General features: G+C 34.8%; 1 long non-coding RNA gene across 1 annotated transcript; it reads right to left on the reverse strand.

The window, feature by feature from the left end:
- Positions 1 to 3,996: 3,996 nt before the first annotated feature.
- On the reverse strand, positions 3,997 to 116,041 carry LOC101177085. The gene is made up of 4 exons (XR_001114202.2): positions 115,854 to 116,041; positions 111,174 to 111,221; positions 6,491 to 6,604; positions 3,997 to 4,222 (listed from the first exon to the last, which is right to left on the reverse strand). It is a non-coding gene; the product is annotated as an uncharacterized LOC101177085 (long non-coding RNA).
- Between the last annotated feature and the right edge of the window lie 28,138 nt (positions 116,042 to 144,179).

Here is a 144,179-nt window from a genome sequence, read left to right on the forward strand (position 1 = left end):
GGAGAATCACAAATTGAAACATAATGGAAGAGAATATAATAATGTATTTCTTAAAGAAAGTTCTAATTGTCTACCATAACCACAATAGGGTAGCTATTATGGATTTTTTTTTTTTTTTTTTTTGGATCGGGTATGCTTTTCCCTGAAGGAAAAGAATATACTTTTGGCAGTGCTACAGTCTCCGTGTTAAAGATAACCCTTGGTAGTGTCTAAGGCCCAGTATTTATCAGTGCAGGAACTATACATATTAAAAGTTTAATATACAATTTCTACATAATTTGCACATTGACCAATAATATATAAAATAAAATAGACGTTATCTGTATACCTCCAAAAGTAATTTGATATTAAAATTTAATTTTGTTTTATGCATTTTACACTTTATTTTTTGTTTTAAAGTTGGTTCATAAATGCTAAGATCACTTTGCAATGATTGTTATATAATGAGATTTCTTTCTCAACTGATATGCCTTTAAGCTTTCTTTTCTATAGATTCACATACAGCAAAGGAATCCACTATGCTCCAGGTCCTAGAAATGTCCTGAACTGCTTCTGAGGAAAATGGTCTTGCCTGAAGTCATGATGATTGGAACAACTTCTCTAGTCAGCTCTTTACATACTTTCTCTACCAAATCACCCTGTCTGCACCCATAGTTGTTTGGACCAAGAATAGAGGCTGATTAACAAAAATAGGAAATTTGATGGTTCATGACTTCAAAACCAGTAGGAGATAAGGTTTAATTGCTTGAGAATGTAATGTTCTGGCTGATATACTAACAGAAAATTGTCAATATATTAAGCTGCTATTGGATTTCCAGAACCGTTGCTGTGTCCTGATGACACTATTTACTGTTAGACTTCTTCCATCTGAACAGGCCTAAACTCCAGGGCCTATGGCCAGGGAAGTGCTATGACTATTTGGATCACTGTAATTCCAGGAAATAAGAAAGAAAAGGTGATGCCTATTTTCCCAGTCCATAGTTTCTTTTATACAACTAAGCAGATATGTAAGGCAAAATGGAATTATAATGACGTGAATTATAAACATATTGGCTTGTCCAAATCCAGCCATCGAAGCAAGCCATTTGTAGATATCTCCAGAGTTGTCAAATATATATATTTGAATTTAGATATTCATGTAAAACTCAAACCCATGCCTTTATTTCTACCTTTTAACTACATCTAGCTTTTTTTTAGTGCCTCCCTGTGTGCCTTCTCAGTACTATCTTTGTGTGGCCCACATTGCTCATTATTTCCATATCAAAATTAGGCCTACACATATATATGGCATCACAATATAGGAGGTGAAGGAGTGTCCTGGGTCACCTTGTTTGACATGGCTTATATGGTACTTCCTTAATGCTAACTCTAAAGATAGTTGACTTTATTTTCAAATATATGCAAATCATTCTTTTTGTAAAGAAGTAAATTTTCACTTTCAATTATATGTATGAGAGCAACTGAAATTAAAATGAACTATTTTTTTCTCTTGTTGTCTTTGTGCTATTGATTCTGTTTCAGTTTTACACCTGTTTTTCTTCAAAAAGTCGTCTACTTATTTCTCTTATTCTATTTGGATGTTGTATTAGCCCGTATTCGTGCTGCTGATAAAGAAATACCTGAGACTGGGAAGAAAAAGAGGCTTAATTGGACTTACATTTCCAGATGGCTGGGGAACCCTTGGAATCATGGTGGAAGGTGAAAGGCACTTCTTACATGGTGGCAGCAAGAGAAAAGTGAGAAAGAAGCAAAAGCAGAAACCTCTGATAAACCCATCAGATCTTGTGAGACTTACTCACTATCACGAGAATAGCTTGAGAAAGACAGGCCCCCATGATTCAATTACCCATCCCTAGGTTTCTCCCACAACCCATGGGAATTCTGGGAGATACAATTCAAGTTGAGATTTGGGTGGGGACACAGCCAAACCATATTAGATGTTAACATACTAATATATGTTATTATTAATTTTCTGCTCCATCAGTGGGATTAAAAAATTCATACAATGTAAGTAAAAACAATGTCTAAGTTATACGAGGCAAATATGAGACCACTTACTTAGCTCTTCTTTCCAACAAGATATCCCATCATAAGCTCCTGCAATATGGAAATTCTGATGATCTTTAAAATGGAGTATTAAAACTCCATTACTTAAGTTACCTAAGGAAAGCTTTTGTTTCTTGCACCCCAAAGTTCTTAACCAATGCAATTTTTAATTCCAGAAAGATACACTATCCTTTCCTGCTAGAACTTTACTATTCTTTTATGAAACCTGTGGAATTGCTGGGAAAGATTCTAGTAGTAAAATTCTTCTTATATCATTAATAATACCTACATTTTATACATATAAGATTAATGTTTGCCTTTCAAATTTCTAGTACTTAGCTGATACTAGAAATAATTCATGTTCTTTTTAATATTTTCAAAATAATCATCAAAACATTTCATAATACCTATCTCTTCTCAAAATATTGATTCTATAAATATACCTGGATAATGCTTTGGTGTATTAACTTATGTTTAATTCTCCTGCTTGTAACATTTTTTTTCCCTTCACTCCACTAAGATAGTTGGTTAGGTTTGTGCTTTAGTGCCTCAAAAGAGGTATGTGGTGAATCTCAATGCAGTAGTAATCTATAAAATGTCCTGTAACTTGTCTTCTAATAATTTTAGTGTATTACACAGATAGACATCTTAGGTGAAACAGGAAGGAGAAAGGGTTCCCACAGGCTCAAAAGACATTCTCTTAGCTGTCAAGAGGAGAGAGTTATATATGCTCTGGAGTGATAGAAGCTGAGGTCCTATTTTCTGACAATGTTCTGGTGAAGGCAGTAAGATCCCAGAAAGATACACTCCAAAAGACATCTCAGGCTGTAGTAACAGAAGCATCAATGATTTTGTCTCATATATTGTCATCATATCCTAAAGGACACTGTATGAAGTCAGCAAGTCTCCCAGACCTGATGAACAGGCACAGATAAGTGAATGGAAGATTTTCATGGCCAAGTTGGTAAACTGTTGACTGATGAACAGAGACTGTGACACACGACCCAATTGTTTTGATGCTGTGTAAGATCCAAGAACCTTGAACATATTGTCAAGTGGAGGATTGGATAGAAGTTCAAACAATAATTAAGGTTAATTATATTCTTAGGGACATAGACTACACAGCAGAAGACAACTTTAAAAAATCAAGAAAATGAATTTTCCACATATCTTAGTTTGTGAACTGAGATTTTGGTCTGCAAACTTCCATACATTAGTCACGTTCATACCATAAAACATGACTCTATTTGATATTATACTATTTTAAATTTTCAATTGTTTAATAATATTTTAGTAGGATAGTAGGAGGCGTTTAAAATAGTATTCTTTATCTTTTATCCAGGTTCACAGGGAGATCACCACTTTAAAGATGACAAATTTATATCTTATTAAAAATAAGAGTATTGTTTTGTTACACAGTATGAGTTGCTGTAAAACCTAGGATTTAGACCTAAATCCATTAATTAATTCTATAAAAATGAGATCTTAAGAACTTTACACTTAAAGGGCCTAAGAATTTCAAGGAGAATCTTAGATTCTTTTCTTGATTTCAAAGTGTCAACAGTTGATGGTCTCCTGTGTTCCTTTCCTCTCATGAGACCAAATGCTTCAGAGGAGTGACCTTCTAATGTGGTAAATTGAGATCTAACTACTAATTACTAACTGTTACTGCAATTCTTGACCTGATCTCTAGAGCTGGAAAGTAAATCCCTGTCTCTGGAGTGTAACTAGATCTAATAGGCAGCCTCTGAGTTAATGCAGAGAGAGCATCTTAGCAATTGAATGACTTTCAAAGTGTTACCTTAATGAACACCATTGGATGTAATGTTTTGAAGCTCAAACTAGGCGAATGTACTTTCCTTTTCTCTGACAGTAGTTAAGTATAAAATTTCTCTATTCCTTTATTTAGAGTGAAGAAGCACATTAGTGAAAAAAAGTATAAGAAAGTTCTCCATTGGTACATTTTTAATAGCTTCAAGCTGTTAACAGTTACACTGGCCCTAGGTATGGGGTGGCACATGTTATGGTTAACTGATTAGTACAGAGCCTCTTGACATACAGACATTTTTCTGTTACTGGTATCAGCCATGAAAATGTATTTCTAAGCAATTAAGCCTTAACTCCTGCTGGTTTGGAAGCCATGAACCTTCAAATTCCCATTCAAATTATTCAACACCTACCATGGGTAGGAAAAAAATACAACTTCATTAGTAAAAGCCACAAAGAAATCTATTGATAAGTTTTTAAAATTTCTTTAACATGAGAAAAATGCAAAAACGTTCAGATTGTAAATTAGCCACACAACTTTAAAATGACCTCATTTTCTTTTTTCATAACTCTAAAGATTTACTTTATGAGGTCTTAGGTTTAACAACATACTTCAAAAAGAATGTGGATAGCAAAATAAATATGTGAAAGGTTACATGTAGGGGAGCAGGGAGAAAGGGCAAAGAAAGCAGGATCGTAACTGTGTGGTTTTCGCTTGTTTCCAATTCTTATCTGAACTAGATATCGACTTGGCAATTCTAAAATTAGAACAACTGGATACTGGACAAGTAGAGATAGTAACTGCCAAGAGATCCCCATTATGTTTATGAACAATTTCTTCTTCCCTCTCTCACTCTCACAAAAGTTTCATAAACCCTGAGGAGACATTTTTATAGAAGGCCTATTTTCTTATCTCTAAATGGAATAGAGCAGGAGAGTAGTATAAGACAGGAATGAAGAGTCATTCTCATCAGTAATAGTTTTGCATAATATTGGGGGATGTTTTGTATCTTTTATTCTAGAGGGTTGGATTATCATTTTCAGTACCTTATGAATCAACTTGTTCCAATATCTCATAAGCAGAGCTGCCTCTACAAAGGTAGCATTATACTTTCAAAACATTTATGATAATGAGAGCTAGACTTCACACATGTCAGTTAGTGGAAACTGGAGTATTTAACTTTACCAAACTATTTGAAGTGGAAGGCTCTGTTATGGCTCTGTTACTGATTTCCCTTGTAGTTTGTTCATACTATACTTCTTAAGAGTAGTTCACTATTTTCGTTCCAAATGTAAACTCAAAAAATTTCCATTGTTATGGAAATTTCCATTGTTAAAATTTCCATTAATTTCCATTAATTTCCATTGCTAAAAGAAGTTAAATCTATCATTATAATGCAAAGCTTTACATAGATAGGTGACCTCCCCCGCCACCGCCTTTTTTTTTTTTTTTTTTTGCCTCTGCAGCATATCACTAGGCAATCTAGGGTCATTCTGTTATTCTCTCATCTGGTTTTAACTTTGGATTTTTAATTGCTAGTTGTTTGTTCTAACAAGAATTAGATGTTATGTTTTGAGCTTTTCAGATGGAGTTTATTATGTATATGCTACCAAATTATCTTAGAACTTTGTGGGATTTAATGGGTCAGTCTTTCTAGGTTGAGAAAGGAGAATGAGCCAAGTAGAAGATCTATGATGAAATGAACTACAACAATGGAATTATATCTGAAGAAGTAAATTTCTATTTCAAGTGTGTATTTTCAGCTCACTATCAGGAATTATTACATCAGCATGAAGACAAACCTCACTAGTGAGTTAATTGATTGTTATTAGGGTTCATCAGAGCAGATTTAGAAAGTGGCCAAGGTTTGTCATCTATTGCCCCTTTTCTTGTTGTTGCTTTTATTCCTGCTCTTTTAAATGTTTTATAAAAATATTTATTGAAACCTACCAATGATACTTTGTAGAATTTAATATACAAAAGAAAGGAGTATTCTTCTTCAGGACCTTAAAGTCTCCTCAGGGGGATTAAGAAGGTTTACTGAATTTTAAGTAACAGCCCACCAAATGGAAACTGTAAGTGCCAAATGAGTGGTAAGAACAGTGAAGACTTAAAAGAAGAAGAACTAACTTACAGATCAGTTGTTGGAGTGACGGTTCACTGGGAAATGGGATTTGAGCTGTGTTTTGGATGGTGGATATAATTGCCCCCTGAGAATGATTAAGTCTAAGGATGTAGGGGGCGGTGGTAAGGAGCACATAAATTATTTGAGATACGTTTTTTATTCTAGTAATAAATGAGTAGTTCACTGAAGCCTGATTATGGCAGGAACTGAACATCAGTTTACAGCATTTGACTTTTCTAATAAACAATGGACAGCATTTAATTATTTTGAGCCTGGTCAAATATTTTGCCTCACAAGATTAATCTTCCGGAGGACACATATGAAGGCAAGACTATGGTAGTAGGAAACTCTATGAAAGTATTCTAGATACAAAGTAATAAGGCTCTGAACTAGAACAATGGCAGGGAGAATGGAAAAGATGAGATATTTGGAAGATGACTTATCTGAGAAGAGTCTACAATACTTAGTAATTGATTTTATAGAAGAGTTAGAAAAACTAGCCAACATGATTTTACATTTATGATTTTTTGCAACTGAGGGAAAACTAATACCTTTAGAGAGGTGGTTCACACTTGTAATCCCAGCACTTTGGGAGGCTGAGGCAGGTGTATCGCTTGAGCTCAGAAGCTCAAGACCAGCCTGGGCTACATGGCAAAACCCCATCTCTACAAAAAATACAAAAATTAGCCTAACACGGTGGTGTATGCCTGTAGTTCCAGCTACTGTGGAGAATGAGGTGGGAAAATGACTTGAGCTGAGGAGGTGGAGGTTGCAGTGAGCTGAGAAGGTGCCACTGCACTTCAGCCTGGGCAACAGAGTCAGACCTTGTCAAAAAAAAAAAAAAAAAAAAGAAAAGAAATAAAAGAAAAAACATTCATTCATTCATTATTAAATGTGCATCGGCTCCAGAACACCAACCCAGCACACTGTAGAAAGATATGCAAAATATCAAGGTCATGCTCCTGTAGGTCATAGGCGTATGTCAAACCTATTGACAAACATTTCCATTTCATTATGGGAGGAACATTAGCCCTGTTCACTTGTGTCACCAGATGATAGCAAACATTGCTCCATTTCCTTCTCAAATTATGACAAATTCATTTGTACTCTCTGTCTCTCCATAGGTATTTCAAATTAGTTTGGAACCATTATTTTTAGTTGCCTGGAAGTATACATGCAGGAAAAGAAAGCTTTATGTTGGTGAGAGTTTTTTTTTTTAACCTGTTTTACTACGTGTCTTTTAGAAAGCAATATGCCACCATCATTATTACAACAACAAAAACAGAAGAGTACAAATAGGAACACTTTTATTCTATGAAGGTCATCATGAAGTTGCATTTGAAATCTCAGAGAGAAGTGATGTATGAGAAACTTCTTACAACTTCTTTCTATAGGTCATATCTCCTTTGGAAAGTGATCACAATATTACAAAGTGTCATGTAGAAATATCTTTGAAAAAATTGAATACAACAAAAAATGTTGCACAAGCTATTTTTTATACCTTACTCAGTTTTTTTTTTTTTTTTTTTTTTTTTTTGAGACGGAGTCTTGCTCTGTTGCCCAGGCTGGAGTGCAGTGGCGCAATCTCGGCTCACTGCAAGCTCCGCCTCCTGGGTTCACGCCATTCTCCTGCCTCAGCCTCTCCGAGTAGCTGGGACTACAGGCGCCCGCCACCGTGCCCGGCTAATTTTTTTGTATTTTTAGTAGAGACAGGGTTTCACCGTGGTCTCGATCTCCTGACCTCATGATCCGCCCGCCTCGGCCTCCCAAAGTGCTGGGATTACAAGTGTGAGTCACCACGCCTGGCCACTCAGTTTTTATACATCCCTTGGAAGCACCTTATAGCCTCTATCATTCTTGAACCTCTTTGGAAAATTTTAAGCAAAAAATTGTGGTAAGTAGTGGAGGAGGTATGACCAAGACATACCTGACTCAAGTACCTAAAACTATCTCAGGTTACAGTTTGTGAAAATAAGTAATAGTCTAGTTTTTAAAGTAGCTTTAGTCATAAAACAAAATTATGTGATTGGTAAAGCAGCAATTTCTCTTTCAATTTTAAAAATCTAAGACAAACATATATGTTATTTCAGTTGATGTCTTTTCAAAGTTCTACTGTAACCTAGGTTTTATATTTGTCTAGGGAGAGAATAGTTTACTATGTACTAAGTAGTTCTCCAGAAAAATAAAATAAATAAAAACTCTCTGTTACACTATATGACATGAAATGAATATATACCCAATCATTCACTCATGGTTCTGGGAAGAAATAGAAAAAAATGAAGAAAACAGGACAAGAATTTCCAATATTCATTCCTATAATCATTCTATCTAAACATTTCATTAACAGAGCCAACTTTGGTACTCAGAATTTGAGACATAAAATACTTTGTTATAAAATTATTTCTTGCTCTTTACATTTACATATGGTACTGAGAAATTTCTGAGCTTCCTGGAATTTCTCTGAAGAATTTTAGATATTACAGTGAAATTTCAAGTTGCTAAAATGTTTGATGATAAAGCAAGCTTGAATTAAAAAGGTAACAGCCTAAACCATTTGAAAATTTCCATTTGGTTCCTAATGCTTTATTTTCAAGGGTCATGTACACTCTTTTTCCATGAATGTTTAAATTTCCTTTCTTTTCTAAAATGGCCCGAATAACCAAATTTCCCTAATAGGCTTTAGTGAGAAATAGCTAATAAAATCAGACAGTACGCTGCTATGCGACTGCTGAAGAGAAACATTTTTCTTATTAAAACATCTATATTGAATTCTCTTTAATGTTCAAGAATTCTTGCCTCATTCTGTCAAACTTCTCCACGCTATTCTCATTACTTCTCAGAGCAACACTATGAGATTTTAAAATGGCAACCATTACAATTTTATTTCAGTAGTGGGAGAAACTGAGGCAAAGAGAGTATAAGGGTATCACACAGTATGCCGGTGGCAGGCCTGGGAACAAAACAAGTATCTTTAATTTTCCTCCCAAAAGCATACTCTAAAAAACTGAAGAAATTTCTTTGTCTTCAAAAAAATGGGAGTAGAGGGGAGACAAAAAAAAAATCCTACAGTAGTAGAATATCACTATTGCTGGATGTTATTAGGCCTAATTAATGTTTCTGAAAAATGTCTATGAGGTTTATTCTTTGCTAATAGTACATTTATTATTTCACAACTTTGTAGAAAGTTCAAGTGCTTAGATGTAGAAAAACTACAGAGCGATAGATGATGAGAGAAAAGCACATATAGAATGAATATATTATCTCGAGCTACTTAATCTTTATGCTTCAATCTATAAATTATCACTTTATATAATAATTGCATTATTTTCCCCAATCCCTCTCAAATACACACACACACACACACACACACACACACCCCTAATGACTTTGCTTAAAACATACAGTAGTTGTCAATAATGAAGAGTTTTAAAATAAAAATGACATCATTAATTTTGCTTATTGCTTATGGACAAGCAGGAGGATGCCTTTGCAAACTGATTAACATATAGTAATGAATAAGCTTAATATAATTTCTATTTAAGTGAAAAATAAAATGAAGTGTACAGTTTTGGGTTAATGCTATATGCGACAATATTTCCAAAGATTGATCTTTAGTAAAGATATGTTAATAAAGCATTACTGGCTGCCCACTTAATAGAAGTTGCCTTGCCCTGCTGGGCATTAATAACATATGGATGATAAAAGAGTTCCTTTCTTCAGAGAGTAATTGCCTATATTTCTCATATTTTCCAGAGCTGAAAGCCAAAAATCCTCATAATTGATAAGCATATGGACTGCAGTAGCATATTGCAGAAACTCTCCGGCAATAAACCAACCCAATTCTGTTCAATTTCATTCTACTTCTTTATTTATGCAAAACTCAACGTAGTTTTTTCAAAACATCCTGGTTTCATTTCCTCCTCCCTGAGAAGCAGTTACACTTTAATCAGCATCACTGAAACATTTGTACCCCCTCACTCTTGTTATTTCGTTATGAGACTCTATTTTTGGCATATCAAATAAATATATTACTTATGAGGTTACTATTTTAATTTTATCAAACATTTTATTGTTATCTATGAAAACTGAAATATAGAATACATTATTTTTAGTTGAATTTTTAATATTCTTCATCCAAATGGTAGCTGCATTTTGTGAGCATGATATCATCAGATATGAATTCTTGTTGAGATTTCGCATTCACTTTTAATTATTTTTGTTTACTTGTTTAACAGTTAGAACTAATAAGTAACAATTATTTTGTTTACTTGTTTAACAGTTAGAACTAATTTGCACTTACATAATTCAGGTTATGAGAAAATTCAACATATAAATTAGAATTTAATTTGTATTTACATGAGGTTTTCTTTCTTACTTAATAGCAAAAACTTGTTTCCATAACCTTGTCTGTGATATTGTAGAGATTGTTCAAGCATCAGACAGGGGGTTATCCTCAATTATCTTCAGAGTCACTTTCAACTCTGATATTCTCTGATATCATGATGCTGTATATAGAATAATAGTAGAGACACCTTTTATATATCCTCCTAGATAGTTTTATGAAACTAATATTACTCAAACTAGAACTCCTTGGAATACTCGGAATTTCATCAAGTATTCTTCCCAAAAAATTATGTTGAGATTTAACAACAGCAAAAAAACCCATAATATATCACATGCACAATCTTTGTTAAACAGAGAGAATGATATAGGCACTGAACAATTCTGGGAAACCTCAGGCCGTGGACGTTTACACTCGTTTCTTTGATCAGTCACCCTTAATACATTAAACATCATTGCCCCAAACAAAATATCTAGCTTTCACTGATATCCAGGGTTTATTTACTTGTTTGCTGCAGGCAAACAAGCTTTCACCAAAGGAACTAACTTAGCTTCTTTGACTAGTGATTTCCATCTTTTTTCTTAAGGTTTTATTTCCATTGTTTTGAAATGGTGTGTAAATAGCTGATCCAAATCTTTATTCCCCTGAACCCTTTTCATGCCACAGTGATTTTTTTTGTTGTGGTTAAGAAAACACACAGCATGAGAACTACCCTCTTAGCAAATTTTTAAGTGTATAATATTGTCAACTGTAAGCATCATATTGTACTGTAGATCTCTAGAACTGTTTTTATTTTGCATGACTGAAACTTTACGCCCATTAAACTGCATTTCTTCAGTTTCACTTCCCCACTATTGGTTTCCCTTTTATGTCCTCTTCTTTACTTTTTTCTTCTACTGTCATTTCCCGTTAGGTCTTTCAGTACTTTTTGTATCTTCAGTCTTTCAATGCTTATACACCACTGCTGATTTGTTTAACATAATTAAGAAAACACAGTGTTATCATGTATTGTAAGATCCTTAGATATTAATGTACAGGTGGTCACAGCATCTTCTCATGTAGTAGGTACTTCCTTTACCTTCCAAATCCAATCCTTGCTATTGCCACCGTTATTCTATGAAGGATTTGTCAAGCCCCGTTTCTCCTGAATATTATTAAGTTCAAGGTTAATGTGTGAGAACAAAAACCAGAAGAGATGAAAGTCTATGATTTGCAACTGAAAAGAACAATTAGGAAGCATAGATCTAGAAACAGTAGAGAAATGGGTCAGGAGTACCAAAAGGTAAAGTGGACTTAGTAAACAGTAGGGTTTTTGAGATTTTTAGAGAGAGTCTTAAGACGGGAGTTAAAAATATTTTGTAATCAGCTCATATTCGAATTTTTTCAAGAGAGAAGAAAATAAAACTTCAAATTGCTTTCATTTAGTTTTGGTTGATAGACTATTATCTAACGGATTTGAATAGGTATCTAAATTTGGGGAACAATTATTTGGGATTTAACAAATAAGATAATTACTGTATATCATATATGTTTAAATGAAGCAAAAACTTACTTTCACAATGACCACCAAACTGCTAGTAAGCAGAGTGCAAGTTGATTTTTAAAAACAGCCATAATCTCACGCCTGTAATACCAGCACTTTGGTTGGCCAAGGCAGGCAGATCACGAGGTCAGGAGTTCAAGGCCAGCCTGATCAACATGGTGAAACCCCATTTCTACTAAAAAAACAAAAATTAGCTGGGCATGGTGGCAGGCGCCTGTATTCACAGCCACTCAGGAGGCTGAGGCAGAATAGCTTGAACCCAGGAGACAGAGGCTGCAGTGAGTCAAGATGCCGCCACCGCACTCCAGCCTGGCGACAGAGCAAGTCTCCATCTCAAAAACAAAAACAAAAACAAACAAAACAGCCATAATGTTTCTTGGAATATGACAGCATTATCAGAGGAAATTTCAGAAATTTCTTTGAATTTTACTTTTGGAGGACAAAGAGATAATAAAAAAATGGATGCTCCAAAAAGGACAAAACTTATGAAACTCACCATATTAAGAAAACCAAATACAACCTCTCACAAAATTATAAAATCAACATTAGTTTTTAATCCATCCTCAGTAGACCCTCACCTTCATAGAAGGTAGATCCTACTGGATGCGTTGCACGACTTTTCCTTAGTTCAGCTAAAGCAGGCAGGGTTCTTGTCCATCCCACAGCCACGAAAATGTAGGCTCACAGACGTTGCAGAGGGTGAGTAAAGCAGGATTTTATTGGGTGAAAAAGAAAAAAAGGGGTAAGCACGGAATCTCTGCAAGGCTAGAGTCTGAAGCTTGAGTGCTTCCCACCCTCAGCTTGAATCGAAGTTCCACACAGGAAGAGGAGGGGCCAGGCTCCTCCCTGGTGCAAAGGTGGAACCTTCCCTAGGCTCTACCTCAGTGGACAGGCTGGACGGAGTTTCTCCAGGGACCCCCGCCCATCTAGCTGTCTCATTCGCCCATCTGGCTGTCTCATTCGTCCCTCTGAAGAAGTACATCTAACTGCCGTTAGCATAAGGATAAGATCAAAGACCAATATTAACTGCTTCCTGCTGCCAGGGGGTGTTGTTTTGGGGAAACAGCCATCAGAGCTCTTTCAGAGGCCGATCTAAGGGTTCCCAGCAGAAGGGGCCATCGTCAGAGGCTCCCGTTGCATGACTGTTTGGAGTTTGATGACCTGAAGGTAAGAACAGAGAGGGGGTTATTAGGAAACATGTATCAAGATGAAACAAGGGCAGGGGCAAGGACAGCTCAAAAATTCTGAAGCCTTTACTAGTTTGCACTGGCAGAGGGAGGCCAAAAGCCCAACCGGTTAACAAAACTTTACCTTTTTGCCGGCATGTCAGGCTTCTGGGTTCCTTTCCCCGAACCCTTTCCTAAGCCAACCAGTTTAAGATTTGGGAAATTAACTCTTTCCAGTTTGGAAGATGCATCTGAGGGGAGTGTCCCATAGTACTGAGTCAGTTACCTATTAGTGAAGAGAGAACAGAGGAGGAGAAAGGAATAAAAAGAAGGCATTTTTTTCAAAGGAGTTCCATGGGTTGAGAATGCATTCAAAAGAGGTACAGACTCAAGATGAGAAAGAGGGGAGCAGGCATCCCTGGTTCCCTTCTCTTCCTAGCAGATACCTGGGGTAAGGGAGGGGGAGAGAGAAGAGCATCCTCTTTCCCTCTTCTGTCGTTGCATCCCCGAGTTCTGGCGACCTTGACAGGTGTTGCCATAGGTGTCAAAGCGACTTGCACCCATGAAGCAGGGAGACCTAGAGAATAGGAATAATCTGTTCTCACCTATGTTTCTTTCCCACCTACTGCCAGTAGCCTTAGAGTTCCCTAGACCTCATTTATGCCTCGGTATTAATGTGGTCTTGATCCATGAAACAAGATGCTTGGGGTTGGCTTAATCCGCAGTGCTGTGCTGTGCCTTTTAACCTCTATCATCACCTGTGCTGTGCCTTTTAACCTCTGTTGTCATTTGCCTCTGGATCCCTCAGATCCAGTTTTCCTCCCTAAGGCTTTGACCTGAAGCATGGAATTGAGTTTGGGACAAAAATGTGTCTTGAGGGGTTACATGGACTCATTATAAGCTGAATGCTAAAGTGAAACTGTGAAAATGAGTCCTCCTCCGACAAGGAAGAGGAAAGAATGTCTTGTGACACATCCAGATAACTGGTAGCTAGGGTTACGTTTGCTAGAATTTCGGTGTATGGTGCTTGGCTTTGGTTAGTTCCCTTGGTTTTACATTCCCAAAAAGGAAACCTCCGGGTGATGGGCACTGTATTTATTCCGTATTTATTTTATCACCTGGCAGGATTTGCAGGATAATTGCTCAGAACTAGAGTATCTATCCAGATTTCTACGATACCCATCCCTTTTGTTCTTTCTGAGCTACAGCCAGGGATTGCTGGTTGGTTCACAGAATCAAGCAAGATTAGTCTAAAATGTAGATGAAAACTTAAAAACAACTAGTGAGTTTAGAATTTAATGACAAAGATATACATTTTGAACATAACTTCTCTCTCTCCAGTCCTCATGTCTGTTAAAAAATAAATCATTGTAGGACTGAGTTGTTTGCAAAATAGACTTTAGTTTTATACTTGGCCTGATTATTTGCATAAAGTGCAGCAAGAATAATGATTTCTAAGTAGGCCTTTTGGATTGGCTTTGATGGAATTCTGTTCCACAAGGAGTCTCAGATAAGACCTTTTAAAGCTGAGCCCAGCCATGGGTTAGTATCCTCAAACACCTGTGAGTTGGGTGATCCTCTCCTCTTAAGGTCCCAAGATAAACGTGGAGGTCCTAGACCTGTTAGAAAGTGACATTCTTTACTGAATACAGGTCAGGAACCCTCTATAGGGACTATGTAGGCGAGGGTATGAGGCCAGTTTGCCCACTGGGCTTTTATTGACTTTGCAAGGAGAGATTCACTCCTTAAAGGGAAGCATACCCTTCCAGTCAAAGCCTTGGTAAAATTACCAGATTCTCCAACTGTGTCCTGTAGCAAAAGAAAAATGAATTCTTCTTGCACCGATGCAAACAACTATATTGCCATAAGTTAAGAATACTCACGGACAGTTTCCAAATTTTAGAGGAACCAGGTAGAGAAAAACAAACATGTTCCAAATTTTGATCCCAAGAGTAAACCTTACTTAATTATTAAAGGCCATAAATAGTTTAAATAGTTTAAGTAAATAGTCTAAATTTCCTTGACTCTGAAAAACAAAAAAAAAGGATCAGCAATATTTCAAGCAAAGGTTAAAAAGTTTGCTTCAGTTTTCTGAGTTCAGTCTATTTGGTTAACTCTTGTTTTGCTTGATATTCGTGGACATTTTAGCGCTTCATGGGTCCTGTACATTTTCCTTTAACGTCACAATCTCCAATGTTACCAGAAGCCTGTATTTGAGAGCACCTGTTTGAGTCCTACAGCTTATTATAAACCATTTTTTTTGAAAAGGATTAAAATAAGACAATTTTCTGTGAATAGCAAAATATCCAGGGTAGTTACAGTTAGAAACACAATTGAGAAGTTTGGTTATCTCTGTGGTTTACAATAACTTAAACATAACAACCTTAATTATGATTGATAACATATACTCAGAGATTAGAATTTGAGAAATCCCATAAATTTTTGCAACATATATTAGCATTATTCACCAAGATATAACCTAAAGAAGATTGAGCATCATATTGGCAATCCCATGTACCTAAATATGTGAAATAATCCTGTTTACCTCTCCTTTCTGGACATTTCAGGGGTCCTCTGAAGTATTTGAAAAGCCAGGTGCCAGGGAAGACAATTTCGAAACTGAAGTTTGATTTGGGGAAGGCTGTCAAATATGTTCGATAAACACTTGATATTATGAAATAGAATTCCAGATTACCATAAGTTTTTATTTTGCCAAAATGATGACTTGGAAATTTTAAGGAAGCAAAAAGCTTTTATAACTCTTTACAAATTTTGTGAAAGAGCAGATTAGCGCCTTAAGAAAACTTTGTTATGCTTTTATTTCAATGTTCAATTTACAGAAAAATCATATAATACTCCTTTTGGAATTTAGTTAGTATGTTCACCTAGATGACCTCTTCTGCAAGAAGAATTCTTCCACTGCTTCTTTGAACTTTCAGCTTTTTCCTAATTTAACTCAAAACAATCCTTTAACTCCAGACAAAAGTTTACATTTCCATGCCTTCTTATAAACTTTTACTAAAAAACAGACTTTACTGTTCTTACACACCTTTCATGTAAATCTATTTCTAGTAGTTTCAATTAACTCGTAGCAATTTTTAACTTTAAGGAAAACTTGGTAAGTTGTTTTAGTTGTGTGGTAAGTGCAGCCAAGGTTTGCCTTCTTAATTGAGGGTGTGGTTAGTTCCATATGGCCCCAGGCCCTACCAATTGTGAAGCTGGCAAATCAGATAGTTCTCAAAACCCCAAAAGCAGTTTGCACCCTCAAAACACTTAGCAAACCTCGTATCTGACCTGCATTTTACTAATAATCTTTAAGGCTGTTTTTGTTCCTTAAAGATTAAAGTCACATGAACTGGAAGCTTCCACAGCTTTTAACTTCCCTTTAAAAAATATTAGATCCAAGTGTTTGTCTTTCTTTAGGCCAAATTAATTAGAGCTCTTTTGACAGATATTACACGCAGTATAAACACAGACAGGCAGAGGAAAACCCGGTCGCTGGATGGGAACCTTTAAGAGACAGGGCTAGGAAAAAGTGGAGATATGGAGCCTGAGAGGGCTCATCCCCTAAGGCAGGGTTGCCCAACAAAGCCTTGCCAAGGGTTACCACCCGCGCCCTCAGGATGTAAAACAAGATGGAGGCTTGATTTCACAACCAAAACTTTGCAGAGAATACAAACAGTGATAGTTGTCGGGGAGTGCTAGCCTAGTAAAACATCTTATGAAGGAAAAAAACTTTAAAAGTTAGCTCCCGACAAGGTGGAGAAGGGGTAAGCAAAAAGAACAGTTTAAAAATGCCTGGGGAAGAACCTCTAATTCTTAGGCAAGTGGTTCCTCCACCAGGAGAAAATCTTAGTTATTGTCCATTGGAGCTGAACCCCTTGGCGGGAGAAAGGGAAGGTTGCAGCAGTGCCTGGCTGGAAACCAGCCATGTGGCAGTGCAGGATTCTTGAGCCATGCATCCCAGCCCCGGCAGGGAGGGAGGAGCGACTGGGAACTGCTGCTCACAGGAATAGTTCCGAAAAACGAAGGAAAAGGCCATGAAAAGGCTGGGGAGCAACAGGAGTTGGGGGCATGGTTTCCCCCACCCTCAGAAGTCCGAGGATGAAAAGGCTTAGAAGCGACAGTGAGAGGTTTTGAGTCTCCATTTCACTCACCGCTTCTCGAGCCCCCATATTGTGCACCAAAAATGTTGCAGGAATTTTCCTTAGTTCAGCTGAAGGCGGAGTTCTTGTCCGTCCCATAGCCACGAAAATTTAGGCTTGCAGACGATTAGAGAGGGTGAGTAAAGCAGGGTTTTATTGGATGAAAAAGAAGAAAAGGGGAAAACAGGGAGTCTCTGCAAATCAAAATGACTGTATCTTTTCCCACAGTTCTTGAATTAACTTCATCGATACATGTGGCCGGCCTAGTAAGCTACCTATCCTTTGATTATTAATAGCTTCTTCCTTGCTAACAAGATTCCATTATTGTTCTACATAGCATTATGTCCATGCCTGGGTAAAATGGTCTAAACAAAAATGACAATCACATTACCAACTTGTCAGCTTTGCTGTCTATTTTACCAAGTATCTCTAAAGAGGGGTAATGGCGTATTTTTCTGTGAAGCTCGCACCTTGAATCCCAGGTCCCACACGGGAAGAGGAGGGGCCAGGTTCCTCCCTGCTGCAAAAGTCATGAACTTCCCCGGGCTACACCTCAGTGGGCAGGCTGGTTGGAGTTTCTCCAGGGACCCCCTCCCACCTGGCTGTCTCAGATGTACAGAGTTCAAAGTTGGATGCTTTTTCTCACATTTCTTCAGAGAGCAGATACATTGAGGGCTTACCTGTTGTTGTAGGATGACTAACTGATTTCAACTAGAAGGCGGTAATAATGTAGTCACAAGATTAAGAAAGAAAGACGTTTTGGGAAGAGAAAATGAAAGGTCACTAGTAGGCCGGTGATATTCACCAATATTTTATTCTTCTCTTTCTCATGCACACACACACACACACACACACACACACACATTTGGCAGAATTCTTTAAATTGTCTGATTATTTAATCTATATTGAAATGGGAAAGGTTCCCTTGTCCCCCCTTGCAGGGCATGTGGTGGGGGTGTTGCTCGCTTCTTCAGTGCCCCATTGCTCAAACCTCTAGGGGAAGAGAACAGACAAGCGGGCTGTGGGGCTCCAACCCCACGGCAGTGTCTAGGTTGAATATTTATAGTGAAACCCAGTTGGCGTGTGTTGCAGGGTGCTCTTTTAGTTTAGCCATCCATAGGTGGCTTATGTTAGCTCAATTAGACCCTGCCTTATAGCAAGGACAGAGGGCTTTATGTGTCATGAGGTTCTTGCCTTGGTATACCAGAAGAATCAGATCACACGTGGGTTTGGAGAATGAGTGCAAGGTTTTATTGAGTGGCAGTAGCTCTCAGGAGATGGGGAGCCAGAAGGGAGATGGTTTCCCCTGGAGTCAGGCCGCTAGGCAGCCCTGGCTCTCCTCCAACTGCCTGGCCAAACTCCGCCTCATTCCGCCAGTCAAGGCCTGCCTGCTGGGATGCCGGCATCTGTCGTGTGGTCTTCCACAGGTGTGCCCTTTTCGACGTCCTCTCAATGTCCAGCCGCTTGTGTGTCTGCCTGCTAGGGTCTCAGGGTTTTTATAGACACAGGATGGGAGCATGGCAGGCCAGGGTGGCCTTGAGAAACGCAACATTTGGGCGTGAAGGCAGGAGTGCCTCTCCTCACCTAGATTCGTGGGCACAGGCGGGGGGTGGAGCATCACACCATTGCCTTCCCAGCACTTCCCTTCTCCCCTTACCCCCTTCCGTATCGATATTACTCAACTCCACATCTGGTCTGTATCTTTCCCCACAGTTCTTGAATTAACATCATTGATATATGTGGCAGGCCTTGTAAACTACCTATCCTTTGAATATTAATAGCTTCTTCTTTGCTAACAAGATTGCATTATTGTTCTACATAGCATATGTCCATGCCTGAGTGGTCTAAACCAAAATGACAATTGCATTACCCATTTGTCAACTTTGCTGTCTATTTTACCAAGTATCTCTAAAGAGGGGTAATGGCATATTTTTCCATGAAACTTTTACTTTACTAATAAAAGGGGACGGTTGCTGCTGGCACTGCACTTCCTAATATAATTCAATATTAAATCTAGATATGACGATGTGCTGTCTGACAATAGAGCACTCATTTCACAACCACAAGGTGACAAGCATGAGAAAACCAATGAATTAATGACAGTCTAGCAGAAAAATAGAAAGGGCCTGGTTCCTTGATTGTATCTGTGATCAGTCAAAGTAATGCTAAGAACTACCTACTTCTACAATTTTTACTATGTGAGAAACGTAAACTCCAATTTATTTCATCTACCCTTTTGGGAGTTTGTGTAACATGCAGTTGAAAACACTATTAACTTACACATTATAGCTTGTAGAATAACTGTCAAAGTCTCAGATCAAAGATTAGATGAACATGAAACTATAATCTGGAATATGTTGTAATGGCTTTTTAAAAATTATTTACATGGTGAAACAGATATTTTTATTCTGAAATAACAGATAAGTATATTAATACTTTAAGGAGTTAGTTAATTTTGCAACACTAGTATATAGCCAAAAAAAGAGACAAATCTAATTCTTTCTGTGCCATTTTAACTCTACCATTTTTTCTATATCCAATTAGAGATACTGACTGAATACTTTATCGATTGTTTTGTTTGCAAAGAAATGGTGTTGGGTATAAAATTCTACAAACCCTTAAAGCTAAACAAGGAGAAATATTAAACTGTGACTTCCTTGAAAGCAGTCACTGGATTATGTGCTTAGTTACTTGAAACAACACAAATTTATTATTTTACATTCCTGGAGGTCAAAAGTCCAAAAGAAGATTTACTGAGTGGAAACCAAAGTGTCAGTAGAGATATTTTCTTCTGTAGGCTCTGATGGGAGAATCCATTTATTTGCCTTTTGCAGTTTCCTGAGGCCGTTTGCATTCCTTGGTTCATGATCACTGTCCTGATCACTCCAATCTCTTGCTTTCATCATCGTGTCTCCTTCTACTAACTCTGCTTCTCCTGCTTTCCTTTCATAAGAACACTGGTGATTACATTTTTGAGCCCAAGCAAATAATCCAGGGTAATCTTCCCATCTCAAAATCCTGAATTTCATAACATCTGAAAAGGCTCTTCCACCAAATAAGGTAACATTGTCATAGGTTCCAGGGATTACGATTTGAACATCTTTGGAGGATCTTTATTCAGCCTAGCACAAATAGTACATTGACATAATAGCCTCTTCTGTTTATTAACATATGGCTTTAATTCAACTCTTGCTCTTCACTATGCTATATGATCTCACTAACGTAGTGAGAGGCTGAGATACTGAAATGAAGGTCCTGCTGACTTGAAGCTCATGCATGAACTGTAATGGATTTCTTCTACACAGAATATAGTCTGAGATTATCCAGTGTGACGCCATCCAGTCTGAGTTCTCTGCCTTTCAATTGAAATATTTAGATCATTTACATTATTGTAGTAATTAATTTTAGGTGAGTTAAATCTTTCTATTTATTCTACTCTTTCTTTTTTATATCTTCCTGCTTTTTGAGCTTTATTACTGTGATATTTTATATATACACATATATGTTATTATATAGATACACAGATATATATATTTTCATCCACAGTTCCTGGCTTATAACTCCTGTAGCCCTTGTTACTTCCTACGTGACTAAAACAATGAGTATATCTTTTGTTAAAGTATTTGTCCTTGTGTCATTGGTACCTGAAGCAGATCTGGAACAGCTTCGGAATGATAAAGATGAAAGACACTATTTTGTTATAATGTCAGGATGCTTTAGACCTCAGTGGCAAATCTCCTGCCCTCCTTTCACCTGCTCCTTTTTCTCCCCAAGGCAGACCATAGAAACTAAAAATGTTCTCTGATTTTCTCCTGCCTTTCTGTCTTGGAGCTGTCCATGAAGAAATTCTCTGACCTACCTTGTCTGATTGTAGGTCATGAGATTTCAGATACAATTTCAGAAGGAGTTCTTCCCCATATCCAGGAGGAAGGAATACTGCACAGAGAGACTGAGAAGAGTCAGACAGGCCTTGTTCAGTTCCTTCACTCAATCTATCAGTATTAGATCATACTCATTTGATCCAATCACATTTCTACATGGTTGTCCATGATTCAATTATGCTTATCCAGTGAAGTCTCCATAAAATGTTCAACAGGACTGGTTGAGAGAGTTTACAAAAAGCTAAACACGTGGAGGTTTTTCAAGAGTGGCAGCCCTGGAGAGCACATGGAAGTTTTGTGCCCCTTCCCCCGTACCTAGTCCTACATATCTCCTCATCTATGTCTTTTGATATATCATAATGTTTTGTTATCCTAATGCCTCAAAATAGAGTCACTCGTGTAAAGTAGCATTGAGCCCACAGTGGAGTTCTTTCCCTCCTCAAAGCAATAAAAATATAGGTAATAGATTGAGGTGATAAGATACACCTGCTCTTGCCCATATGAACCGAGACCTGAAACAAACCAACAGAAAGTGAAAGGTGGTTGAGAAATTGAAAATGCACGTATCTATGGAAGATCACAAAAGCAGCAAGGACCCTTTTTCTTATTTGACACACCTTCAGAGGCTCTGCTGGTGAGAACTCTAAGGCCTTCTCCTGACTTGGCAGCTGCTGCAGGAGGCGCTTCCTGAAAGAAGTAGTAACCCCCCACCTCAAGATTATGTCTCCAAGGTGTGGACCCATCTTGTCAAAGATGTTTGAATGGACTTTAAAAAATTATATTGTCTCCTTCTGAAATAGCAGGTTTAATTTCTGTCCAGTATAATAAAGATAATATTTTCTTCCTGGGCAAAATTGGGACAGAATTTCTTGCAACCCATTATGAAAGATTGAGACTTCTTTACCTTTGGGTTGCTGGCTTTTAATACAGACACACTGGGTGTGCAGCTTCCATCTAGTCCCATCAGTATCCCCTCTGAGGGACTGGAGAGCAGAGGAAATAGGCGTGAACATGAAAGTCACGCAACTTGCTTTATCGTTGTGAACAAATCCTTTGTCTCTTACTGAGGAGTCTCATATTTTCTGCCAGCTTACAGGAAACTGTGGCAAACTAACCTGTTAATTTGAAAATAGGATAAAATGGCAGACACTCCCGGTGTGGTTTTCTTATGTTGCCATGTATATACCCAATTCATTATTTCCAATGGTTGCATAATAGCTCATGGTGTACCTCCCCTACAGTTCACTCCTGAAGTCTCAGTAGTGAACACCCAGGTCTTTTTCAATTCCTTGACAAATAACACTGTATGAACAACTTCATATATGTCTCTGTATGAATCTGTGAGAGAATAATTGCTTGTTCGATGGGGGGGTGTAACATATCCAAGAGTAGAAGTGCTATAAATATACATACACTTAATTTGTGTACTGGTGCCAGATTGCTTTCCAGAAGGGCTGTATCAATCCATACACCCACCTGCAATTCATGTACATATCACCTTCAACCTTTGGTATTATTTTGTTTTCAATTTTTTGCCAATATAACAACTGTAAAGCTATATATCATTTTAGCTCAATTTGCATTTCTTATTACTAATGAGAATTATGCTAATAAATTTGAGCATCTCTTCATCTGTTTCTTAGGTTTTCAAGTTAACTCTGTAAATTGCCTACACACATCTTTTTCTCGTGTTCTTATAAATTTTTCTCTCTTCTGCTTTTAACTTTTAGAAATATCTTTTTGGTATTAATATTGTATGTTTTAATTAATATTGTATGTTTTAAAATTTTCAAAGATCTTAGAATCACTAAATTGTCTGCTGTTCATATCCTTAATTTTAGATGTATGACATTAATTAAGATATAATTCATCAATAATTTTGCTTTCTGGACCTAGCAACCAAAACAAAACAAAACAACCCTGGACCAGATGGATTCACAGCCAAATTCTACAATATATAAAGAAGAACTAGTACCAATCCTACTGAAATTATTCCAAAAAATTGAGGAGGAGTTACTCCTCCTTACTCATTCTACAAATCTAGCATCATTCTGATACGAAAATTTGTCAAAGACACATGAAAAAAGAAAACTTCAGGCCAATATCCTTGATGAACATAGATGCAAAAATTGTCAACAAAATATTAACAAACTGAAGCTAGCAAACACTAAAAAGTTAATTCACCACAATCAAGTAGGCTTTATTCTTAAGATACAAGGTTGGTTCACCATACACAAATCAATAAATGTGACTCGCCACATAAACACAATTAAAAACAAAAACCGTCCAGTCATGTCAATAGATGCAGAAAGGACTTTCAATAAAATTCAACTTCCCTGCATGTTAAAAGCTCTCAATAAATTAGGCATCAAAGGAACATACCTTGAAATAATGAGACATCTATGACAAACTCATAGCCAACATCATACTGATGTGGGAAAGCTGGAAGCATTCCTCTTGAGAACTGGAACAAGACGATGCCCACTTTCACCACTCCTATTCAACATGGTACTGAAAGTCTTAGCCAGAGCAATCTGGCAATAGAAAGAAATAAAAGGCACCCAAAGAAGAAAAGAGAAAATCAAATTATCTCTCTTCACAGATGATAGGATAGTATACATAAAAAACCCTAATGACTCCACCAAAAGACACCTAGAACTGATAAATGACTTCAGTAAAATTTCAGGATTCAAAAATTAACATATAAAAATTAATAGCATTTCTATACACCACTACTGTTTAAACTGAGAGCCAAATCAAGAACACAATCCAATTTATAATAGCCACAAAAAGAATAAAATGTCTACAACTACAGCTAACCAAGGAGGTGAAAGATCTCTACAACAAACACTACAAAACACTGCTGAGAAATCAGAGACAACATAAACAAATGGCAAAACCTTCCATGCTCGTGGATAGGAGGGATCATTATTAAAATGGCCATACTTCCCAAAGCAACTTACAGATTCAATGCTATTTCTATCAAACTACCAATGTTATTTTTCACAGATTTAGAAAAAGCTACTCTAAAATTTATAGAAAACCAAAAAAGAGTCCAAATAAAGAAATCCTAAGCAAAAAAAACAAAGCTGGAGGCATCACACTACCCAATTTTAAACTATACTGTAAGACTGCAATAACCAAAACAGCATAGTAGTGGTACAAATGTAGACACAGAGACCAATTAAACAGGATAGAAGATCCAGAGAAAAAAGCTGCACACTTACAACCATCTGATCAAAGTCAACAATAACAAGCAATGGAGAAAGGACTCGTTACTCAATAAATGGTGCTAAGATAAGTGCAGAAGATTGAAACCTGGCTCCTACTTTTCACTGTATACAAAAATTAACTCAAGATAGAATAAAGACTTAAATGAAGACTTACAACTATAAAAATCCTAGAAGAAAATGTAGAAAATACCATTCTGGACATCAGCCTTGACAAAAAAAAAAAAAAAGTATGACTAAGTCCCCAAAAGCAATTGCGACTGAAACAAAAATTGACAAGTGGGATCTGATTAAACTAAAGCACTTCTGCACAGCAAAAGAAACTATCAACAGAGTAACAGACAAACTATAGAATGAGTGAAGATATTTTCAAACTATGCATCTAATAAAATTTAATATTCATAATCTATAAGAAAATTAAACAAGTTAATAAAAATGCAAAAAAACCCATTAAAAGTGTGCAAAGGACATGAACAGTCACTTCTCAAAGAATAGAAACTTATGGTCAACAAAAATATAAAATAATGCTCAACATCAGTAGTAATTACAGAAATGCAAATCAAAACCACAATAAAATACTATCTCACACCAGTCAGAATGGTTATTATTAAAAAGTCAAAAAAATATACTGGCAACGTTGAGGAGAAAAAGGAATGCTTATACAGTGTTAGTAAGTATGTAAATTAGTTCAGCCACTGTGGAAAGCAGTTAGAAAATTTCTCAAGGAACTGGAAAAAGAACTCATTTGACCCAAGAATTTCACTCCTAAGTATAAGCCCAAAAGAAAATAAATCATTCCACCAAAAAGATACATGCACTCAAAAAGATACATGCATTCCACCAAAAAGATAGATGCTTCATTGCAGCACTGTTCACAATAGCAAAAATAAGGAATCAACCTAGATGCCCATCAATGGTGGACTTGTTTAAAAAAAATGTGGTAAATATATACTGTGGAATACTAAGTAGCCATAAAAAAAGAACAAAATCATGTCTGTTGCAGCAACATGGATGCAGCTGGAGGCCATTATCGTAAGCAAATTACCACAAGAACAGAAAATTAAATACAGCATCTTTCCACTTATAAGTGGGAGCTAAATTTTGAGTACACAATGATACAAAGAAGAGAATATACAATGGGGTCTACTAGATGGGGGAGGGTGGTAGGAGGGAGAGGGTTGAAAAACTATTGGGTATATGCTCACTACCTGGGTGACAGAATCGTTTGTACATGAAACCCCAGTGACATACAATTTACCATTGTATCAAACCTGCACATGAACCTAAAATAAAAGTTGAAAGCGAAATAATAATAATAATGTTGCCTTCCAGTTTTGCTTTTGATGTTTGAAACATTTCATACATATCTTTTAGTCCTAAAGATTTTTAAATATAATTCTATATGCATCCCTTAGACTGTAGCTTCTTCTGCAGATTGTAGTGTTTTCTCCATAATGTGCGTTCAAATTTCAGTAACTGAAAATTAGACTGGGCATGGTGGCTCATGTCTTTAATCCCAGTATTTGGGAGGCCAATGTGGGAGGATGGCTTGAGACCAGGAGTTCAAGAACACACTGGGCAACATAACAAGACCCCATCTCTATTTCATTTTAAATTTAAAAACAAAAGAGAAAATTAAATTGTTCAGGTTTACTCATGTGTAGGTAGAGTTTTGGTGGCAGGTCATTCTTCAGTGAGTGCACATTTGTTCTTAATATCTTAATATTATGATCTCAATATTTTAACAAATAATGTATGCAAATACCTAGCTTCAACTTATTCCTACATTTATTTGTTTAGAAACCATCCTCGGTTTATTTGACTTGATAAATATATTAGACACAAATTTGTCTCTTTCTTATCAAGTAAGGCAAAATCATTTTTGACTGAATATTTCTATGGACATATCATAATTGATGACTCAATGAAAGTATTACAAAAGATCCTAAAACTTTTTGGAAATCTTCTCATGAAGCCTTGGCTTCAGACTGTAGGTAAAATTCCTAAGGTCTCCCTTCAACCATGAGCAAGTAGACTGTGCCAAGTCTGGGACAATGCAGATAATATCAATATTGGTTTACAAATCTTTGTTACAGGATAACTACCTGCAATGGTTTGGTTTGCGTTTGTCTCTTGGTGTTTTAAAATTTTTGTCTAAATGTAATCAAAAGTATCAAATTATAAACTGTTATAATAGGGAGGCAACCCATTTCTTTAAGACCCTAACCTGATCACATTTTCATACGCTGCTAGAAAACACATTAAAGATCTTTCTTCTCTGAATATGTCCCCTCATTTAATAACTCTGCCTAGAATGTACTTGGCCTATATTATCCTTTGGATGTAACTTAAATGTCACTTTTCACCTAGACAGAATTTTTTCGGGGGGCTGGAGGGCAGGGAGAGTACTGCAGTATCACTTATTAGATTGTACAACCCTATATCTTGAAATGATTATTAGTCCCTAATAACAAGAACCATTCCTTAAAAGGAAAAATAAAACACATTCAGTTGGCTTGAAACAGACAAGGAGCAGTATTCTACAACTGCTTGGGTTGGATCTCTGTTCTCCTTTGGTTTGGTCAAGTCCTATATTAGCAGCCATTCCCTCCTGCAAGAAGAACTAGGGAACCAGAGGGAAATGTGATTCCCTTAAGCCATTTCCATTTTCTTGAATTGTAGTAGTATCACTGATAGTAAAGACTGGCTATTTAATAGAAATGAACTAACAATGGAGAGAAGGAATTTAACTAGCAACATATGTTGGGGCCAGCTTACTTAGGGGAACTTCTCAGGCAAGTATATTTGTTTTCAGCTTTGTTCACTCTAAAGCTACATTGTTTGGCATCAGAATGGATGTGTATATAAATCAAATAATCTATTGATCTATTGATATTGCTTAGGGGAGTTTTTAGGATTTTTACTTCTTAGGTGTAATCTTACAGCAGTTCTGTCAAAAGCAGTGAGGTCTGAAGGTTGGACTGTGCTGCAAAGGATACTGCTGGGTGGTTGCTTATTTGTAATATTGCAGAATATTATAGCACTTACTGGAATTTTAGAGATAGGCAAGGTTAAGTATTAAGGTCTAGCATTGTTTTCTATAAATCAGGATGTTTTACAAAGAGCTAAGCCCCTCCTCCTACCCACTTCTGATGAAACCTCCATATTCCACATTGAAAGCAATGTTCCTATTTATCTATTGGTGTGTTTTTTTAGGCAGTTGAATTGAAACCTGAAGAGAAACAGAATATGCTGGTTGTGGCTAAAGGGAAGAATGGAGGGGATAGGGTAGGTATAATAATTTACATATCTTGATCAGAGTTTAGAGTATGTTTAGAAGAGTGGTAGAAGATAAATTTAGAATATTATCTCATGGAAGTATCCTAGACAAGTAAAAATGAAGTAGGACCTGAAGAATAACTGTAAGATTCTGAGCAGTCAAGTGTTTTACAAAGAGGTGGATTTGAGAAACTTAATTTGGCAGTTTACTGTCGCATGAGTTTATCTAGAATAAAACAGGAAGCAAGAGGACCCTTTGGCAGTCAGTCCTTGCCCAGCTGGAAGGGCACAGTAGTGATGGTAGTGAAAATGGAAATTAAGGGATGACAGATGCTCTGGAATCTGGAAATTCTTAGATGAAGGCAAAAGGAGAGAATAATTTCTAACGACTTCTAGTTTTTAAGACTGAGTTGCTGAGAATACAGTGGCTCTATAAAAAAAGTATCAAAGTCAAAACTATTTTCATAAGTAAATGGTTAATTCTGGTTTTAGTGTCCACAGCCTTTATTCCGGTGGTAAAATATCTGAATGTAAGTGTTTCAATAGCCTCTAAAGATAAAGACAATAGGAAAATAGAATGTTTGGGCTAGTTTACAAACAAAATAAACATTAGTTAAGAACTAATTATTAATATAGGAACAAGGGTAAATTTGTTAAGGAAAAAAGTAGAAGGAAAGCAAAGAAACTCTTTGGGAAATGCCTTTGTTTAGGGAGCAAAACATCTCTTTGTTCCATGATATATTTTGTTTATGTCCCCACCCAAATTGCATCTTCAATTCCCACATATTGTGGGAGTAACCTGGTGGGAGATAATTGAATCACGGAGGTAAGTCTCTCCCTTGCTGTTACTGTGATAGTGAATAAGTCTCATGAGACCTGATGGTTTTAAAAAGAGGAGTTGGTCTGCACAAGCTCTCTCTTTGCCTACTGATATCCATGTAAGATGTGACTTGCTCCTCCTTGCCCTCTGCCATGATTGTGAGGCTTCCCCAGCCACATGGAACTGTAAATCCAATTAAACCTCTTTCTTTGTAAATTGCCCAGTCTCCGATATGTCTTTATCAGCAGCATGAAAGCAGACTAATATATCCCATTCTTTGATAGAGATAGTCTTATAAAATCCTTTGTCACTGAACATGAGAGAAAAGTTACATTTACCAACGACAAGACGTTCTACTGGTCAAATCCAGTGAGTTTTCAGTGGAGGACACGATCAATCTTTAGCCATGGAAACTAAATTTAATATTAATATTGCTTTAGGTGAGGGATATTCTGCATTTTTTAATGAGAAAGAGAAATCAAATGATTGGCTTATTTTGAAACAAATCTGAACCATCATAAAAATTGGTATAATCAGAGCTATAAATTAATCTATTTTTATTTGTGGAAACTTGATAAGCTCTACTAGATGAAAAGGTAGTTGTGCGGTAGTGGGCTACCTACCAGTAAAAGCAGAATATGTTCTTCAGCAATCTTGTATCTTTTTATCTAGAACTAGGCATATGAAATTGAGTTTCAACAAGAACAAGGCCATTTGGCACTAAGGTGAATAGTCAAGGCCAATTGCAGAGGTTGCTTCTGCTAATTTAATCAATGCACATTCCCTGATTAAACACTTGTTATATTCCAAAGACTCTTATAGACAATTAGCAGTAATTCTCAAACTTTTGTTGGTGGAAAGACACCTGCTTCGCTTCTTGAAAATTCAGGATTATGGTATAAACACTATTTTGCTGATCCAAAATTATGATTGATAGGTCAGAGTGGTACCCACAATTGTATATTTTTTTAACCCCCAGCTGATTCCAATAGAGGTTATCTACAGAAAGCACTGACTCAAGATGAGGGCAAAGAAGGCTAAGACTCTGCTTTGGGTAACTAGAACGGAGAGCACACATAGTCTAGGTGCTGTAGAAAGTGATTCTGTAGAAATACGTGTGTAGAAGTATGTGAATAGTATGAGTAGAAATACATACAATCTATATTAGGAGGAACAAAAGAAGGGCATTACCAATTATATTCAGTGCTATCTCAGAAGTGATTCCTTTGCTTGTTTTTATATGCATATCCATGCTGATGGTCAACATGAAAAATATTCTAAACAATGTAACCAGCATGACCAAAAACATGAAAATATACATTAGTGTAATATAGTCATTAAAAATGTATTTTGGGTTTTTAATTTGAATTGGGGTAAAAGATAAAAAATGTCATAAGAAGTTTAGATTCGTCCTGTTTGCATTGGAAGCAATTGAGGAATTGGAACATTACAATGTACTAATGTCATCCGGGCTGTATTTCCATAAGTTCACTGGCAAAAGAATGGAAGAGGATTCACTGGAAGGTAAAGAGGTGGCTTAGTTAAGTGCTCAGTAATCTAGACAAGAGCAGTTTAAACATATCTGAATGCCATGACTCAGTTTTTGCCGAGACCCAACATAAGATTATGAGAATGTCTGTGTCTGCAAGAAGATAAAATAACAAATAATTTACCTTAGGACCTTCTATTTAAAAAATGCTTTTCAAACTTATTTAAAAATTTGTTTTCAAGCTTATTTCCCAATCAAGTTTTATACAGAATCATAAAAGTTACAACAGACAACAATGGAGCCACTCTGTTCCAAGTGGGTGTGGTGAGAGATAGAGGAAATCCTCTCTCCTCATGGACTTCTTTTCATTTTGTATCCTGGCATGGCTCTTTAGAAAACTCTAGGGTTTTGAAAGAGTGTGAAAATCATTAAATTAGAACATTCTGTAGGTATTTTAAGATTTTATTTAGATTATTATGTGGATCATCAATTAAGGTGATCACAGTAGCATTGTTTTAAGAATGGAACCTTAAAGGTGTATGTAAGAGAAATCTGTTTCTACAGATTTTCCTTACGTATGTATATATAGATGTAACACATGAGGTTGACAGCAGAAGTAGGGTATTAACAGTTTTTATGAAATGTAGACATTACCCCTTTTAGACCAACTTATTTTACATTTAAAATTATACTGAATTGTGCATGAAATATTCTGTGTATTTCCATGTGTATTTCCATGTCTTTATTTTATTTGATAAATATGAATTCCATTAGCTCCAATCTCAGAAACAAATCACAGCTCTTTTAAGCCTCCGTCTTTTTTGTCTTTCTATGTACACTTTACAATAATAGCCTAATCATTCTCAACTCCTTTGGTATTTATTGCAAAGACATTAATTCTGATGGGCTCATTTAGTATTAATGTGAATGTCATAAGTACTTCAGTAGGAATGGGATTTCTACTGGAATTCAGCATTAATTAGCCAGGTCATTACTTCAAAGTGTTACCCTTTCTTTTTAAAACAGCTCCACTTCAGCATACTCCTTCCTGCAAAGTATATCCAGGCACTTTCTATTAGAAGGGGTACTTACAAGTACTTGAATCTATTGCGAGAAAGTTGTGGAAGTGAACAGGATACAATAGACAAGGTGTGGCAATTACTAGACACTGATTAATAGAAAGCTGATGTTTTAATTGAGCTTCTGTGGGTCCTACAATAACTTGAATTGAATAAGGGACTTGATTGCACTTTAAATCTCTCTGGAGCATAAAGAAGCAATAGCATTAAATAAAAGGTTCAAATAAGCCTTCAATTTTTTGTGGAAAATTAAAAAATAAAAACATACACACATCTAAGACCATAGCAATTGGTGCATTAATCAGGGACTTTCTTGGACTAGAAACACTTGTATATTTATAACTAAAGGTATTTTTAATGCTAAATATGTTTTTGAATTTGATGGTGCTCATCTGAAGAAATACCAATGGCTTATGTTGTGATTTTAATCCATTATTCTTATGCCTTTCAGTATATGAGCATAGTTATTTTTATGTGCATCCATAGTGCCAAGGTCAACTTGTTTTTCATTAAATACTAAGAAAGTTTAAGTGTCTTAACTATAGTACTGGGATATCTACCATATCACATATCTTTATAAAAAGATTGACTTGATAAAATGGAAATTATTTTAGATTAATTTAAATGGAAGAGTGAATTCATTCTTTCCCCCACTGACTTCTCAGTAACTCATTCTGTAAGCATTTCGGAATTGCAGAAAATCTCTTTTTATTCTAAGTTTTGTTCAAAGCTAAGACAACTATTTCACTTCCCCTTAAACATTACATTTTATTATTTTAATTTTATGTTAGAGTCAGGGGGGTACATATGCAGATTTGTTACATGGATATATGGCATAATGGTGAGGTTTGGACTTCTACTGTAGCGATAACCCAAATAGTGAACAGTGTATCCAATATGTAATTTTTTAACCCTCACTCCTGCCCACCCTCCCCACTTTCAGAGTCCTCAGTGTCTATTATTTTTATCTTTATGTCCATGTGTACCCATTGTTTAGCACCACTTATAAGTGGGAACAGGCAATGTTTGATTTCTGTTTTTGAGTGATTTCACATAGGTTGATGGCCTCCATTTGTATGTATGTTGCTGGAAAGGGCATAATTTAATTTTTAATGGCCATGTAGTATTCCACAATGTATATATACCACATTTTTTTTATCCAGTCCACTGCTGATGGACACTTAAGTTGATTCCATGACTTTGCTACTGCGAATAGTGCTGCAATAAACATATGACTGCAGGTATTTTCTTTATACAATGATTTATTTTCCTTTGGGTAGATATGCAGTAGTGAGATTGTTGGACTGAATGTTAGTTCTATCTTTTACTTATTTGGGAAATCTCAATGCTATTTTTCATACAGTTTATATTAACATACATTCCCATCAACAGTGTATAAACATTTTCTTTTCTTTGCATCCTTGCTAAGATCTGTTATTTTGTGACTGATGGGTGTAAAATGGTGTTGCATTTATTTGATGATTAGTGATATTGGGCATTTTTTCATGTTTTCATCCACTTGTATAACTTCTTTTGAGAATTATCTGTTATATGTCCTTTTCCCACTTTTTAACAGGATGTATGTTTTTTTCTTGTTAGTTATTTGAGTTCATTGTAGATTCTAAATATTAGTCCTTTGTCAGCAACATAATTTGAAAATATTTTCTCCCATTTTGTAGGTTATTTACTTTATTGATTATTCCTTTTGTTCTTCAAAAACTTTAGTTTAATTAAGTCCCATTTGTCTATAATTGGTTTTGTTGCATTTGCTTTTTGTGTCTTAGCTATAAATTATTTGCCTAGGCCAATAACCAGAAGAGGTTTTCCTAGGTTTTCTTCTAACATTTTTATGATTTCAGGTATTACATTTGGGACTCTAATCCATCTTGAGTTAATTTTTGTATATAATGAAAAATAGAAATCCAGTTTTAGTCTTCTATGTATGGCTAGCCAATTTTCCAAGCATCATTTGTATGAAGTGTCCTTTCCCCATTGTTTATTTTTACTGACTTTATGAAAGATCAGTTGATTTTAGGTATATGGCTTTATTTATTGGTTCTTCATTCTGTTCCATTGATCTATGTATATATATTTGTACCAGTACCTTGCTATAATTTGTAGTGTAATTTGAAGTCAGGTAAGATGATGTCTCCAGTTTTGCTCTTTTTGCTTAGGTTTTCTTTCTCTATTCAGGCTCTTTTTATTATTATTATTATTCCTTAGGACCTTTAGATCGATATAAACTAATTTTGTGAAGAATGATGCCGGCACACTGATAGAAATTCTGTTGAATTTGTAGATTGCTTTGGTTAGTGTGGTCATTATAATGACATTGATTCTTCCAATCCATGATCATGTTCTTTTTCCATTTGTTTGTGTCATCTGTGATTTCTTTCATCAATGTTTTGTAGTTCTCCTTGTGGAGATCCTTCACCTCCTTGGTTAAATGTATTCCTAGAGATTTTATTTTTGTGTGGCTATTGTAAATGGAATTGAGTTCTTCATTTGGTTCTCAACTTGAACATTATTGTTGTATAAAAATGCTACTGCTTTTCATATGTTAAGTTTGTATCTTGCAACTTTACTGAAGCCATTTATCAAGTCTAGGAGCCTTTGAGAGGAGTCTTTAGAATTTTCTAGGTATAAGATTATGTCATCAGACAACAGAGATAATTTGATTCCCTGTTTTCCGAATTGGATGTCTTTTATTTCTATCTTGCCTGTTGCTCTGGCTGGGACTTACAGTACTGTTGAATAGGAGTGCTCAGAGTTGACATCCTTGTCTTGTTCTTAGAGGGAATGCTTTCAACTTTTCCCTATTCAGTATGATGCTGGCTATGGGTTTGTCATATATAGCTTTTATTATTTTGAGATCACTTCCTTCAGTGCTTCATTTGTTGAGGGTTTTACCATGAAGAGATGTGGAATTTTATCAAATGCTTTTTCTGCATTTATCATTTATGGTTTTTATTTTTAATTCTGTTGATGTGGTGAATCACATTTACTAATTTCCAAATGTATAAACATCTTTGCATCCCTGAAATAAAATGCACTTGATCATGATTAATTATATTTGTGATATTCTGTTGTATTTTGTTAGCAAGATTTTGTTAAGAATTTTTGCATCTATGTTCGTCAGGAATATTGGACTACAGCTTTATTTTTTGTTGTTGTTGTTGTGTCCTTGCCTGATTTTGGTATCAGGGTAATACTAGTTTCATATAATGAGTTAGGGAGGAATCCCTCCTATATGGATTGTAAGGAAGAGCAGTGAGATACAAAAGAAAGTTGAAAGCCAACACAAAGAAACCACAAAATCAATTCAGGAGATGAAAGATGAGATAGATATATTTAATGAAAACAAAGATATCTTCTGTAAATAAAAAATTAACTGAAGGAATTTAAAAACACAGCTGAAAGCTTCAACAATAGACTAGACTAAGGAAAAGAAAGAATTTGGGAACTTAAAGATTGGTTTTTTGAATTAACATGGTCATGTAACAACAACGACAAAAATCCTAAAAAATAAATGAAGCTTTCAGGAAATATGGGATTATATAAAGCCAGCAAAACTTTAACATATAGGCATTCCTAAGGGAAAAAAAGGAAAAGTAAGAAGTTTGGAAAATATATTTGAAGGAATAACTGAGAAAAATTTCCCCAATATTACTGTTGATATAGACATACAGATACAAAAATTTGGAGATCACCTGGAAGATACTATACAAGATGAAGATCACCAAGGCATATAGTCATGAGACTATCCAAGGTCAATGTGAAAGAGCAAATCTTAAAGGCAGCTAGAGAGAAACATCAACTCAACTATAAAGAAAACTCCATCAGACTATCAGCAGAAACTTTACAAACCAAAGAAGAATCAGGGCCTATTTTTACCCTTCTTAAAGGAAAAACATTGCAGTCAGGAATTTTATATCCTACCAAACACAGATTCAAACATGAAGGAGAAATAAAGTATTTTCCAGACTAGCAAACACCAAAGGAATTTATCACCACTAGACTCGTCCTACAGAAAATGTTCAAAATAATTCTAAGCATGGAAATGAAGGAGGACAACACACTCTATCATAAATGCATGCATAAGTAGATAGCTCACAAATCCCATAAAGCAATTCAATTATTGAGACTCCAGGGCAACTATCTAACAAATCTGTGACAGGAACAAAGCCTCAAATAGCAAAATTGACTTTGACTTTGAATGCCTAAATATTCCACTTAAAAGATATAGATTGTCAAATTGGATTAAAAACAAGACAACCATCTGCTGCCTACAAGAGACCCACCTATGTTTAATGATACCTACAGACTCAAAGTAAAGGATTGCAAAAACATCATGTGAATGGAAAGCAAAAATGAGCATAAGTAGCCATTCTTTTATCAGATAAAAGAAATTTTAAACCATCAACAGTTAAAAAAAAAAGAGAGAGACAAAGAGGGGCATTATATAATGATAAAGGGTTCAATAAAACAATAAGTTTTAACTGTTCTAAATGTATGTGCATCCAACACTGGAACGCCCAGATTCATAAAACAAATACTGCTAGACCTACAAAACGAAATTGATGGCAATGCAATAAGAGTGGGAGACTTCAAAACTCCAACAGTAACACTAGACAGGTCATTAAAGTAGGAGGTTAAAAAAGAAACTCTAGACTTAAACTGGACTTTAGACCTAATGGACCTAATAGATATTTATAGAACATTCTACCCAGAAACTGGAGAATATACATTTTTCTCATCTCTACATGGAACATTTTCTAAAATTGATCATATGCTTGGCCAGAAAGCAAATCTCAATAGATTTTTTTTTAAAAAAACTGAAATCATATTGAATGTCTTCTCAGACCACAGTGGAATAAAATTAGAAATCAGTACCAAGAGAAACTCTGAGAAGAACACAAGCTCATGGAAACTAAACAAATTGCTATTTAATGACTTTTTATGGTAAAAAAGTAACCATTTTTACTTTTTGGCAAGCAAGAAAATTAAGGCAGAAATCTACATGTCTTTGAAATAAATAAAAATAGAGATTACAGCATACCTAAACCTCTGGTATACAACAAAAGTAGTGTTAAGAGGAAAATTAATAGCATTAAGTGCCTACATAAAAAAAAGGCAGAAAGGTCTCATAATAACAACCAAATGTCACATCTCAAGAAACTAGAAAATCAAGAACAAACCATACCCAAAACCAAGAGAAGAAAAGCTATAACAAAGATCAGAGCAGAGCTAAATAAAATTGAGACCAACAAATGAAACAAAGGATCAATAAAACAAAAGTTGGTTATTTGACAAGATTAACAAATAGACTTCAAGCTAGTTTAACCAAGATAAAAAAGAATATTCAATAAGCACAGTTAGAAATGTTAAAAAGTGACATTACAACTGATAACACAGAAATGCAAATGATCATCAGAGATTACTATGACCATCTCTATATGTACACAGTACAAACTAGAAAACCTAGAGAAAATAAATACATTCCTGGAAAAATAAAACCTCCCAATACTGGATAAGGAAGAAATAGAAATCCTGAACAGACCAATAATGAGTAATAAAATTGAATTAGTAATTTAAAATCTTTCAGCAAAAGAAATGCTCAGGGCTAGTTTCATTCACAGTCAAATTTTACCAAAAGTACAAAGGAGAGCTGGTACCTATCTTACTAAAGCTATTCTAAGAATGACAGCCAGATTCCTAATTTAACCATAGGGAATACAGTTTTAGCTTTAAAATAATTCTGGGTATTCTCTGTGAAATCATCTGGATCAGGCTTACTTTAAAGTCTTCTATGAGTTATCAGTGAATATGATTAAAGGAAATCATTAGTTCTAACAAGTGGTGGTTCCTTTTGTGTTACAAGAATATCAAAACAAATGCCTAAATCAACTGAAGACAGTTTTTAAACTTTCTAACAAATTTCCTAATGGGTAGATTAAATATCATCTGATATTTTTAGCACAAAGGAAACATTTTTATTGAAACGTTTTAAATTTAGAAATGTAGCTTCAATTGTATGGTGAAAACAATGCTAGACTGAGTGCCAGAAATGCTAGATTCTAAATCTGGATCTGCCACCAATTACTTAAGTTTGAGGTTCAGCATTAACTATAATTAAACTTCATCTCTCCTATTGTTAATACAGAGTAAGTCGAGAGTCTAGGATTTACTCTGCAGTAAATGTTATGAAACATATTATCAGCGGCAATTTTATTTTGACAATCTAATATTTACATATATTATAAACCATTTTATAATATTTGTTTCTTCATATTTGGAAGTTGGATACTTACTTGGCTTCTCAAAAATATGGAAAGAATTATCCATAAAACCATTATAATTCAAAGCCTTTGGGGAGGTAATTCTTTGTCAACTTTCTGATTTATTTCAGTTATTGATCTCTTCAAGTTTTTAATTGAATGTTTCTCATCTTTCTTATTTCTGAATGCTAAAGCCTCAGGTCTGCCTCTAAGAACCTCTTCTCTTTTCTTTTTGCTTTCCTTAGGTAACACCATGTACTCCCAGACAACTGATTACATTTCCATGTTGGTGGTCACCAAACATACTTCTCAAATGTCAAACATTTTTAAAAATTGCTTTATATCCAGCTATTTTCTTTACTTCTCCAGTGGAAGGCTTAACAGTGATCTCAAATTAATATGACTCAAACCAAACTCGTAATTCCCCTTATCCCAACAAAACTAGTTCTACTCTAGTATTTTCTATCCCATAAAGTGATAACTCCATTCATACAGCTATACTCTTACTCTCATGTCCCATTTTTTTCTTTCTTTCTTTCTTTTTCTTTTTCTTTCTTTCTTTCTTTCTTTCTTTCTTTCTTTCTTTCTTTCTTTCCTTTTCTCTTTTTTTCTTTCTTTTTTTTTCTCTTTCTTTCTCTTTTTCTTTCTCTTTCCTCTCTCTTTCTTTTTTTTTTTTTTTTTGAGATAGATTCTCACTCTGTTGCCCAGGCTTGCAGTCAGTGGCAAGATCTTGGCATACTGCAACCTTCTTCTCCTAGGTTCAAACAATTCTCCTGCCTCAGCCTCCCAAGTAGCTAGAATTACAGGTGTGTGCCACCATACCCAGCTAATTTTTGTATTTTTAGTAGAGAAGGACTTTCGCTATGTTGGCCAGGCTGATCTCAAACTCCTAACCTCAAGTGATCCACCCGCCTTGGCCTCCCAAAGTGCTGGGATTACAGGTATGAGCCACTCTGCTCAGCTCATGGCACATTTTCAGTTCATTATCTGATACCGACCGGAGTAGTAAATGATAAGAGACCAATACTGAAGCCGACAATAGCTAAAACATTCAGATCAATTTTTAAAATCATATATTTAAAACCTTTAGCTGTCCGTTGAGATAGTGAGAAAAGGATAGCTAAATTTCTCAACAACAATGACCTATTTCAATGATCAGGGCTTGGTCAATGCAGAAGGCTGCTATGGTGTATGTGGCAAGACAGTGGGAGTTAGTAGAGGGGAATATTGAAAAATCAGATGAGTTTTACTGGGCTGATATGGTTTGGATCTCTGTGCCTACCCAAACCTCAATTTGAATTACAATCCCCAGTATTGAAAAAGTGGGGCCTGGTGGGAGGTGATTGGATCATATGGCCAAGTTCTTATGAATGGGTTAATACCATCCCCTTGGTGCTATTCTCTTGATAGTAAGTGAATGAGTTATCATGAGATTTGGTTGTTTAAAAGTGTATATCACCTCCCCACCTTCCTCCTGCTCCAGCCTTGTGGAGTGGTGCTCCTCATTTGCCTTCTTCCACGATTAAGTTTCCTGAGCACTCATCAAAAGCTGGGCTAATGCTGCCATGCTTCCTACACAGCCTGTGGAACTGTGAGCCAATTAAACCTCTTTTCTTCATAAAGTACCCAGTTTCAGGTATTTATTTATAGCAGTGTGAGAACGGACTAATACACAGTCCTTACAAGGCTAGTAGAACAAGTTTGGAAAGCTGAGAGGGCTTTGGGCACCTGGCTAATTTTCCCTTTAGCACATTTGCTGAAATCTGAGATTGAAGAGGCTAAAGAGTCAGGTTGAAATGTTCAAAAGTGAGAAAAATATGTCCCAAAGTTTCATGCTATTAAGAAACAAATACTCACCCTGAAGCAATAGCCTTCTAAATAAAACAGGCAAATAATTACAGCCCTGGTGAAAGTGATAAATTTCAACTAAGATCTGTAACCTCATTTTACTAAGACACTTACAACATCTGGTGCCACTAGGGGTAAATATCCAGGCTTGGCTCTAATCAAAGGCCTTTTTGGAGACAGATAAACAAATAATGGCTTTGGCATTCATACAAGGCTGGAGTACCTTGAAATGGCTTAAATCATATGACTTATCTCCTTATCAATACATCTCCAAAGTTTGAAGATACATGAGGAAGAATTATAAAGAGCTGAGCTAGACATAATGCCTCTGAAAAAATAAAACTTAATATTCTGTAGTTATCTGGGACTAAGAAGCCAAAGACTCAGCTCTTCTTTCCACCTGATACAAAAATGAACTCAAGATGGATTAAAGACTTAAATGTAAGACCTAAAACCTTAAAAACCCTAGGAGAAAACCGAGGCAATACTATTCAGGGCATAGGCATGGGCAAAGACTTCATGACTAAAACATAAAAGCAACTGCAACAAAAGCCAAAATTGACAAATAGGACCTAATTAAACTAAAGAGCTTCTGCACAGCAAAATAAGCTATCTAATAGAGTGAACAGGAAACCTACAGAATGGGAGAAAATTTTTGCAATCTATCCATCTGACAAAGGGCTAATATCCAGAATCTACAAGGAACTTAAACAAATTTACAAGAAAAAAAAAATCAAAAAGTGGGCAAAGGATATGAATAGACATTTCTCGAAAGAAGACATTTATGCAGCCAACAAACATATGAAAAAAAGCTCATCATCACTGGTCATTAGAGAAATGCAAATCAAAACCATAATGAGATACCATCATCTCACGCCAATTAGAATGGCAATCATTAAAAAGTCAGGAAACAACAGATACTGGAGAGGATGTGGAGAAATAGGAATGCTTTTACATTGTTGGTGGGAGTGTAAGTTAGTTCAATTAAACCATTGTGGAAGACAGCGTGGCAATTCCTCAAGGATCTAGAACCAGAAATACCATTTGACCTAGCAATCCCATTACTGGGTATAAACCCAAAGGATTATAAATCATTCTACTGTAAAGACACATGCACACGTATGTTTATTGCAGCAGTATTTACAATAGTAAAGACCTGGAACCAAACCAAATGCTCATCAATGATAGACTGGATAAAGAAAATGTGGCACATATATATCATGGAATACTAGGCAGCCATAAAAAAGAATGAGTTTATGTCCTTTGAAGGGACATGGATGAAGCTGGAAACTATCATTCTCAGCAAGCTAACGCAGGAACAGAAAACCAAACACTGCACGTTCTCACTTATAAATGGGAGTTGAACAATGAGAAAACGTGGACACAGGGAGGGGAACATCACACGCCAGTGGGGTGGAGGGCAGGGGGAGGGATAGCGTTAGGAATAAATACCTAATGCATGAGGGGCTTAAAACCTAGATGACGAGTTGATAGGTGCAGCAAACCACCATGACACATGCATACCTGTGTAACAAACCTGCACATTCTGCTCATGTATCCCAGAACTTAAAATATAATAATAATAATAATAATAAAATAAGAAACCAGAGACTCAAAAGGCCCACAATTAAAAGACCTAAAGGATCAGTCTCTAGGAAAAAAATGTAAAGTAGAGGTCGACTAAGTTTTATACAATCTGCAGCCCAAGTCCAGCAAACTTCAATCACTGATTGGATTGTGGAAATAAGTCTTCTACCCTAAATACCCTAATAAAGACGAAAGCAACTTGCTATAGTTAACAAAGTATCATCTCAAAGATCTATACCCTTATAATATACAATGTCTAAGATTAAATCAGGAACTAGTTGACAGCCAAGTTTATTTTATAACTATTATAGGAGAAATGAATAAAATAGAAACCAAATATGCAATGTAGAACATCAACAGATCTAAAGGATTTTTTTAAAGATTAATGAAATTGGTTAGCTCGAAGCAAGACTAAATAATAAAAAAGGGAGAAAACATAAATTTCCAATGCCATAAGTTAAAAGAAGCATATCACTATAGATTCTATGGACATCAAAAATATAATATATTATGAAAAACTTTATATAGGTATTCGGAAGATATTATAAACTAATTTACAACTATAAATTTGATAAATTATATACAATGGATAAATTTTTCAAAAATACATTTTAGCAAAATTAAAAATAATTACACATCTGAATAGTTTAATACCTATTAAAATTTTGAAGTTTTTATTGAAAAAGTTTTCCACAAAGACCCTAGGACCAGGAAAATTTATTAATAAATTCTTTAAAAATATTTAAGAAATAAATGACCAGCTTTACCTCTACTTTTCTGTGTAGCAGAAAAACGTCAAAAACTTTTCCATGTATATTATGACACAGACACAAAGCCATCATAAGAGCATTTTAAGAATTAAAAAATTGGCTGGGAGCAGTGGCTCACGCCTGTAATCCCAGCACTTTGGGAGGCCAAGGCGGGTGGATCACGAGGTCAGGAGATCGAGACCATCCTGGCTAACATGGTGAAACCTCGTCTGTACTAAAAATACAAAAAATTAGCTGGGCGTGGTGGCGGGCGCCTATAGTCCCAGTTACTCTGGAGGCTAAGGCAGGAGAATGGCGTGAACCCAGGAGGCGGAGCTTGCAGTGAGCCGAGATCGCGCCACTGCACTCCGGCCTGGGCAACAGAGTGAGACTCCATCAAAAAAAAAAAAAAAAAAAAAAATGGAATAAAAAAGTTACACACCGGTCACTCTAGTGAAAAATTGTAAACAAAATACTAGCAAAAGGGATCTAGTAATACCTAAAAAATGAAGATACATAAAACCAGGTGGAGATTTTTCCAAGAATACAAGAGTAGTTTAATATTCATATGTAATTAGTGTAATTAACCACATTGGTAGAATAAAAGAGAAATACTTGATTATTTTGATATAAAGCATTTGATAAAGTTAAAAAAACATTTATGGAAGTAATTCTTAGCAAACTAGTAGCAGAATGTAAGTCGTTAATCAGTAAAAAATATCTACATATATCTACAGCAAATAACTTTCTTAATATATGTTTCCCTTAGAAACTGGATACTTGCTATCACCACTCCTACTCAATACTATACTCATAGTCTTAGTGAAATTATGCAAGAGAATAAAATAAAAACAAAGATTTTTAAGGAAAATATTGTCATTTTCCACAGATAATCTGGTTGTGTGTATATATCTTAGTTTGTGGTGCTGTAACAAACACCAAAGTCTGTATAATTTATAAGGAACACAAATTTGTTGTTTGACAGTTCTGGGGATGAGGAAGTCCACTATCAAGATGCCAACATTTGGCAAGGGCCTTCTAGCTGCATCATCCAATGGTAAAAGAAAGAGTGAAAGGATAAAAAGTGGGTAAGAGGAAGCCAAACTCATTTTTTCATAAGAAACCTACTCTCATTATAATAATCCCACTTCCACAATTACAGTATTAATGAATTTATAAGGGCATTGGCCCCATAACCCAAACACCTCTTAAAGGTCTTACCTCTTAATACTTTCACAATGGCAATTACATTTTAACATAAGTTTGGGAGTAGGCATTCAACAAATCATAGCATTCTAACTCTGGCCCCCTAAAAGTCTTATTCTTCTCACATAAAAAATAAATTTCATTTCTATAGCCTCAGAAGTCTTAATTTGTTCCAACTCAAAAGTCCAAAGCCCAAAGTCTCATCTAAATCTTATAGGGATGAGTCTCAAGGCAGAACTCACCTGAAATAAATTCTTCTTCAGTTCTAAGTCTGTGAAATCAAAACAAGTTATCTATTTCACAAATACAACATTGGGACAGGCATAGAATGAACATTCCCATTTAAAAAGGGAACAACTGGAAATAAAGGATTAACAGGTCCCAAGTAAATGTAAAAGCTAACAGAATAAGCAACATTAAATCTTAAGAGTTCAGAATAATCTTTGGCTCCATGTACCACCTTCTGGACACCCTGGGGTGAAGGAGAGTGGGCCCAGAAGGCCTTAAACAGTACTGCCCCCATGGCTTTACTGGGCTTAGCCCATGCGGGAGCTCTCATAGGTAGGAGTCTCCTGCCTGCAGCTCTTCTAGGCTGGGGCTACACCCTGGTATATCTACAGTTATGGGGGTTGTGGGGACAGCCCTACTCTTATGGCTCCACTAGTTTTTCTCTAGTGAGAACTCTCTATGGTGGCTCAATCCCTACGAAAGATTTCTTCCTGGATCCCCAGGCTGTTCGATACATTATTTGAAATTCAGGTGAAGGCTGCCATGGCCCCACAGCCCAAGCATTCTGTCCATCTGCAGGATTAGAACCATGTGGATGCTGCCAAGACTTATTGCTTATGCCTTCCAGTGCAGCAACATGAGCAGCACCTGGGCCAGCTTGAGCCATGGCTGGGATGGCTGGAGGTGCTGCACTGAAATGCAGGGAGCAGAGACTCCAAGCAGCACTGGGCAGTGAGCCCTTTCTACCCTCAAGGTTCTAACATTCTGTGCCTGTGGTGGGAGGGACAGCCTTGAAGATCTCTGAAATGCCTTCAGGGCTATTCTCTCATTATTCTGATAATGGCACCTGGTTTCTTCTAGCCATGCTAATCTCCTTAACAAATAGTCCCTAGGCCACAACACTGATATTTTCTCTCAAAATGCTTTTTTATTTCTTTACATGGCCAGGCTGGGAATGTTCTGTATGTTTACATTCTATGTCCCTTTTAGTTATAAATTCTGTATTTAAGTGATTTTGGTATTCTCTTATTGTACTGTATGCAGGCAAAAGAGCTATGTGGTTTCCTCAATATTTTGCTTAAGAATTTTTCCACCAGATATGCTTGTTCATTGCCCTTAAGTTCTGCCTTCCTTAAAGCCCTAGGTCATGGACACAGTTCAGCCAAGTTTTTCCCACCTCATAACAAGGATGGCCTTTACTTCTGTGTCCAATAAAATATTCCTAATTTTCATCTAAGACCTCATCACAACGGCCTTTAACATCTATATTTCTATCAGCATTCTGATCATAATCACTTAAGTTTTCTGTAGGAAGTTCCATCTTTTCAGTTCCTCTCTTCTTCTGAGCCTTCACCAAAATCACCTATAACACTTCTTTGTTCATGGCATCAGGCTTTTTCTAGACTGCTCCTCTAAACTCTTCCAGCCTCTGCCCACTACTGAGTTCTAAAGATGCTTCCAAATTTTCAGGTACTTTTTATAGCAACACTCATTCCTCTGATACCATTTTACTGTCTTAGCCCATTTTGTGCTGTTATAGCAAAATATCATAGGCTATATTAAATATAAATTTATTAATTTATAATGAATAGAAATGTATTGACTGACAGTTCTGAAAGACAGAAACTACAATATCAAGGTGCCATCATCTAGTAAGGACCTTCTTGATGCATCATCTTATGATGAAAGAGTGGAAGGGCAAAGAGAGGGCAATAGAGAAGAAGAGCAAGAGGGGGCTCAAACTCATCCTTTCATAAGGAACCTACTTCTTCAATGATGAATAACTAATCTATTCATGAAGGAGGTAACCATATGACCTGAATATCATATAAAAGTCCTACTTCTTAATACTCTTACAATGACATTCCAACATGAGTTTGGGAAGAGACATTCAAACCATAGTAGTGTAGAAAATGTAAAAATATCTACAGAAAAACTACTAGATTTGTTAAGTTTATTAAGCACACTGGTCACTATGAAAGCAAAATTGTTTATTTCTGTAACTGCAATACATAGAAAATAAAAATGTTAAAATATGTTACTTACAATTGAATTAAAACCCACCACACACCAAGAAATAAGTCTAGCAAAATATGTGCAAGGCCTCTACCTGGAAAACTGAAAATTAATGAAAGAAAATAAAGAAGTAAATATAGTAAAGATGTCATGTCGAATTTTACTATGTTAATCTGTAGATTTAATGCAATCTCAGAAGATAGAGCCACAAGCCACAAAAGATATTTCCCCTGGCCTTGAAACCTGATGCCTGACTAGATTTTAAAATTGTTTGGAACCAGTGAATTACTTTTCCTTCAATGTTCTCCACTTTTGAATGAATGTTTACAACTGTGATTTTATGCTGATCTCATTATTGTATTTTGGGGAAAAGATAACTTGTTTCTTGAGGTTAATAGGTCCACAAGTAAAGAAAAATTTCCCCAGGATGGATTCATTCGAATACTCACCAACACCTAATTTATATGATGAAACGTGGGTTGTAAAAATCAGTAATTCATAACCCAAGCTGTTGGAACTCTAAATTATTTTGAGCCTTAAAGGAATGTGATTATGGTGCTTGGGTTACATGACAGCCACCTGTAACCTAGGCAGCTCTAATGTAGGTAGCTGTAAACTTTGTTTCTCTGTTATTGGTTAGCTTTCTTCCTTACTTTGCTTTATAAAATGTAAATAACTAAAGGGCACCAGGGAAGACCCCTTCACACTTCATTGTTGATCTTTATTATAGATTAAATTCCGTCTTACCTTTTTCACACAATGACGTCATGGCTATTATATTGCCTTACGATGGAATGTTAAATACGATCTTTTAAATCAGAAAGAAAATGAAAACTAGCTGTAAAGAAAAGAAAACAAGCTGTATGAAAGTGAAAATAAGCTGTATCTAAATAACTTATTGTAACACATAAACTAGCCTTGTATAGAAAATGTTGCAATCTTATCATTATTATTTTTTCTGCCTATATAAGCAAGAACTTAACTTTTAACATCAGGACACTGAACCATTTTTTCTGGAGTCCGTGTCTCCTGGATCGTCCATTCCCAACCATTTGCTTGAATAAACTCTTTAAAACTGGATTCTGATCCTTTTGGTTATTTCAAATTAATAAGTTCTTTTTAGCTGATTTATATGAAATCATGGACTTCCAGTTGGTGTTGCAATATTTTGAGACATTGGGTATGTTGGGGGTGGGATTAAAGTATTAATATTCATATTCTTATGAACAGATTTTTTGAAGGTTAGAGAGTAGACTGAGGTAAACCAAATAATGCCCTCTCCCCAAAGCTTTTTGTCTCTTAATCCTTGAAGCCTTTTAATATGTTATCTTGCATGCAGTAGAGACTATGAAGATATTAAGGATTTTGAGATGAGAAAATTATGTCTGTGTAGATCCAATGTAATCACAATGGATCTAACAGGGAATCAAGAGAGTCAGAGAAAGAGAGAGATCTAAGGATGCTTGAGTTGAAATGGAGAAAGGGACCACAAACCATGTAATGCAGGTGCTCTCTAGAAGCTAAAAAAGATAAGAAAACAGGTCCTGCCCAAGAGCTCCCAGATGGAACACAGTTCTGCTGAAGTGTTGATTTTAATTCAGTAAACCCTATTACAGACTTCTGACTTTCATAACTATATAGTAATAACGTTATGTTTGTTAATTTTTTATTGTGGTGAAAAACAAATATATTTGTCAGGGATCTCTAGAGAGACAGAACCAATAGATAGATAGATAGACAGACAGAGAGAGAGAAAGACAGTAGATTTATTACAGGAATTGGCTTACACAATTATGGAGTCTGAGAAGGCCCATGATAGGGTGTCTGTAAACTGGAGAACTCAGTCCAAGTCTAAAAGCGTCAGAACCAGGCAGCTGATGGTGTAGATCTCAGTCTGTGGCCAAAGGCCAAAGAACCCAGGGAAGGAAATGAGGATGCTCCTCCAAGTCCCAAAGTTCAAAAGCCAGAGAATCTGGAGTTCTGATGTCCAAGGGCAGGAGAAGGACATCCTAACTATAAGAGAAAGAAAGAGAATTGGCCATGACTTTGTCTCGTTGTTTCATCCAGGCCCCCGGTCAACTGAGTGGTGTCCATCTACATTGATGGTGAATCTTCTCTACTGAGTCTGCTGACTCACATGCTATTCTCCTCCAGAAATACTCTCACAGACATACTGGAAAGTAATGCTTTACCAGCTATCTAGATGTTTCTTAATCCAATCAAGTTGACACCTAAAATTAACTATCACAATGCATAACTTGAAATCTCCTCTCTTAACAAGCTTTTGAGTGTAGAATACAATATTAACTGTAAGCACAGTGTTGCACAGCAGGTATCTATGACTTTCTTTTACTTTGCCTAACTGAAACTTTGTATCTATAAAACACCAACACTCCGTTGCCTTCTCTCCCTAGGCCCTGGAAACTGCAATGTATTTTCTGCTTCTATGAGTTTGACTACTTCAGACACCTTAAATATAAGTGAAATCATACAGAATTTGTCCTTCCGTGACTTGCCTATTTCACTTAGCATAATGTTCCAAGGTTCATCCATGTTGTCACATATGATAGTATTTATTTATCTTCTAAGGCTGAAAATATTACATTTTATGTGTGTATCAAATTTTATTCATTCATCTCTCGATGGACATTTATGTTGTTTCCATATCTTAGCAATTGTGAATAATAGTGCAATGAACATGAGACTGCAAATACCTCTTTGAGACACTGATTTCATTTTTTTTTTTTTTATGATAAATACCTAGACGTGGGGTTGCTGGAACAATATGGTGGTTCTACTTTTAAGTGTTGGAGGAACCTCCATACTGTTTTCCATAATGGCTGCACCATTTTAATTTCTACCAAAAGGACACAGATTTCACTTTTCTTCATAGTCTTGCCAACACTGTATATTTCCTTTTCTGTTTTTGGTAATGACCACCATAACAGGTGTGAGATGATATCTCATTGCAGTTTTAATTTCCATTTCCTTGTTTATTAGTGACTGATGAGGTTTGGATGTTCATCCCTTCCAAATCTCATGCTGAAATGTGATTTTCGATGTTGGATATGGGGCCTAGTGGAAGGTGCTTGGATCATGGGGGCAGATATTTTATGAATGGTTTAGCACCATCCCCTTGGTGATAAGTGAGTTCTTGCTCAGTTCGTTCATGCACAATCTGATTGTTTAAAAGAGTTTTGGACCTCCCACTTATCTATATCATGGTACCTCTCTTGCCATATGACATTCCAGCTCTCACTTCAGCTTCCACATGAGTAAACACTCCTGGAGTCCTCATCAGAAGATGCCAGAGCCATGCTTCCTGTACACCCTGCAAAACCATGGCCCAATTAAACTTCTTTTCTTTATAAACTACCCAGCCTCAAGTATATCTTTATAGCAATGCAAGAATGGACTAACACTGTGATGTTGATCATTTTTACATAACTGTTGGCCGTTTGTTTATTTTTGAGACGGAGTTTCACTCTGGTTGCCCAGGGTGGAGTGCAATGGTGTGATCTCGGTTCACTGCAACCTCCACCTCCCAGGTTCAAGTGAATCTCCTGCCTCAGACTCCCAAGTAGCTGGGATTACAGATGTCCACTACCACATCTGGCTAATTTTTGTATTTTTAGTAGAGACAGGGTTTCACCATGTTGGCCAGGCTGGTCTTGAACTCCTGACCTCATGTAATCCACCTGCCTCGGCCTCCCAAAGTGCTGAGATTACAAATTTTGTGTGAGCCACTGCACCCAGCTTGACCATTTGTATGTTGTCTTTGAAGAAAAGTCTTTTAAAGTTCTGTGTTCATTTGTTAATTTGATTATTTGTTTTTGCTATTGAGTTGTAAGAGTTACTTATATATTTTGGATATTAATCCTTTATCAGATATGTGGTCTGTGAATATTTTTCCGATTCTGTAGGTTGCCTTTAACTCTCATGATTGTTTTCCTTGCTATATATAAAGAAGATTTTTAGTTAGATATAGTTGCATTTGATTATATTTAATTGTGTTGCCTTTACTTTTAGTGTCATATTCAGGAAATCATTGCCAAGAACAATTAAATGAAACTTTTCCCATATAGGGTTCTATACTAGTTTACATTCCCACCAGCAGTGTAAAAGTATCCTCTTTCCACCACATCCACAACAACATCTATTATTTCTGATTTTTTGATTATGGCCATTCTTGGAGCAGTAAGGTGGTGTCACATTGTGGTTTTGATTTGCATTTCCCTGATTATTAGTGATGTTGAGCATTTTTCCATGTGTTTGTTGGCTGTTTGTATATCTTCTTTGAGAATTGTCTATTCATGTCCTTAGCCCACTTTTTTATGGGATTGTTGGTGTTTTTTCTTGCTGATTTGTTTGAGTTTGTTGTAGATTCTGGATATTTGTCCTTTGTTGGATGTATAGATTGTGAAGATTTTCTCCCATTCTGTGGGTTGTCTGTTTACTCTCCTGTGTTTCTTTTGCTATTCTACAGTTTCAGGTATTAGGTTTGAGTATTTAATTCATTTTGAGTTAATTTTTTAATATAGTGTAACATAATTCTATTTAATTTCTTTGCATTTGTACATAGAGTTTTTCAACACAATTTTTTGAAGAGACAATCCTTTTCCTAGTGTGTATTTTTGGCAAACCTGTTGAAGATCAATTGACCATTTATACATGGGTTTATTTTTGGACTTTCTTCTGCTCCATTGGTCTATATGCTTGCCTTTATGCCAGTACCATACTGTTTTGATTACTGTAGCTTTCTGACATATTTGGAAATCAGGAAGTGTGAATGATTCAGCTTTTTTTCTTTCTCAAGATCGTTTTGTCTATTCCAAGTTCTTTGTGTTCTATGTAAAGTTTAGAACTTTTTAATATTTCTATAAAACAGTGATATGAACATGGGGTACCTTTGCATTTATCTGTGTCTTGTTTTTTTATACAATGTTTTGTTGTTTTCAGCTCTTTGATCTCCCTATTTTTATTCCTAGGTGTTTTATATTATTGTGAGTGGGATAGTTTTCTTAATTTTCTTTTCAGATAGTTGCAAGTGTATACAATCAAAACGTTTTTGTGAGTTGATTTTGCATATGACAATTTTACTGAATTTACTTATTAGTTCTAACAGGTTAATTTTAATGAAATCATTAGGGGTTCTATGCATAATATTGTATCATGGGTAAGCATATTATTTTATTTGTTCCTTTCTGATTTGTAGGTCTTTTATTTTCTTTTATTGACTATTGCTCTGGCCAGGACTTTCAGTACTATGTTGAATAGAAGTTGCTAGAGTAGACATTTTTGCTTTGTTTCTGGTCTTAGAAGAAAAGCTTTTGGTTTTTCCCTTTTGACATTAGCTATGAATTTTTCATAGACTTTATTAGGTTGAAGTAGTTTCCTTCTATTTCTACTTTGTTGAGTGTTTTTTATCATAATGGGCATTGAATCTTGTCAAAAAACTTTTCTGCATCTATTGGAGTGACCATGTGATATTTATCCTTCATTCTCTTAATATGATGTATCACATTTATTTATTTATTGGCAGTTGATTTTTATTTAGTTTTTGTCTTAAGTTTTTTTTTTAATTTCAGTAGGTTTTGGGGGAACAGGTGGTGTTTCGTTACATAAATAAGTTCTTCACTGGTGATTGCTGAGATTTTGGTGCACCCATCACCTGAGCAACATAGTCTTTTATCCTTCACCCCACTCCCACCCTTTCCCTCAAGTCCCCAAAGTCTATTGTATTATTCTTATGTCTTTGCATCCTCATAGCTTAGCTCCCACTTATGAATGAGAACATATGGTGTTTGGTTTTCCATTCCCGAGTTACTTCACTTAGAATAATGGTCTCCAACTATCCAGATGTGAATACCACTATTTCATTCCTTTTTATGACTGAATAGTATTCCATGGTGTGTGTGTGTGTGTGTGTGTGTGTGTGTGTGTATCACATATTCTTTATCCACTCATTGATTGATAGGTATTTGGGCTGGTTCCATATTTTTGCAACTGCAAATTGTGCTGCTGTAAACATGCGTGTGCAAGTATTAGGGTGGTGCCAAAGTAATTGTGGTTTTTGCCATTCAAAGTAGTGGCCAAAACCACAATTACTTTTGCACCAACCTAACATCTTTTTTGTATAATGACTTGTTTTCCTCTGGGTAGATACTCAGTAGTAGAATTGCTACTACTAATCAAATGGTAGGTCTACTTTTAGTTCTGTAAGGAATCTCCACACTGTTTTCCACAGTGGTTGTACTAGTTTACATTCCCACCAGAAGTGTGAAAGTATCCTCTTTCCACCACATCCACAACAACATCTATTATTTCTGATTTTTTGATATGGCCATTCTTGGAGCAGTAAGGTGGTGTCACATTGTGGTTTTGATTTGCATTTCCCTGATTATTAGTGATGTTGAGCATTTTTCCATGTGTTTGTTGGCTGTTTGTATATTTTCTTTGAGAATTGTCTATTCATGTCCTTAGCCCACTTTTTTATGGGATTGTTTGTATTTTTTCTTGCTGATTTGTTTGAGTTTGTTGTAGATTCTGGATATTTGTCCTTTGTTGGATGTATAGATTGTGAAGATTTTCTCCCATTCTGTGGGTTGTCTGTTTACTCTCCTGTGTTTCTTTTGCTGTGCAGAAGCATTTTAGTTTAATTAAGTCCCATCTATTTATCTTTGTTTTTGTTGCATTTGCTTTTAGGTTCTTGGTCATGAAGTCTTTACCTAAGCCAATGACTACAAAAGTTTTTTCCGATATTATCTTACAGAATTTTTATGGTTTTAGGTCTTAGACTTAAGTCTTTTATCAATCTTGAGTTGATTTTGTATAAGGTGAGAGATGAAGATCCAGTTTTATTTTTCAACCTGTGGCTTGCCAATTATCCCAGTACCATTTGTTGAATAGGGTGTCCTTTCCCCACTTTATGTTTTTGTTTGCTTTGTTGAAGGTCAGTTGGCAGTAAATATTTGGCTTTATTTAAGGGTTCTGTATCCTGTTCCACTGGTCTATGTGCCTATTTTTGTATCAGTACTATGCTATTTGAGTGATTATGGCCTTATAGTGTAGTTTGAAGTCAGGTAATGTGATGCTTCCAGATTTGCTCTTTTTGCTTAGTCTTGCTTTGGCTATGTGGGCTCTCTTTTGGTTCCATATGAATTGTAGGATAATTTTTTCTAATTCTGTGAAAAATGATGGTGGTATTTTGATGATAATTGCATTGAATTTGTAGATTGCTTTTGGAAGTATGTTCATTTTCACAATATTGATTCTATCCATCCATGAGCATGGGATGTGTTCCCATTTGTTTGTGTCTTATATGATTTCCTTCAGCAGTGTTTTGCAGTTTTCCTTGTAGAGTTCTTTCACCTCCTTGGTTAGATATATTCCTAAGTATTTTATTTTTTTGGAGCTATTGTTAAAGGGTCTGAGTTCTTGATTTGATTGTCAGCTTGGTAATTGTTGGTGCAAGGCAGTGCTACTCATTTGTGTACATGAATTTTGTATCCTGAAACTTTGCTGAATTTATTCATCAGTTCTAGAAGCTTTTTTGATGAGTCTTTAGAGTTTTCTAGATATATAGTCATATCATCAGCAAACAGTGACAGTTTGACTTCCTCTTTACCAATTCGGGTGCAATTTATTCTTTCTCCTGTCTGATTGGTCTGGCTAGGACTTCTAGTAGTATATTGAATAGAAGTGGTGAAAGTGGGCATCCTTGTCTTGATCCAGTTCTCATGGAGAATGCTTTCATCTTTTTCCCGTTCAGTATAACGTTGGATGTAGGTTTTTCATGGATAGCTTTTATAAAGATATGCCCCTTCTATGCTGATTTTGCAGAGAGTTTTAATCATAAAGGGATACTGAATTTTATCAAATGCTTTTTCTGTGGCTGTTGAGATGAACATGTAATTTTTGTTTTTAATTCTGTTTATGTGGCATATCACATTTATTGACTTGCATATATTAAACCATCCCTGCGTCCCTGGCATGAAACCCACTTGATCATGGTGGATTATCTTTTTGATACACTGTTGGATTTAGTTAGCTAGTATTTTGTTGAGGATTTTTGCACCTATGTTCATCAGGAATCTTGGTCTGCAGTATTCTTTTGTTGTTGTTGTTGTTGTTATGTGCTTTCCTGGTTTTGGTATTAGGGTGATACTGGCTTCATAGAATAATTTAGGGAGTGGTCCCTCTTCCTCTGCCTTTTGGAATAGTGTCAATAGGATAGGTACCAATTCTTTGAATGTCTGAAAGAATTCAGCTGTGAATCCATCTGGTCCTGGGTTTTTTTTTGTTGTTGACAATGTTTTAGTCACCATTTCAATCTCACTGCTTGTTATTGTACTATTCAGAGTTTCTTTTCTTTCCTTTCCTTTTTTTTCTTTTTTTTCCGGAGTCTCACTGTGAAGCCCAGTTCAATAGTGTCATCTCTGCTCACTGCAACCTCTGCTGCCCGTGTTCAAGTGACCCTCCTGCCTCAGCCTCCTGAGTGGCTGGGACTGCAGGCATGAACCACCATGCACAGCTAATTTTTGTATTTTTAGTAGAGATGGGGTTTCACCATGTTGCACAGGCTGGTCTCAAACTCCTGAACTCTAGTGATCCTCCCACCTCTGCCTCTCAAACTGCTGGGATTACAGGTGGGAGCCATGGCACTGGGCCTTGTTCAGAGGTTCTATTTCTTTCTGGTTTAATTTAGGAAGGTTGTATATATCTAGGAATTTATTTATCTCCTCTAGGTTTTCTAGTTTGTGCATGTAAAGGTGTTCATACTGGCCTTGAATAACTTGAATAATCTTTTGTATTTCTGTGGTATCGGTTGTGATATCTCTCATTTCATTTATAATAGAGCTTATTTGGATCTTCCCTCTTCTTAGTTAATCTCACTAATGGTGTATCAATTTTACTTACCTTTTCAAAGTCCTAGCTTTTTGTTTCATTTATATTTTGTATCGTTTTGTTTGTTTGTTTCAATTTCATTGAGTTCTGCTCTAATCTTTGTTATTTCTTTTTTTCTACTGGTTTTGAGTTTGGTTTCTTCTTGTTTCTCTAGTTCCTTGAAGTGTGACATTAGTTTGTCTATTTGTTCTCTTTCAGGCTTTTTGATATAGGCATTTAATTCTGTCAACTTTCCTATTAGCACCACCCTTGCTGTATCGCAGAGGTTTTGATAGTTTGTGTCAGTATTATCTTCCAGTTCAAAGCATTTTTTAATCTCAATCTTGATCTAATCGTTGGCCCAACAATTATTCAGGAGCAGATTATTTTATTTTCATGTATTTGCATGGTTTTGAGGTTTCCTTATGGAGATGATTTCCAATTTTATTCCAATGTGGCCTGAGAGAGTACTTGATATAATTTTTATTTTCTTAAATTTATTAAGACTTGTTCTGTGGTCTTTCATACAGTCTACCTTGGAGAATGTTCCATGTGCTAATGAATAGAATGTATATTCTGTAGTTGTGTAGAATGTTCTGTAAATTTGTGTGAAGTCCATTTGTTCTAGGGTATAGTTCATTGTTTCTCTGTTGATTTTCTGTCTTGATGACCTGTCTAGTGCTGTCAGTGGAGAATTGAAATCCCCCATTATTATTGTGTTGCTGTCTATCTCATTTCTTAGGTCTCGTAGTAATTGTTTTATAAATTTGGGAGCTCCAGTGTTAGGTGCATACATATTTAGGATTGTGATATTTTCCTGTTGAACAAGTCCTTTTATCATTTTATAATGTCCCTCTTTACCAGTTTTAACTGTTGCTGCTTTAAAGTTTGTTTTGTCTATTATAGGAAGAGCTATTCCTGCTTGCTTTTGATGTTCATTTGCATGGAATATCTTTTTCCACCCCTTTACCTTGAGTTTATGTGACTCCTTCTGACAACAGACACTTGGTTGAGTCTCTTGAAGACAACAGACACTTGGTTGGTGAATTCTTATCAATTTTGCCATTCTGTATTTTTTAAGTGGAGAATTTAGGCTATTTACATTCAATGTTAGTATTGAGATGTAAGGTACTATTCTGTTCATTGTTCTATTTGTTGCCTGAATACCTTGTTTTTTTTCCATTGTGTATTTGTTTTATAGGTCCTGTGAAATTTGTGCTTTAAGAAGCTTTTATTTTGGTGTATTTTGAGGATTTGTTTCTAGATTTAGAGGTCCTTTTAGCAGTTCTTTTAGTGCTGGCTTAGTGGTGGCAAATTCTCTCAGCATTTGTTTGTCTGAAAAAGACTGTATTTTTCCTTCATTCATGAAGCTTAGTTTTGCCGAATACAAAATTCTTGACTGATAATTGTTTTGTTTTAATGAGGCTAAAGATAGAACCCCTATCCCTTCTAGCTTGTAGGGCTTCTGCCGAGAAATCTACTGAACCTAATCTGATAAATGTTTTTTTATAGGTTACATGATGCTTTTGTCTCATAGCTTTTAAGATTCTTTCCTTTGTCTTGACTTTAGATAACCTGATGACTATGTGCATAGGCAATGATAGTTTTGTGACGAATTTCCCAGGAGTTCTTTGAACTTCTTGTATTTGGATGTCCAGATCTCTAGCAAGCCCAGGGACGTTTTCCTGAATAATTCCCTCAAATGTTTTCCAAAGTGTTGTATTTATCTTCTTCCTTGGGAACACCAGTGATTCTTAGAGTTTGGTCATTTAACACAATTCCAGACTTCTTGGAGGCTTTCTTCATTTTTTTTGTTGTTCTTTTTTCTTTGTCTTTGTTGGATTGGGTTAATTCAAAAGCTCTGTTTTCAGGCTCTGAATTACTTTCTTCTACTCGTTTAATTCTATTGCTGAAACTTTCCAGTGTATTTTGTGTTTCTCTAAGTGTGTCTTTTATTTCCAGAAGTTGTGATTGTTTTTTATTTATGCTATCTATTTCTCTGAAGAATTTTCCATCCATACCCTGTAACATTTAGAAAATTTCTTTAAGTTCATATTCACCTTTCTCTGGTGCTTCCTTAAGTAGCTTAATAATTGACCTTCTGAATTCTTTTTTTGGGAATTCAGAGATTTCTTCCTGGTTCAATGCATTGCTGGTGAGCTAGTATGTTTTGGGGTATTAAAGAGTGAAAGAATGTTGTTTTGTTATATTACCAGAATTGCTTTTCTGGTTCCTTCTCATTTGGGTAGACTATGTCAGAGGGAAGATCTGGGAAGATCTTGGGTTTCTCAGGTGGCAGGCAGGGCCATAGAGCTTCCAAGAGATTGTTTCCTTTGTCCTCAGCTACCAGGGCTGGTAGAGAAGGACCATCAGGTCTGGGCAGGCTTAAGTGTGTCTGAGCTCAGACTCTTCTTGGGTGGGGCTTGCCATGGCTCCTGTGGGGGATAGGGGTGTGGTTCTCAGGTCAATTGAGTTATGTTCCCAGGGGGATTATGGCTGCCTCTGCTGCATCATGCATGTCACTGGGGAAATGGGAAAAAGCCAGGCCTCACCCAGCTCCCATGCAGCTGTAAAGACTGGTCTCACTCTCATCATGCCCACCTCCCCCCGCGCCTCTCCCCCACCCTGCCCCGTGTCACTCACACTCAGGCAGCCAGTGAGCAGGGCTGAGACCTTGCTTTAGGCTACCTGCCTCCCCACTGGGAAAGCAATCAGGAATTTCCTGTTGCACATCTCCCACAGCTTCTGTGCTCATGTCTACAAAACTGGTTTGCCCCCTTTCCTGAGTTCTGTCCAGGAAACTTCACGTTCCATTGAAATTGTTACAAAGTTCAACTGGAAGTTTCCTTCTCCCTGTAGTCTTTCTCCAGTTCCACTTGCAGCCTTCCCCAAAGGACCCGTTTTGAGACAAAGTCAGAAGTAGCTTCCCTGGGGACTAGGAATGTCCACACTGCTCCTCCCACTGCTTTCTCTACGCCTGTATTTCGCTTGGCTTTCTAAATTTATCTCAGCTCCAGGTAAGATCAAATCCTTCTTCCATGATCTGTACTTTCAGGTTGCCTAGTGACAATGTGTGTTCAGGGGTAGACAATCCCCCTTTCACACTTTCCACACTTTAAGCACTCACAGCTTTTCAGCTGTCTCCTGGAGGCTGCAGCAGCAATCCACTCCCTTCAAAGTGTCTGTGGATTCTCTCAGCTTTCCTGGTATGTTCCTGTGGTAGTTCTTGGAGCAAAAGTTCATGATGTGAGTGTCCACAGGCTGCGCTGTTCATCCAAATAGGAGCTGCAAGTTAGTCTTGCCTCCTATCCGTCGTTTTCTCCAATTCTCACATTGATTTATTTTTGTATGTTGAACCACCTTTTCATCCCAAGGAAAATTCCCTGACAAAAGTGAAATATTGGATGCAAACTCTACTCCTTGTACTCTTTCCCTTGGTAGACTCCTCCCCTGTTGTTCTTTCTCTCAGTTGCACAAAGCTCTGCCAACCACAGTAAGCTGCTGTTGCTTTCTTTCGTTCTCAATGGCACCCAGGCATCTGAACTATTCCACTTTGGTTAGTGCTTCAAGTGAGGTGAGACAAAAACTAGTTCCTAAGGCAGTGCTGTAATAGGCAGGAGGTTGGACACATGACCCTCCCAACCCCCACCCTGGGGAGTAGTTACTGCTAGGGCATTCTCTCTCAGCACTGAGGTGTTCCACCTTGGGGAATGGGCTGAGGTGGGTAACATGAAATTGCTCTTCTACCCGTTTTAGTTCTGTTGTTTTTGATCTCGCCTACAGAACTGCAAATTCTTAACTAGGTTATGGAATTCTCATCAAGGTATTTTGGTTCATATGCTGTTGTTAAATCAGTATTTCTATGAGGGAAAAGGGCCGCAATTTTTTCCTCTGTCATCTTGCTGATGTTCCTCTCAAACTTGTGTTATTTTAAGCTATTATATTTGTGGCACTTTGTTATGGCAGCAATAGGAAATTGATATATGAAACATTTAAAATACTATATAAGAATGAGAGACAGGACTAGCTGGATTTCCTAGGCTAAGAATCCCTAAGCCTAGCTGGGAAGGTGACTGCATCCACCTTTAAACACGCACTTGCAACTTAGCTCACACCCGACCAATCAGAGAGCTCACTAAAATGCTAATAAGGCAAAAACAAGAGGTAAAGAAATAGCCAATCATCTATTGCCTGAGAGCACAGCGGGAGGGACAAGGATCGGGATATAAACCCAGGCTTTTGAGCCAGCAATGGCCACACCCTTTGGGTCCCCTCCCCTCATATGGGAGCTCTGTTTTCACTCAGTTTCACTCTGTTAAATCTTGCAACTGCACTCTTCTGGTCCGTGTTTGTTATGGCTCGAGCTGAGCTTTTGCTCGCCGTCCACCACTGCTGTTTGCCACCGTCACAGACCGGCCACTGACTTCCATCCCTCCGGATCCAGCAAGGTGTCTGCTGTGCTCCTGATCCAGCAAGGCACCCATTGCCACTCCCGATTGGGCTAAAGGCTTGCCATTGTTCCTGCATGGCTAAGTGCATGGGTTCATCCTAATCGAGCTGAACACTAGTCACTGGGTTCCACGGTTCTCTTCTGTGACCCATGACTTCTAATAGAGCTATAACATTCACCACATGGCCCAAGATTCCATTCCTTGGTATCCGTGAGGCCAAGAACTCCAGGTCAGAGAACACGAGGCTTTTGCCACCCTCTTGGAAGTGTCCTGCCGCCATTTTGGAAGTGGACCACCATCATGTTAGGAGCTCTGGGAGCAAGAACCCCCAGTTACAAGAAGACATATCAAACATATTTATGATTAATGATGCAGTATGGAGTCAATTTTTAAAATAGAAAAATAGATCACTAGAACAAATAGAGAATCCAAAAACAGATTACATAAAGTCACCTAATTTAAGAGAAAAAGACTATTCCATTGAAGTAGGGAAAATAATGATCTTCTCAATGAATTGTACATGATAAATTAGATATCCATATGGAATCTTTTTACCTCTACCTCATACCATACACAAAAATCAATTCCAGATATATTTCAGATGCAAATATGCAAAGTAAAACAAATAAAGTTGTAGAAGGAAACACTGAAAAACATCTTTGTGATAGGAAAAGCAAATATTTTTTAATCATGACATGAGATTGCTAAATATGACTAAAAATTGGTAAATGAGACTACTTTAAAATTAGAAACCTCTGTTTATTAAAGCACATCCTTGAAAGAATGAAAAGGCAATTCACTGAATATGAGAAAACATTATCAATGCACATGTACAACAAAAGACAAATAATGTACTGAAACTACTATGAATCAATAAGATGAAATCATCCAACAATTTTTTAAGTGCAAAATGTTTGAATTTACTCTTCACGAAAGAGGTTAGGCCAATAAATATCTGAAAAGTGACCTCACATAAAAAAAATCATCTTTAGGGAAATGCAAATTAAAATCAGAATGTGATATTATGCTTCCATGAAAACAATTTAGAAAGATGAAAAATGTCACATGTAAGTGAGAATTTGGAAACTCATTCAGAGTTAGTAGGGTATAAAATATTACAACCACTCATACAACTATTTGGCAGTATCTATTAAGACTGAACCTATATATCTAGCCTATGATTCAACAATTCTACCCCATAGTATATGTCCCACAAAATTACATCCATATGTTCTCCAAAAGGCATATATTGGAATCTTCATGCCATCATCCTTTCCAGCAAATGCTTCCTTTCCTTAAACTTGAGGGTGGAATGTTCTAGATAAGAATTTCTTACTGTAAGAGTCAGAATTAAAATAATTGAAAAAGACCAGTAGCCAACCATGATGAATATAACATGAGAAAGACATAAATCTTTGTTGTCTTAAGTCGTTGATATTTGGAGCTTGTTACTACAGCTGACAAATATTAGTAATAGTATTAGTAATATTACTATTTATTATTATTATTATATGTTAGGAGTAATTGAAACCGTGAATAGTCTAAAAGCAAAATCAGTGTGTCCCACTCACAGCAAAGTAGTAAGTGGTGTTTTCACTAAGCAAAAAAGCTGATTTGTTTAGTAAGACAATTGGTAATCAGAAAACATCTATCAGATGAAACAATTGATGCTTGATATATATATATAACCTTAGTTGAATTTAGCCCTTTGGTTATAATTTGTTCTTAAATTTGAAGTGAAAATCGAATCCAAATATAATCTTAAATATTGTGATAGTGCATATCTGGAAAACTCATTGACTCTTGCAGTATGATTTTCTCTTATAGAATTTTAGTTATATTTTCAGGTGTTCCTAAAATAAGTTTTATTTATAGAATTCTCAATGAATAGAATTAATGTGGATTAATACTGGTTATAGTATCTTTTTATATAAGATGTCTTTAGTAGTTGGGGTGTAGCATAATTAAAATGTTTGTTTAAATGTATAGTATAAATATTATTAATATTGTTTCTTTGCTGGATTATTTAAGGTTTTCAAATACTGTAGAACTTTCTAGTTAAATTCCAGCATTTCTAGATACTACAAAGAGCTCTTAATGAAAGTGTGATTTACTAATCTCCTAGAAGTAGAAATGATGAAAATCACGGAATAAGAATTTTAAACAGCAGAAAATTACATATCTAAGCATATTGTCATAAAACTGGAAATCAATAAAAGTATGAACAAAATTCAACCAATTAACATTTTAAAAAATGCTTTCAAATATTTATTTAACAAAAATATCACAAAGTTGCAAATGTAGAATAGTTGGACAACAATAATTGCAAGAAACTCATTTGTATTAAAAATTTTCTAATATGTATTTTCTAGGGAGGCCAAGTCATTATAAACTTGCCACATTATGCCTTCCAGTTTCTATGCAATTTCATCTGCATTTGTCTTTCCATTCTGTGGACTTCTGACTAGATTTTTCACATTTGGAACTGTTTAAGAAGCCAGAATGTTAATGGGATTAGCGTGTTAAATAGTACAATGTTATTTTTGTATGGGATTGTGCTGGATTGCCATTCATGACCTGTTTTTGAGAATTTCTGTGAACTGAAAAAGCATTAAGGAATTTCATTTTGTTTGAGGAACTGGGTGATGCTGGTTTAATAAAACACACTCTATATAACTTTCCTATCAAAGAACACATCTCTATATACATTGAATAGATCTCTGTATAATTAAAATGAATGACATATTCTTAAATTATATTAAATAAGCCTACAATTCCTTTCCCTTTTAATTAGCAGAGTCAATGCATTTCACAGTTAACATTAATGAGGGAACCACAAAATAGAAAGGATAGATAGGGAAACACCATGAAGAATTATGGTTTATGTAATTTTTTTTCAACTAAATGAGAATTATACTATCCTTTTCCTTGAAAATGCCTCTTCCCAACTCCTCTCAGATTGGGCTAATGAGAGGAACATTTCCTTAAGTGAAAATCGCTGTTGGTACACATTTGGTACTTCTCTTTTCTCAAACAAAAATCATGGAGACTGTGAAAGTGAACGCCATCATTATCATCACCAGTAACAGGGAGAGTATATCATGATGATAACATTAGCAACATGTGGGGTTTCTTTAAATCAACTTTTTCCATAAATAGAAATAAAGATATTGTGTTAATACAATTTGCATATTCATTAATAGATATCATTTTAGTTGATTTATGTATTAAATTTTTAACATTAATATCATCTAACAAAGAAAATATGAATAATTAAACCTAATTAAGAGCACGTTCATGAGTTAGTGTATCTGGCTTCTTAGAAAGTTTAAGAGAGTACTGGAACAGCTACAGTAGACAAATTCATATAGAACAAATGATGATACTCAGGGAGATTAATAACCATTGTCTACTTCTTTAACTAAGGCCATGCAAAAATGACACCTGAAGAGCATTTTCTGATCTCCGCAGAGAAGCATATGCTAAATGTTTGGGCAGTACCTATCTGCCCATCTGTTTCTGCAAAATGGCATCTTTAGGGGCCTTGGCTTGCTCCAGAAAGCCCACTGTTAAGCTGCTGAATGTTCAGCTGAGAATGTTTGTAGGGCTGTTGACCTAAAATCCATTTATCAAAGCAACTCCCTGAAGTATTGTTTTTTCATTTATTTAGTTGTTGTAATTTTTTTTTAAATTACACAGCGTAAAAGACCAAAACTAACAAACACCTGGATATCTACCATTCAGAATTAACAAATGCTTACAGTAAATACGATGTTTTTGCCTCAGAATGAATAGTAAATTTTTTTTTTTTTTGAGATGGAGTTTTCCCTTGTAACTCAGGCTGGAGTGCAATGGCATAATCTTGGCTCACTGCAACCTCCACCTCCCGGGTTCAAGCGATTCTCCTGCCTCAGCCTCCTGAGTAGCTGGTATTACAGGCACCCGCCACCACTCCCAGCTAATTTTTTGTATTTTTAGTGGAGACAGGGTTTCACCATGTTGGCCAGGCTTGTCTTGAACTCCTGACCTCAGGTGATCCACACACCTCAGCCTCCCAAAGTGCTGGGATTATAGGTATAAGCCACTGCACCTGGCCTGAATAGTAAATTTTTTTTAAAGACTCAGATAAAAGTAAAGACCTTTAAAAAAAAATACCATCCCTTTTTTTATTTCCCATCCAAACATTTACCACAAATATAATTCTATTATAAATTCAATGTATATACTTCTTGCCAATGTTTTTATTTCACTGCATATCTATTATCCAGGAATAATATAACATTATTAACAACATTAAAGAGTATATTAACTTTTTCACAGATGCTATTATACTAGATTATCTAAGGCAGATCTATGAATAAGTCTCAAATCTAATGGAATGAATCTTTGTGACATACATGGGAGAGCTACAAGGTTCTTGAAAATTTTATATCAGCAGGAATATGGCCAACTTGGACTGAAAGAAACAAAGAAATATCAAATAAATCAAAGGTATTAAATTCCGAAAATTCTTACAGCAAGGAACAGGTTGATAAAACTACTAAGCTGTAAAGACCTGCTACCTTTTATGAAAAACAGGTGATTCTGAAGGCAGATCCTTAAAACCAGAGGGCAGACATATAAGCTGCAGAGGATTATTCTTAAGGGAACTTGTGTGGCTCAAGCAATTTCTAAATTGTTTGATATGTTTCTGCAGTTTCACAAGCCCACAGGTGGAAAGAAATTGTGCCTAATGATAGATTATACTGCAACTCGCCCATACCTAACTTAGATGATGAGATTTCAGGATTTTAGGTGATGACATTTCATTGAGATTGTTGGAGTTTTCATCAATGTTATAATGGGTTGAGATGTGGGGAATCTTGGAATGGGGTAATTATATTTGGGATGGACATGAATCTTTTAGGGCCAGAGGTTGAACTTGGGTAGACAGAATAATGGCCCCCAAAGATGTCCATGTCCTATTTATTGGAACCTATGGATATGTTACTATATAGCACAAAGGGATTTTGCAGTGGTGATGAAAGTTATAGACTTTAAAATGGGGATATTATGCAGGCTCATTTTGGTGGTCACAATCTAATCATATGAGTCCTTACATTTAGAGGATGTTACTGGCTGCAGTCTGAGAGATGCAGTGATAGAAAGCAAAAGAATGAAATTGAGGTAGTAATGTGAGAAGGATTTGGCAGTGTTTTGCTGGTTCTGCAATGTGGACACTATGTGCGAAGACCAGATAGAGACCACTAAACACCCATGAGAGCCTCCAGGCTGATAGGCAGCAAGGAATTGACAACTCAGACCTACGACTACATGGAGCTGAAGTTTTTCAAAGCCTAAGTGAGCAAGAAGGAGATTCTCCTCTAGAATCTAAAGAAAGGAAGACACCTTAACACCATGTTAATCTTAGCCTGATGAGATCTATGTCAAATCCTGACCCAAAGAACTATAACACAATACATTTATCTCATTTACCACCTAAGTTTATGGTAAGTTTTATGGCAGCATAGAAAACAAATACATTATCACTAACTCAACCTTATATTTTCAGATACAACTACAGGTTTTTATTCACAGATTAAGTTTGTTCATTTTAATTGCTATTTCTGTCCTGACAAATATTTATGTTGTTTCCATTTCTTTCTACAAGAAACAATGGCCAGGTGTGGTGCCTCACGCCTGTAATCCCGGTACTTTGGGAGGCTGGGGCGGGCAGATCACTTGAGGTCAGGAGTTTGAGACCAGGCTAGCCAACATGACAAAACCCCATCTCTACTAAAAATAAAAAAAATTAGCAGGGAGTGGTGGTGCTGAGGCAGGGGAATTGCTTGAACCTGGGAGGTGGGGGTTGCAGTGAGCAGAGATCATGTCACTGCACTCCAGCCCAGGTGACAGAACGAGACTCCAACTCAAAAAAATAAAAATACAAACAAAAATAAATATATAAACAATGTAGGAATAAATATCTTTATGTCTGTTAGTATTCAAACCAAAGGTTTCTGTAATACAAACAGAGAATTACTGGATTGAGTCATTAATTATGCACATTTTAAACATTATTAGATATTTCCAATGCATATTAGAATGGTTACATTAATTTTAGTTTATGATGATAAACGAGATATTTGATCCTCCTGATTATTTTGCTGCTGTTCTTGGACTTACCTAGTTTAAATTTTCTCCACTCTGTTCTATTGAACTTTAAAAGATTTGAATTGTATTTCTAATCTTTTAGTGGTTACTCTTAAATTTTAATATATATGCTTCATTTAACAAAATATCTTTTGTTTTAACTTCTTTTTGAGTAATATTAGGATATTAGTCACTTTAAATCTCCCTCCTCCCCCATCTCATTTTTCCTGTAATTGAAATTTAGGTTCACTTTGTTTTTAAGCCCCCCATTCATCATTATTACAATATTTTCAGTTACTTTTTATTTAAACATACCTGTATTTTAATAATTTCCTTGTTTACTATTACTTGTTGCATAAAACTACTTTCTTTTGAATTCAATTATCTATTTCTCAAATAAATTCTTTAGTAATTTTCTAAGGGATGGTCTGTGATCATTCATTTAAAATTGACATTTCCTTCACCTCAGTATGTTAAAGTTACCTACCATATTCTGATTTTTATTTTCCAAATGAGATCTATGCTATAATTCTAATTATTGTTTTTCTATAAGAAATCTTTTTTATCTTTTGGTAGATTTTCAAAGTTTTTGAGGTCTTGCAATTTCACCTTTATATTTTAAGAAGTAGAATATTTTTGACATTTTCAATTATGGCCAGGATTTGGTAGAATTTTTCGGTTTGATAATTCATAGATTTCTTTTTTAAATTTTTAAAAAAATATTTACAAAATTTTTGTGAGTACGTACTAGGTGTATATATTTATGGGGCACATGAGATTTTTTGATAAGGCATGCAAAGTGAAATAAGCCCATCATGGAAAATAGGATATCCATCCCCTCAAGCAGTTATCCTTTGAGTTAAAAATAATCCAGTTACATTATTTATGTTATTTTAAAGTATACCGTTATTATTGACTATAGTCACCCTATTGTGCTATTAGATAGTAGGTAGTATTGGTTCTATTTTTTTTTTTTTTTTTTGGTATCCATTAACCATCCCCACCTTCCTCCCATCCCTCCCCAACGACTCCCCTATCCAGCTTCTGGAAACCATTCTTCTACCCTCTATGTCCATGAGTGAGAACCCATGCATTTTTTTAACTCTTGAAAAGAAAATAGTCCTCTATTATCATCCCTTTAAACTTACTTCTTTACCATTTTCTTCACCTTTTCCTTCTGAAATGCCTATTGACATGGAAGCCCTTCTCATTATATATACCGCGTTCATTTTATCTTTTATATTTTGCATCTCTTTGTTTCTCTTCATTGCATTCCAGATGATTTTCTCAGGTCTACATTTAAGTTACTCAACATTCTTCTCAGCTGCTTTATCATATTAAATAAACCCTTCAACTGTGTTCTTTTTTGCTTTTTAAATATAATTCCATTATTCTAAATTTAATTGTGTTTTCCATTTCTAGAGTTTCTTTTTTTATTCTTTATTAAGTTGCCCTATATTTTCTATGTGCAGCTAATCTTATACTTTTAATTTGTTTCTTTTACTTCTGGGTGATTTTAAGCATACTTTTCTGAAAGTCTTTTTTTAAGTCTACTTCATTTTCTACTGTGGTTTATGAAATGTCATATAAGTTCATTTGCAGTGGCATTGTTTTCCATCAATACCTTTTGTTGTGAAATTGTCCGTATGAGGTATATTTGGTCAGTGCCCTGCCCAGGGTCCTATGTCTTTCATTGTTTCCCAACTACATTTTAATTTGACTTTGGGTTTCTGCATTGTCCTTCCGGAGTAACGTATATCCTACACATCAGTTAAAGAGGTCTTAATTTTTTTGTATTTTTTTTTTCTCACCAATCCAGGTAGGTGAAAACTGTCCTCACTGCTGCCCAAGGCTTATGTCTAGAGTCTATAGTCTGAACCAATTCCAGAAGCAAATGTTAAATGTTCAGACTAACCATTAAAGTTGATGTGCGATTCAGGCATCACTGGGATCCCTCAGAGTCATCCTTTGTTTATTCTTCTAATTTGCATTTCCTTTTATTTCTAGGGTGTCTGGAATCTATTCCTTCTGGTGGGTTCGTGGTCTCGCTGACTTCAGGAGTGAAGCCGCATCCCGTCGCAGTGAGTGTCATAGCTCTTAAAGGTGGCGTGTCCAGAGTTATTTGTTCCTCCCGGTGTGTTCATGGTCTCGATGACTTCAGGAGTGAAGCCGCAGACCCTCGCAGTGAGTGTTACAGCTCTTAAAGGTGGTGCATCTGGAGTTGTTTGTTCCTCCGAGTGGGTTCGTGGTCTCCCTGACTTCAGGAATGAAGCCTCAGACCCTCGCGGTGAGTGTTACAGCTCATAAAGGTAGCACAAACCCAAAGAGTGAGCAGCAGCAAGATTTATTGTGAAGAGCAAAAGAATAAAGCTCCCACAGCATGGAAGGGGACCTGAGTGAGTTTCCGCTGCTGGCTGGGGTGGTCAGCTTTTATTCCCTTATTTGGCCCCAACCATGTCCTGCTGATTGGTCTGTAAAAGAGTGCTGATTGGTCCATTTTACAGAATGCTGATTGGTGCATTTACAATCCTTTAGCTAGACACAGAGTGCTGATTGGTGCATTTTTAGAGAGTGCTGATTGGTGCGTTTACAATCCTTTAGCTAGACACAGAGTGCTGATTGGTGCGTTTTTACAGAGTGCTGATTGGTGTGTTTACAGTCCTTTAGTGAGACACACAGCGCTGATAACAGAGTGCTGATTGGTTTGTTTACAATCCTTTAGCTAGACACCGTGTGCTGATTGGTGCATTTACAATCCTTTAGCTAGACACAGAGCGCTGATTGGTGCATTTACAATCCTCTAGCTAGACAGAAAAGTTCTCCAAGTCCCCACTCGACCCTGGAAGTCCAGCTGGCTTCACCTCTCACTAGCACTTGATATTTTCTTTGATTTAAGTTGAGGTATGCATTTAATTCATTATTCTTATGTATTGGGTCTGGAACTGAATCATTTTGAGTCAGATTGTGAGCTGGTTTTTCATATCATTATTTTCATGCTTTTGTCAGGCAAACAATGATGGAATAATGGAGACAATCTAGTTTTTTAAAAGAGCATGCTATTTGTTCATCCACTTTGAATTGTTTATTTAGGAGGAAAGCTGATTGTGGCATGTCATCACCCTGAGTTGCTAGTGCTCTTATAGACATCTGTGCCACAGGGCAGCAAACCAGAAATGTTGGTACCACTGCTGGCGTTCTTAAAGGTGATGAAGTGTTTTGGTCTGGAATGCATTCAACTCTTCCCACACAGAACATCTCATATGAATGATCGTGAGGAGGAAATGAGGACTAGTTTTAGAAACAAATATGAAATGACTATAAGATTTGTGGAAGGAAAAGAGAGTGGAAGAAATAATAATTTTGAAAAGCAATTTAATTCATGTATACTAGGCTATTCTAGGGTGAAAATGAGCACAAAACAGTGTTTCTCTGATTTTGCCTGTTGTGAATATTGCGTGACTTCTAACCATTTCTCCATGGATAGTTAGTAGATTTCTTAAAGGGTATTAACATGCACCATTGAGCTGTTTTCCTTGATGGCCACATGATTTCAGCATTTTTTTTTTTTTTTTTTTTTTTTTTTTTTTTTTGCGGGGGTAACATGCTGTTTTGATATCTCTGTGTTGTGCTGGTGCCAAAACCACCAATGTCATCAAGGCCCACTGAAGGCACAAGAATAAGCCAACACAGGCCAGGCACGATGGCTCATGCCTGTAATCCCAGCACTTTGGGAGGCCAAGGTGGGTGGATGACGAGGTCAGGAGATCAAGACTATCCTGGCTAACACAGTGAAACCTGGCCTCTACTAAAAATACAAAAAAATTAGCCAGGCGTGGTGGCGGGTGCCTGTAGTCCCAGCTACTCAGGAGGCTGAGACAGGAGAATAGTGTGAACCCGGGAGGCAGAGCTTGCAGTGAGCCGAGATCGCACCTCTGCACTCTAGCCTGGGCAACAGGAAGACTCCGTCAAAAAAAAAAGAATACGCCAACACAGAATATCCTCTTTTTCTTCTCTAGTATTCCAGATGTAGGCAAATCCAACTTTTAGCTAAACCTGTTAAACATATTTTGCACTCTAACACAATTTAATGTATCCTCAAATAAGAAACATACATTTCAATAGCTTACAGCAGCAGCAGGAATAATTTAAGTAACATTGTGTTAAGAACTTAATATGTGTCAGGCATAGAAGTGCATTATTTATATTATTGCATCCAAACATATCTTTAATGTAGGAACTATTACTTATCTGTTTTTCCGTTATGAGCAAAGTTAAACAAGAAAATCTTGAAAAACTTTCCCAAGGTCTCTTAGCCAGTAACGCAGCGTAGATCAAAAATAAATTTTACCTGAAAGCAGAGCTCAAGCTCTTAAACAATATACTATAGTATACATTTAGATAACTGGTTTATTAATAACTTAATTGTGCCTGCCACTGTGCTAATCCTTTATATATTGTATTTTATTTTTCCTGGAGAGTAAACAAAAACATAGCTATTATTATTATAATCCTAATTTAGATACTGAACTCAGCCTCAGAAACAGTAACTGACTCATGATCACGTACCTAAAGTAACAGAGGTTGATTCAAATCAAAATCTGTTGGGAGTTTTCAGTCATAACCACTGTTCTGCTACATATTCTCCAGAATAATAGTGCTTTGAATTCTCAATGACTTGCTCAATTTTAAGTAAATTTTGTGCGTTATCATTTATAGTTTATTTCAGACTCTTAAAAGACTGAAGCTGAGAGATAAGCATTGGTGCTATATTTAGAATTGGTCTTCCTTACTTCTTCTTACTCTTAATCCTTGAACTGGAATTTTTGTCCTTTGTAAGTTTTGCAAAGAATAAGTTATTTACCTCAGAAATTAATGTATATGAATTTCCATTGCACTGAACATTAAGATTGAGGCATGACCACAGTTTAGGATCAGTTTTGGAAAAGATAATATGAAGTCCTGCTCTTTAGCATAATACTTAAACAAAACAAAATAGAAGTTGAGAATGTGCATTGAGATATCTCTTAATATCATAGCAAAAATATCAGTTATTTCACACATATTTTTTTCCTTTAGAAGTAATACAACTTTTAAAAGTTAATGTCCATCCTATTTGCCACTTTGTGGAATAGCTAAAACCATGATATCATCTACGTGTCTTTATTTCAGTAGGCTTGAACTGTTTCTAAGAAGAAATTTGGAGAATCTAACTTATTTTTTATGATTTGACACAGGTATAGCAAAATAGTAAACAATAAACTAATCATTTGAAGAAATGTTGATGGTTCAAAATGAATATTATTATTGATGCTGTTTGCCTTTATCAATACACATGTTGTCTAAAATATGCAAAAGAAGTTCACTAAATCAAAAGTATTCTCAGTAATATTAAGTCAACAGTATTTCTCAAATGTAATTAAAACTAAGTAACAGTTGAATATTTTTTTTTCTTCACTACTTTACAATATAGCAATGAAAAATCCCTGGAGGAAGTTATAAATGTTCCCAACAAACAAACTGAAGAGAAACATTAGTCAGTTTCAAGCCTCATTTACTCAATGATGGGTGGTAACAGTGTCATAAATCACTGACTACCTTTTAAGTCATATGATCTTTTGTGCCATGGGCCTTTCAATAATTTTTTTTTGTTTAACCAACATAGAAATATGTAAAAAAAAAAATAAGTATTTTTAAGAGCATAGGAACATGGAATATGAACAACACATTTGAGTAATGAAGAGTTTTAATTAACAATCCAAGGCAGTTGGTGGCCCACAATTTATAAATGTCATGTATTAATAATATTTGATAAAATTATCTTTATAAAGAAAAATCTATATCAGAGAAATGCATATTTAGTAATGATTATAAAATCATGCTGCAATATTTTGAGAATTTCAGCACTTCCAAAATGAAATACACCTTCATTTTGACTAAACAATGTACCATTATTGCTTAGCTAATTAACGACATATGTTTTACATCGTATCTTAAGGATCTGTTCTGATATTTAGGATGGAAACAAGACATTTTAATGGAGATGCAAAATTATGAACAACGGCTTATACTTGAAACCTAAACCATATAATGAGAGAACATATTTTGAATTGCGTATCCCTATTTAAATGCCAGATTGGAAATTGTAAATTATATGGTATTTATTTAAAGCTAATATTCATTCCTCATTTCAAAATGTCACTTCTTTTGGAAAACAACAACAAAAAAAGTTTTCCATTTTTATTACTGGAAAACAATGTTTTAAAACCAAAGGAATTGCTTAAAGAAAATAGTATGTCTGGAAGAATCATAACTCTAAACATATTACATGTTAAATTACTAGAAATACAAAATAATTGCATAGAAGTACTATTTATGCACATTAAACATTTGAATCGTGCTAATGATACTTTTTAAAACTTCAAAACAACTTTGTAAAAATTTTATAGCATTTTGTGCCTCAGTATTGAGTAAAAGTTAAAACAATATTTGCATTCCAAAATGGAGCTATATAAAATAGATTGATGTATTCACATATTTTAGTAAAAAATTAATCACATTATGACCATGTCTATATCTATGAATATCTATTAGATATATGGATGTATGAACTTTTAATACCTATGTATTCTTCCTGTATTTCCCTCTGTCTCTTTCATATGTAATCTTTGGCTATTTTTTTCTCTCTCTTTCAGCAGTGAGACTCTCGTTTTCTTATTGCTTTTGTTGCCCAGTGTATATTCTACAAGTGTAGGGTCTCTAAGAGCAGAAATAAATAAAATTTGTTTCTTTGAAGATGTTACAGAAGTAATAATACCTTTTATAGAAAAAGAAGGTTTTAGACTTTCTGAATGCCTTTGGCAAAGCCTATTGCAATAGATTTTATACTTCAGTAGTGTTTAATTTGGGGAACAAATGATGGCTTTTTAATGAAATGTTCAGTTATCCTCTTTTGTTGTCTTCTGAGGAGCAAGTGAGAAAAAGAAATGCTCTAAAAACTAAACCTCTCCGGTTTTTGTTGAATGTAGATGCACCTTTTTTTCATTCAAAATGTTACAAGGAACACTTTAGACAAATTAAATTTGGTGAAGATTATTTTAGCAAAGAAACAATTCATGAATTGGGCAACACCCTTGATTAGTGACAGTTCAGAGAGCTCTACCCAGCAGTGAGGACAGAGCATATTTACAGATAGAAGAAGAAAGTGACAGACAGAAACAGTCTTATTGGTTAGAGCTGAGTTTTTGCCATATTTGGACATGTCTGAGTAGTTTGCAGCCTGTGATCGGCTGCAAGTTTGGCTCCTATGATTGGCTGAGACTCAACTACTTGTTACAAGTTGTTACTTAAGTTAGGATGCTGTTTGTTTACATATTAAGTTAAAGTTTCCTGTTTATGGAGGCAGCTTTAGGCAAAATATAACTTAATGTATCTAAATAGTCAGGCCTTTGTATACATGGATTCAATCAACAATGGTTCAAAAATATTAGGAATAATAAAAAAATAAAATCAAGTTGACAATAAATAGAATGCAAAGAAATACAGTATAACAGCTGTTTACATGGTATTTACATTGTACTTTATCTTATAAATAGTCTAGAGATGACCTAAAGTATGTGAATATGAATAGGTTATATGCAAATAATATACCATTTTATATAGGGGACTTGAGCATCCTTGAATTTTGGTATCCAAGCAGAGTCCTGGAATCAGTTCCCCACTGGTACTAAGGAACAACTGTATAACCAACTTACTCAATACACAATCTAAAAATATGGGTTGCTTAAGAACTATTTCAGTCTTTATTTTTTGAAATTATCATAAAGTTTCAAAAGTTCCTTATAATGATATTTTATAAAAAATTCACTTTCTAATATACCAAGCCACCTACGATTTGCCCAATTAAATAGAAAATATAACTTGGCAGAAAAATAATTACTATTTTACAAAACAAATATTTGTATGTGACATTTTACTCTTTATTAGACTTGTAAACATAATATTGCTAGTCAGAACAAATGTTTAGCAGTAGTCAATCAAAGACCAAATTCAATTAAAGTTTTAATTTGAAAAATAAGGAGTAGGTGCCTTACAGTATGCATTCATTCTAGTAGTTAATGTTTCAAAACCAAAAGGAAAAGGTAAAACAACAAAAGCAAAATTTAACAGAAAGTACTGTTGCCGTATATTTACTTATGCAGTTGATAAAGTTAGAAAATAGAGTTGAGAATGTCATTTTTAACTGTATATCATTATAGTACCACTAACATCATCATCATTCAAAGTGAAAGAAATTCCCTTTAGAGAATTTGTATATCTTATGTATATGTATATACACAAATAACAAAAATTATATAACAATAAATTTATCGTGTATGTATATATATAATAGATCATATATATTAGATCACATATATTAGATCATATATATATATATATATATATAAAATATGAGAGATGTTCAAGTGCCCTTGGAAGTAGGTAATTTGAGGTTCAATCTTCTGCTCTGCATCTTGAAGTATTTGCATGAGTTGGAGCAATCTACTTAATTTCTCACTTTGAGTAAGGTGTTTAAAACATTGCCTAGTACTTAATGAGAAATAAATAAGTGCTATCTATCATTATTACTTTGACTATTATTATTAATAATATATTTTGTTGCCCAAATAACACTATAAGACAAGTACCATAATTATTCTCCCATTTTATAGATAACTAAACTACTAAAAGTTGCCTTAGGTGATGTATCTAGAAACAAATAAGGCAGGAATATAATCACAGGCAGTTTTGACTCCATACCCTATGCTACCTATATGTGGTTACCTAAATGGAAAAATAGCAATGCTAATTTATCTTTCTTAGTGAACTGTAAGCTTACTCAAGACAGAATTCATGTCTGAAAAGTGGGATATTATCAATAAATATCTTTTGGATGAGCAACTTCTTACAAAGCATGTGTGAACTCAAATGCATTGCAAACATACAATTTTGTGTGTGTTTATATAATTCTATCTGATTAATATGAATAAGCAAATTTGATTAAAACAAAATAAAATTAATCAAAATTAAATTAAATTTTAAAATAAATCTGATTAAAATATTTTGTCATAAAAAGTTAAGGTTTTCAGTCATGCATAATCTTTCTTTTTCTAGAATAATTTAGATATAAACAAATCAGAATTAATCACCTACCATCATTTGTAAAGTAGCAAACAATACAGCAAAAATCCAATCATATGATAAATAATAAATATTTTAGCCTGGGTTTTAAAGGAAACCAAATAAAAGAATAAGAATCAGGAACATTCACTGCCAGAAATTATTGCAATCTACTATAGAGGAAATATTAAAACAAAACAAAAACAAAGCAAAACAAAATGTAAGGGCTAAACTACTGGTTAACATTCTGCTAGAGAAAGACGTCTAACTGAGATTAAGTTAGTGATAGAGAAAGATAAAATACTAAATAGCTCATAGCAAATCTTTGGAAAGGAATTGTTTACAATGAATTGGAAATATAGCATTAAGACACAATAGGCTGTATTTATTGGTCCATTATTATATGCCTAAGGTATATTCTGAGGCAGAAGGTCGTAGGCTCTTACCTGTAATATTTTTAAATGAAATCATTTCACAGAATCAAAGAAATAATATTAGCCACATATATTCTGAGCTAAAATATACCTTACAAATAAAGTAATCAATTAATTTTATTGAAAGCCTCTCCATTTGATTGAAGTAAAATTTCGCTAGGTATACAAATTAATCTCTGAGGAGCAAATTTAGTTTGATTAAGAAAGATGCTTCACTGAGAATTAGTAAAGAATATCTTGGCCTTATGCATATGCATTAAATGGCAATTTTCCAGAAAATTCTTACGAGTCTAATTACACTCAATTAAAAATAGTTTATTTTTAAAGCTACATGGGACGCTTAAGTAAGGAACAAGAAAAAATAATGAAGAGAATACACACTACTTGACAGAGAAGGGAAAAATGGTAGTTATGAAACATGAGTATCAGCATGTGATGGTTAATATTGAGTGTCAACTTGATTGGATTGAAGGAGGCAAAATATTGTTCCTGGGTGTGTCTCTGAGGGTGACTTATTTTGTGGACACCACTCAGCCTCTTTCCCCAGCCACCCCTGTATTTGCCCGATGGGCCTATGAACAAAGTGGCCATGGTGGCAGGGGATGGAAGTAACACATGGGCTCAGTGACATGGACTTCCACTAACCAAGGCTGGCCTGACTACAGCTACTGCTGAATGCCCTATTTGCCAGCAGCAGAAACCAACACTGATCTCTTGATATGGCACCATTCCTTGGGGTGATCAGGCAGCTACTTGGTGGCAGGTTGATTATATTGGACCTCTTCCAACAGGGAAAGGGCAGCGGTTTGTCCTCACTGGAATAGACACTCTGAATATGGGTTTGCCTATCCTGCATGCAATGCTTCTGCCAAGACTACCATCTGTGGACTCACAGAATGCCTTATCAACTGTCATGGTATTCCACATAGCATTGCCTCTGACCAAGGTGCTCACTTTATGGCTAAAGAAGAGCAGCAGTGGGCTCATGCTCATGGAATTCACTGATCTTACCATGTTCCCCAGCATCCTGAAGCACCTGGATTGACAGAATGGTGGAATGGCCTTTTGAAGTTATAATTACAATGCCAACTAGGTGACAGTACTTTGCAGGGCTGGGGCAAAGTTTTCCAGAAGGTGTACATGCTCTGAATTAACGTCCAATATATGTAACTGTTTCTCCCATAACCAGGATTCATGGTTGCAGGAATCAAGGGGTGGAAGTGGAAGTGGTGCCACTCACCATCACCCCTAGTGACCCACTAGCAAAATTTTTGCTTCCTGTTCCTGTGACATCATGTTTTGCTAGCCTAGAGGTCTTAGTTCCAGAGGGAGGAACACCACCACCAGGAAACACAACAATGATTCCATTTAACTGGAAGTTAAGATTGCCACCTGGCTACTTTGGGCTCCTTCTACCTGTAAGCCAACAGGGTAAGAAGGAAGTTACAGTATTGGCTGGGGTGATTGACCTTGACTATCAAGATGAAATCAGTATACTACTTTACAATGGAGGTAAGGAAGAGTCTGTGTGGAATACAAGAGATCCCTTAGGGCATCTCTTAGTATTACCATGCCCTGTAATTAATGTCAATGGGAAACTACAACAACCCAATCCGGGAAAGACTGCAAATGGCCCAGACTCCCAGGAATGAAGGTTTTAGTCAACCCAGCAGGTAAAAAACTACAACCTGCTGAGGTGCTTGCTGAAGGGAAGGGGAATGCAGAATGAGTAGTAGAACAAAGTAGTCATCAATACCAGCTACAGCCAGGTGACCAGTTGCAGAAATGAGGACTGTAATTGTCATGAGCATTTCCTCCGTATTTTGTTAAGAATATGTTGGTGCATTTATACATTTGTACTAGGAAAATATCTTCATTTTATTTTTTTTCTTTTTCCTTTATCATGTGACATAAAATTTATTGAATTCATGTCAACATTTAAGTGTCATTAACTTTATGTAATAGCATTTGAGTTGGGGATTGATGCATTTCCAGTTGTAAGAACGATAGCTGTATTATGTTAGGCATAGTTATGACCTTCTAATTGTCTTATTTAAAGATTAGGTATGATCTCAGGAGATGTGTATGGGTTCAAGTTGACAAGAGATGGACTTGTGATGGTTAATGCTGTCAAGTTGATTAGATTGAAGGATACAAAGTATTTTTCCTGGGTGTGTCTCTGACGGTGTCGCCAAAGAAGATTAACATTTAAGTCAGTGAACTGGGAGAGGCAGACTCACCCTCAAACTGGGTGGGCACCATCTAATCAGCTGCCAGTGTGGCTAGGATAAAAGCAGGCAGAGGAACATGGAAGGACTGGATTGGCCAAGACTTCTGGCCTCCATTATAAATATTATAATGAAATACTTTACAAAATTTGATTGATGTTTGTACCATTGAATAATGGTAGGATCTAATCTAAATTCATTCCAAAAGTATTGATGATTATAATCAATGTATTTGTTGGATTGCCCAGTGAATGAAATCAAGAACTGTTTTGAACCTGATGATATTCTGCCCTAAACACTCTGATTAAATTCTGTAGCTCTCTGCCTAATATTCTAGCTACTTCTTCCATAGTCCCAGGTGCCACCTAGGCCTCAGAAACTACTTTCTTGTCAGAAAGCATTGGTAGGTCTTGTTTGACATGGCTGTATCTAATTACTACAGATAAAGTTCAGAAAGAATGCAGATACAAGTAACTAACTTAGTCAAACCCCAATACAATGTTGATTAACAGAATAACAAGAAGATCTACACAGGAGAGAGAAAGAGGGAAGGACAGAGAGATATTGAGAGGGGGAGAAAGACAAAAAAAGCCATAGCAGAGGAGCTGGCAGCTGGGAAGTGGAGGGAGAGACTATATATAGCTGCATGAATCCACTGCATTGCTTACAGCCCACCTCCCGTTTTTGCTGTTAGAGTTCGTTTACATATAGACCCCATCAGCGTACTGAGTGCTCTATCTATAGTTAGGGGTTTGTTTGGCAGAGTTCTGACTCCAGTGCTTTTTCCCGGAAGAAATTCTTAGTGGAGAATTCATTCAAGTTTCTTCTAGTTAATCATCATTATCTTCAACTACATTAAGCAAAGAATTAGAGTTTTAAATGAGGTCTAACTCATCCTCTTCCTCTGAAGAATATTACAATATACCAAGGTGACATTGTTGCACATATTATTCTGTGTTGCATATCCCTCTAGGCTAAGAGTTTCTGCATGATCTTATTCTTGAAATTCTGCATCTAATGGTCCTTTGGGAAAGTTTTTCCCCCTATAAAACCTTAAAGCCTATAAAGGCTTCTGTTTTTTTTTAAAAAAGCATATTTCCTCTTTTATTATTTTTCAATTACAAAGAATCACTAGACAATCTCTGCACCCTTAGCATGCTTACCATTGCAATGATTATAATAGCAACAGTGATGATGGCAATATCTGTATTAGTTTTCTATTGCTGCTATAACAAATTACCACAAACTCAGTGGCTTAAAACAACACACATTATAGCTCCGGGGATCAGGTTCTAAAATCAAGATGTCAGCAGGGTAGCATTCTTTCTAGAGGCTCTGGAGAAACATTTGTTTCCTTGCCTTTTCTAGCTCATAGATGTCATCTACATTTATTAGCTTGTAGTCTCTTCCTCAATCTTCAAAGTCAGTAGCTTAGCATTTTTACATTTTTCTCTACCACTGACTTTTACTATTCTGCCTCCCTCTTTCACATGTTCGGGCACTTGTGATTGCATTGGGCCCACGTGGATAATCCAGAATAATCTCCTCATTGCAAGGACAACTGATTAGTAATCTTAATTCCATTTTGCAACATTAAATCCCTCTTACTCTATTACATATTATATTCACAGGGTCTGGAGGTGAGGATAGAAATATTTTTCGGAAAGTATTTTTCTACCCACCACAATATCCAACCTGTATTGAGCAATTACTACATGACAGGCACCATGTTAAGAATTTTGCTACTGTCTTATTGTATTCATTGTTCTTCTGAATAATAAATCCTTTAACATTTTCAAAAATAAGGAGTTTTTATATCTTCAGTTGCTTCTTTGCTGTCTTTGACTGTTTTCTCAACTGTTCATGCCTTACCCTATGACATAATTGTATTTGACAGCGTTTTCTAACTGGCGTATGAATAGTGAACAAACTATGCAATGGAATGAGTGCGAAAATTATTATTTGAATGTATAAGAATAAAAGCAAATGTTTATCGACCATTTGCTATCATTATTTGCACTACTTCATAGGACTAATCTTAATTCACTCTACTACCTTCTACTGCTATAGATGAATGCATGTGTACTTCCAAAATTCATGTGTTGCAATCCTAATCTCCAACGCAATGTGATGGTATTAGCAGGTGGGGCCTTCCCACTTGATTAGGTCATGAGGGTGGGGCCCTGATGAATGGGATTGTGCCCTTATCAAAGGGACCTCAGACAGCTCCCTCATTCTTTCCAACATGTGAGGACACAGCAAGAAAGTGGCCATCTATGAACCAAGGAGCAGGCCCTCACCAGATACCAAATCTGCTGGCACATTGATCTTAGACTTCTTAGCCTCCAGGTCTCTGAGAAATTCCCATTGTTTATAAACCATCCAGTCTGTGGTATTCTGTTATACCACCCTGAACTAAAACAAGTGCTTAGTAATAAGTACTATTATTATCTTTTATAGATACAGTAACTGAAGAAAACTGATTATATAACCTACCTAAAATCATGAAGTTAGTAAGTCATAAAAGGTAAAATTCAAATTCAGGCAATCTTGAACTAGAGATAATTCTTGGTATGAACAAATGCTGCTGTCTCCATTAGCAGGAACAGCAGTATATTTAATGATTTATTTTATGATTTTTATTTATGATATTCCTGGCCACAACAAACTTTCATGCTGTGAAGATAATAATTTATGTAATTGCCCCAAGGTATATGTTAAAATCATTTAATTGATTTCCAAATTTGGGGTCATTCTTGTCCATTGAACCATAATCCCCACATTATATGAAACCTGTATCCCACTTGCATGTGTCAGTGAAGAAAGTATGCTTCTCTAAGCCGGGGGCTCAGTGCCCTGGACTCTGAGTGAATAGCCGTGTTCCTATCCTCCACATAATTCATATACACCCACTTACCATATGCCCCAATATAAGCCAGAAAATCAGAACTTCTTTGATTTCAATAAATCTAAGTTATGCCCATGATTTTCGCCACCACCCAGGGGATGTTCAATACCTGATAGATAGCATGATAACTCTTATATACTCTTTGACACACTCATAATCCAGTTTGGAGATGAAGGCAAATATACAAACAATGCCAAAGAGATTATTAAGTGAATTAACTTTATAGAATTATTCACTCTCTCTTACTATAAAAAATGCTAGGATACTTTCTCTTCTTTTATATGATAAAGGCAATAAGGCAGATATAAAATGACACAGTTCAGGGAACAAAGAGACCGTTCACTACTTTGAGTATCTGTGAGTTTCATAAAATAAAAGGCATTTGAACTAAACCTTAGATAAGTTTTGTTATTTTGATTTGTGGAGGAAAAGCTATGAAAATTCTACAAAAGTAAGAAAAAGGGAGATATTGAGAGGTGGTCAACAACCCTTTGTGGCTATGAACCCATGTGAAGGGTCAGAATAGAAAGAAGGGCAGAATTGGTGTTGATGATGGATCACAGAAGCGACAAGCACCAGTTAAGATGACTTTGACTTTCTCTTCAGGCAATGAGGAGCCCCTGAGAGCTTTTGGGCAGGTGAGCGACATGATCAGAGATGTGTTTTAGTGCAATTCATTCATCAGAGGTGTGCAGAATGGATTGAATGAAGTGTGTTTGAAAGATTACAAAAACATCGAAAGATTTATTTAAGACTGACACATATTACATAATACGAATTGAACACTCATTCTCTAGATCTTCACATGACTGGCTTCCTAATTGGATTCTATTTTTTTCTCAGTTTCCACCTCCTCAGAAAGGCTGTTCCTGATTACCTATCTCCTTCTTGAAATACAAGACCTCAGTTACTCTCTTACTTTCCTTTATTCTTCTTCATAGCACTTACTGTTGCCTATTTATGTATTTAACTTGTTTTCTTTGTCTTCCCGTTATGAATGGAGAAACTATAAAGACAGTGACATCGTCTTTTTTTGTTCAGCACAGTAACCCTAACCTAAAATAGTTTTGACACATAGGACACCATATATTGTTATTAAAATGAATGAATGACTTGAAGACTACGAATCCACATCAAGGTGACAGTGTCCTTAACAGAAAAGAGGGCACCAAGAATACCTATTATTACCTGGAAATGAAAAATGGTTCAAAATTTCTACCTGCCCTATAAGCATAAGAAATTATAGATCTAAACAAATATATTCAAATGTATTTGAAGATAATCTCAAAATTTAGTGGCATCTAACTCCCAAACTGATTTGATCCTAACATATTTCCACTTTGATTCTTCAATCATGAATTTTTAAATTTCTTGTTTCCAAATTCAACTTGCCACACTCATTCTGGTTTGGCATTTATCTTAACTCTTATTTTTCATTTAGATTTAAGAGGGTATGCTCTTTAATTTAATAGTCCCTTGCTCCGAATTCTGTTCTTCCCCAGAAACCTAAACCTCTTACTAATCTCTTGATACCCCTGAGCAGGTAGGAATAATTTGGATCAAAATTCAGTGAACTATCAATCTTCAGATTCAAGGATGTGCTCAGTGGTGTTGGTGTCATTTTTCCCGCTATTGAAAATTTCAATATTCACGCTCTACCCAACAAGTATTTAATTAATACTTACTGTGAGTAGAATCTAACCAACTTAGACTTGAAATGAAAATGTGCCTTTCAAATGTAAATTAGACAAAAACTACTACCACCCACTTAGATTTAAGGGACTCAGTCAATTGAAACTTAAGAAATAAGTCCATATCAGAAAAAGGAACGTGAAGCTATATTGTATGAAGCTCAATGTGTTGAAGTGCTCCTGTTTATACACAATGGCAGTATTAATTAACTAATACATTCAAAATATGTGATCTGGATTGCTCTTTGGTTTTCTTGTTGTCCTTGTGAAAAAATTGGGATCATTCTTTATTTCCTAATGTAGCTTTAAAGCATGCCCTTAGCTATATATAATGATCTAAACTGCACACATATTCTCATAGTTTTATTTCATCCATGGCCTTATATTATATTGCAGCTCTTTGTACCTTAAAAAATAAATGCAGGCTATTAGATTCATAAAATTTGTGTATTTTGACATAATAAAATAATTTTTAGTCAACTAACATGACATATGTTAGAATAAGAAACAGTAGAACCAAAAGAATTATCTAGGTAAGAAATGTTGATTAACATGATGAAAACATAATGCAACTTATTTTCTATTGTTATACTATATATTTACCATAATTTTGAGGTCCTAGTGCTAAAAACTGCCTGCAATATCTGATAAATGTATTAAACAAGGAAGAAATTTGATCTAAAGAAGTCATTCTCATATTTTTCACATCCTGCAAACCTCAAAATAAAAGCTGAGAAAGAATTTAAGCAATAAGCTCAGATTTTGAAGTATTCATTTTTTTGCTATTTAAAAGTATCTATGTATAAAAAGGCAAGAAGCCTTTTAGCCATAATGGTCTTTCTTTCTCATGAACAGTTAAATCTCAAGGGAACATTTCATTATTGGACACTGTCTTCTTTTGAGGTCTTCCAAACACCTCAAGAGTAAAAATGCTGATGTGTTTCTAAGTTAAATATTTTGATAAAATACAGACTTTGGAACCTATCTACATAGCTACAAACTTTTCTTAAAAATTTTTTTCTGAGAAAAATATTTATTTAATTGAATCCTTTTATATTCTGGATATAGTTCAATATAGCCTGCCTTCCAGTTAACGTATTTACACAGAAATCATTTCTCTTACTAAGACCTGGGTGTTTTTTGTTTTTGTTTTTGGTTTTTTTTTTTTTTTACAAGAATCAGTTAGTTCAAGTTACTAGTTGATTACCATTATATGTGGGATCCTAGAAAAGAATGAGAAAAAAATAATTATTCCATTTTCTGTATTAAGAAAGCAAATTACTACATTATACTGAAATTGTTTATTTCACATCTTTCTTTCCCCTACTATTATTTTTTCAGCTTTACCTCCAGTGCCTAGTACAGAGCATGACATACAGTAATTGCATATTAAATGCTATTTGAACAAGCCTAGCAACCACAAGTGATAAAAAAATTGTTTGAATGTAATGAGAAATTTAATATAAAGGAGAAAAATTTAAGTGTTTCATGGTGTTGTGTTTAAATTTAGTTATTAAAATCCTTAATATTATCATCATCATTAACCCTATGGAACTGATAATTTTGGATTTATGCTATCCAAATGAGAAAACTTAGGTTTAAAGAGGTTATGTAATTTTTTCAAGTCTATAAAGCTCGTAAGTAGGTGCTAATGAACCTCAGATATATACTGAGGACTATCTCCAATTGCAATTCTTAACTACTACTACATTGCATCTATTGCTATATAGAAGAGTAACTAAAGAAGGGTTGACCTTGGTTCAATGTGCTGAATGAGAAAACATGCAGCATCTTTGCATGTGCTAGCATAAAATCAACATTTTTCTACCAAATTGCTAGGCAAGTTTCTTTAGTTGTTTTTGGTCTATTTTTCATACAATGTTAACTCCTCAAAGGTAAGAAATGTGTCTGTCTTTTTCATTATCGTATCTTGTACTAGAAGTGGACTACATTTTATTATTGTAATAGAATTTTGCCTAGTAAAAGCTAAATACATCTTTATTCAATAAATGAATGTGTGATAATATAAGAAATAATACTGTCAGTAATCTAAATTCATTGCTGACTTGCAATGAAACTATTATCACAATATTGCTTCTCAGTGTAATATTGCCACGTGGGTAGAACAGAAGACAAATGCCAAAAAAAGTTTTTTATACTCTTAACATCTTTAATATTTAAAAGACCAAACAAATGCTAGTATCTTAGTATAGGGTAGTTTTCTGTGGTGTAATGGAGACAAGGAATCAAGAAATCCAACAACCTAGGTTCCAAACAGAGCTCATGCACAATGACAAATGTGAAAAACAAATAAAACTCAAACATGTATTTGTTATGTGACTTTTTATAAATTACTCAATCCCAACTGTATATGGCAATAATAACAGTATCGGACTTTTAGCTTTGCTGTGAGACTAACATATTTTTAGAAAATAAATCCCTTAGCTCAGTGTCTAGCATATAATAAGCACTTTAAAAAATATATTATTTGAGTATAAGCTCTACCTTTCAATTACATCCAATTACTTAATAAATTCTGAGTCGAAAACAAAAGATAATTTGCATATTCGGTAACAGGCTTTTAACCTTCTTTATAACTTAAGTTTTTATTTTATTATTTCTAAAAGAGTGATTTGCAAGTTTTGGGTTTATTTTTCTTATTGGGCAATGCCAAATGACTAAATGTAAACTGCTCATTTATAGCTTCTAATTTTAGTAGTAGTAATATGTATGCATAATTGCAACAAACTGCTAATCCAAGTAATAGAAAGTGACGTTATTATATTCGGTTTTTAAGTGTGCTTATTATATCTTATTTTGCTAAGCCTTTCCTTCAAACTCCAGCTTCCCTGGGCAGAGCACAGCTATGTAAAGTTATCTAGCATACCAAGGGAAACTTTGAAAAGGGAAAACAGACAAAACTTTACTTCTTTAAACTACTTGTTCAATGCGTTAACACACTTATCAAAGCTATCTGACCAAGAGTAATTCTAACTAAAGTACCCCGAGGTGTTAACATTTGTTTCAAGGTATCTAGAAATGAGTTAACCACATTAGTGAGTTAAGTGCATTTATTCACTGAATATTCTTATCCGTTAATGTAAAAGAGGGAACATCATCAACTTAACTTTCTGTGTCAATATTGATTTCCTAATTGAATCATATTAAAATTTCAATTTCAAAATAGTTTTTATTTTTTCACAGAAAGTTTCTTTTTACAATCTTATTTCTTGAAGTATGTACTTATTAATGTGTTCAAATTAGTAACTAGAAAGAAAAAGTTAGATTGCATTAGTTCATTGCCACTGTCACTGCTGATCACTAATATTCATGTGGAACTTGCCAATAGTCGAATGACTGTTTTAAAGAATTCAGTAATTGTTGAAGTCTAAATTGTTGTACACCATTGAAAATATTTGTGTTATCAAAATTAGGTAATTTTGTTTTTGTCACTATCAGTTCTCTTGTAGGTGCAGAGGTCTTACTCTTCCTTATCACATTCTTGTCAATAGGGAAAAAAGAGAAAGCTTCAGAAACCTTTGCTCTTATGTATTTCTGCCAATCAAGGTAATCCAGGAGATAAATGCAACAATAAGAAAAGACCCTGTTCCTTTGTTCACCACTAATTCATCACACTTTTCACAGCTGGATCTTAACTGAAGCAACACAGATTTGACCTTTAAATCTTAGCTAGGCTGCATTTGATCCTATCTCCCACAGGTATAACTTCATTGAATTCAGTACTTCCATTGCCCTTTTTCTGTAATTTGACTTTGATTTATCTTTTAACTATCAGCAGTCAACATTAACACTCTAAGCCATAGGTGTGAAAATCAAGTGCGAAACATTATCAGGCCTGTAATCGTATATATCTATTCAATACCATTCTATTAACTGTGAGGCAAAATTACAATTTGATTTTATTGATGTGACAACGGAACAAATTTGCACAATTAGTTACCTCTTGTTGTAACTACTTTATCTGCCTTGGGATTTTGAGGCTGAGGTACATTTACAGGAAGAAAATAGAAAGTCATTAATAAGGTCAAAATATGGCAATGGTTCAGGTACAATATTTGGTTGTTTCTATGATTTCGCATAAAACGTTTTTATCAATATATTTCTTTATTTTTCCCCCTTCAACAGACATGTGGTGCATTCTAAAACTGCACTGAAAGTTAATTCAAGGAGGTTTACTGAACAATAAAAACTTAAATCCTTAAGGACCATTCCTCCTTAATAATTGTTTCTGTTAAACTGGTATAAACCTACCTGACCCTCCAGTAATTTTTTACTTGTAGCCAACTGAAAGTTAATGAACCACAAATTACACTGGGGAAGAGAACAGACTTTTTACAAGGAGCTGGAATGTGTTGAATGTGGTGAGAGAACATTAACAAATCTGTCAATTATCCTAGAAGGTGTTTTGAATTTTATGTGTTCTGTTTGCTTGCACAATATAGCAAATATAATTCCCTTCATTTTATTTAGTATTATTTCTAATAATAACAATATCCAAACATCCTTTTTCTCTATCTATAATGTAACCTTCATGGCAGGTTTCTCAGAAGTTTCAACTCAAACATTGTACATAAGTGAAAACTTTTCAGGCTGCAGTGTAACTGTTGTAGTTGTGATTTTGCTTCGTAGCTCATAGTCCAGTAATCTTTGGAGAGTAGATAAGGTTACTTTTTCATAAATTTCTTATCTGTTCATGCTAGTAACTGATCTTAATTTGAATCAGGGTCCTAACCATATTATTTTAAAAATCTCAAGTGGAGAGCAATATATTATAAAATTTCCTCAAATTTTCAAAGACATTTTAATAATAAATCTATTCTAACATCTAGAATAGACTATCCATTCATTGATAACTTGGGACATCATTAATATTCAGTCTTTCATAGTTTTATTAACAATTTCCCCAAGTGCAAAGCGAAGAAAGTTTGTCTGCTAACACTATCCACTACGTTTTAAGCCAAAGGTTTCCAAATCCTGTTAAAACTGAAAGCCCAAATTTAAAACAAATTTGAAATTGTTAAATTCAAAATAAAGAAAGTTGTTTCGAAAAGAAAAAGCAAGAAAGAAATGACACTTTTCTATAGTGGGAGAGGACCTTTATTTCCATTCATTTAACTTTCTAGGGCTCAGTAATTTTTTAAAAAAATTATTGTCTAAACTATCATGTGCTAACATAAAAATTAATTATCCCATCTTTGGGGAAATAATCAAAAATTGAAGTATCAGGATTCTTCTTCTTTTGCCATAGGTATATAAAATTAAAGGGAAGTTAGGATTATTAATGTTTAGTCTAGAATTTTGTTGATTGCTTTCCACCAGGGTTTTTAGGTCTAGGAGTAAGATTACAATATAAAAGAACATTAACACTTAAGGTTAGAGGTTACCTATGTTGATTATGAAGGAATTATATTACATTTGATATTTCTCAATGCTCCCAATACCCAATTTATACTTCAGTATCATAACAGCCAAAGAATGACACTGTAATACTTTATGAATTCAGTTGTGGAAATTATGCACAAAACAATTTATTGGCCCATTGGGGACCTATAATGGTTATTAAATTACAAAGATGTATATGCTATATGTAGTCATACAAATAGATTGGAAAATAAGAAAATTTTTTCTCTGAATTATTCCACTGCTAAATAGAACAACAACAACAAAAATAGGTACCAAATCCTTCTGTTCCGTAAATCATATTTTAGATGCTATGATTCTTATACTATTATTTTGAGAACTTCATTTATTTGTAATACATAATTAAAAACACATTCCATAAAAAATTCTTATCTTTATTGATGATTTTAAATATAATTGCTTGAGAGAGCCGTACTACTGCAGAGCTTAACATTTAGTAATTACTTTTTTATTAAATTTGTATTGACAACATTCTTTGGATTCATGGGGCATCCTGTTTGACTATGATTTTAGCTACATAATTGGTGTCATATGACATTCCAATTAATAAAAATATTTTCAGAAATAAAAAATTAAATTTCCTTGATTATTATTATTTTATTTTACAAGTAGGTCATAAATAATCAAACAAAATTATTCTCAAAAAAAGAATGTTTATGTGATGATCTCTCATTTAAACTACAAGAACAAAATTCTGGCTTTAAATTCATTAATCCAAATTTAATATTGTATTTACATTCTAGAGACAATGAACAGTGTATGTCCTTGCATGTTAGAAAATATTTATGGATAAACTAATAAAGAGATTGAAGTTATCAATATTTACCAAATGTGAAAACCTCTCATTTATCTTTGACTCCTCCCCAATGTATCAGTTATCTATTGATAAAATAACACTGTAAACAAACGCACACACAGCACACCACACACACACACACACACACAATTCTCACTGGCATAAAACATCTATTTATTATTTTTGGGGAGTGAGTGGGTCATCAGAATCGTTCTATTGCCTTGGGTCAGGCTTGACTGATCTGTTATGGGCTCACACGTGTGGCTACAAGAAGGCGACAGTTTGGCTAGGGGCTGACTGGCCTTATTATGGACTTAACTGGGACCATTCACCCTTGCTTCTTACCATTTTTTATCCTAGAGTAAGCTGGCTTGAGCTTATTTTCCTGTTGGTTGCAGTGTTTCAAGAAAGAAAATGGTAATTTGAAAGCACTTCTCAAATTTTTACTTGTGTCAAGTTTGTTATTGTCATAGTGGGCAAAATAAGTCATATGGCTAATGCTAGAGTTAATTTGGAAAAGGAGACACCACTTCTTCATGGAAATAGCTACAAAGTCAAATGGCAACGAGCTTAGGCGTTTGTATAGATAGAATGTTGATAGAACTTTGGCCAGCAATGCATTACCCCCTACATCTAGTTGTTACTAGTTTTCCTCTGAATGTGAAAGCATGTGTTTCTGCCCTGTTTCTAACATTACCACTCTTATGCAAAATCTTCTAACTCCTACTTTAATTATAGTATTGATCTTGTAACTAGATTTTATGTCTTCTAAGTCTTACTCCTCCTCAGTATTTCCTACACACATTTAATGGGTTTTCTTCTATGATATTTAATGACAATAACTTGAGAATAGGATTGCATTCTTCTTTATATCTTCAATAATGTTGTACCTATTGGACACAAAATATACATACTTTTAATTAGTGAAATATGTTAATGAATAAAAGAAAAAACACACAATAAGCAAATCTAAAAATTCAACCTTAAGCATATCCATATATAATCATTTCACTGGAATCCCTATGAATTCAGGTCACTTTCCCCAAAATTCTTAAAGTATGACAGCTTTACTCAAGTTATTAATTATATGTTTGTTTACTGTTAGATATGGGATACCAATTTTGTGATATTCTAAAACCTTCCAAATTCAGTTATACTGATTTATTTTTTCATTATGATTGTCTTTTACATCTATGAAATACAATGGGATATTTAGAAGTGGTTGTGTGTTTCATGTTACATTTGAGTTTGAAAAGGTATCGTTTTGAGATAACTCTTACATCAGCAAAGGAGTAATATTAGAACAAATGCTCAATTATTCGTTGGATTGATTGTCATCATAATTGTTGTTCCATATCATCTCAGTATTTATACCAGAACTGAGGGGTAACTTAGTCCTTTGGGAAGTTTTATCAACTCTTTAAAATATATGCTTCATAATTATTGCTTTAAGAAACTGATTGATAATAGTGCGGCTTGGAAATTTTTATAATGTTTTCCAAAGGCTTAACTACATCAGCTAATAGTATATTCACTGTATTTTATGGCTCACTGCAGGTTCTAAATGCATAGTTTATATCAGATAGCTGATAGAAGATAATAATTTTTTCAAAATACCTGTAACATGATAAATCAAACCTCAGTAGAATGAGCATATAATTTATCCAAACCGGCCACTGTTTGGAGTGAAAAGAATGCTATTAATACGTATCAAAGAAATAAAGAATTTTTTTAGGCAAAATGAGACTTACGATTACCAAAGATATTAGCAACGTTTGATAATAAGATTACCAGATCAAACTGGGTGTGCAAATGTGTGTGTTTCTAAGGGCAGATATTTGGAGAGCGATACTAAGATCATGTGGATAAATTTTCTTAATGAAGTTTACTGATAGTGATAAGAATATGAGTATAGAATGGAAAAATGGTATATTCAGTGTTGTAGAATAAGTAGCTAGTTGGCCAATAGCTACACCTGCCTTTCAGTTTTCTTCCTTTCTTCCAAAATTATTTGTTATGTAGATATAAAGGAAAGTTAAAAAATCTCAGGACCTCCAAACTCCTTAGGCAAAGGAGAAGGTCAAGCTTGGAAGCTGAGTCATGTAATGCCTTCCTCCAAATGAATAACTATCACTAGGATTATGTGTCAGCCAGATTCTGTCAAGGTAAAAGGCCTTGGGCATCTATAAAGGACTGCCCTCACAGATCATTCCTAAATAAATTCTTTGCTGGCCTCTCATAGACAAGGGCCTGACAATTGTAACTTTAGGTCTACACTGTAAATCTAGCTCCTAAAACTGAAGTCTGTTTTATTCCACACTGATGTTGTCCATTACAAGCTTATCTTCCCAGATGCAGAACAAAGACAAGATGGACCAATCATTCCTCCACCTACCTGGAAACATCGGCATAACTGAATTTTTCTTTACTCCTTTTTTTCTCTTCAAACATTCACGTTAGGTTATGTAAAATGTAGATTTATTGGGGGTCACTAACTGAAGTCTCAATTTAAGAAATGTATTGATTGACCTTACTGCCTACCTGCTCTCTTCCTACATGCCTTCCCCCACCTTTAAGGAAATAAATATAAATCTAAATCTCTTTTTTTTTTTTTTTTTTTTTTTTTTTTTTTTTTTTTTTTTTTTTTTTTTTTTTTTTTTTTTTTTTTTTTTTTTTTAAAAAAATTAAAAAAAAAAAAAAAAAAAAAAAAAAAAAAAAAAAAAAAAAAAAAAAAAAAAAAAAAAAAAAAAAAAAAAAAAAAAAAAAAAAAAAAAAAAAAAAAAAAAAAAAAAAAAAAAAAAAAAAAAAAAAAAAAAAAAAAAAAAAAAAAAAAAAAAAAAAAAAAAAAAAAAAAAAAAAAAAAAAAAAAAAAAAAAAAAAAAAAAAAAAAAAAAAAAAAAAAAAAAAAAAAAAAAAACACTGAAAAAACATTTCTAAAGACCTACTTTCTCAAGAGAACAAATCCATCCTCATGAGAATTTATTCAGTGTCTTGAAAGTGAGAACTCACTTACTACTATGAACACAGCACCAAGCTATTTATGAGGGATTATTCCTCATGATCCAAACACTTCTCCTTTGTCCCCACCTTGCAACACCATCATGTTGAGAATCAAACATGAGTTTTGGTGGAACAAACAAACCATATTCAAACAATAACAGTAAATCAGATAAATCCCCCCAATTCAGCAACTTAATGCAATTAAATATTATTTTTTGGTATCAGAATACTATATGTGATTGAGAGATGTTGTGGCATTGTTAGGGGAGGGAGTGGGGCAGAGATAGGAACTCTGAGCCATATACATTCACTCAAGGATTCAAGCTTCTTCAATTTTAGAGCTCTGCCACATTTTACTCATATTTCCAAATGTTGCAGTAGGCCTTCTTATGCCACTAGATGAGGAACAATAGATATAAGCCAGTGTACATTTCTGTCTCATTATATTGGCCAGAACTTAATTACTGAGCCTTACCTTACTGGAGAGAAAGCCGAGAATTGTAATTTGTCTGTATTGCTAGTGTGCAAGGGAAAAACAAAATAAGTGTGATAGGCACACAGCATTTTTGTGAGGACTAAAATCATTTACTCCCTCATTTATTCTGAACACTGCAAATAATAACAATACCTACTGTCTACAGTAATATGACTTTGCCTTTCCACTGTCTTTTCTAACAGTACTTTGCTTTTCCATGAGTTTCCTGCCTAGGCAAAGGATTTGGTTTTTCATTGTAGGAACTTTCTGAAAGATCCATCAGCTCTTCAATTGAAAGCATTAAGAGAGTTGTGTTATAGGATTATTTCACCTCAAAACCCACTCTGCTGTTCCCACTACCCTTACCAATTGGTAGGAAATTCTTACCAATTCTTAATCAATCCCTGCATTGAAAGACTCATCTTAAATTCTTTCTTAATAAATTCTGACCTGACCGCCCCTCCTCTAGAACATGGCTATAGCTTAAAAGAGGTGGTCTTCTCATTTTTACTATAATAACAAATAAATTAAGGCTTGTGTTATTAAAAGTTTATGTCGATACTTGGAGAAGTCAGCATTCAAACATTTTTTACATTAAAGCTTTTATTTATTTAGGATATGTAAATTTGTTTTCGCTAAAAAGCCCTCGTGATGTACTTTAGAATTTCCCTACAATTTGCACATGATTGTGCAGCCAGTAGTAGCTAGAAATAAATAAATGACCAAATCTCAGGAAATTAGGACTACATCAAGAGGGTGTATCTTATATTCAGTTGAGATGATTTATAGTGTTAAACAAGAGATGTTATAGAATCAAAATATATCTAAGTTGAGGGAGAGAGAGAAAACATTTACAGATTATGGTAATTCTGACAAATGCTCCTGTTTCATAAAAATTCGGTGTGGATAAGTAAAACCATTTTAAAACTCAAGTGAACTTTATAACTGAGATAGAACCAACAAAATAAAACAGACATACAAAAACCCAGAGTAATAGTGTAAACAGAGATAATTCATTCCCTAAGCTATTTTTCTAAAACATTACCACTTGAAGGGTGAATTATGTAGGGAATCTAATGAAAAAAAAAAAAAAGCCATTGTTACACACCTGCATAGATTTCTGTGGTAGCAGTAGAATATTGATACCTAAAATTACAGAAACAGCACTATTAATGAATCTTGGTCAAATTCTCGACATTGAACAAAGGTAGATGTTGAGGCAAAGATTGCTTTGCAGTTATTTCTGCAAAAAACTGTTCTCGTGGAACTATTGAAAGCAAGCTTATTGAACATACTTATATTCAGTTACATAATTTCTACCAGTTACATACTTTGGATCATAGGACACACGTAAGACAAAAGTGAGAGATGGAAAAATATATTTTATTCAAACATAAAATTGTGACCCAAGAGAGCATCAGTGACTATAACAACACAAGATAAAATAGACTTTCAGTCAAAAACTGTTACAGAAGACAAAGTAAAACAGCATATAATAATAAAAATCAGTTCACCAAGAAAATATAACAATTATATATACACCAAATAACAGAGCTCCTAACTATATAATGCAAACATTGATAGAATTGAAAGTAGAAACAGACAGATATAAAATATTAGGAGACTTCAATATTCCATTTTCAATAAGGAATAGAACACTAGGCATAATATCAATAGGTAAATAAAAAGTTTGAACAATGCTATAGATCCAGTAGACATAGCAAAAATATACAGCCCACTTCACCAAACAAAAGCAGAATATATATTCTCAAGTGACCATGAAACACTCTTGAGACTAGACCATAGGGTAGGCCATAAAACAAGTATTAATGAATTTCATAAGACTGGAATTATACAAAGTATCTTTTCTGATCATAATGGAATGAAATTAGAAATCAATGCAGAAAGAAAACTGAAAAGATCAAGTATGTGCAAACTAAACGACACAATATTAAACCAGTAAGTCAGAAAATAAGTCGCGGGAAATTAGAAAATACCTTGAGACAAATGAAAGTGAACATACAGCATATCAAAACTTATTAAATGCAGGGAAAGCAGTGCTGAGAGGGAAAATTATAGCTGCAACTCTTTACAGTATAAAAAAGCAAAATCTCAAATAAACAACCTAACTTTATATCTGAAGGAACTAGAAAAAGAACAAACTAAACTTGAAGCTAACAGGAGGAATAAAATAATAAAGATTAGAACAAAGATAAATGAAATGCAAAACAGAAAAAGAAGAAATTAACGAAACAAAGAGCTGGTTCTTTGAAAATATCAACAAAACCGATAAACCTTTTAGTTAGACTACAATTTATACTCTGCCATTTAGGAAATAGAATCTGGAAGTGTCTCGTTTTCCAAAAGCACTCATTTGAATTTGTCTCTGTGAGTCCATCAGTAAAATTATTTATAATATTTTACTCACAATTATTAGCATAGACAAATGTATATATTTTTCTAATACAAGTCGAGTACTTTTTTTTTCTTTCTCAAATCACCAATTAAAGTTCAAAAGCATTAAAATATTTGAGTGAAATCGAAGTTTGGTTTTCACCTGAAACAGACCCCAAAATAAAAACCTGGTGACCTGTATTTTATTGAGAATGTGATTGATGCCAAGAAATAGAAGGGAGGCATTGAGGAAAGTGGGACAGAGAAAGAAGTAAAACCAGGAAAGAGTGTTTTAATGAACTGTTTACTGCTGAGGGTTGCTGGAGCTCAATCCTGCTGGGGACCTTCTAAGGAAATATGTAGAATGTACTTGGAATTTCCTCATTAGTCTATGTAAAGGGTGAGGTTTTTATTCACAATTCCATGCCCCATAGGTTGACTACCCTGAGAGATATTAACTTCCCCACAGTTTGTTGCCTACGGCTGCTTTGAGGAAACTGAACTAAGATATGCTAAGGTGTATTCTTAATTGCTTGGTCTCGGACATTAGCAGTGATGCACTGGAATTGTTCCTTACAGAACTGCTGCAAATGGATGAGGGCGCCAGATATGGTACTGTGCAACAAGCGTCTAAGTTCATGCTTTACATCACTCTGATGTGCTCCGTGCTGTACATAATTCCACTCTATCACTACCTCTTCAAAGTGGTGGATGATCACAATGTCAGAAAACTTAAGGAAAGACTTGATTATCTTTAACAAGAGAGTTTAGTTTCATGCTTCTAATTATAACCTATTTTAACGTGCAAGTGTTAACTTATATCAGTAAAATATATAAAAATGCCCTCAAAAATATTTCTAAGATAAAGTAGAAATTTTACCACTTCATTACAGTGTTATTTAAAGTGATATATTTCTCTAAAAATGAAGGCCAGAAAGTGGCAACATATATTTGGTAACATTTTAATTGAAACTTCTAAGACGATTTAGAAGATTGGCAGACTAAAAGGAGATAATTTAATCATTAAATGTGTTTGTTGTGTGAATAGAATGAATTTTGATAACTTTATCAAAATATTTATTTCACTTTTTCATTCCTCATATACCAAAAAAAAAAAAAAAACCATGGATAATATAAACCTAATATAAAATTCCAAATATCTTGCTTTTGGTGAACAGTGATTTCATGGCACAGAAGTACAGCTTTTAAGAGATTATTTTTAGTATGCATAAAATTGTGCATATTATCCAATATCAATTTGAGAATTTATTAATTTGTCATTTATACCTCTCCTACATCACAAACTAATTTGAAGCTACTACTGAACAAGAGAGATTAAAACATTTTTAAATGATTTTTTCTTGATGCTTCAGTTTCAAGCATTAGACACCAATTAAAAAAATGCCATCTCAGTATCATGTAAAGTTGTTTTGTTAAATGTCTTTCTTTCCTTTCCACTGTATGCTTCAAGTTTTTAAATTCATGAATAAAATTTGGAATAAAAGACATAGTTGTTCAACATTAATTTTCAATGATGTAATAAACTAAAGGAGTTGGGAGAAAAACTTTCTTTACTCAAAAAATGTGTATCTTTGCAAGAGAAAAATAGGTACAGCAAGTATCTTTAAAATAGAATCTCAAATGAATAACAAATAAGAAAACAATATCAATCAAAAGAGAAAGTAAACATCAAATCACTTGGAAAATAAAAAGTACTTTTCTAGTTATTCTTGAGCCAAAGACAAATAGAACCTTATTGCTGTACTCACTTAACAAGTATAGCTATCAAAACATTGACTGATATCAAAGATACATTAGAAAAAACTTATAGCATAAAGTGTTTAGAAAAAACTAAAACAAGAAAAATGAGTCATAAGCTCATTTTGCTTAAAAATCCTAAAAAAAGATAAAATATAAAATAATAAATTATAAAAATTCTACTTAGTAAAAATGCAAAATTTATTTGAAGAAACAAATTCAAAATGCAAGCTGATGTCAAAAATAAATACAGAATATGACAAATGCTAAAGATGATAGTATAAAAATTGTTAAATATATGATGGTTAAAATATATTATTTTATGCTAATAAATTTAAACATTTTTAAATAATTATCTTATTGGTCAATGTTAATTTTAAGACATATAATAATTGAAAAACTTGTCCAAAAATTGACAAATTTTTAAAATGCTAACTCCCAAGTAGATGGTTTCAGGAAATTTTATGAGCAAGTTTTTCAAGGGACAGATCACAAATCAGTAGACATCATTGCTCTTAGTTTTGAAATACTAGACTGCTAATATAAATTACTAAAAGAAATCAATGATGCCCAATATTACTAATTTATTTGGCATTCTTCATTACCTATAAAACTAAAATGAAATATAAAGTATAAAATATTTTTATGTGGGAATTTACTGGGAAAACAAAAAAAATTAAAATGTTTATAATCAACACAAATATTCAACACAGCATCTAGTTACAAAAAAAAGATTGAAGACACATATTATCAGCTAGAGACTAAATGTATGCATTATCCCGTAAACAAATTTCTTAATATGTATCAAAAGACTTAAATTGCATATATCTTTTGAATTAGCAAATTGTCTCCTAGGAATTTATAATAATGAAATATTGACACAAATGTGCTAGAACCAATGCACACATATGCTTATTACAGCTTAGTTTATAAAAGCAAAGTATGAAAAATACATTAAATGTGGAATTATAATACATTAATGATATGCAATGTTATATAATTTATATTAGTAATTTCAAGTCAGGTTTTAATAACTTAGGTTTGATAGCTATTGAAAATGAAAATACGTATTTTTACAAACCAACTGGTACATGTTACATATATTATGATTTATAATATACTAAGTTTACTGTTTGGAGGCATATATCCCAAAATCTTACATGTCATTATTTATTGTTGGATTGTTTACTATTTTCTTTCACTTCATTACTGTATTCAAATAAGAAAAAGGGAAAAAAGAAAGAAAGAAATAGCTTTTTCTTAAGGGAGAGAGGAAAACTAAAACTTACTTGAGGATAACTCATCCAACTAATGCAGCCAGGGGCACATTGGAGCATTAGGATAATTACACAAATCTGAGAGCCACAGTTCTGAACATAAGTACCATTCACTGAATAAAAGCCACATCAGCCAGCATTATGCAGAGCACAATAAAAGCAAACTGCTTATTTGAAAATACTGTTTCATTAACAAGCGATCTTTAAAAATTTCTAGACAGAAATATTAGATGTTCTCTGCAATTAGTACTACACAACTATATATGGAGACATTTTTATTATGATACAATCATGAGACATCAACAAGGTCAGTAAGATCTCTTAAGAACAGGATGGAGACATTTTTCATAGTTATACTTGGCTAAGATATCCACCCATTAGTTGGTGAGAAGGATTTGGAAACTAATGTTACAACAACACTCCAGCTTTTTAAAAAAAATGTGTATTTATTCCTTACTTAACTATTTAGTTGTAAAGGGTTTTCCTTCTGTATTAGGATTCCCGCTTTCTTAATATTTTTGTTTTTATTATCAAGTACTAAAAAAGGATCTTGGACCCCAGCCAAAATTATTACATCAAGGCCTAGATCCAGACTGCTACAACCAATTGCCTTTTTGTTATTCATTCAATACTAGCCTTTAATAAATATTTTTTGAACACCTATTAATGCCATTTATATGTCTCCATAACATTATCACATCCTAAAAATGAACCCAAATCTTTTCCCGCAAACTCAATTGTAAAGTCAAGACACATTTCCAGGAACTTTGTACCGTTTCCCAAACACCATGTGTAATCCATCACTAAGTCTTGTCCCTTTTGCCACCTAAATTGTTCTTGGATTCATTTACCTTTCTACTATTCCAGTGTCGTCGTAATCGTAGCAGTTCAAGTCCGCATCATTTATCTTCGGGATTACTACGGTGTTTTCCTACTTGGCTTTCTTCCTTTCACTGTTGCTTTTCTCTCTTGCATTTCTTACACTTTCCTTCTATTCATATGGATATGATCATAGTACTTCATCTCTTCTACTTAAAATGGCTTTCCTTCCCTTTGCTCAACAGATAAATATGAAAATCTTAACAAGGTTCTTCGAGGCCTTTCTGATTCTATAGATTCATCTCCCTTCATTCAGTGTGTCATTCTGTGTGCTCAAAATTTATTTTCTTAAGTTTCTTGAAACAGGTATGCCCCTTGTAGTCATCCCTAGCATCAGCTCCCACAGTCCCTTGTACCTTTGCTTCATAATACCAGCATTTTTGTTGACACATTTTAATATAATTCTCTCACATATGTAGGTTTTTCACATTACACTATACACTGAGGGTTAAAAAATGTGTATCTTTATCCATCACATTATCTCATTCCTGGCACTTATTAGGCATTGGATGTTTTTCTTATTGTAATGAAGCCACAAAAATATTAGCACTTCTTATAGAAGTGTTTTTATTTTTTTATTTTATTCTGAAATAATTCTGCAGCCCTCATCACTGTCTAATTTCTGGAATTACATACCCTTCAGAGAAACATTCACTGGCAGTCACTCCTCGTTGCATCCTCCCCCTGCCCCTCGAAAATAATAATCTACTTTCTGTCTGTATAAACTCACCTATTCTGTGCATTTCATATAGTATCAGTAATATAGTACATGGCTTTTCTGTTTGGCTTCTTTGACATAGAATACATAATGTTTCAGTGTTCATCCATGTTATAGCATGTATCTGTACTTTGTTCTTTTTATGGCTAAATAATATTTTATGGTATAGACATACCACATTTTGTTTATTCTTTCATCAATTAAACAATTTGTGTTGTTTCCAGATTTCGGCAACTGTGAATAATGTTGTTACAAACAATTGCGTGCAACTCTTGGATGCACATATGTTCTTATTTCTGTTGGATACATATCTAGCAGTGGAGTTTTGAGGTAACACAATATTTTTACTTTTTTGAGGAATTGACAAACTATTTTCCAAAGCAGCTGCACCATTTTATGTTCCCAGAAACAACGTAGGAGTGTTCCATTTTTCTACATCCTTGACAACATCCTTATCTTTTTAATTGTAGCAACATTATTAGTGGGTATGAAGTGTTATTGCATTGTGATTTTAACTGGCCTTTCTCTAAAGATGATTTATAGTGAACATCTTTCTGTGTTCTTTGGCTCTTTGTATATCTTACTTCGAAAAATGTCTGTTTAAATTTCTCACCCATTTTAAATTTGGTTACTTGTCTTTTTGTTGTTGATTTGTAACATTTCTTCATATACAATCTCAATTCTACAACCTTATCAGAATAATATTTACAAATATTTTATTCCATTCTGTGAGGTGTCTTTCCGTATTTTTTTCTTGATAGAATTCTCTACAACAGTTTTAATTTTGACCACGTTCAATTTATTCTTTATTTTTCTTTTTGTTGTATGTGCTTTTGGTGTCATATCTGAGAGATCGTTGTGTAATCTAAACTCACTGAGATTTATGACTATGTTTTCTAATAAAAGTTTTACAGTTTTGCCTCTTTTATTTAGGTAGTTGGTATATTTTGAGTAAATCTTTATATATAGTGTGAGGTAAGGTTCCTATTTCATTTGTATGTGAATATTCAGTTGTCTCCAACTCATTTATTGGAAAGAGTATTTTTTTTCTTATTGAATTATGGCACCCTTATTGAAAATTATTTCACCATAAATGTAAAGATTTATTTCTGAATGTTCAGTTCTACTTCATTGTTATATATGCCTATTCTTATGCCAGTACCACAATGTCTTCATTAAATTTTGAAATGTGAATTCAAGAGTTATTACAAATTTAATTTCAAAAGTGTGAATCCTGCAACTTTGTTTTGTTTTATTTATTTATTTATTTTCTCCAACAGTTTTGACTATTCTGGATCTCTTGCCTTTTCATATGAATGTTGGAATCAGGTTGTCCATGTCTGCAAAATGGCAGTTGGGATATTTATAGATATTGCATTAAATCTGTAGATAAATTTGGGGAATACTGGCATCATCATAATAATGTCTTCCAATTCATGAACTCAAAAATGTCTTTTCATTACCTTAGGGTTTTTATAAAATTTATTTCAATAATGTTTGTCATTTTCACTGTATATTTGCACTTATTTTGTTCAATTTATTTCTAAGTATTTTATTTTTTATTGCAATTGTAAATGAAATTGTTTTCTTATTTTGGTTTTTGTATTATTCACTGCTAATTATTGAAAATATAATTTATTTTTCTGTATTTGTTTTCTACCCTGCATTATTGCTGAATTTGTTCATTAGCTATAATAAATAGAGTTTTTGTTTGTTTTATTTTGTTTTTTTTTTTTTTTTTTGAGACGGAGTCTCGCTCTGTCACCCAAGCTGTAGTGCAGTGGTGTGATCTCAGCTCACCGCAACCTCTGCCTCCCGGGTTCAAGTGATTCTCCTGCCTCAGCCTCCTAAGTAGCTGAAATTACAGGCGCGCAGCTAATATTTTTGTATTTTTAGTAATTATGGGATTTCACCATGTTGGCCAGGCTGGTCTCGAACTCCTGATATCATGATTTCCCTGCCTCACCCTCCCAAAGTGCTGGGATTACAGGCTTGAGCCACTGCGCCTGGCCAATAAATAGTATTTTTGTGGATTTCTTAGCATTTTCAAATTTGCAAGATCATGTCCTCTACAAATAGAGATAGCTGTACTTTTTCCTCTTCAATCTGATACTTTAAATTTATTTTTGTTGTCCAATTGCCCTGGTTAGAAACCCCAGCACAACACTGAAGTGTCAAGAGGGTATATCCTTGGCTTGTTCCTTGCCTTAGAGTGAAAGCTTGTGTTTCACCATTAAGTAGGATGTTAGTTGTGAGTTTTTAATAGATGACCTTACTTGGTTGAGGAAGTTTTCATCTATTTTTAGTTTTTTAAATATTTTTATATATAGCCAAATTCCCTCTACTCTAGTCTATGGAATTAATTTTATAAATTACAACTTTATACATATGTCCATCGATCCAGAATTATAACTATTATTCTACAAGTTGTATTTTAAATCAGATGTAAAAGTTACAGATAAAAACACATTAATGCTATCTTTATATTTATCCTTGTAGTTAACTTTGTGCTATTTTGTTTCTTCATGTGAATTAGAGTTACCATCTAGTACTCTTTCATTTCAGCCTGAAGGATTCTCTTTAATATTTTTTCTAGGGAAGGCCTACTAACTGACAAATTCTCTCAGTTTTTGTTTATTTAGAATGTCTTAATCGCTTCTCGTTTTTTGTTGAATAACATTGCTGGATATAGAATTCTTGGTTGATATCTTCATTTGATGCTTCAAATGTGTCATCCCACTGCCTTCTGGATTTCTTTTTTTTTTTTTCTAATTAGAAATCACCTGCAATTTTACTAATGATTTCTTATGCATGATGAGCATCTTCTCTCATACTGCTTTTAAAATTCAACCTTTGTGTTTTGCTTTTGACAGGTTGATTATGACATGTCTAGATATGGATCTCTTTAAGTTTATTCTAGTTTATTGAGCTTTTTGGATTTGTAGATTAATATGTTTCATCAAGTGTAGGAGTTTTGGGATCATTATTTCTTCAATTATATTTCCTGCTTTTTGCTCTCTGTCCTCGACTTCTGAAACTCCTATTGTGTGTGTGTTGGTATACTTAATGTTATATGTCATAGGTCTCTGAGGCTGTACTCATTTTTCTTAATTATTTTTCTTTCTTTTCCCATGACTGGATAATAGTTATTGGCCTATCTTAAAGTCTACGATTCTTTCCTCTGCCAGTTCAAATGCTCTGTTGAGCCCCTCTAGTAATATTTTATTCCAATTATTATACTTCTCAACACCAGAATTTGTACTTGATTCTTGTTAAAAAATCATTTTATTATAATAGTATTTTCTATATGCTAGCTGGTGAGGTACTGTCTTATAATTTCCTTTAGTTCTCTTAACATGAGACTCCTTTTTATTTTTACGTATTTTTTTTCCTGTACAGGCCATACTTGTTTATTTCTATGTCTTGTATTTTAAAAAACTGGACACCTTAAATAGTACTGTGTGGCATCTCTGGAAATCAAGTTTTCTCTTTGACCCAGAGCTTGCTGTTGTTGCTATTTGTTTCATGACTTTCCTGAGCTAAATCTTATGGTTTGTATTGTTTGTAGTATGTTGCCATTGAAGCTTCTGTTTAATTAGCTTAGTGGTTGGCTAATAATTAGACAGAGATTTTCTTAAATGACTGAAAGCCGACAAGTGTCCTAGCCTTTGGCAAGGGGATCCAATGATTTAGGATATGCCTTCAACGCTCAGGTAGGCTGTTTAAACTCTTCCTTAACCTGTACTATGTGCTTTCGTAAAGCGCCAAGGTTAGCCTGAGGTGAAATCTTAAAAACCTTTCAGGTGTTTCTTTGGTGTGTGAACAGCCATATGAATTAATGTGTCTTTCAACATTCCCAGGAATTTGTCAGAACTTTTCAAATCCTCCTATGGCAGTCTCATTCTCTTCTTTTCCTTCTAAGTTTTTGTTCAGCTTCTTGTTAACCTCAACTGATATTACTACCCCAGGCATGTGTGATGTTAAACGATTGCTACTGATTTTTTTTTTTGACAATTGTCCTTTGGGAAAGGACTGATTATATTAGCACATCTATAAGACAGGCTAAATAAAAGCAAATTCTGAGATTTGGGTTTTCCAGGGAATTTAGGAGAGCTACAAATCTGTTAAGTCATCTCCAGTGGCTGCTAGGCTACTCATTGTCACGGTAATTGTGAGCTGTTGGCTTTCAAGAGTACCATGAGGTTGGAAAGAGGAGGATAAAAATAAGGTAAGTTAAAGTACCACAAAATTCACTATTTTAAATAAGATTAAACTGCTTTTCTTCATTAAATGATCCTTGGATTGTTGCACATGTTAGATTATTTTCTAGAGTTTTAATAAAATGTTTTTTGCCAGTGTTTTCATTAAACAGAAAATTTTGGGAGATCTTAGAGATCTTTTGCCTACAATTTCCATTCTTATTACTCATAACAGTGGTTTTTAACCTTTGTTGTGTAGACAAAAAGAGTCAAACTCTGTAAAATATTTGAAGAGATTTATTCTGAGCCAAATGTGGGTGACTGTGACCCATGACACTGCCCTCAGGAGGTCCTGAGAACATGTGCCCAAGGTGATTGGGATGCAGCTTGCTTTTAGACATTTTAGAGAGGCATGAGACATCAAATACATTTGAGAAATACATTGGTTTGGTCCGTGTTAGAAATGTTTGTTCTTTGATGTCACAAAGAAATAGCACTTGAACATAAATTTATTTTTTTCAGCAAGTCTATTTTTTTTTTTTTTTTTACTTTCTGCAGAAAGGGTACACTTGCTAGCAGTTTTGTCATGAGAGTACACTGAACAAAGGAGACAGGGTCGTTTATAACCTGATGTGCCCACCTTACTGCCGTGTCTGGTTTTTATTGGCTGGAACGGGACTTTACATTTTCTGTTTGTCCTGATTGGCTAGCAACTTAGAACTTTTTAAAAGAGGCAAAGGCAGAGGAGAACGAAGGAAGGAGGAAGTAACTTGTGGAATGCTGAGGAAGGTAGAAACATCTTCAGATAAGGAAGAGGAACAGGCTATACCATAATGCCTGCTTGGACTAGTATAAGAATGCTAGGGCAAATATTTAGGCTAAATTGTGGGAGCTAAGAACGTAAAGTACATTGATTTCTGTATTACGGCTAGCAGATATTTAAGAATGTGAGTACTGGTCTTTGAATAAATTTTGCTTCTTTTTTTTTTTTTTTTTTTTTTTTGAGATGGAGTCTTGCTCTGTCTCCCAGGCTGGAGTGCAGTGGCACAATCTCGGCTCACTGCAAGCTCCACCTCCCGGGTTCATGCCATTCTCCTGCCTCAGCATCCAGAGTAGCTGGGACTACAGATGCCCACCACTGCGCCCGGCTAATTTTTGTTGTTGTTTTCGTTGTTGTATTTTTTCAGTAGAGACGGTTTCACCGTGGTCTTGATCTCCTGACCTCGTGATCCGCCTGCCTCGGCCTCTCAGAGTCCTGGTATTACAGGCGTGAGCCACCATGCCTGGCCTAAATTTTGCTTCTAAGAGAAGTTACCATGTATTCCTAATTAGACTGGGAGGAAAGTCTCTTTGAAGAGGAACCTCTACTTTACGTTTTACAGTCCAGAAAGGTGAGACAATTTGAAGTGGAACAGGTGGGCTTCCAGGCCATGGGTAAATTTAAACATTTTCTTGTTGACAATTGGTTGAGTTTGTCTAAAGACCTAGGATTAATAGAAAGGCAATGTTCAGGTTAAGATAAAAGATTCTGGAGAACAAGGTTCTTTGAAGTCTCATAGTGGCTGACCTTAGAGATGACGGATGACAAGTATTTCCTATTCAGACCTATAAAAGGTGCTAGACTCTCAGTTAATCTCCTCAGGATTGAGAGGGCCTGGAAGAAAAAGATCTAGCTATGTTAATAGAGATTCTTTACTGATGCACATTTTCTTCCACAAAGGACAGCTCTGCAGGGCATTTAAAAATATTTAAACATGTTTTGACACAAACTATTTGGATTTTCTTCTTTGTCACGTAATGTTATGCCAGAGTCAGATTGGAAAGGAAAACATGATATATAGAGTTAAATAAAACCCATCTGATGAAAATTTATAGTTTGTAGGGCATGACTCACCAAACTGCTTAGGTAGGAATTTGGGCAAGATAAAAAAAATCAGAGCTTAATCCTCAGTTGACTCACCAACATTTTATGGCAATCTAATATATATTATACTCTTGATATGCTAAGCATTACATTTCCTTCTACCTATAAATTAATTATGGATAAAAAAATAATAAGGATATGATACTGATGATAGGCATTTATTGTGTCTTTGTTACAGGAAAGGGGTTCGGATCTAGACCCCAAGAGAGGGTTCTTGGATCTTGCACAACAAAGAATTCAGGGCGAGTCTGTAAAGTGAAAACAAGTTTATTAAGAAAGTAAAGAAATAAGAGAATACCTACCCCATAGACAGAGAAGCCCCAGGGCTGCTGGTTACTCATTTTTATGATTATTTCTTGATGATATGCTAAACAAGGGGTGAATTATTCATGCCTCCCCTTTTTAGACCATATAGGGTAACTTCCTGACATTGCCATGGCATTTGTAAATTGTTATGGTGCTGATGGGAGTGCAGCAGTGAGGATGACCAGAGGACACTCTCATTGCCATCTTAGTTTCGGTGGGTTTTAGCCTGCTTCTTTACTGCAACCTCTTTTATCAGCAAGGTCTTTATGACCTGTATCTTGTGCTAACTTTCTTTTTTTTTTTTTTTTTTTTGAGATGGAGGCTCGCTGTGTCACCCAGGCTGGAGTGCAGTGGTGTGATCTTGGCTCACTGCAACCTCCGTCTCCCAGGTTCAGGCGATTTTCATGCTTCAGTCTCCTGAGTAGCTGGGACTACAGGCACATGCCACCATGCTCGGTTAATTTTTTGTATTTTTAGCACAGACTGGGTTTCACCGTGTTATTCAGGGTGGTCTCGATCTCCTGACCTCGTGATCCACCCGCCTCGGCCTCCCAATGTGCTGGGATTACAGGTATGAGCCACCGCGCTTGTGCTGACCTTCTATCTTGTCCTGTGATATAGGATGCCTTAACTGTCTGGGAGTGCATCCCAGTAGGTTTCGGCCTCATTTTACCCAGCTCCTACTCAAGACGAAGTTGTTTTGGTTCACATGCCTCTGACACCTTTACTATATACCAGTCATTGTTTAAGTACTTTACATATATTACTTCATTTAATTTCTCATTCATTCTATAACTTTCAAGTTTATGTAACTGAAGCACAAAGAAGTTCAGCAAGTTAATGGAAGAGGTTTGAAACAGGGTATCTCAATAAACAATGAAGTCATAAAACTCTAGAAAATTTACACAGAATATACAAATTTACATAACATGTAAATTTTACATAAATTTACACAGAATACACAAATTTACATAACATGTAACTTTTACATAAAAGTGTTAGAGATTCCCTGAAGCCTCTTAAGGGGCCAAATGTCAAGTACCGAATTACGGAAGACTATTTCCCAAAGATTTCTGTCATTTTTGCTTCATATTAAACATTAATAGAGCTGATGCATGATTTAAAGGGTAAGGTTTCATGTTATTGCATGCTAGGAATAAGTTTTCAGTGAAAACCTAGCATGTGGCAGACACCGACCTATGTTGTAGGTATTATCAGCTGTGAATACAACAGACATGCTGATGAATAATGTATTGCACGTTATAGAACTTTCAAGGCCACCCCACACATTAATGATAGAGTGAGAATTTGAACTAAGATAGATTTGATTCAACGTGTCTTGTTCTACTCTGCTGCACTTAAGATCATAACCATTCCTTGAATTAATAATTACATTAAAAATGCCCATTACATTACAAATAAAGTGGCCCCATATCAACACCTATCTCTAGGTGTGGACATAAAGTTGTAGCTACTCTGATAGGAGTAACTTAGACGCTTTTAACAGGTAAAATGTTGAGTAAAATTTTAAGGACATTTTTAATTCCTTCTAAAAGAGATACATTCTGTACCAGTAATAAGGTTTAACTCATCTAATTGTAACTGTAGGCAAGAGTCCAGCAAAACCTGGCCTGATTCCATCAGCCCCTCACCACTTCCCACACAATCCTTCACCCTTTTCAACTACTTCAAACATAATTCAACCTATACCACTGGTTTTTACACTGATTTATAGTGGTTAATAATGCTTTCATATTCTAATAGTTCATAATTAAACATGGGCAAAGAAAGTGAGAAAGAGTTGAATACTACTTTTTCAAACTTTAAATTGTTTTTAATTTAAAAACCGCTTTTGCATTCATTTTCTCATTTTGTTTTGTTGAAATAGGTTTACTTTTAAAGTATCAATTAATTAGAAAATACCCTTAACTTTTACATTAAATCTCTTGACTCTGTAATTCTTGGATTTGTCATATAATATTGAGCTATTCACAGCATATGGAAGTTAATTATGTTGCATTGTACAATCCTTAAAAAAATCTCAATTTAGAATGTATGACATTAACTGACAGGAAACACAGATCCTACTGTAGTTTACAAACTCGACAATAGCCAATCACCTTCTCAGTTTTCACAGTACATTGAGGTCACATTTTATATATTACAGCCAGGAGCAATGTAATGTGTTTGATATTTATTTTTCAAATATTAGAACATATTTCTTTGTCTTCCAGGAAAGTCATTTATTTTGATTTTCTTTTATTTTCACAGAAGTACTTACTTTGGGTTTGATATTTTTTAAAATAATGTTTGCTTAAGGAATTCCGATTAGCTCTTTCAGGGGATGAATTAGGCAAATATGGGTTTCTTGCATCTTGTGCTATTTCATTTAAAATCCATTAGAACTATATTAATAAATATATTTACAATTATTTTTCATGGAAGTAGATATTTTCAATTGCTTTGTAGTGTAGTAACGATTGTTCATAAATGACACAAGATGTACTTTGTGAGCAGTCCTTTATTTCGATGAATAATAAAACCTACAATTATGGTAGTTAACAAGTATTTTTCAATTACTGTTTCAATGACTTAGGATGGGCATTACCAAGATAACAGCTGCCTGAACTAGAAGAGGTAATTTTTGGTTTCATCATAAACAGTGTAGTATTGAGCTCAGAAGTACCTTTGTTTTATATTGTCTTCTCAACACAAGACAAATTATGACATTACAAAATAAATTCAGTTGCACACTGTTTATCCTCATGTGCGCATAGCAGAGAGATTTCATTAAGAAATGTCACCATTTTCCTAGACTTTTACTGATTTGATAACCAAGTGAAACTGCTACATCAGGCCTGGCGTGGTGGCTCACGCCTGTAACCCCAGCACTTTGGGAGGACAAGTCGGGCAGATCACCTGAGGTCAGGAGTTCAAGACCAGCCTGGCCAACATGGCGAAACCCCGTCTCTACTAAAAATACAAAAATTAGTCAGGCGTGTTATGGCAGGCACCTGTAATCCCATCTACTCAGGAGGCCGAGACATGAAAATTGCTTGTACCAGGGAGGTGGAGGTTGCAGTGAGCCGAGATTGTGCCACTGCACTCCAGCCTGGGTGACAGAGTGAGATTCCATCTCAAAAAAAAAAAAAAAGCTGCTACATCACAAGAATTATACAACACATAAAATGCTTTGCCACTATAATTTTGATGTCTCAATGAATTAGTCTGCCATCCATATCTCATATAGTAACATCATATTTCAATAATATTTTAGTTACATATTGGTAGAGTATATTTTACTGTAAGTAAATGTGGCCATAAAAATTTATTATGTTAGGTGATTGAGACATCCAAGGGTTTTTTCCATGGCTAGTCCTCTAATAGGGATTAATTGACTGACACTTTTGACTTTCTATAGGGTTAATGATGGCCAATGACTAACACATTAATAAATCCTAATACGTTTTTACAGATATGATACAGTAATATGAATACTGTCTGTGACTTAATCTTTTATAGTTTGAGAACTGACAAATTCAACACTTGGCAATATAACCCTCCGTGGTTCAAGTGTTGTTGGGTTGGCAAATTTTTGCCATCAGTGCTCTTTCCATTTGCACATAATTAATTAGTAATAAGTGTAGAGATTGTATTATGACCTAGTTATATATCTCTGTGGAAATCTGTGTATTGAGATAAAATGATAATACTAGATAGAATGCATGAAACCAATCTCAAATGCCATTTAAATTTTGCTTTTCCATTTATAAATGTACTTGGTGAGATGTATCTCATTAGAATTTTTTAAACTGTTGTTACTGAATATGCTTTAAATATTATGCAACATATTGATATTTTGAACATGTATCTCAATATCTTTATATGCAAAATATCACCTCTGGTGAGATTATTATTCATCTAAACAGTTATCAAAAACTACTTGGATCTTTAGGAAAACATTTTTTTTGCTTACTCTTCTCTACTTTAATGCATATCAAGTTTATTAGAAGTCTCTAAACCACATACCTTAAATAAAATTATAGACTTATGATATATGATCCTTCCACGTAGACAAACTGACTAAATTTATGAATGCAAATGGTATCCTTCCTCATTATTTGTGGAACACCCCTGGTAAATTTGTCTGATGACTTGTGGACATATAAGAAGAAAAAGCATTTGTCATTGGAAAGGTTAACGTTATTAAAATTTTTTCAAGTAGCATTTTGTAAAAAGCTTGTTAGAGATGGTTCTGCGTATATGTGTATATTTTATAATTTATGTATGTAAATTAATGAAGTGATTGCATTTAAAGATGATTTCACTGAAGCTCATCCTCTGGAGAGGTAGCCTACACCGAAGTCTTAACTAAGAGTGACTAAACTAATGAAAATAAACACAATTACTTTCACTTTTTTTTTTTTTAATCAGTCAATGCCTCTACTTTCAGGCATAGAAAGGCCCCATGTGATCTGTAAACTATATTTATTTTATTAAATACCTATTACTGTGTCAGGAGCACACACTCAGTTTCTTTTCTTTACATTCATCTAAAAATGTTTCAGAAATTCCATCCTGTGATTGCTGCATAATTCCAACACTTGCTGTACCTGATATTCTACAGGATATCCCAATTTCTTGAGTCACCTTATAAAAAGTGTGCTAAGGGAAATATATTCATTTTTGTTATTGTTTTGAAAAGAGGATCTTACTAAATTTCAACAGAAACAGCTTCTAAGAAAAAAATAAGAAATTATGCTGCAATGAAACTTATCACTTAACAATAATTACTAATTAAAAGATCATCAGCACTTTTTTTAATGGTTCACTCAATTTTAGCACTCATTCATTTGTTCATTTGCTTCAAAAATAGTTAGGTGTCTACAGGTGCACGTTGTTGTGTTTGTTGCTGGGGATATATAGAGGAAAGAAGTCCCCGCTCTCTTAGAACTCAGTCTTTCAGGACATTGGATATTAAACAAATCATAACTCTGCAAAATGTTTAGTTACAATTATGATTTGTGTTACAAATGGGAAATACAGAGTGCTGTAAAACATACAAAAGGGAAACTTACTAGATCTATAAGAGGGGCTCAGAAAGACTCCCCTGAAGAAGTAACATTTAAACTAAGATTTGATGAATAATAGTTATTCAGGCAAAAAGAACAAGGGGATGGGTGCTCCAGGGAGATGGAACATAAATAGAAGGCTTGGACTTTCTCCCTCCACATAGCAGAAATAAGCATAGCATCTTAAAAGTTCAACAATAACTACTACTATATGAATTGCTTTAACTTTAACACAAGAAGATTTAATAATAGCTGTACATGCAACATGAAGGAAGCCATAATGGCATATAATTTATTCATCTTTGAAATAACTGGATTCAAAGAATGCCTTCAAAGAAACATATTTCCCATGCAAACACATATTCAATTGTGGGACAATAAATATGTATTACACAGTGCTCAAAATTTAGAACTTCTTTGCAAGTTCCAAGATGTATGACGCTTATATACATCTACTATGAAAAAACCAATTACACTCTGCTCCATGGAATGTCGTTTAAGGTAGAGTAGAATGAATGAACACTTGTAAGCGAGTTAGAAAGTACAGGTCCTCGTTGCAGTTTGACTGTGACCAGCCTAAGTTTTCGTTTCTTTTTGCAGTGTAGGTAACATTATTTCCTTACAGGGGCATTATGAGAATAAAATGTGTAATATTTGTTTTGAGTTTCGAAAATTGGTATAAACTATACAAATGGAATATTTTATCATTTTTCCCCTGACAATTCCACACATATTTGGGTTTTTCTTATCTTTGATCAGATGTCTTCCCTTTATTGGAATGTTTGCAACACGTACTCTTCTTTTTTTCCCCTAAAGGTCCAATTAAAATCCCATTACTTTTTTGAGGCTTTTTTTCCACCATAGAAGTTATTTTCTCTTCCATCTCTAAACTGTCTTAGCACTTACAAATTATCTGGTGACTGGCATTTATTGACTTGTATGCTTATTTTAATGTGCGTTTCGAAGGCATAGTATTTTGATGTTGAAAGGGAAATTAAAGTTTGGTCCAATAGATTTCAGAGGTCGGGCTTTCCTTTGAATTCTTTCAACCCACTTGTCAAATAAATTTTGCTTGAACAGCTCCTCTGACAGATAGCTTGGTATCCTTTGATTAAGTGTATTTTACTTCTTGACATCTCTAAGAGAAAGTTGTTTGTTTTTAATTGACACTAAATATGTCAAATTGCTTTCATACCTGGCAACTATTTCCTGATGCTTTCTACCATCGTCTTCCTTTTTCTGGGCAAAGCAAGCTTTCAGAGTTTCAGGTATTTTAGTTATACTTATCATTCTTGCCTAAAAATATTCCAGGAGAATATCTATCTATCTATCTATCTATCTATCTATCTATCTATCTATCTATCTATCTATCTATCCGTCTGTGTGTGTATGTGTGTGTCTTATAGAGTATTTAGAACTAAGTGTATTATTTAACTATAATAAAATGATTATCTTTTGTTTTAAATATTTCAGCCTCAAACTTCATTACATTGTTGATGATCATATCAAGTTTATTTTACTTTATATTAAATCCACATGTCTTAGTCTCAGGTGATTCTGCTAAATCATATTTACCCGTCATAGATTACTGCAATATCTTTTTTAGATATAATTTCCAGGATGCTAAATTATGTTCTGTTACTTCTGATGGTGGATAGTAGATAGTAAGCCAGTAAACCATAAAATAAAAATCTATGTTTTCTTAAGTATACTTTAAGCTGCTTACAATGAGAAGCCAATTGCTTTTTTATCTGAATTCCATTACATAATGAACTTCAAAGTAAATACGTGCCCATTAAACACCTAAGGAAGATATGATGATGATGATAATAATGATGATTTGCTTATATGTATTTGTTGTTCATATGTATGTATGTATAACTAAATTTGCATATCCATTATGAAAATACATAGAATCATTGTCCAAATGATGACTTGCTCAAGATTTTATTTACATATATGCGAAGATGCATTTGACATACTCATAATATTGAGAAATAATAAGATAGGCCCTTTCTGTAAATGGCAAGGAACACATACTTATTTGAGTCACTAGCAGGGATGAAAAATTTTATCATATTGTGAAACACTTGATTTTTTGTGTTTCCAGCACAATAGTATATCTTAATCGTAACATACTATAGTTAACTGAATATGTTTGACACATTTTCCTCTTTCTAATGTTGTGCTTAGTTTTCTCATGACGTAGCCGTGAGACCTACCTTATTTATCATGTGTTTCCATCAGTGCTTTATTTTTGACCTTTCCTTCTTCAAAAGCAGAAAAAAATCAAAGAGGTTGCAAAAGGTAGTACTCCTTTATGCTATATAAACTTGAACCAATCTAGTGGATTTCTACTGTACTAGTACATCACTTTCTCCTTTTATCTTGGTAGAGGGTTAGTTTAAATGTCATGATTAAACAAAAATGTTTTTGTGTGCTGGCATGTTTCCAAAGTTCTGTATCATGTTCAGATCACAAAGATTAAGTCATATTTTAACAGATAATGCGGTCTTCTGCACTTTAAGAAAAAAAATTTAAAAAACACACCAACTGTTTCAGTCAGCAGTGTCACAGAGAACAAAATCTGTTCTACTTTAAAGACAAAGGGACTTATCACAGGCAATTAGTCACAAAGCCACACTTTAGAACTTGACCATCAAGGAAAGTGCTGCCTCAGCCAACCATGGTTAGGCAAGATGTGGAATCAGAAGGCTAACTATAGAACTGGGACATTTCAACTATATTTGCTAGTCCAGAATTGCACACCAATATTACACTCTCCAGCAGCAAAATGGACACTTTCTCTCCTGCCTCTCATTCCATGAAGCTCCAAATCGAAGTCTTACTTCCAAAACCATAATTATAAGGGAAACTATACATTGCGTTAAAAAAAATCTCGGCCAGGCACGGTGGCTCACGCCTGTAATCCAGCACTTTGGGAGGCTGAGGGGGGTGGATCACTTGAGGTCAGGAGTTCAAGACCAGCTTGGCCAATATGGTGAAACCCCATCTCTACTAAAAAAATACAAAAATTAGTGGCCGGGCGCAGTGGCTCACGCCTATAATCCCAGCACTTTAGGAGGCTGAGGTGGGTGGATCACTTGAGGCCAGGGGTTCGAGACCAGCCTGGCGAACATGGTGAAACCCTGTCTCTATCAAAAAATACAAAAATTAGCTGGGCATGATGGTGCGTGCCTGTAATACTAGCTACTCGGGAGCCTGAGGCAGGAGAAATGCTTGAACCCAGGAGGCGGAGGTTGCGGTGAGCTGAGATTGCACCACTGCACTCCAATGTGGGCAACAGAGCGGGATTTCATCTAAAAAAAAAAATAACAAAAATAAAAAAATTAGCCAGGCTGAGACAGGAGAATAGCTTGAACCCTGGAGGCAGAGGTTGCAGTGAGCTGCAGTGAGCCAAGATTGTGCCACTGCACTCCAACCTGGGCAATAGAGCGAGACTCTGTCTCAAAAAAAATAAAAATAAAAAAATCTTTCCAGTCTTTACAGCAGAAGAAAACATACTAGAATGGGATTGGTGTGCATATTAAGCAGGATGGTATGTATTATACATCACATCAAGCATTTATTTTCAAATTTTCATGTTGACTGATATTGAAAATAATCCTGTGTATTAAGACATATCTATCATAATTCAATCCTAGATTATTAAAAATTACATGTTCACAGCTTCTAAAACTAACTTATTTCCAAGTTACCCTTCTTGTTTTTCTCTCTTATCATGGGAGAGGAAGTGAGCCCTCCGAGAGGAGCAACATTCTAGACAGAAATAAAAACAAGGGAAAATAATTTTGTCTGTATTTTTTTTTATTAAAGAAAAAAGTGGAAGAAGAAAAAGAAAAAACGAATAAAAAAATAGCACATGTAAGCCAATGGCACTGGAGAACAGTAAGTAGGAAATTAGAAGAAGGTGAAGTCAAAGAAGTTATGGAAGAATAGATTTAAAATAATCTTGTCATCAAAAGGAATTTGTCTTTTACTCAGATAGGAAGCCCTTAGGGTTTTGAGCGAAGAAGAGATGAACTCACTTGGCTTCTATGTTGAGAACAGACTGCAGGGAATACATCACGGGTATAATAAGGCAACTAGTTATCATACTAGTAATATGGGAAAACAATGATAGTGAAATGGATCAGGTCGCTATCAATGGAGGCAGGTTTTAGAGGTAGTGATGAGTGTTTAATGTACATTTTTAGAGCATTTTACATAATTAGAATTAAAAGTACTAGACATCGTAAATTGTTTTGAAAATTGGAAATAGATTTAACATGTAGGGCATTTGGTTAACACAATTTAGCATTCTTTACTGATCAGAAGATGCATTGTCAGTTCGTGTGTAAGAAACAAAATTTCACTCAAAATTACAAATATATTGTTGGTCAGGTATAGAGGAAATATAATTTCCAACTTTTGAAATATCTTGGCTGAATTAAGCAATCTATACTGTTCTAAAGAACAAGATAAATCTTCAATGTCTCAAGTAAAATACTTTACTATTGGGAAGACAGTCTGTATCAATATCAGGAATGTGTATATGGATTTCCGAAATTTTTGGTGATAGTAGAGAAAACTTTCCAAGGATTCTTCACTTCCAGATGACACTGTACAACTGAGGGACCCCAGTCAATACAGCCTATTTTATTGATGGCTGACAACTAAGATTTTACACTTAAGTATCTTATTTTGCAAGTCACTTTCATAAAATGTTGAGAGTGATTTACAAAGCCTTTATGATTTGGAGGAGAAAAAAATCAGTCAGAAAACAAAAATACATCTCCCGAAATAACAATATTATTTAAATCTTCTGCCATACAGAAACTACAGGTTTCTAAGGGGTATGAAATGCATCTTGATCTACTAGTTACTGAAAGCATAAAACGAATTAAAAAATAGAAAAAATAAATATCCTTGCAACATGAACCACATTTTATTTAAATTTGGCACTGTTAAAAATGGGATCAAGCACACAGAATTTCCAGTGTGTTAGATGCTGAGAAAGCCAGTTATTGATAATCAGAAGTAATATGAGGTAGAAATTCTGTTAGTGAAGAAGACAGATACAGCCTAGGATAATCCTCCTAATTAAAGCTTAACAGATTGCATGTCTTCTAGAAAAGAGGGATTCAAAGATCAAATAACTTTGTGAGGAGCTGCTCAATAACTGGAGGTAACTGCAAGTCAGTGGTAGAAAGGAAGAACTGTAGAAGGAACCAGTTAACCAGAGGCAGTTCAAGTTTGCAAGGACAAATCTGAAGGTTTCTCAAATAATCATGGGTTAATCTTAGCAGGAAGAAATTAAGAAACTAATATGTATAATATGAGCTTTAACCAATTTATTGCGAGAAAAGAAGATAATTAAGAGAAAAGAGTTTTCTAACAAATGAGTAGGGGCATGCATAATAACTTGAAAATGATTAAGATAGTTCATTTGTATACAGTTCACTTCTCTAAAAGAAAATTAGGACAAGAAATAAAGAATATTAAGGCATAATAAAGATCTTATTGAAATAGTAACTGCATGATAGGTAGTAAAAGGAATGCAAGGGAGGTTTAGTTAGATATACTAAGCAGCTGCTTTACAAATAAAATGTCAGAGGCTTAAAAGTGTTAACACAGTGTCAGTATCACCTCTACCCCTTACTAGGTGTTTGACTAAAGACTATGTCCTCAAACTTGCTGTGATCAGTTTTCTCCTCTATAAAGTAAAAATTAAAATAGCATTTACCTCTTGGACTTGTGATACTTAATCTGTACAAAATGGTTAGAAAAGTCTGAGGCACTTAGGGAAGATTTGCTAAATGTTAACTATCATCATCATTATTATTGTTATTTTAAATTATTACTTTATAATTAAGCAGAATCTATTACGTTGATGATTGATTCTGCTTTCTATGTTATGTAGAATCTGAATTAATATAACAAATATTTGTTGTTTGCCTGCATTATTTGAGACTCTGTGTTAAGTGCCAGGGTAAAAACTCACCAAGATAGACACAGTCATTCTCTTTAGGCAGTCTGACTGGGGACCTGTGCAATTAAGTGAGTTGAAGTGGAAAAAACAAATGCCTCGAGAGAGTCAAATGTGGATAAAAGTGCTTTAGAATCAGGTCTTTTCAGGCAGTAACTTCAGAGATCTGGCCTGGTATTTGTAAAGCTAAGGAAGCTTTCATTAAGAGGTAGAAGCTTTAGTTACTGCTCTTTTCTTAATCTAATTAAGTCTAAGGAAATATACTTTGAAAAAGTGGCTGCGAGATACCACATTATGATGGGAATTACGATAGAAAAAAGAAAGGGTCCTGTCTAAGAATCTAATGGAGCAAGTAAGTGTTCTGGGAAGAGGGAGCGGGGTTTGAGTAATCACAGAAATGTAGTAAGAAAATTATATTCTCTGAATTAAATATTTTATAGGCCTGTAATAGGAGTGTTATATTAAAATACACCCTTTAAAACTTGTGATCTACTAAAGAAATGGAAAGATTGATTAATAATATTGAAAGCCTTAAGAACATAAACACTGAGATATGATAACTGTTATTGAGGCTGCCTTTGACAAAAAGAGGGAAAAACATTTTTAAAACATAAAAATAATTGAGGGAATGAAAATTGTAGTTTGATATAAGAAATATCACAATAATGTTCTCATGTTTTTTTTCATAAACTCCAGTCTTATCAGGATTACTATATGACATTACTGTAAAATATCTTTTCTCTTCCTTCCCCACTTTCACCACTGCATACAAGAAAGTGCCACATGTGGTCATAATCTGAATAAATGATAGAGAAAAGGAGAATCAACTCATAAAACTCAAAAGATAGAAGTCTTAGAAATAAGCATAATGTAAACTGAAACTAGATGTCCCATTTTAAAGACAACACCTTACCTTGACAGATGCTGTCAGGAAACACCACATTTATTTCAGAGCAGAACATTTTTTCTCTATTCCTTCCCTTCCATCCTACCTCATGAGGAGAATATTATACCAGTAAATCTCAAAATCATCTGGAATATAATTTCAATATGTGAAAAAAATCTGTAATTTGTCAATAGTCTAATTAAAACTAACACTCAGAAAAAATGGCGGCACACTAAACATTATGTGTCAGGTTAGGAGCACTTAAGACATTGTTGAAGTCCTTTCTGTTAACCTTTAACCTCGTGGTGTTTAGATAATAACTTATTCATTAAACTGCTAACTCCCTTTCCAGCAGGATTTGCCTATGAATTTTTAACTGGGGCCGAACCTCCAGATGTCTTCCTCCTGCGACTAAATTCTTACCATTTCTTTTCCATGCTGCTCACTTCTTGCTTCCCATAATCAGTTAGCATCTAAGACAGCCCAGTCTGTATGGCTCCCCAACTAAATATATCACTCTGAAATTATTCTCTCCACATAAGTTCAGTACACATGAGGACTATAAAAATATTTCAAGTTCTGTATAGGATGTATTCTAGGCTCATATTTACTTATTTTTTTCTCCATGCTAATTACTCTCTTTTTCACATTATTGAAGTAGAGTAAAATGGTCTCTTAACACCCATCTGTAACTCTATTTTCTTTTATGTTCAGATTCCCTAAATAACCTCACAAGAGGATCATTCCTTTCCATAACCTCTAAAAGAAGATCTAAGAAGGAGCTAAGAAATCAAAGACCAAAGATCTGACTCTTCTGTGAGTCACTCTGCCCTCTACAGTGACTGTTTATTGCTTAATTTTACAGCTAGTGTTGGGGTCTGCCTTCAAGTGTTCTGTGTCATGTCCAACACACTTTGTCATTTTCTTTTGAATCTTTGTGGTTATTGTTGTGGTTATTGTTAGCTTCCTATGTAAAACTAGTTCTCAGCTTGATGATATAAAAACTCTTTTAGCCGTAACTTTTATCTCTCGTATTTATAGAAAAGGAAAAGGAGTATTTTAAACACTTCTGACAACTAATAAAGCCAGGTGTGTGTGTATGCGTGTGTGTGTGTGTGTGTGTAGAGAGAGAGAGAGCGAGAGTGAGAGTTTAATCTAGGTGTTAACCCTGGGGTCTTGGAAAAGTTCCCATTTGAGTAATTGAATTTTTATTAACTCACTTCCTCTTGCAGGTATTTTTCATTTAATGCAGCACAGTGTTCTGTATTATTTCTGGATGCTAAGTTGGTGCTACATTTTGCCCAGTGGTGACTACAGTTCATCAATGAATAAAGCCGTAACTGATACATGAAATCATTTTATTTTGATATAAGTGCTTTGGAATCCTCCCCTATTTTAAAACAGATACCGGAAAAGAAAAGACAGATGATAGCAACATAGAGGAAATTGAGATATCTGGGGGATTCCTATTATTTAAAAAATAATAGTCTTATTTCGTTTTGGTATTATACCCTAAATTCTGTAGAACTTTTGTTTCGGAAAATAAAGAAAATGAATGGATTCACTCATTTATAGGTGATCCATTTAGACAGTCCTTGGGAAACAATAGCATAGACTTAAAAAAATGTAATAAGAGATAGATCTGGCTATTTTTTTCTTGTCCTCTGAATAATGGCTGGTGACAACACAGATGTTAAACACAAAATATTACAGGGATTAATTCGTAGCGCTCTAGTTTTCATCCAAGGTCATGTGCAGTGCAAACAATAAGTTCCAGCCAGGCAGTCTGTAGTGGCAATTAAGGACCACCTAGGGTGGGGGTGAAGCTGAAGGTGGCTCTGACCCTAGGAGGTCTACAGTCACTTCAGTGTACCTCCTTGGAATGCCATCTTGTTCATATAAATTAAACAAAAGTGAATTTTCTCCCCTTTAGGGAACAAACAATCCATGCCTCAGATCCTGCAGCCTAAGCATTTCCTCCTTTAGAATTGCAACTGAATCTTCTCTAAACAGCAATTAGCATTTTAATAGTATTAATAACATTCACGATTTTAACAATCTGAAGCTTTCTGCTTTTTATTGATGTCTTTGGTTGCAATTTTGTCTAATAGTGTGCCCAGGGTAGCAAAATATAACCAATTAAAACATTTGCCAAACAGCAAGGAATCTGGAAAGTTTCAATGCTGCTCGACTAAAAATGAAAATGGTTGTACGAAAATAACATTTCCAGCCAACAAGACCAGGGGACATACTGGCAGTCCTTTATGTTACGATTCTGCTTCAGAACTAGGGTGAATCGATCAGTGTTACCTTACTAATGTCAGATTAGAAAAACGAAAGCTGGCAGTCTCACATAGAGTCCCTGGAAGCCTCAACTCCATATAGTTTACAGAAAGCGTAAGTATACAGAAAACTGGGTAGTTTTAGTTTAGTAAAAGATTGCACTATTTGTATGGAATCTTAATTAGATTCCTTGGTTGTATATTCTCAAAACACCTTGTGTTTTTCTTTCATTTAACACAGCATATCTACTTATACAGTAAAATATTAACATTAAATACTTACTATGTGCTAGTCAGTGAGTCAGCAATTTACCATGAATCATTTAATCTTCACAATAACTCGAATACTGGGGTCTATTATTAACTTTTCATTATAGACACTGAAGCTTAAAGATGTGATTTGTCCAAGGTTAAAGAGCTAGTCAACGATAGAGCAAAAATACAAACCCTGGTCCCCCCTGCCGTCAGTCTATAAGCTAGTGTGTACTTTGGAGGTATAGGGAGGAGGGGTGTTGGTTTTATTTTGTTTTGTTACAATGTCTGCCTCAGTGACAAGGCTCTAAAAGTGAAGAGAGAAGCAATTGTTCCTATTTGCTTCACTGCCTTCTCTCTCTAAATTAGCATGGTGCTGGGTGCATAGTAAGAGATTGCTAGATCTTTCCTAAATGAATGAAAAGTATGCATAGATTTGCCTTGTCTAACTAGATCATCATTGGGCTTTGTTTTCTTGCTTGTCATTTATATCTTCTATGTTCCTGATTCCTAAAGGAAGTATACAGAAGTTTGAGCATTTATTGGTGCTTTATCTTCTTGGTAATGTTCATTTGCTTCTAAAGGTGTGTGTTTATATATATGAATAATGTTATATCCTCTATTCGTTCCAGAAAAGTATTTAGGGTATATGGTTCTAAGAATTTATTCTGCCATTCGTGAAAGTTCTTGCTTTCCACAATTAATCATCAATTTCTCTATTTCCTAAATTTCTTTTTACTTTTTACTTTTTTTGGACAAATTATTCCAATTCTATTACTCATCTGGCTATCCCATTATGTCAAAAGATTCTCTCTATATAGTTTCCTATGTTTGAAATAAACTATCACTATTTTAATAGGCTTTATATAGTAATATCCTGAGCTGAATTGGGTCAGATTTGGGTAAGAGCAACACTAAAGTGCTCCAAAACCATTTCTTGTAGCTCCTATTCCTTCCAAATAAATCTTTGTGCTTGTGTATACACTAGCCTGAGAGAAAAAGGTCACCATAAGAAATGCGTTTGGAGCATTTAAGTGTTGCTCTTACCCAAATCTGTTGCGCTTACCAAATTAGCTCAGGATATTACTATATGAAGCCTATTAAAATAGTGATAGTTTGTATCAAATATAGGAAACTATAGAGAGAGTCTTTTGATGTGGTGAGATAGTCAGATGAGTAGTAGAATTGGAATAATTTGTCCAAAAAAAGGGAAAAAGTAAAAATAAATTTAGGGAATAGAGAAATGGCTGATTAATTGTGGGAAGAAAGAACTTTCATGAATGGCAGAATGAATTCTTAGGACCATATACCCTTTGATAGTCATGCTTCTCAAATTTAAGGATCAGAATCACCTTGAGGGCTTGTTAAAATACAAGTTCCAGGGCCCATATAGTAAAGATTCTGATTAAGTCTGGGGTGAGACTTGATTATTTGTATTTCTAACAAGTCTCTCCTGAGGCTGCGAGATTACACTTTAAGTAATACTGAACTATATAGAACTACACTGGAAATACATAAACTATATTAGAGCAGTGGAAGGTTCAGAAATCAGACATTGAGAAGAGTCATGGTAATGCTTCTGATTCTCTGCTATCTCATGCCTCAGCCTCAGTAGACCAGTCATCTAATCCTAGAGGATGCCAATCAAGCAGTGTGATGCTCTTCATTGCACCTCTTACAGGAAATACAGAAAAGTAAAAAAAAAAAAGAACAGCTAGCAACTCTGCATCCAACTCTTGTATTCTTTCCACCAGTTCTGGATTTGAACACAATATCTAATTCGTGGCCTTGTTATTAAACATTTAAGCATGAAACAAATATATTTTTATTATTATTTTAGCAGATGGCTATTTAATATTTTTATTCAGTTTCCTATTCATAGTGATTGCTGTTGCCAAACCTTTGACTCAGCCAACCATGCTCCTTTCTTTGATTTATTAGGCTTTAAAAAAAAACTTTGTAAATTATATGATTAGGAACTCCAGGCAGAAATGACAGTCCAACCCATGGCTAAGTATATGCTCTGTACTTGAGTAGTGAAAAGTTAGTCCTCATTAGACTATAACGCCCAGCCCAAAGGTCCACATTAAAACAAAAGCAACTGAGAGTGATATCACTCATGCTGATCCAGTCTGTGTAGAGGAAAGGAAGTGGGCCTGACTTCCATAATTTCCATGGTATAACCACAACACAGCATTTACTTCTTGCCATTGACTCTACTGAGTTACTGAATCTTTCACTTGACAGGAAGCTCTTTGATGGGAGGAAAAAAACCTCACCAAACAAAACCACAGTTTCTTTATCATTGTGTCCCTAGTGCACAGCACAGAATTTAACTCTTTGTGGGTGCTAAATTTCTATTTACTAAATTAAAACCAATTCCCTCCTTGAATGACAATTTGTATTCTAATAATATTTTAACATGGGATTTGAGTACCTTCAAATTCCAAGTGAAATTGTGGTAGAGAAGAAATAATGAACTTCCACTTTAAAAAGTTCAAAATGTTCCATGTTTCGTGTGAAAACTTTAAAGGCATTAAAAATGTTCTATTTATAATAATGATCATGAATACAAAACTCCAAAATAATTTTGTTGCTATTCAGCTTTTAAAACAAGCGTCCCTTATTCTTTTTTGATCCATGAAGATCTGAATGAACTCAACACCTAACTTTTGTTGTGACTATATGAAGTACTAGGCATTCTGAAGTTTTACATACTTTACATCTAGCTTTTGCTAGCGAGGGAGCTCATTAACAGTTACTTCTTGTTGGCGAATAAACTGCCCCATGAGAGCAAAAGAACTGCTTAATTCATAAGTTCCCATTCTTCTAAGAAGTCACTTAACCTTCTAAGTCAATTATAGGACATTAACAATGCTCTGCCTCCAACAGTTATTTTTCTAGGTTATGTAGATGTAGCTGTTTAAGGCCTGACCAGAGATATTCAGGCTCTATCACTCAGGTCTGTCTGCAAAGCCAGGGTTAAATCACTTTCTAATGAGATTCAAGATATCAAGGGAAACACTTCACAGTTATTTTGAGTGCTGTAATATCAATATTCAACATGATATATGGAAATAATGAAAAAAACAGTAATAAAATTATTCTTTTTTATTAACCTAATGCAGTGATTGTGATAAGTGCCAGAATACTCCAGCATCTGAAGTATTCTTTTAAAAGAACAGAAAACATTAATAGCAGATAGGTAAGTTTCCTCTTTCTTTACAGTATATCTCCGTCCTTTCAAGAGTGAAATGGAAAGAAAGGTGCCGATCTTGGCATAGCGTTGTTGCATATTAATAGGAGCAGTCATAAAATGACTAATAATAAATGTTGTAAGTATCACAGAAATACAGACATAGGCATGGTCCAAACACATTAACACCTGCATTTTAAATTAATCCTTTTTCTTTCCAGAGGATTATAAATATGAGCCATTTCAAGTGTAGACTTCTGAACGATATAAAGTAAGCTTCAGCAATGTCGGTCTCTCTTAGAAAATAGACGAGTGGGAACCTTGATTACATTTATCCAGCAATGTAAGGAGATGAAAGTAACCAATACCTTAAGCCACCTAGGGTTGCATATTTTGACTAGTATAACTCTAAAACTTGAAGAAATGCTTGGAATTAATATTTTAAAAAGTTCTTATGCATCAAGAAATGTGATTCATCTACTAAAGTTTAATCGTAATTGAAATATTATTCTTCAAATAAAAACCAAATGGATTTAGGGCATGGTTACTATTTTTTAATATTATTGTTAGAACTTTGAATAATGTTTCAGTAAAGCCACTTAAACATTACAAAAGCACGCCACACCTGATACTGTGTTGTCAGCCCCATGTTCTATAATTAGTTGGTGTTTTACCTCATACCTTGTTAGCTTTCAGAATTGCTATTTAATTCTTTGCTTTGAATTTATAACATTCACAGAACACTGCTGAGGGATTTGGAGAGTACTTAAGAAATATGAATTATAAATTGACACCCCGTATCAAATTTTGCCGTTTTTACTTGAAACTACAACTCTAAATTGCTTATTTAAATAGTTTTAGCTTATGTTCCAAACAAATGATGCCTTCAAGGGAATGGAGAATGAGAATCTTGCTACTTTAAAGATGTACCCTAGAGATAGAGACTCCACATATGGTTGTAGTAACCAAGTCAAAGAGCCTGGCCCAAGTGGCAAATCTATTACTTTGCAAAGAAAGAAGATAGTATTTCACTTCACACTGGCGATGGCTATGAAAATCTGCACACTGTGCTATCTTTATGGAGTGCACGAATGTAAAGTCAGTCAGGAGATAAGGCAATAACTTGGGGTTCTCTCTGGAAAATATATACCTTTCTGTTGTTGCTTTCTATGATTTTTTATATTAAAACTTTATTTTGGGCCGGGCGCAGTGGCTCACGCCTGTAATCCCAGCACTTTGGGAGGCCAAGGTGGGCGGATCACCTGAGGTCGGGAGTTCGAGACCAGCCTGACCAACATGGAGAAACCCCATCTCTACTAAAAACACAAAATTAGCCAGGCGTGGTGGCACATGCCTGTAATCCCAGCTACTAGGGAGGCTGAGGCAGGAGAATTGCTTGAACCCGGGAGGTGGAGGTTGCAGTGAGCAGAGATCACACCATTGCACTTCAGCCTGGGCAACAAGAGTGAAACTCCGTCTCAAAAAAAAAAAAAAAGAAAAAACTTTATTTTGGACTTTTGATGTTGACAGAGAATTGAGAGATTCATGTTTCCTTTATGTGTTTTCTCACCTACAATTCCCAGTTTCTTGCGTAAAGAGCAACCTGCATCACTATGATATTCTTCTAATATTCTCCTGGTAAAGCATCTGCATCATGTGGTGAAAAGTCTGATATCTGTTCCAATTGGTTGTTGTCAGTGCTGTAAGTTTTTAAATATTTTGAAAATCATCCTTGTAATATGACCATGGTAATAGCTAGGCAGAACAGGGAGGCCGCAGTACTGCTCTTGCTTAGTAGTGCTAGGTTATAAAATAAGGAAATAAAATTGTATAAAGTTAAAATACCCTTAGGGCTCCATGCATTGAGTAGCTCTAGAATTGACAGGAAACAGCATGATGGTTACCACTCTAGTAAGCCCTGCACTTTCTCATACATTCATCTACGTCATATATACACGATTAGTAACATGTCTCCAGTGCAAACCAACTGGCAAGAAACCTAAGGAATAAGAACATGGAGAACAAAAATGTCTTCCAGTGTATCTTCTTGGTCAAGACCATTGCACTGTTGATAATGCAGCTATCTTGTTGATAAATCCTTTACATAATTACATCACTAATTTCCCTTTTCTGTCATCAATAGTGAGTCTAGCAGGATTCATATGAGTCAGTTGCCTCATTTCAATTTACTGAATACTTGAATGTGTTAGGGTCATACATTTGAAATGAGCTTTATCAAAGACCAAGATTTAGATAATAGAGTAGTTAGATTATATTTGTCCAAAAATTCTTCTATTACAGCCTCTTTAAGTTTCAACAAATGTAGATGCTATGAAATATTGAGCTTTCTGTAAAATATTTGTATCAGCTTATTATGCTCATTGTGAATGTTTTCATTTCAGTGGGTAAATGAAACCTTTGTAAGGCACAACAGTGTTCAAATATCAATATATTAAGCAATGTATTATGTAAATTCATGAGTAAAACATTTTCCTTTCATTATTATAAATACATTTATTTAATGCAATGGTATTAATATTGTGTTTATCTTTTTAAAGAAAATGGTAATAAACTGTTGTCAGAGGCATATCAAACAAGTTTCTGCTGGGCCCAGGTAAATACAACTTAGATGTTATCAACTGAGACTGAAGACATTATTTTCCTTCACTGATTCTTTAAAAGAATTCTAACCATCATTCTGCTATTCAATGTTTTAGTTTCTTTGTTGATCTAGTGGGAATTTAAAAAAACACCATACACATAGTGATAAAAAGTAAATTATTTATTGTTTAAAAAAGTTTTGAATTTTTATGAACCTTTTAGGTATTAGGACTTATTACTTAAGTGATATTCACTAAATAAATGAAAATGATAAATGTTGAGTCACAAGGGACTCAATTCTAAACTATTTTTCCAACATGAAAGAATGTTTCTCTATTATTTCCATCAAAGCATTGTTTAAATAATGATCTTTTTTATTTATCCTTGTTTCATTTAAGCTTTGAAATAAAGGAATCTATTAAAAAATCCTTCAATCCTTCAGTTGCGGTTAAATTATTTCTCAAGTGAGAAAAAATGATGATAGTATTCACATATAGACATAATCATTATCAGGCAATCTTGGTACTTATTTTGCCAATGTAACTGCTAAAAGCCAAAGTTCCTTAAATCTAAATAAGTCTTCCCAACCCATGCTCTCTGGTGATTAAAGCACAGAATTTTTAGAAGCAGGCAGATCACAGAAAGAAATATCAAAAGCTAAGGTTGATGTCGAATCAATGCCCAGGTTTAGCTGATTCTTGTTATATTTGGTTTCAGCATTGATCTAATCTAGAAAATGCTGGGCTCACTGTGAACTCCAAACAATGTACTTTTTAAAGTGTAATGGTCTATTTCATAATAAAACATAACGTAACATTTGAAACTGCAAAATAAAATACAATCAAATTACATATAAACAAAAAGGTATCTTCCTATTTAAAAAGAAGGTAAAAATTACTGTTTTTTCTTTCTGTTATCTGTCTATAGTGAATATCACTAAGGAGTCTAGCAATCAGCTCCTTAAAAAAAAAAAAAATCATCTTGTCCTTCTCAGGACCCAAATCTGTATTTCATTATTTCTATCAATCACATTTTAGATACCCAATATATTTTGTACTTTTTAGCAGCAAAGCTTTATAAATGAGGAGACATGTTGATTTGACATAGATTTCATTGTCAACTATGTTTTTATGAGGGATAATATTTTAGCTAGTCCCTCTCTCTCCTCTATAAACAGATATTTATACTGATTGGATTTTGGTCTTTGGTATTAATAACAACAGGGTTATCAGAGTTAGCTCCTAACTCATAAACAGATAAAAAAGTCTACTATTTGATGGTCAGAGTACTAAGATCACAGATGGATTATCTATGTTGTTATTTATTTCTTTTTTTTTTTTTAATTATACTTTAGGTTTTAGGGTACATGTGCACAATGTGCAGGTTTGTTACATATGTAACCATGTGCCACATTGATTTCCTGCACCCATTAACTCGTCATCCAGCATTAGGTATATCTCCTAATGCTGTCCCTCCCCCCTCCCCCAACCCCACAACAGTCCTCGGAGTGTGATGTTCCCCTTCCTGTGTCCATGAGTTCTCATTGTTCAATTCCCACCTATGAGTGAGAACATGCGGTGTTTGGTTTTTTGTCTTTGTGATAGTTTACTGAGAATGATGTTTTCCAGTTTCATCCATGTCCCTACAGAGGATATGAACTCATCCTTTTTTATGGCTGCATAGTATTCCATGGTGTATATGTGCCACATTTTCTTAATCCAGTCTATCGTTGTTGGACATTTGGGTTGGTTCCAACTCTTTGCTATTGTGAATAGTGCCGCAATAAACATACGTGTGCATGTGTCTTTATAGCAGCATGATTTATAGTCCTTTGGGTATATACCCAGTAATGGGATGGCTGGGTCAAATGGTATTTCTAGTTCTAGATCCCTGAGGAATCGCCACACTGACTTCCACAATGGTTGAACTAGTTTACAGTCCCACCAACAGTGTAAAAGTGTTCCTATTTCTCCACATCCTCTCCAGCACCTGTTGTTTCCTGATTTTTTAATGATCACCATTCTAACTGGTGTGAGATGGTATCTCACTGTGGTTTTGATTTGCATTTCTCTGATAGCCAGTGATGATGAGCATTTTTTCATGTGTTTTTTGGCTGCATAAATGTCTTCTTTTGAGAAGTGTCTGTTCATGTCCTTTGCCCACTTTTTGATGGGGTTGTTTGTTTTTTTCTTGTAAATATGTTTGAGTTCATTGTAGATTCTGGATATTAGCCCTTTGTCAGATGAGTAGGTTGCAAAAATTTTCTCCCATTCTGTAGGTTGCCTGTTCACTCTGATGGTAGTTTCTTTTGCTGTGCAGAAGCTCTTTAGTTTAATTAGATCCCATTTGTCAATTTTGGCTTTTGTTGCCGTTTCTAAAGAAAAATAAAATAATCTGGTAGGCCCTCTGCTTCCTAATTGAGGTGAAGCTTTTTTGGAAACCTATTTGTTTTTGTTTTGGACATCTGAATTACTTGAATGTAATGTATTTTATAACTACCAAAAGCAGGATGATCAATAAATATGTACAGGGGTTGTGAAATCAGAGTTTGTAGCTTTGGTAACAATGCTTGTGAAAACAACAATATGAAGTGTAACCTATTCAGTAAAGAACTTTTCTCTCCTTCCCCTCCAATTCAATAGCCTGAGGATTGATTTTGAATGTAAAGATGTTTTCGCTAAGTCCATTAGTTACTAACTTTTACATGCTATAGCAAATTTAATAAACCCTATATTAATACAGTTTATATTTTCTTAAAATCATTATTTATATGAGTGAATTTTACATCCTGGACAGTTAGAACTAAACTTTATCATAACTAGACTTGCTTTCATAAACTAGTGTGAATATTCTTTTTGGGTAAGTGCATGAAGAGTGACGATATACAAATAAATAGATTTGTAAGTGTGGTGATCTATGTATCTATACATCTCTATCCAGTTATATTTAATAAAATCAGTTCTATCTACAAAGGTTAGAATATACTGCATTCTACCGCTGTGGCAGAAAAGTTTCTCAATTTTAAAGATAATTCCATCTCTACTGAACAGTTGCATCCACTGCAAAACAAACAGTACTCTGATTCAGGGGTAATAATGAGTATTAAATGAAGCTCAGTCTTATTTTGGTGCAGTTTACATGACTCAAGCCTCTCGTAGTTACACTTTCCAGGTGAAAACTTCTCAGGTGTAGTAAATTCATCAAAGTTCACAGAAAAGCAACCTATTAATTACTTAAATGCTATTGCAACATCTTCAGAAAGGTAATGGAAAAATCATTCTGTATTAAAGCAAAGCATGAACACAGCCCTCAGTGTAGTAAGTCTGCAGTTTAGAAGCCAGGGAGCCCTGGGAACCCTGGGAAGATTAACGATATCTCTGGATGCCAGATCATATTCCTGGTAGTTGTCTTGCTTCTGTGTAGTATGGTTTTGACAAATGAAATTTCATATTTCCGTCAAACAAGAGGTCCTTTCAAGGATTATAATGATTAGCGCAATTTGTAGAAAAGGAAAATCGTATTCACAAAGAGAATGGTAATGAATCAACATGAGAGAATGTGATATTTGGAGAGTAGATTATGAAACTTAAATAATTGTTGATTCAGGTAAATGGTAAAAAAGTAATTGAGAAAGGAAAATAGAGCAGCCTTGTACAAAGTGTTTGTACATAACCTTTTAGAGGAACAATGAATGTGTGATTTAGTGAAAAGGCAGATTTGGTGACAAACTCAACTTCGATCATGAAATTAAAGCTCTGAATTCAACAAACTATAAAATTTCAAAATGTTTTATACTATTGGTCAGATATTCAGGAATGTGTAAAGAAGTGACAATGATAGTCTTCATTAATTATTAATATAAAAACAAACTAAAATGTGGAAAAATAAATTAGTTGAAAATTAATAAAAAATATTACTTAATTTTTTGCCACTGAATGCGTAATAACTATTAATTTGTTGGTGGACCGCTCTCTATCTCCGAACTGCTTTTCATGCAGGCAAAATAAATAAAACACTCTCAATTATAAAGGTAATTGACTAGATGAATTGTTGATTATTTTCTATCATCATTTCATATACTCACTTTCCAAAGGCATATATGAAAACGGAGAGGACTATCTATTTTTGCTTTATCACTGGTCAACATTTACTTTCTTCATTTCAGACTGACAACAAGATACAAAAAAATGAAGGTCATGTTTTTCCAAAGCACAACACTGATCTACTCCTTAGACCAACATTGTTGCTGCCCATTTATGACTTATTATTGCCCTGAGCTATGCACTGCTGTCTTCCAGTGCTATATTTCTCGAAAATTTGACATAGAAATCTATGACACAATCTGTCAGCTTGGTGCGGAAAAATTCAGGTTCTCTCATTAATATTAAACTTCTTGGGGAAAATATGTGCCTGAAACAAGCATTTCTTTTCAGGATGAAGGAATTTATATTTTACTATTGACATGATAATTGAAATCATATTCAACAAAATGAATGATGAAGAAATTATACCCATGTATTCTGAGAGAAGGGACAAAGATGGATCAGAAGAAGGAAAAGTGTGTTACACAAAATATGCAAGCACTCAGACATCCTTGCCAAAGTAATGAAATAATGAAAAGGAAAGTTATTGTGACCATCTATTATTATTTCTAATGAGCATCAAAGGGATTGTGATAAAGAAAAAATATTGTCAGTCATTGCAACAGAATATAGCTGAATTGCTACATCTTTTTATGGCAATGCAGCCAAGTATAATTTGGATGTAAATCATGTGTCTTATCCCCCACTTTATAATGGACTTTCATTATACTGTACACAAAATTTGGAACAGGAAGTGACAAAAAGTCAGATACTTGTCTCTGGCTTCCCCTCTAAGGACTCCTTATATAGAACTCCTGGTGACTTCAGAGGACACAAAAAACTGTGCACAGTGCAAGATCTGCTCTTGGGAGCTAAAGAGAAATGACACTATCATTTCTGCCTTTTTTTTTCCATGTGGCATATAAACTAGAGGCAATTTTAATTTTTCTCTGTATCTCAACTGAAATAAATTCCTTTGATGTGAAATATTGGTATAGCTTTTTTTTACTCCCCCATTTTAATGTGCCAGCTTTTTCTTCCTTTTTCACTTTGGATATGTTCTGTCCATTTGAATTAAGAGATTTTTATTTTGGAGAGAAATTTGGGAGCCAAAGAAAATAAAACCCTAGTCTTGTTAGAAAACTGACTAAAGGAATTGGACCCTTTATGTTAATGTACAATTGTTGCCATAATAATGAAATTATATGCATGTCAGGGTAAACTTATCTTCCAAATTCATTTAATAATAACACATATTTAAACAATGTTTTAAAGTTAGCAGACATATTAACACACATTGCTTCTTATGATCCTGATAACAGTGTGTCATTTTATTGTCACTTCAAATACAAGGAAATTGAATGTCAGACATACATTAACTTTCTTGATGTCATGCATCTAGCAGAAAGCAAAGCTGTATGTCTTAAACACAACATTTCTAACTTAATTTTGGGGTTCTTTCTACTATATCACATAAACTCAATGGATTATTTATTTATTTGTTTAATTATTTATTTATTTATTTATTTTCCAAGATGGAGTCTCCGTCTGTCGCCCAGGCTGGCTTGCAGTACTGCCATCTTGGCTTACTGCAACCTCTGCCTCCCAGGTTCAAGCCATTCTCCTGCCTTAGCCTCCTGAGTAGCTGCGATTACAGGTGCATGCCACCAGGCCCAGCTAATTTTTGTATTTTTAGTAGAGACGGGGTTTCACTATGTTGGCCAGGCTGGTCTCAAACTCCTGACCTTGTGATCCACCCACCTCTGCCTCCCAAAGTGCTGGGATTACAGGCATGAGCCACCTCGCCCGGCCAATTTTTCAATATATATTACGTTTTGTTTGTTATTTTCGTGGGTACATAATAGGTTTATATATTTATGGGGGACATGAAATGCTTTGATATAGGCAGGCAATGTTAATAATCACATCATGAAAAATGGGCTATCCATCTCCTCAGGCATTTATCTTTTGTGTTACAAATAATGCAATTATACTCTTTTAGTTTTTTTTTAAAAAGTACAGTTAAATTATTATCAACTATAATCACCCAGTTGTGCTACTAAATACTAGACCTTATTCATTCTTCTAAAGATTTTTTTTTTTTTTTTTACCCATTAACCATCTCCACCATCCCTTTTCCCTCCCACTACCCTTCTCGGCCTCTGGTAACCATCCTCCTACTCTCTGTCTTCATGGATTGAATTGTTTTGATTTATAGATCCCACAAATAAGTGAGAACATACAATGTTTGTCTTTCTGTGCCTGGCTTATTTCACTTAACGTAATGACCTTCAGTTCCATCCGTGTTGTTGCAAATGACAAAATCTTATTCTTTTTTTATGGCTGAATAGCATTCCATTGTGTATATCTACCACATTTTCTTTATCTATATCTATTAATCTATTGATGGACACTGAGGTTGCTTCCAAATCTTGGCTATTGTCAACAGAGCTGCAACAAACATGGGAGTGCAGCTATCTCTTCATTACACTGATTTCCGTTCTTCTGGGTATATACCCAGCAGTGAGATTGCTTCATCATATGGTAACTCTATTTTCAGTTTTTTTAGGCGCCTCCAAACTGTTCTCCATAGGGGCTGTACTAATTTACTTTCCCACAAAGAGCGTGCAAGGGTTCCCTTTTCTCCGCATCCTCACCAGCATTTGATATTGCCTGTGCTTTGGATGCAAGCAATTTTAACTGCAGTGAGATGATACCTCATTGCAGTTTTGATTTACATTTCTCTGGTAATCAATGATGTTGAACATCTTTTCATATGTCTGCCATTTGTATGTCTTCTTTCGAGAAATATCGATTCAAATCTTTTGCTCATTTTGTAATCAGATTATTGGATTTTTTCCTATAAAGTTGTTTGAGCTCCTTATATATTCTGGTTATTAATCCCTTGTCAGATGGTTAGTTTGAAGATATTTTCTTCCACCCTGTGAGTTGTCTCTTTACTTGGCTGATTGTTTGCTTTTCTATGCAGAAGCTTTTTAACTTGATGTAATCTCATTTGTCCATTTTTGCTTTGGTTGCCTGTGCTTGTGGGGTATTACTCAAGAAATTTTTGCCCAGACTAATGTCTTGGAGAGTTTCACTGATGTTTTCTTGGAGCAGTTTCATAGTTTGAAGTCTTAGGTTTTATTATTTAATTTATTTTGATTTTATTTTTATATGTGGTAAGATAGGGGTCTAATTTCATTCTTGGTATATGGATATCTGGTTTTCCCAGCATCTTCAACTGATTTTTTTAATCATATAGTTTTTAAAATTACCAAGTGAGGCAGGAATTAAAATTTTGGTGATTGCCAATTTTTTTAGGGCCTAGTATTACATAAAAGGATAAGTATTTTTTTCATAATGAATAAATAATTTGTTTTGGAGAGTTGAAGGGAACCTGAATTCAAGACGTAGAGAATTAGCTGGGGTGTTTTTTAAAAATGTACAATCCTGATTTTGACACTCAAAGATTCTGATTTAGTACATCTCAGTGAGACTTTATATTCTGAGTTTTGTTTTGTTTTTTTTTTTAACCCCACATTTGGAAAAACTCTGGTGTAGAACACTGTTTGCTAATTCAATGTCATAGGTCAATACGCTGTATTTTCATCCACAGGACACACATTTTTGCTTTACCTTTTCCTTTCCATTCCTTCCCCTCCCCTCCCCTCCTCTAACCCTCTCTTCCCCTCCTCTAACCCTCTCTTCCCCTCCCCTCCCCTGTCTTTTCCTTCCTTTTTTCCTTTCTTTTTTGTTTTTTGTACATTTATTTATCAACTTCATGTTCCCCAATTGTATTGTTTCTCTTCATTCGTTTTCAATTTACCTGTTAAGGAAACATTTTAGACTGTTTACATGTACATTAAAATGTGTGTAATACAGCCAAGATTCCTGTAGAAGTTAGCTATCTCATGGATTCATGATTTCTTGATTGAAAATGAATACATATGTCTTGGAACTAGGTGAGGAGGTGGCAAGGTTCTAGGGTCAGATAACCTGGGTTCAAATATTCTCTGCCTTTGCTACTCTCAAAAAATTTTAATCTCTCTATTTCTAAATTCCCACATCTATAAAATGAGAATCATTGCATTTTATGTCCTGGAGATTTTATGAAGATTAAATAAGATAATTCTTGCAATTTACTTAATGCCTAGCACTGTCCCCAGAACATGGAGACTGCTCAGTGTAAGCAGCTATTATTGTAGTTGTCATGTTTTTACTAAAGTTGTTACTGTTATTAATTAGCTAACTTTATAATTAGGAAAAAAATAATGTTACGACTGACCATCTGTTTTTGATTTTTGGAATGTCTCTCAGGAACATTTAAGTGAATTAATTTTCACAGCAGAGTTTCTTGATACAACTATTGGTCTCTAGAGAATGATGGCCAAAGGCAAAGATATGCCTTTTGTAGAGTTGCTACAAAACAATCCTGCTAGTTTGCTATCATGATCAGTCATATACTGAGCCATTTTTGTTCACCATATATTTTTATATTATTTGATTTAAAAAAAATTGTGGTTGTTGGTTTTGTTTTTAGTAAACTGTAAAAACTCCCTGGGTTATATACACTTGTACAATTTCAAAATTTGAAGTGTGGTTGGTACTTAGTGATGGGGAGGAAAATCTACCTGAAATACAATATATGAAATTCTCAGATATATTTTCTCAAAGTGCAGTTGGTACATGGTAACTTCAGTCAATGAGTGTGCAAGTGTCCAATGATTGCATGAAAATGTTATTCATTAACATATAGATGTTAGCATTTATAGATGACAGGCAGGTGGATGATAATTTTAGGAATTCTATGCCTTTCTGATAAATTTTCTTAATTTATATTAAATTAAGTCATCTTATATTAAACATGTGCTACCTATATTGATCTGAATGCATACAATAAGAACTGTAACCTCCTCTGCACGTTTATTTATTTAGTCCATGTTGCTTAGGCATGCATCTACTTATTTAAAGTTTTAAAAGTTCTAAGAAGTATAAAATTGACTGAACCAAGTTTAAAAACTATGAGGACCCTTAAAGGAAACACTAATGAAGCATTAAAAAAAAGAAGTAAATGGAAGAAGAGAGAGAACACTGAAAAATAAATTATAAATAAAATATAATGACATGCCATAGGACAAATAAAAGGAAAATAAACATACTGAATTTAAAAAATAAACTTATTTCAGCCTCAGAGTATTTTTATTTGCCATTGCATTCACCTCAATTGGTTTTTTTGGCTAGATAAATTTATACTTTCTTCTTTTTCATTACATTATCTTATCTCAGATACTCTCTATTAAATGAGACCTCCCTAGGCCGTGGCACTAGTAGTAACACAAATCTCGGTCACTATCTACTTCATTGTTTTTCTCCTATATTCTGAAAATATCTCCCATCTGTTTTCCCCATTAAATGTAAGGAATATGAAAACAGATCCATTTACCCCAAGCAACATGGAAGTGCACACTGTGTATGGATATATGCACACACATGCAAACACGCACTTACACTTACTGCTTGATCATTGTGATGCAGCATATTGAGCACAAGTATAAAACATCAAATAAATACATTATTGATGGTCACAATATAATGATGGAACAGTTCACTTGATTCATTCTCTGAAACACCTCCTCTATTATGAGAACTACTATTTACAGGGCACATAGTTGAAAACATACACACAGAGAATGTTTGATTCTATGTTTGATTATGGGGCCATTAAATGTTTTTAAGAGAAATAATATTGTTTACTGTAATTTAAATTTATAAACTCGTAATATCCAATATTAGTTAATACTAACACATAATAATTTGACACTAGTCTTACAGTTTTCATAAATTTTCTCATTTAATCCTCAATCCATCCCGTAACAGGTTAAAGGGAAGAGGTGTGCCAGCTAAGGGATGGAAAGGGCAATAAGATAATCAGGTTCTAAACCCGATACTATTCTGAACTTCAATAATTTAGATTTAGATATGACATAAATGAAAATATTTAGTAAATGGCAGTTAAAAGCAAATTTATTAAATTTTTGCCATTAAAAACAATGTATTACAATATATTAAAATGGTTACTTTTAGTAGAAATATAACTTTTAAATGGCAAGTCGGACTAATGCCTTGAATGCTATAAGAAGAAAATCATTTATCACTCATAGATTAATTATGTCAACATATGTCCTAAATTATAAGCTTAAAAACTATACAAGCCACTTTATAAAAATTTTGTGTATATACACAATATGCAAAATAATATCACATATGTATTTCATTAATATGACACTGATATTACTTTTTATGTTTTATTATCTTTTAAATTAATTATGTAGGATGTTATTTTGGAGGCCTACTCCCAAATATTTTCCACATATTCCTTATCATTTATTGATTTTTCCAGAGTTTAAAGTATTGACATAAAAATATATCATATCCTTTGCACTTAGGGCTGGCTGAAAAAGGAGGCCTTTAAAAACTTATATATTTCTAAGAAAACTTGCTATATGTGTGATTAATATTACTATTTTGAATTTATGTTTTTATACACATAATATTTCAGCAATTATAATAGGACATGGTGTTATTTTAAACACATAATATCCTTGAAAATAATAGGAGCTTGGAAAAAAATTACTGGTTTCATGAAGATCAAGTGCTAACTAAATTAATTTTCTACTGAGTGAAGGACTCATCAGATTGAATAAATGAAAGAAAAAGAATAGACACAATCTATCTGATTTTGATTTTTTATTTTGTAAATTAATTTTCTTAACACTAAATAGAGAAATACAGGTTTGATAGTGTAAAAATTAAGGAGTGATTACGGTAAGTGGTGTGCCATGTCCACTACAGTAACTGTCATATTATGGTTAAGGGGGCGTAATTTACACATTAATTCCTTTTACAAATATATATTGAATATCTGTACGGAAATGGACTTCTTTATTAAAAAGAGATACGAGTGGAAAATTGTTTCAGAAAGAGAATATCAAGCCTAGAAGGGGATGATTAATTTAACCCTCAGCCATCCATTGTCCTTGATGTTCTCTTACACTGATCTCTACCACTACAGAGAGTGAACCCTTCTCTTTAACAACTAGCCAAGAGTGGAAAAAACAATATCAGCATTTCCCTGTCTTTCAACATGGTCACAGAAACAGAATGGGAACGAATGTTAAGCATAAAAAATGTGCCCACCCTCAATGAGTGTATGTTCTAGTTCTGAACTTATTATACACACCCAGGCAATTGATATATAAAAGAGGAATTGGTAGTGCCATAACAGAGAAACATACAGAACTTCACTGAACTGCAAAAGAGACTGAGTTAGTACTGTTTTAGGGCTGTAGAATGCTGAGAAAGTGGACCAAGAAAATAAGCTTTGGAATAAAGTATTTTTGCATTGTACATAAATTATGGATGGGGTCTTACAGGAATAGCTACAGGAACCTGATTATTTCAGGCAGTGGAAGTATGTTGAACAAATACTCATATAAGAGAAGATATGGGGCACTTTTGGAGAACTACGGTAAGTTCAATTTGAGTAGTGGGTAGAATGTATGAAGAAATATAGTAGGAGGAAGGGCTGCAAAAATAATCTGTAAATCCTGAGTATCACCCTAATGTAAAATGAGTATTATTTTGTAAAGACAGGGAGTGAGCTTGGTATACTTTCACATTATGAAGAATTGTGGAAATTAAATCTTTCTTCCTTTTAGAGGAAGAAAGATACATCAGGTTTTCAGTACAAAAAGAAAAAAGATGTATGTATGTATTGAATGCTTCATTCCGGACCCAAAATTAAATACATAACATCTTATTTAATGCTCACAACATTTTATGAGGCAAGAGATGAGATGTTCATTTGATATATGAAAACAGTGACTATACTAACAGGCAACCTACAGATTGGGAGAAAATTTTTGCAATCTACCCATCTGACAGGGGCCTAATATCCAGAATTTACAAGAAACTTAAACAAATTTACAAGTAAAAGACAACCCCATCAAAATGGGCAAATGATATGAACAGACACTTCTCAAAAGAAGACATTTACGTGGCCAACAAGCATATGAAAAAAGCTCAACATCACTGATCCTCATAGAAATGCAAATCAAAATGGCAATAAGATACCATCTCATGCCAGTTAAGAATGGCTATTATTAAAAAGTCAGGAAGCAATAGATGCTGGCGAGGCTATGGAGAAATAGGAACCCTTTTACGCTGTTGCTGGGACTGTAAATTAGTTCAATCATTGTGGAAGACAGTATGGTGATTCCTCAAGAATCTAGAACCAGAAATACCATTTGACCCAGCCAGCAATCCTATTACTGGGTATATATACCCAAAGGAATATAAATCATTCTACTATAAAGACACATGCCCATGTATGTTTATTGTAGCATGATTTACAATAGCAAAGACAAGGAACCAACCCAAATGCCCATCAGTGACAGACTGGATAAAGAAAATGTGGTACATATACACCACAGAATACTATGCAGCCAAAAAAAAGGAATGAGATCATGTCCTTTGCAGGGATACGAATGAAGGTGGAAGCCATCATAGTCAGCAAAGTAACAGGAAAAAAAACAAACTGCATGTTCTCAGTCGTAAGTGGGAGTTGAACATTGATAACACATGGATACAGAGAGGGGAACAACACACACCAGGGCCTGTATGCGGGATGAGGGGTGAGGGATAGGAACCTAGAGGATGGGTCAATAGGTGCAGCAAACCACCATGGCACACATATACCTATGTAACAAACCTGGATGTTCTGCACATGTATCCCACTTTTTTCGAAGAAATAAAAAAAAAAGAAAACAGTGACTCTAAAAAAGTTATTCTAGAACTTTCCTAGGTAGTACAGTATCAATGTTGGTATTCAAAGCTAGTTTCTAACCCTAGCTACTTGTTAGAACCATCTAAAGGGCTTCTTAATCAGTATTTAAAAACTCTGATGCCTAGACCCAGTCTAAGAAATTGTAATTTAATTGACCAGTCTTCTAGACCATAGTTTCTCACAAAGATAAGGCTAAAACTCATTGATTTTTTTTTTTAAATTGAAGGGGTGGTGATGAATAAAAATTGAGTTATTCAATAAAGTTGGATAAAGAGTAAAATAGAGCTTGGAATTAAGAAGAAAAGAACTTTGACAAAATAATTAAAAAATTAATATTCAAGTTTTCTTCAAAGTGTATATTATGCATAAAAGTAAAACCAATTTCCAGTTAAAAGTATTTTTATTGGAATATATGTACACATATGCACATGCACACACACACACACAGAATTGCTTATTATTCACAGGTTCCATATTTGTAAATTTTTCAACTTGCCAAAATTTATTTTTACTCACAAAATTGATACTCATGATGCTTTTGCAATTTTTTATGGACATTCACATAGTAGGAGAAAAAATTTGAGTCATCCAACACATATGTTCTGAGCTTAGATCTAATCCCAGTTTAGATCAAACAAGGTGATATTCTGCCTTCTTTTTTCAGCTCTCATATTGCAGATGAATGTTCTTTTTACTATCTATGTAGTGTTACGTTTTCCCCCATTTTTTGTGAGATTTTTAAAAGACTATTTAAAATGGCCCAAAATGTTGCAAATAAATGTTCTTTTTACCATCTATGTAGTATTATGTTTTCCCCATTTTTGTAAGATTTTTTTAAAGACTATTTAAAATGGCCCAAAATGTCAAGGACTTCATGTCTAAAACACCAAAAGCAATGGCAACAAAAGCCAAAACTGACAAATGGGGTCTAATTAAACTAAAGAGCTTCTGCACAGCAAAAGAAACTACCATCAGAGTGAACAGGCAACCTACAGAATGGGAGAACATTTTTGCAATCTACTCATCTGACAAAGGGCTAATATCCAGAATCTACAATGAACTCAAACAAATTTACAAGAAAAAAACAAACAACTCCATCAACAAGCGGGCGAAGGATATGAACAGACACTTCTCAAAAGAAGACATTTCTGCCACCAACAGACACATGAAAAAATGCTCATCATCACTGGCCATCAGAGAAATGCAAATCAAAACCGCAATGAGATACCATCTCATACCAGTTAGAATGGTGATCATTAAAAAGTCAGGAAACAACAGGTGTTGGAGAGGATGTGGAGAAATAGGAGCACTTTTACACTGTTGGTGGGACTGTAAACTAGTTCAACCATTGTGGAAGACAGTGTGGCAATTCCTCAAGGATCTAGAACTAGAAATACCATTTGACCCAGCCATCCCATTATTGGGTATATACCCAAAGGATTACAAATCATGCTTCTATAAAGACACATGCACACGTATGTTCACTGCGGCACTATTCACAATAGCAAAGACCTGGAACCAACCCAAATATCCATCAGTGATAGACTGGATTAAGAAAATGTGGCACATATACACCACGGAATACTATACAGCCATAAAAAAGGACGAGTTCATGTCCTTTGTAGGGACATGGATGAAGCTGGAAACCATCATTCTCAGCAAACTATTGCAGGGATAAAAAACCAAACACCGCATATTCTCACTCATAGGTAGGAATCGAACAATGAGAACACTTGGACACAGGAAAGGGAACATCACACACCGGGGCCTGTTGTTGGGTGGATGGATGGGGGAGGGATAGCATTATGAGATATACCTAATGTAAATGATGAGTTAATGGGTGCAGCACACCAGCATGGCACATGTATACATATGTAACAATCCTGCACGTTGTGCACATGTACCCTAGAACTTTATTTTTAAAAAAAATTGGCTCAAAATGTATTGCTAAAGGGTTGTCTAGAGTCTCCTAGCACAAGAAGGCTATGATGTTGTGTCTTATGCAGAAAACATATGTGTTAGATAAGCTACATTCAGGCATGAGTTATAGTACTGTTGGCCATGAGATCAGTATTAATGAGTCAACAGTTATATTAAATAAGTTGTCTTTAAACAGAAATACTTAAAAAATAAGTTATATATGATTGGTTGATAAAAAATAATGTTGTGATAAGAGCTCCACAGAACCTAACCCTGTATTTCATCTGTGAGCAATGATTCAGCATTCTTTAATTTAGTGTACCAACTCCATGAATATTCAAGTCCTGCAGCTGGATCTGCAGAACCTGCCTGTAGAAAAGTATGCCCTTCCTATGCGGGTTTCACATCCCACGAATACTGAACTTTCTATATGTGTATGTAGACGCAGAACCCTGGATACAGATGACCAACTTTATGTATTGAAAAAGATCTGCATGTAAGTAGACACATGCAATTCAAACCCATGTTGTTCTAAGGTCAATTGTACTTATAACCTTGATTGTGTTTTTGAAATGCCGTTTTTCCACCGAATGAAGGAAATTAGGGCTTCTTAGAGAGTGGTTGAATCCAGTCTGGGTCAGGAGACATACAAAATTAGCATAGGACAAATTTTGTCAATGTGATGAGCAGGACTATCAAAAACTAATAGTCATGAACAAAGATCCCCATTTTTCCCAAATGGGGCAGTCTGAGCTTCAATAAACTAAAGCATGTTAGTAAATTAAAACCATAGACCAGTTTAAATCCATGAGTTCAGTTTTGGATATTATATTTGTTACTTATTATTAAGTAACAAATTACCACACCCATTTAGTAATTATTTATCTCACAGTTTCAAGGCTCCGTTGGGACAGAGTCTGCTCTGAATTTTACTCATGTGGCTATTGACAAGCCTTGGGTAGCCACTAGTTGTTGGTTGAAGACATCAGTTTTTGCCACATGAGTTTCTCCATAGGGCAATTCATAGCATGGTAGCTGACTTCTATCGTGGCTAGTGAGGGAGAGAGCAAGACAGTGTAATGATGACAGAAGACACAGGCTTTTTGTAACCTAATCTCAAATATGGCCTCCATACTTGGCCATATTCTTTTTACTAAAAGTGAATCATTTGGGCCAGCCCACAGATTAAACGAGGGCAGAATTATTGGGGGCCATCTTAGAAGTTGCCTTCCATGAACTGAAAATCAATTCATTATCTAAAACCTCGGTAAATATATCAAACCTTTGGGGAGAGAATCAAGTCTTTTTTATATAAACTGTATTACTAAGTAAACTAGTAGATGAGATAAAGTGTCTTTTTATATAATCATTTCAGTTTAGTATATAAAACATAAATTATAGAATCAAAATATCAATATTTGAAATTCATATCGAATTAATGAACATAGGTATGGAGCATAAACTGATCTTAATATTTTTTAAAAAGTGATTAGTCAATAAGCAAGGAACCTAGCTTCTTCAACAGGTTAAAAAAGGGATGGAAGGGAAGCCTGCAGATTAAAAAGATTTAACCAACTAACCAAGTTTAAAAACTAGACAAGATTAAGCCGTAGTATCTAAGGATGTGTACTGAGTGATTTAAACATAATGAAATGATAATATTATCACAATGAAGGCAAGGTAGTGGTTAAATTTGAGGGAGGGAAGGGGCTCTGATGGGGTGGGGTGCATGAAGGGACTTCTTGGCAGGTTTTTTCAAGGTGGTTCACCTAATGATAATTTATTAAGCCATTCATTTGTTTTTAAGCAGATTTTCTTATCTGGATTATTACACAGTAAGAAAAAAGTTTAAAAACACCTAATATCTTCATTATTTTAATGCAGTTCCTGTATTTCAATACAAGAAATGGCAGGTTAGTACCACTTGCCAAATGAGAAAGACATAATTTGGTCAGGATAAAAATCCTGTTTTTCTTAAGAAAGATGAGTTGAACTTTTTGCAATATTGCTACTATACAAGTACCCTCAATGGGTATTCTTCTTTTGTTGTTTTTTCTGGTGCACATAGCTACTGAGGGAGAGAACAAGTCAATGTGAGCAAGACAACATGTACAAAATTTAAGATATTGTACATGTAATATCTTAAATTTTCTGAATCATTCTTAAGACCAATCACATTTGTCTTCAGTGATAACTCCTATCCCATGTGCACTTTGGCAGTGAGATCTTGCTAGTTTCTCATCAATAGGTGGAGTCTAATTCTGTGCCTTAGAAACTGGGTGGCTTAGTGACATACTTGATCAATGGAATGAGCACAAGTGACATTCTCTAAATTCCAAACCCAAGCCCTGTGAGGATGGCAGCTTTTGACTGGATCCCTTGGAATACTCACTGTTGTGACATTTCTGGTCACGGTGTGAGAGGCTCAAGCCACACTAAGATGCCACTCACTGACACTGGGCAAAGTTCTGGCTGAGTTTCCACCCAACAGCCAGCATCAACTGCTAGTCATGTGAGGAACCATCTTTATATTCCAGGCTAACTGAACCTGCAGATGACTGCTGTCTTATCCAGTATGACGTAAAATAGTAGAATCAGCATCCAGAGTCAGTCAACCTAAGAGCCGTAACAGATAGTAAATAGCTGTTATAAACCACTAAATTTTAGTGTGGTTTGTTATGCAGCAGTAGATACCAAACATGGACATCATCTAGGGCAGATTACTCTTCAAGATCCTTACATAGTAACATTCAACTCAAATTAATCCAACTATTGCCTTGTCTTTTTTGGGCAGTTGTTATGAATATTATCATTTTAAAAAATATTATTCATAATACTTGTGTTACACATATTTTGACTAAAATCAATGTTATAATCTTGTTGTGACATGATAAACCTATATGTTCCTTTCTGTGAATGATCTAATTCACAATACTAAAAAGACTACTCTTTTTATTTCTTTCTCAATTTTGAGAAAATCTTTAACCACTGCATAAATATTTATGAGCTCTCAAATAATTTCTGGTTTTGAATAGATAGGTAGATGACAGAGAGATAGATAAATGATGATAGATAGATAGATAGATAGATAGATGATAGCAGTATTGGCATTGGATTATTTATTTCCTGAAAGATCTCCTTTTTGTTTCGTTTTGTTTTTTAGCCTCTAAATTTCACTTATATTGTCTTAGTGCTATGTAGCTACTTAATTCATGAGTTATGCTTGTATTATTTTACCCCAACGAAGCATAGGATTTGTACCCAAATTTAACTAGTTACCAATTCAAATTATACTTAAGGCTTTTCATTGTTTTGATTAAATAGCAAATCAAACTGAGACACTTTCAAATGTCACAAAATGTAAAGAACTGGTGAATTTGCAACTAAAAGTTTGCATAAAATAACTTTTCTGTGTTTACATCTACTTCTATCTTAAACGTTATTATTTTAAATATATATCAAGCTAAATATCAGTATCTAAATTGATTTTGTTTATAATCAGTATAAACAAAATTTGTAGCCGTGTGAGGTATCTGGGGAAGTCTTCAAATCTTAACCTTCACATGTTAACAAAACACATTTCATTATGTTTTATTGTTGTTGCAATCTTTACTATAGAGATGGACTGAGGTTATGCCCTTTCCTTTTTTCTAATTTTTTACTCAAGAAAGAGGAAGGATAATTAATGCTGGTTATAGTCTGAGAAATGCTATCAGCTTTTAGTAGACTTACGAAAGTATGTTTGGTTTTTAAAAACACACTGTGTGTTTTAACTGGCTATTGAAACTCTCATGGGTTCATGGGGTCATTTAAACATAAGAGGATGTAAATACTCAGTGAGAATCCAAGTGAAGAAAATGAAGATCAAAGTGATTTAGTTTACAGCTGTCATGAAATGTGAGGACAGATTTTGACTTTTTTTCCCTAATGATACTAACCATATACTTTGCAGACTAATGTATCGGTGGTTGTGCCCTGCTGAATATACTATTTAACGTATTGAAATATAGGCCTACTCCATTTTTTCTAAAACGATATTAAAACATGAAACTTAAAACTGGAACAAAATGGAAATATTTGAATAAACTGGAAACTTCAAATAGAGTCCACAAGTCTTGGTCAGGGTGGGGTAGAGAAATAACGGTAAATGTTCAATCTTTAAATTGAGCACAGACATATTTTTTCCACAAAAGTAATAGAATATAATTAGTGAATTAACATTAATTATGCAACTGTAAGTGGACAGGATATTCAAAAGGTTATAAATTTTGTATGAGATATATATATATATATATATATATATATATATATATATATATTTTTTTTTTTTTTTTTTTTGAGACGGAGTATTGCTCTGTCACCCAGGCAAGAGTGCACTGCTGCAATCTCGGCTCACTGCAACCTCTGCCTTCCAGGTTCAAGCAATTCTCCTGCCTCAGCCTCCTGAGTAGTTGGGATTACAGGCGTGTGCCACCAGGCCTGGCTAATTTTTGTGCTTTTAGTAGAGACAGGGTTTCATCATGTTGGCCAGGCTGGTCTCCAACTTCTGACCTCAGGTGATCTGCCAGCCTCGTCCTCCTAAAGTGCTAAGATTACAGGCGTGTACCACGGCACCTGGCCTAAGACTTAAAGTATATTTCTAAAATGCATTCAAACACTTTCAAAGTCAAGATATTTCTTCTTGAAAAAAGATTTTTGTCTACAAATCAGAACTCTTCACATGCACCCCAGTGAACACTGTGCAAGATGAGGACATGTGATTGGTTGAAACGCCCATTTACTGCTCTTCCCTCATATCTTTCTCCTCTCCCCCAGCTCCAAGCCTTACCTCGTGTTCAGAGGATTTCAGGGTGTTAAGATTTTAAATCTTCTTTTAAATTCCTACTTGTGAACTCTGCTTGCATGCCCACTGTGTTGCTTTCTTTTCTTTTCTTTTCTTTTCTTTTTTTTTCTTTTTTTTTTGAGACGGAGTCTCGCTCTCTCACCCAGGCTGGAGTCCAGTGGCGCGATCTCGGCTCACTGCAAGCTCCGCCTCCCGGGTTCACGCCATTCTCCTGTCTCGGACTCCCGAGTAGCTGGGACTACAGGCGCCCGCCACCACGCCCGGCTAATTTTTTGTATTTTTAGTACAGACGAGGTTTCACTGTGTTAGCCAGGGTGGTCTCCACCTCC

Source organism: Nomascus leucogenys, chromosome 12 (assembly GCF_006542625.1).
Source record: "Nomascus leucogenys isolate Asia chromosome 12, Asia_NLE_v1, whole genome shotgun sequence".
Taxonomy (NCBI): Eukaryota; Metazoa; Chordata; class Mammalia; order Primates; family Hylobatidae; genus Nomascus; species Nomascus leucogenys.